General features: G+C 49.2%; 5 protein-coding genes across 9 annotated transcripts in view; all 5 read right to left on the reverse strand.

Annotated features, from left to right (window-relative positions):
- Nucleotides 1-4,437: 4,437 nt before the first annotated feature.
- Nucleotides 4,438-16,662, reverse strand: pex11g (peroxisomal biogenesis factor 11 gamma). Of its 2 annotated transcripts, XR_013549055.1 has the most exons (7): nucleotides 16,362-16,662; nucleotides 13,604-13,782; nucleotides 11,581-11,649; nucleotides 8,108-8,356; nucleotides 6,967-7,155; nucleotides 5,666-5,783; nucleotides 4,438-4,485 (listed from the first exon to the last, which is right to left on the reverse strand). XR_013549055.1 is itself a non-coding variant. In XM_078423727.1 (5 exons), the coding sequence occupies exons 1-4, from the start codon at nucleotides 16,617-16,619 to the stop codon at nucleotides 8,134-8,136; spliced, it is 729 nt and encodes a 242-aa protein (XP_078279853.1). In that variant the 5' UTR covers nucleotides 16,620-16,662; the 3' UTR covers nucleotides 5,956-7,155; nucleotides 8,108-8,133. The 2 variants fall into 2 exon arrangements, 1 of the variants encoding a protein (XP_078279853.1); XM_078423727.1 differs by lacking the exons at nucleotides 4,438-4,485; nucleotides 5,666-5,783 and having other exon boundaries at nucleotides 5,956-7,155.
- Nucleotides 16,663-21,002: 4,340 nt separating this feature from the next.
- On the reverse strand, nucleotides 21,003-66,263 carry LOC144607111 (beta-1,4-galactosyltransferase 2-like). 2 transcript variants are annotated; one of them, XM_078423724.1, is made up of 7 exons: nucleotides 66,063-66,263; nucleotides 47,614-47,706; nucleotides 46,352-46,587; nucleotides 40,403-40,590; nucleotides 35,048-35,170; nucleotides 25,793-25,897; nucleotides 21,003-24,952 (listed from the first exon to the last, which is right to left on the reverse strand). In XM_078423724.1, the coding sequence occupies exons 1-7, from the start codon at nucleotides 66,187-66,189 to the stop codon at nucleotides 24,817-24,819; spliced, it is 1,008 nt and encodes a 335-aa protein (XP_078279850.1). In that variant the 5' UTR covers nucleotides 66,190-66,263; the 3' UTR covers nucleotides 21,003-24,816. The 2 variants fall into 2 exon arrangements, with proteins under 2 accessions (XP_078279850.1, XP_078279849.1); XM_078423723.1 differs by having other exon boundaries at nucleotides 47,614-47,709.
- Nucleotides 66,264-70,939: 4,676 nt separating this feature from the next.
- On the reverse strand, nucleotides 70,940-86,001 carry LOC144607115 (gamma-interferon-inducible lysosomal thiol reductase-like). Its single transcript, XM_078423728.1, has 7 exons — nucleotides 85,927-86,001; nucleotides 84,224-84,400; nucleotides 81,130-81,204; nucleotides 78,657-78,752; nucleotides 77,657-77,809; nucleotides 74,014-74,082; nucleotides 70,940-71,266 (listed from the first exon to the last, which is right to left on the reverse strand). The coding sequence occupies exons 1-7, from the start codon at nucleotides 85,966-85,968 to the stop codon at nucleotides 71,225-71,227; spliced, it is 654 nt and encodes a 217-aa protein (XP_078279854.1). The 5' UTR covers nucleotides 85,969-86,001; the 3' UTR covers nucleotides 70,940-71,224.
- Nucleotides 86,002-100,373: 14,372 nt separating this feature from the next.
- On the reverse strand, nucleotides 100,374-111,748 carry LOC144607112 (gamma-interferon-inducible lysosomal thiol reductase-like). Of its 2 annotated transcripts, none has more exons than XM_078423725.1 (7): nucleotides 111,357-111,748; nucleotides 109,086-109,265; nucleotides 107,389-107,463; nucleotides 106,562-106,657; nucleotides 104,251-104,403; nucleotides 101,832-101,900; nucleotides 100,374-100,846 (listed from the first exon to the last, which is right to left on the reverse strand). In XM_078423725.1, the coding sequence occupies exons 1-7, from the start codon at nucleotides 111,519-111,521 to the stop codon at nucleotides 100,778-100,780; spliced, it is 807 nt and encodes a 268-aa protein (XP_078279851.1). In that variant the 5' UTR covers nucleotides 111,522-111,748; the 3' UTR covers nucleotides 100,374-100,777. The 2 variants fall into 2 exon arrangements, with proteins under 2 accessions (XP_078279851.1, XP_078279852.1); XM_078423726.1 differs by lacking the exon at nucleotides 111,357-111,748 and adding an exon at nucleotides 109,399-110,096.
- A 7,241-nt stretch (nucleotides 111,749-118,989) lies between these two features.
- Nucleotides 118,990-142,360, reverse strand: part of LOC144607109 (microtubule-associated serine/threonine-protein kinase 3-like) — a 60,985-nt gene continuing 37,614 nt past the window's right edge. For both annotated transcript variants that reach the window (XM_078423721.1, XM_078423719.1), the window contains exons 15-26: nucleotides 141,667-141,832; nucleotides 140,255-140,356; nucleotides 138,726-138,848; nucleotides 137,164-137,276; nucleotides 135,644-135,771; nucleotides 134,715-134,929; nucleotides 131,652-131,846; nucleotides 130,274-130,497; nucleotides 128,746-128,868; nucleotides 126,847-126,983; nucleotides 125,999-126,180; nucleotides 118,990-124,652 (exon numbers count right to left, since the gene is read on the reverse strand). In XM_078423721.1, coding sequence (XP_078279847.1) covers nucleotides 123,274-124,652; nucleotides 125,999-126,180; nucleotides 126,847-126,983; nucleotides 128,746-128,868; nucleotides 130,274-130,497; nucleotides 131,652-131,846; nucleotides 134,715-134,929; nucleotides 135,644-135,771; nucleotides 137,164-137,276; nucleotides 138,726-138,848; nucleotides 140,255-140,356; nucleotides 141,667-141,832 — 3,087 coding nt within the window. In that variant the 3' untranslated portion in view covers nucleotides 118,990-123,273. The remainder of the gene's footprint in view (nucleotides 124,653-125,998; nucleotides 126,181-126,846; nucleotides 126,984-128,745; nucleotides 128,869-130,273; nucleotides 130,498-131,651; nucleotides 131,847-134,714; nucleotides 134,930-135,643; nucleotides 135,772-137,163; nucleotides 137,277-138,725; nucleotides 138,849-140,254; nucleotides 140,357-141,666; nucleotides 141,833-142,360) is intronic.

The raw sequence follows: 142,360 nt of genomic DNA on the forward strand, positions 1-142,360 counted from the left end.
CCTTCCTCAGATATGGGGCCCAAAATTGCTCACATTATTCCAAATGCAGCCTTACCAGCACCTTATAGAGCCTCAGCATTACATCCCTGTTTTTGTATACAAGCCCTCTTGAAATAAATGCTAGCATTGAATTTGCTTTCTTTACTACTGATTCGACTTGCGGATTAACATTTTGGGAATCTTGCACCAGCACTCCCAAGTCCCTTTGCACCTCCGATTTCTGGATTCTCTCCCCGTTTAGAAAATAGTCGACGTCTTTATTCCTGCGACCAAAATGCACGACTCCACACTTTGCTACACTATATTCCATCTGCCACTTCTCTGCCCACATTCCCGACCTGTCCAAGTCCTTCTGCAGAGTCCCTGCTTTCTCTACACTACCTGCCCTTCCACCTATTTTCGTACCATCCGCAAAATTGGCCACGAAGCCATGCTGACTTTGGCCTATGTTATCATGAACTTTTTTTTAAAAAAAAATAATAATAATATGCCTTTATTGTCATTGTACGAACAGTACAACGAAATTAGAAGTGCTACATCTGAAACAGTGCGACAGTGCAGATCTTTCAAAGACAATCGCACAAACAGAGGAATCAACACAACAAATACCAATATCAATAAAAAAACAATAAAAAACCTAATAAATAATAAATGAGTTTTACACCTAAAATGCTGAAAATATTTTAAAACGTGCGACGAAAGTGAGAGTCACATCAAGTCAAGTGTTTCCATTCACAGTTCTTATGGCCCAGGGAACGAAACTGTTTTAAAGTCGATTTGTTCTGGCCCTTAGGCTCCTGTAGCGCCTCCCAGAGGGCAGGAGAGCAAACAGTTCATATCCTGGGTGTGCGCTGTCCTTAATTATATTTCTGGCCCTGTTTAGACAACGCGAGCTGGGGATGTCCTCCAGAGAAGGCAGTGGACAGCCGATAATTTTCTCTGCTGCCTTAATAACCTTCTGGAGGTCCTTCTGGTCTGCAACCGAGCAGCCAGCGTACCACACAATGGTACAGTATGCCAGTACGCTCTCAATGGTGGAGCGGTAGAAGGTCACCAGCAGATTCTCCTTCAGTTTGTTTGTCTTAAGAAGTGCAGTCTCTGCTGTGACTTTTTAACTACCGCTGTTGTATTTGCAGTCCAGGAAAGATCCTGGGAGATGGTGGTCCCCAGGAACTTGAAGGTGGAGACCCCCTCCACTTCCTCCCCATTTATAAGTGTTCTAAGTATTCGGTAACCTCATCCTTTTTAATGGGCTCTAAAATCTTACCAACCACTGAAGTCAGACTAACCGGCCTTTAGTTCCCACTGTTCTGCTTTGTCACGTATGCACAGCCCAGTGAAATTATTTTGCACCGAATAGATCAGATAGAGGCACAGTCTCTTGCCCAGAGTAGGGGAATCGAGGACCAGAGGACATAGGTTTAAGGTGAGGGGGGGAAAGATTTAATAGGAACCTGTAGGATAACGTTTTGCACGCAAAGGGTGGTGGACATATGGAACGAGCTGTTAGATGAGGTAGTTGACGCAATGTTTCAGAAACATTTAGACATGTACATGGATAGGACAGGTTTAGAGGGATATGGGCCAAATGCAGGCAGGTGGGACTAGTGTAGATGGGACATGTTGGCCAGTGTGGGCAAGTTTGGGCAGAAGGGCCTATTTCCACGCTGTAAGACTATTACTCTATAACTTGCGCGAGATAACCGTTTATGAGGTGTTTGCGCAGTAATCAACCAGAACCAGAACCCACAAATGCACAGTCGCCATGTCTTGGCGCTGTTTACAAAGAAGAAGTCCAAAGTCCAAGTCCGGTCCTCATGTTGGAAGCACTGGACTGCCCACCAGTCCCTGCCTCTGCCCTGCAGTGTGACCATTGGAAGCAGATGAGTGGACTTCTGGCTTTCTGTCTTGAGATAGACAAAAAATGCTGGAGTAACTCAGCGGGGACAGGCAGCATCTCTGGATAGAGGTCATGGGTGACGTTTCGAGTCGAGACCCTTCCTCAGAAGGGTTGTCACCCATTCCCTTCTCTCCAGTCCAGCTGAGTTACGCCAGCACTCTGTGTCTATCTTCGGTGTAAACCAGAGTCTGCAGTTCCTTCTGACGCATGCCTGTCTTGTGATGTGGTGCTGTGCCACTCTCAGTGACGGTTGTATGCTGAAACTCTAAACTTGTGCAGCGCTCTGAAAATGTACATAAAGTAATAATCTGATGGGGCGGAATGGTTTTAGATTTCATAAACAGTCACTTCAAAGCTGGAAGAGCCTTTAATATATTGCAGTTTCAGATAAGATCATTTCCTTCCCAAGATGTTGTCTGCTTGTCAATTTTCCAGACCCTGTGCACAGTAGATTCTGCAAAGTATCACGTTAATTCTTTCATTGATGGCTTCTAAAATCCAGTTTAAAATAATTGTGTTATTTTTATAATTAAATAATTCTTTAGGTTTATTCCTAACCCACAAGAATTTGCACGTTCTCCCTGTGACCGCCTGGGTTTCAATAGACAATAGGTGCAGGAGGAGGCCATTCGGCCCTTCGAGCCAGCACCGCCATTCAATGTGATCATGGCTGATCATTCTCAATCAGTACCCCGTTCCTGCTTTCTCCCCATACCCCCTGACTCCGCTATCCTTAAGAGCTCTATCTAGCTCTCTCTTGAATGTATTCAGAGAATTGGCCTCCACTGCCCTCTGAGGCAGAGAATTCCACAGATTCACAACTCTCTGACTGAAAAGGTTTTTCCTCATCTCTGTTCTAAATGGTCTACCCCTTATTCTTAAACTGTGGCCCCTTGTTCTGGACTCCCCCAACATTGGGAACATGTTTCCTGCCTCTAACATGTCCAACCCCTTAATAATCTTATACGTTTCGATAAGATCCCCTCTCATCCTTCTAAATTCCAGTGTATACAAACCTAGTCGCTCCAGCCTTTCAACATATGACAGTCCCGCCATTCCGGGAATTAACCTAGTAAACCTACGCTGCACGCCCTCAATAGCAAGAATATCATTCCTCAAATTTGGAGACCAAAACTGCACACAGTACTCCAGGTGCGGTCTCACTAGGGCCCTGTACAACTGCAGAAGGACCTCTTTGCTCCTATACTCAACTCCTCTTGTTATGAAGGCCAACATTCCATTGGCTTTCTTCACTGCCTGCTGTACCTGCATGCTTCCTTTCAGTGACTGATGCACTAAGACACCCAGATCACGTTGTGGGTTTCCTCTCATGTCCCAAGGATGTGCAGGTTAGTAGGTTAATTAGCTTCTGTAAATCACCCCTCGTGTGTAGGATGCGAAAGTGGGATAACGTGGAACGAGTGTACGGGGTGATCGCTGGTCTGCACGGACTCGGTGGGCCGAAGGGCCTGTTTCCGCGCTGCATCTCAAAACTAAACTAAAGCAAACAGATACAACCAGTTCAAACTCGGGTACAATAGGCAGAGCAAAGGATTTAGGTTTATTATTGCCACGTATATTGAGGTACAGTGACTGTTTTGCATGCTATAAGATATACTATATATAAACACAATCAAATCAAATGCAAGTACAATAGATGGGTAGTGCAAAGGGGAAGATACAGAGTGCAGAATATGGTTCTCAGCATTGTAGGGCATCAGCTAGTCAAAGAGTCTGGAAACAGGTCCTGTAGCCCAGCTTGCCCACACCGACCAGCATGCCCCATCGACACTAGTCCCACTTGCTTGCGCTTAGCTTCCAATGTCCTCAATGGGGTAGAGGTGAATCGGACTGCACCCTAGCTTATGGAAGGACTGTTCAGGAGGCTGATAACGATGGGGGATGAAGCTGTTCCTGAGTCTGGTGGTGCTCGCTTTTAAGCCTTTGTGCCTTGTTCCACGATTAGTGACTGACTTCTTATTTTTCACTTTTTTCCTCCCCTTCAGGCTGCAGTGTTGCGTTTGGACTTGCCCATCCCAGTCATGTAACCATTGAACGACAAGGGCTTTGCATGCCTCAGTCCATGCCCACAGAATCTCAATGAGCTCAGCCCTGGTATGTCTTTCTCAAGACCTTTTGACTGAAGACGAACAAGGCTTTACTTCAGTCAGGTTATACCGTTGCCGTAGCAACAGCCCGGCACAATTTACAGCACGGCGTCCAGTTTATAAAGTTTACACAAAAGTCCCGTGAATAAGGTCTGCCTCTGTCCGACCCTCACTGAAACCTCCAGGGGCCTCCTAGCGTAGCTACAGCGGAGAATACATAATCAGAGGGAGCATTGCAGGCACCACTTGTCCACAGGGCTTTCTGCTTACTTCAGCAATGCTGCAGATTTCACAGCTTGTGTGTTTGGACACAACACCCAGCAGGCAATCCACGGACCCCTTTATGTTCCAGAAATTATTTGTGCCTCTTGCACAAATGCCAGTGGTGATTTCCCACGTTCAATAAGTCAAAGGAGAGGGAAAATACCCCCCTTGTATTCCACGCATCTTTCATGACATCAGCTTGTCTCAAAGTGCCTTAGAGTTAATGAAACAGTTTTCAAAAGAGACACGAAATGCTGGAGTAACACAGCGGGTCAGGCAACATCTCTGGAGGACATGGAAAGGCAGTGTTTCAGGTTGGGACTCTTCCGAGCCTTTCAAAGAGGGTCCCGACCTGAAATATTGCCCATCCATTCCCTCCACAGATGCTGCCTGACCTGCTGAGTTACTCCAGGGGTTCTAGTTTAGTTTAGCTCAGGTCTGAAGAGGGTCTCGACCCAAAACGTCACCTGTTCCTTTACTCCAAAGATACTGCCTGTCCCGCTGAGTTACTCCAGCATTTTGTGACTGTCTTCAGGAACAAACTCAAAGTGCTGGAGTAACACAGCGGCTCAGACAACATCCCTGGATGGAATGGATAGGCAACGCTTGGGTCGGGATCCTTCTTCAAACTGATTGTAGTAGGGGGTAGAAAACTGAGGGAGAGGTGGAGGCAGGGCAAAGCCAAGCAAGGGATGGGTGGATACGGGTGAGGTGGGGGGGGGGGGGGGGGGGGTTGATAGCAGGTGGATGGACAAAGGCCAGAGATGAGAAGATTTGCGAGATAAGGAAAGAAGAGGCACGAAATGTGAAGTTAAAGGGAAATGTGAAGTTAAAGGAAGGGATATAGGTGGAAAGTGACAGGGGATGAGGAAAGGGGGGTGGGATAATGGGAGAAATGGGTGTGCATCCAGGTGAGGCACAGGGAAGAGAGCGGAGATAAAAGTGTTGGGGTTTGTTTAGTTACCAAAAATTGTCAAATTCAACGTAATCAAAAACATTTGTCAATTAAACTGGAGGGACCTGAAACGTCACCTACTCATGTTCAGTCTGAAGAAGGGTCTCGACCCGAAACGTCACCCATTCCTTCTCTCCCGAGATGCTGCCTGACCTGCTGACTTACTCCAGCATTTTGTGAATAAACCTACTCATGTTCTCCAGAGTTACTCCTGCACTCGAGTCTTTTTTTGTAGACCAGCATCTACATTTAGGGAACACGGTCTCCTTTCAGTCTTTAAAGAGGAAGATTAGACTTTATTGTCTTCCATCACAGTGAGGAATCCGCTGTGGTGGATGTTTATGTTAACTTTTAGGTAGTTGTGTGTCTTGTTGCTTTTTTTAGTATGGTAATTCGACATTCACTGCACCTTAATTTTTCCAGTGACAATAAACACACCTTTGAACCTTTGATGTCAGAACCGACCACTTCTGCTTGTCACCATTTCGGCTGTTTTATTTCGGAGCTGGCCCGTATTTTGTTGAGCAACAAACGTGTCCTGGGAAGTAATATTTCTCTGGTGCAAAAAAGAGCAACATTAAATTTTACCCCAATGCTAGAAATACATGGGAATTGAAAAAAAATCTCTGGCAAAACGGTTAAATCTAAAATAAAAGATTTTTATTTTATTGAAAATTAAAAGAAAACCATTTAGAATTTGAAATTCTACGACATCTTTAATCCGTGAATTAAGCTTCTGTCCGCGTTATCATTCTGTTACATTCGCTGTCAGTTTCCTGGTTTTTGAGTTCCTCTGTGCTGCAATAGTTTGTGCTGCAATAGTTCAGTTTTTTACTCAGTGTTTTACTTCAGTAAGTTGCGACTGAGGATACAGTCCCTGGAAGAATGTCTTCTAAATAAAAACAATGAGCTACACCACAAAACTGGACTCCGATGACAAGCCTTGCTGATGCAAGACCAGATGTGTTAACTGAGCAAAACAGAGTGCAGGAGCAACTCAGCGGGTCAGGCAGCATCTGTGGAAGGAATGGATAGGTGGCGTTTCGGGTCCCATGCCGATACAGCGTCTGTCCATTTCTCTCCAGATACTCCCGTTGGACTTTAGAGATACAGTGTGGAAAGAGGCCCTCCGAGTCCACGACGACCTGTGATCACCCCGTACGCCATCACTACCCTTCATACACCAGGGATAATTTACAATGTTACAGAAGCCAATTAACCTACAAACGTTTACGTCTTTGGAGTGTGGAAAGAAACCGGAGCACCTGGAGAAAACCCACGTGGTCACAGAGATTACGTACATACTCCGTACAGACAGGTCCAATAGTCAGGATCGAACCCGGGTCTCTGGCGCTGTAAGGCAGTGCTCTACCACTGTGCTACCATGCCATCGTGCCTAACCCGCTGAGTTGCTCCAGCACTCTTGTGTTTTGCTCAAGACGACAGCGCCCGCGGTTCCTCATGCCTCCTGAAATGTTAACTGTTTCCCTACCCGCAGATGCTGACTGCCCTGCCAAACATTTCTGCCATCTTTTATTTTATTTCAGTATCTGTTTTTTTTTTTAACAAAGCACTTCACGAAAGTGACAAATAAAACAGAATCAGCTATGAGAATCACAGGCTGCCGAGTTTGATTCCTGGCTGGAAAGCAGATCTGCCAAGAGCCTGTCGAGATTTGTGCCTTCATGGTCATGTCCAAATCCTAATGCATTCAAAACACTGTACATCCAAGCCTGTACCTGGCAGATTACTGATCCACAGTGCAGCCAGACGTCAGATCCAAGGCATTTGCTGTCTTCTTGATGCAAACTCAATAGATGCTGGGGAAAGTTTATAAAACCCTATTGCTTCATGGAGAAAAATTCCTGGAATAGTCCTGGGGAATAACTCTTAAGTGGATGGTCTTTTCCCTGGCGAGAGATTCAATGCTATAGGGTGGAAGAAGGAAGGGGAAGACTGTTAGTCAATGTGTAAAACGCAACATGTTTTGTGCTCAGTAAAACAGTAGGGAGGAGAAATACTGCCTCGATTTGATTAGTAAGGGTGTCATGGGTCATGGGGAGAAGGCAGGAGAATGGGGTTGAGAGGGAAAGATAGATCAGTCATGATTGAATGGTGGAGTAGACTCAATGGGCCGAATGGCCTAATTCTGCTCCTAGAACTTATGACGTCAGAACACCCGGTTGTCCTTAGTGACCGAGGCATCAATGGGATAAAGTCGCCAAGCTTTTGCTAATCTTGTTGGCCTTAGTCCAGTGGAAGAGGAGACTGACTGACGCTTCACTCAGTGGTATGAGGAGAGCAAAAGGCACTTCTCCTCGCTCCCGCCTCCACCTACCGCTCTACCCCTCCCCCCAACCCCCTGCCCAAAGGCTCCCTCCCCCAAACAAGACAATCACAGAATGAATGTGGAGAGGCTGCCCTGGATAGAGTGGATGCAGAGAGGATGTTTCCACTCGTGGGAGAGTCTAGGACCAGAGGCCACAGCCTCAGAATAAAAGGACATACCTTTGGAAAGGAGATGAGGAGGAATTTATTTGGTCAAAGGGTGGTAAATCTATGGAATTCATTGCCACAGAGGCTGAGAAGGTGGAGATTGACAGATTCTTGATTAGTAAAGGTGTCGGGTTGCAGGAGAGGACAGGAGAATGGGGTTGAGAGGGAAAGATAGATCAGCCATGATTGAATGGCGGAATAGACTTGATGGGTCGAATGGTCTAATTCTGCTCCTAGAACTTACGAGATTTATGGACATTTACTGCACTCATTCGGTCCAATGCATCTGCATTGGCTAAAAATGAATTGAGAAGTTTAATCCCACTATAACTTATGAAAACAAGCTGGCATGAAGTGAACTTGTCACCCCAAACACTACATTACCAGGTCAACGTCGAGCAGCCATCTTCTCATGGGTCCTTGTTGGCACTGCTCACGCGCCACATCTGATAGAGACCGATCAGGGAGGAGATGGTGCCCATTAGGCCAACCAGCCACTCGGGGAAGCGCCCTGCCCACAGTATGCCGCGTGGCATCCAATGCACTGCGTTTGCCAGGTCACTCAGGTTGCTGATGAGGTTGAGGGTCTCTTCTCGTTTCCGAGCCTGGTCCAAGTGCAGCTGCTTCAGTTCTCTAGGACAGAGAAGACATTAGTTATAAATAGTTTCGTTCGGTTTATCGCCAGGTGTACCGGGGGGGTGGGTACAGTGAAAAGCTTTTGTTGCATGCAGAATTAAAGGGCGCTCTTTTAGAAAGGAATCGAGGAGGAACTTCTTTAGTCAGAGGGTAGTTAATCCGTGGAACTCATTGCCACAGAGGGCTGTGGAGGCCAGTCAGTGGATATATTTACGGCAGAGATAGACAAATTCTTGATTAGAACGTGTGCCAAGGGTTTTGGGGAGAAGGCGGGGAAATGGGATTAGGAGACAGAGATCAGCCATGATTGAATGGTGGAGTAGACTCGATGGGCCGAATGGCCTAATTCTACTGCTATAACGTATGAACTTGTAACCAGTCAGCGGAAAGACTGTACACGATTACAATCGAGCCTAATTGAGTTAATATATTTAAGGCAGCACCACACACCCGCATACACCTCAGGGGGAAAGCTCCTCTTTGGACCAACGTGCTAAATGGCCATCTCCATAAGACATGGGAGCAATTAGACCATCCGGCCCATCGAGTCTGCTTCGCCATTCAATCATGGCTAATCTAACTTTCCCTCTCAACCCCATGCTCCTGCTTTCGCCCCGAATCCTTTGTAACACCCTTACTAATCAAGAATCTGTCATTCTCCCCCTTTAAAATACCCAGTGACAGCCTCCACAGTTGCCCGTGGCAATGAATTCCACAGACTCACCACCCTCTGACCAAAGGAATTCCTCACCTCCTTTCTAAAGGTCCGTCTTTTTATTCTGAGGCTGTGGCCTCTGGTCCTAGACTCTCCCACTATTTACCCGCTAATACCCCCACTCATGGAACCAAAAGATTAGAAAAAGCAGCTCTGTCTACTCCTCAAGCATACTCTGCTATTTAATAAGATCACGACTGTCCTTGCTCTTGCCTGCTCTGTCCCCATACCTCCCTTGTAGTTCACAGCATCAAATATAATACGAGGACAATTCTCTTGCATGCATTTAGCACTTTTGAGAAATTTATCACCCACACAAAATACAGTAATGACCCAGGCTTCTCTATTATCAATCGGATGTTTATTTGGATCTCCCTTTTCTGCTGATCGATGCAACCACTTACTGCATCCTTGCCCTCTTTAGTTGAGTGCAATCCACTTGAATTCTATATTCCTATCAACTGCACTTGAACTCCCTGACAATCTATGTTCCACTCGGCTTTATACTGCTAGTGCCTAAAGACTGAGTCATAGAATCACACAGCGTGGAAACAGGCTCTTTGGCCCAACTTGCCCACACTGACCAACATGCCCCATCTACACTAGTCCCAATTGCCGGCGCTTGGCCCACATCCTTCTAAACCTATCCTCTTCATGTACCTATCTAAATGTTTATTACCTGCCTCAACTACCTCCTCCAGCAGCTCATTCCATACACCCACCACCTTTTGTGTAAAAAGGTTACCCCTCAGGTTCCTATTAAATCTTTCCCCCTTCACTTTAAACCAGTGCCCTCTGGTTCCCAATTTCCCTACTCTGGGCAAGAGACTCGTGCATCTACCCAATCTATTCTTCTCATGATTTTGTACACTCCTCATCCTCCTGCGCTCCAAGGAACAGAGTCCCAGCCTGCTCAAACTCTCGCCTGGGCCCTTGAGTCCTGACGACATCCTCATAAATCTTGTCTGCACCCGTTCCAACTTGGCAACATCTTTCTTATAACATGTCAGAAAAAACTTAATAATCGCTGAGCATCCAGTGGAAGCGGAAGAGAGGGTTTCGGACATTTATCAGCCTTGCACAGACAACACTTGAGGAGAGCTCATACACCATCTAAGTCTCCGGGCACTTGGTTTAGACAGGATGCCAAAACCACAAAGCATGATATAATCTAGTCAGACGTTTACCAATAAAACTCGCCTCATTTACATTATTGTAAAATGTACAAACTCCAAACGTACAAACAGCATCCGTAATTAGGCTTGACTCTGAAATAGTCTCTAGTGTGTAGAATAGTGTTAGTGTACCGGGTGAGTGCTGGTCGGAGTGGTCGGAGGGCTGAAGGGCATGTTTCCACGCTGTGTCTCTTTAAGAAAAAAGGTCAGAACATACAGATGGAACAGAACGTGGAAAAATCTGAAGGGAGGCACTTCAGAATATGAAACGGAATACAAAATGTCGATGTTCGAAGGATCCTAGATGTCCTTCGACATAAGTCACTGAAAGCTAGCATGCGGGTGTGGCAAGCAATTATGCTTGCCAAAGAAGGAGTGCACGGATGTTCATCAGACTGGTGTCTGGGATGGTGGGCTTTCTGGGCGAGAAGAGATTGAGTATACCAGTCAGAATTTACAAGAGAAATAGATGCTCTCATTGAAACTAATGAAATTCCTACAGGGCTTGTCACGAAGGAGGAAGGTTCCTCTGCATGAAGAGGCCTTTACCAAGAGTAACCAGCTCAGGATAAGGGCTGGGTCATTTAGGATTGGAATGACGAGACATTTCTTTACTCAGAGGGTAATGAATCTTTGGAACTGTCTACCCGGGAGAGATTTAGAGGATCAGTCATTAAGTTCATACAGAACAGAGACTAATACGTCTTTTGAATATAGAGTGAATCAAGGGATGTCGGGAGAGTGCAGGAAAATGGTAGAAGATCAACCATGATTTTGCTGACGGGGGAAAGCAGGATCTAAAGCCCAGATAGCCGACTCACATTCCTACTTGGGGACTGATTCAGTCTGGTGAAGGTTCCCAACCCGAAAGGTCACCTATGTGTTCCCTCCACAGATGCTGCCTGACCTGCCGAGTCCCTCCAGCACTTTTGTGCTTTTCCTGCTTCTTATGTTGCTATGTTGCATTGTCATTCCCTTCCACTGAATCCATCTACAATTCACGCAAGGCCACCAGCACAATCAAGGATCAGTCTCCCTTCAGGTTAGAAGTACAGTAGCTTGAAAACACATATAGATTCACGTCCAAAATTTGAAACAAAAGCAGTAAATAATGGAACTACTCCACAGGTCAGAGGGCATCGATGGAGTGGGAAACAGAACTAATGTTTCACGTCCTGACTTTTCATTGGAAGCCATAGAAGCTCATCAACGTGAAATATTAGCCCGCCTGACCTGCTGAGTATTTCCAGAACTTGCTGCTTTTGTACGTTACTTTCCCCTTTGGTCTCAGTTGTAGCATCATACATAAACAGCCACGTTTTTCACCGTACTCTGTTCCAAGGTGATCCCTTCGACCTCTTTTCAGTTTTCTCTTTAGCTGTTGCAGAACTCTTAAGGACCTGTTAGTTAAGGAGGAAGGAAAATTTATTATTTCAGTCTGTGATTATTGATGATTTACTATTACCAAACTAAAAGTTTTAAATACCAGAACCCACAGCTCCCTTTTCTTTATCACTAAATATTTAGAGTGGTGAGCTATGCAACTGCAAAGACAAGTGAAGCAAGTTAATTAATTGCTTCGAGACGCCTCAATTGCCTTCTCAGATGAAGAGTCATAGTAATGAGGTTCTATTATGCGCTGGTAAGGCCGCATTTGGAATATTGTGAGCATTTTTGGGCACCATATCTGAGGATGGATGTGCTGGCTCTGGAAAGGGTCCAGAGGAGGTTTACAAGAATGATCCCAGGAATGAGTAGGTTAACCTATGATAAGCGTTTGTCAGCACTGGGCCTGTACTCACTGGAGTTTAGAAGAATGAGGGGGAATCACTCTGAAACATATTGAATAGTGAAAGGCTTGGATGGAGTGGATGTGGAGAGGATGTTTCCACTAATGGGAGAGTCTAGGACTGGAGGTCATAGCCTCAGAATTAAAGGATGTTCTTTTAGGAAGGAGACAAGGAGAAATTTCTTTAGTCAGAGGGTGTTGAATCGGTGGAATTCTTTGCCACAGAAGGCTGTGGAGGCCAAGTCAGTGGATATTTTAAGGCAATGACAGATAGATTCTTGATTAGTACGGTATCAGAGGTTATGGGAAGGCAGGAGAATGGGGTTAGAAGAGATATAGATCATCCATGATTGAATGGTAGAGTAGACTTGATTGGCTGAATGGCCAAATTCTACTCCTATTCCTTATGACCTTATGAGTTCTACAGCAAGGAAACAGGCCCACCGGCCCAATTTCCCATCGGTCACAGAGAGAACGTATAAACTTCCAGACAGCAGCCGAGGTCAGGATCAATAGACAATAGGTGCAGGAGGCCATTCGGCCCTTTGAGCCAGCACCGCCGTTCAATGTGATCATGGCTGATCATTCTCAATCAGTACCCCGTTCCTGCCTTCTCCCCATACCCCCTGACTCCGCTCTCCTTAAGAGCTCTATCTAGCTCTCTCTTGAATGCATTCAGAGAATTGGCCTCCACTGCCTTCTGAGGCAGAGAATTCCAGATTCACAACTCTCTGACTGAAAAAGTTTTTCCTCATCTCAGTTCTAAATGGCCTACCCCTTATTCGTGGGGCTCTGGCGCTGTGAGGCAGCAGCTCGTCAAGCTGAGCCACCGTGCTGCTCACGTGATCTGCAGTTGCATACACGCCAGTCGTGATATTCTCTCTTCCCAAAGAACATCAGTGAACAAAGTGAATTTTATGATCATCTGGCAGCTTCAAGGCCATCATTACTGGAACTACCTTTTCATGCCAGAATTTTATCTCCAGCTGCCATCTTGGTAGCTGAACTCATGTTCTGGATTAATGGTCCAAACCTCCAATTTAATGACATATTTAAACTTTAAGGACAGAGGTGAACGATTTAATAGGAAATTGAGGGGCAATGATTTCCACACAGAAGGTGATGGGTATGTGGAGGTAGTTGAGGCAGGTACTGTAACTACATTTAAAATAAATTTGGGCAGGTACATGGATAGGAAAGGTTTTGAGGGGTATGGGCCAAATGCAGGCCGGTGGGGCTAGTATCAATGAGGCATCTTGGCCAGCGTGGGCAAGTTGGACTGAAGGACCTGTCTGCATGCTATATGACTCAATGACTTTAATTGGTCGGCAGTCATAAGTGATAGGTGCAGATTATGGCCATTCAGATCTACGCCATTCAATCATGGCTGATCTATCTCTCCCTCCTAACCCCATTCTGCTGCCTTCTCCCCATAACCCCTGTACTGGCATTGTACAGTTGGCTGCAAACTGACAGCTCCCCCAGAACACCTGTACACTCTCATTCTAGAACAGCAATGCTTTAAGTGACAGTAAAGGAGAGTTTTTTTTTGTCGTGTCAGTCACCGTAGTACTCCCAGCGCCAGTGACAGGCTCCAGAGCACGTTACTAAGAGTCCACCACTTGCTGGAGTGGATGTTGAGGATTTTGTAATCTGCGGCCCAGGCCACGTGCTCACAGGGGTAGTACAGCTGATCTGCCATGTTTGCAACCACGGATAGCCAACGCACCACAGCATCTTCCTCCTACAGGGCAAGGAGAGAAAGCCTGGAATTATTACAGTGGTCACATTTACTTACTGTGCACTGCGGGTCCAATCAAATTAGAGGCATGACTATTGTAGCCACCCCACAAGGTGCAAAAAGGAAAATGCTGTCATTAATATAGCACATGCCAAGTAAATGGTCTTTCTCGGCCTGGGGACAGCCTGATTTGTGAGTTGTAGACATGGGCAGTCTGGTTGGTCCATCATACCAACCAGACTGCCCACCACTGGCTCCATCTACACTTCACGCTGCCTCGGAAAAGCAGCCAACATGATCAAAGAGTTGTCCCACCCCAGTTCATTCCTTCTCCCTGTATCCCGCCACCACAGGTCCCTCCCCAGCTGCTTAGCCCACTCCCCTCCTGCACACCCCCACTCCCCTAGAGCCCCATCCCCACACCCCTCTCCCCCACTTTGCTCTTCCCTGCTCCCCCCTCCCCTCCTCTGCAGACCACCCTCATCCACTCCCCCATAGTCCCCTCCCGCTTTGCCCCCCACAGCCCCCTCATATAATCACCATCACTGGTTATCGCATACGTTAGGAGGGTCATGTGCCAAGTCGCAATTAAATATTAAAGTGGGCCTTAAAGGTCAAGGTCTCAATATCAATTGTTTCCAACTTGGTCTTGAAGGTCTTAACGTCGGGTGCAGTGCGAGTGTCATGGTGGGGATAATTCCATTTGCGAATTGTCTTTGGGTACAGTGAATACCTATAGCAGTCTTTACTTGTTGGGATGATGGTGCTTTTGAAAACCCCCAAGTGCCTGGTCTTTGGTTGTCTGGATGAATTTGCAGATTGAACAGTGTAAGAAAATAACTGTAGATGCAGGTACAAATCGAAGGTATTTATTTCACAAAATGCTGGAGTAACTCAGCAGGTCAGGCTGCATCTCAGGAGGGAAGGAATGGGTGACGTTTCGGGTCGAGACTCTTAATGCTGCTTGGAATAAACTCATTGCGTTTCTTTATAGGTGGTCATCAGGCATCATTTGGTCCTACGGTCTTGAAGAGCTTCCCACTCTAGATCAGCAAGGATTTTAGTGATACTGGACTCCCTACTGTAATCACCAACAGTGAACCTTGCAGCTCTATTTTGAATTCTTTCTAAATTGTCCCCATCTGTTTTGTGTTGTGAATCCCAGACCGCGGAGCAATACTCAAGTTTGGGTCTAAGGTAGACACAAAATGCTGGAGTAACTGAGCGGTTGTTCATCAGTCTGAAGAAGGGTCTCGACCCTAAACGTCACCCATTCCTTCTCTCCCGAGAAGCTGCCTGTCCCGCTGAGTTACATTTTGTGTCTACCTTCGATTTAAACCAGCATCTGCATTTTTTTTTTAACTTGCACATCAAGTTTGGATCTTATCAGAGTCTTGTAGGCTATAGACTTGGTTCTGTTGTTACAATAATATTTCTCTTCAGCTATCCCAGCACTCTGTTAGCTTTGGTGGTTATTTGGTTGATGTAAGTAGACCATTTCAAATCACTGCTAAGTTCCACTCCCAGGTAGGGATGATGTTTCACCTCTTCCAGGGTGGAGAGCCCCATCTTGTACTTAATGATAACCGGGTTCCTCCTGTGGGTGACTCTCATACTGAAACACTTAGAAGAATTGAAAACCCCCAAGTGCCTGGTCTTTGGTTGTCTGGATGAATTTGCAGATTGGGACTGTCATATGTTGAAAGACTGGAGCGACTAGGTTTGTATACACTGGAATTTAGAAGGATGAGTGGGGATCTTATCGAAACGTATAAGATTATTAAGGGGTTGGGCATGTTAGAGGCAGGAAACATGTTCCCAATGTTGGGGGAGTCCAGAACCAGGGGCCACAGTTTAAGAATAAGGGGTAGGCCATTTAGAACAGAGATGAGGAAAAACTTTTTTAGTCAGAGAGTTGTGAATCTGTGGAATTCTCTGCCTCAGAGGGCAGTAGAGGCCAATTCTCTGAATGCATTCAAGAGAGAGCTAGATAGAGCTCTTAAGGATAGTGGAGTCAGGGGGTATGGGGAGAAGGCAGGGACGGGGTACTGATTGAGAATGATCAGCCATGATCACATTGAATGGCGGTGCTGGCTCGAAGGGCCGAATGGCCTCCTCCTGCACCTATTGTCTATTGTCTATAATTGAAAGTCATCTGCCAATCTCCTTCCCATTTGACTAATGTGTGAAGGTCCCTTGATGAGCTTCCCCTTTGATTTCAAGCTGTGGAATTCTCTGCCTCAGAAGGCAGTGGAGGCCAAGTCTCTGAATGCATTCAAGAGAGAGCTAGATAGAGCTCTTAAGGATAGCGGAGTCAGGGGGTATGGGGAGAAGGCAGGGACGGGGTACTGATTGAGAATGATCAGCCATGATCACATTGGATGGTAGTGTTGGCTCGAAGGGCCGAATGGCCTCCTCCTGCACCTATTGTCTATTGTCAAGCATCTCCCCACAGACCCTCTCATCCTCACTCCCTCCTCCTCCTCCATTCACATGATCTCGCCCCTCTCTCAGCTCCCATCCACCCACACCCACCACCATTACCCCCCCCCCCCCTCCTCCTCCTCCTCCTCCTCCCTCACCGCGGCGCCCAGGCCGTATCCCCGCGAGTGCAGGAACATGGCGAGATCGTCCAAGAGGCGCAGCGTCGCCCTGCAGTTGCCGAGCTCCTGCGAGAGCCGCAGCAGCCCGGCCCCGCCGCCATCACTCTCACTCCCACTCCCACTGCCACTCCCCGCCGCCTGCAGGAGGCCGCCCAGCAGCCGCGAGCTGTAGCCCAGGGCCCGCACCAAGCGGTCGCGGCCGCGGTGGGACTCGAGCGCCGCTGCCGCCGCCTCCATGTTGGAGCCTGCCCTTGGGGGGCGGGACAAGTGCCGGATTCCAATCCACGGCCGACCCGGCCTGTGTGACAGGAGCGCTGACCAATGGCGAGGGGAATCTGGGGCGGGACAGGAGGCCGACATCCAATCCACGGCCCACCCGGCCTGTGTGACAGGAGCGCTGACCAATGGCGAGGGGAATCTGGGGCGGGACAGGAGCCGACATCCAATCCACGGCCGACCCGACCTGTATGACAGGAGCGTTGACCAATGGTGAGGGGAATCTGGGGCGGGAGGGCGGGACAGGAGCCGGCATTCAATCCACGGGCGGCCCAGCCTGTGTGACAGGAGCGCTGACCAATGGCGAGGGGAATCTGGGGCGGGGCAGATTCCGGTATCCAATCCACGGCCGACACGGCCTGTGTGACAGGAGCGCTGACCAATGGCGAGGGGAATGTGGGGGGAGGGCGGTACCAAACCCTGCACCCAATCAACAGCCTGAATAGGCTCTGAGTGACAGAAGCCATGACCAATGGAACACAACAGTACAGCCCCTTTGTACTGATCCAACCAATGAAGAGGCCGGAGGGCGGGACTAGAACCTCGCACCCAATCAACGGCCACAGCGCGGGCTGAGTGACGGGCGCCGCGGAGTCACTTAGCAGGTCAGGCATCTGTGGAGGGTGATGTTCATGTCATCATGTCAAGTCAATTTTATTTGTATAGCACATTTAAAAACAACCCACGTTGACCAAAGTGCTGTACATCAGTTCAGGTACTAAGAAACGAACAAACAATGACAAACAAACATAACAGCACATACATAAACAGTTCACAGCGCCCCCCCTCAGGGAGTAGAAATAGGTTTTGAGCCTGGACTTAAAGGAGTCGATGGAGGGGGTAGTTCTGATGGGGAGAGGGATGCTGTTCCACAGTCTAGGAGCTGCAACCGCAAAAGTGCGGTCACCCCTGAGCTTAAGCCTAGACCGCGGGATAGTGAGTAGCCCCAAGTCAGCCGACCTGAGGGACCTGGAGATAGAGTGGTGGGTTGGAAGATTTTTGATATTGGGGGGAGGGGGCAAGCCCATTTAGGGCTTTGTATGTGAATAGGAGCTTGAAGTTGATTCTGTACCGCAATGGGAGCCAGTGAAGAGGCCAGAATCGGGGTGATGTGGTCCCTTTTACGGGTACCCGTCAGGAGTCTCGCTGTGGTGTTTTGGACCAATTGCAGGCGGGACGGATGATTGGCTGATCCCAGTGTACAGGGAGTCTAGGCAGGAGGAAATGAATGCGTGAATGATTTTTTCAATGTCGTCAAATTGGAGGAATGGTTTGATCAAGTCAGACTGATAGACAATAGGTGCAGGAGTAGGCCATTCGGCCCTTCGAGCCAGCACCGCCATTCAATGTGATCATGGCTGGTCATTCTCAATCAGTACCCCGTTCCTGCCTTCTCCACATACCCCCTGACTCCGCTATCCTTAAGAGCTCTATCCAGCTCTCTCTTGAATGCATTCAGAGAATCGGCCTCCACTGCCTTCTGAGGCAGAGAATTCCACAGATTTACAACTCTCTGACTGAAAAAATGGCTACCCCTTATTCTTAAACTGTGGCCCCTGGTTCTGGACACCCCCAACATTGGGAACATGTTTCCTGCCTCTAACGTGTACAACCCCGTAATAATCTTACATGTTTCGATGAAGGGTGCTGACCCAAAACATCGCCTGTCCATTCTTTCCACAGATGCTGCCTGATGATTCTTTACGTACTACGTGTAATGTATGCAAAAACAATTTCACTAGGTAAGTGTGACAATAAAGTATCATTGAATCATTGTTATTGTAAAGTCTGACTTACCATTCGATCATTGTTGAGCCAGGATGCACTCACACAACTCAAACATGGCTTTCTTTTAGACGCAAGGAACTGCAGAGACCGGAATCGTGTGCAAAACACAAAGCGCTGGAGTAACTCAGCAGGTCAGGCAGCATCTGTGAAGGGAATGGGCAAGCGATCTTCAAGTCAGACTGATGAAGGGTGCTGACCCAAAACATCGCCTGCCCATTCTCTCCACAAATGCTGCCTGACTCCAATTATACCTCGCCCTGCCTCAGCAAGGTCAGCAGCAAAATCAAGGATGAATCACACCCTAGCCACTCTCTCTTCTCCCCTCTCCCATCGGGCAAAAGGTATAGAAGTGTGAAAACGCACACCTCCAGATTCAGGGACAGTTTCTTCCCAGCTGATATCAGGTAACTGAACCATCCTACCATAACTCGAGAGCAGTCCTGAACTACCATTTATCTGATTGGTAGTATAAGAAAATAACTGCAGATGCTGGACTGAAGAAGGGTCTCGACCCGAAACGTCACCCATTCCTTCTCTCCTGGGATGCTGCCTGACCTGCTGAGTTACTCCAGCATTTTGTGAATAAATACCCTCGATTTATCTGATTGGAGACCCTTGGACTATCTTTGATTGGACTTCACTGGCTTTATCTAGCACTAAACATGTATCTATACACTGTAAATGGCTCGATTGTAATCAAGGTCAGTTTATTGTCACATGTGCCAATTAAGGTGCAGTGAAATTTGAGTTACATGCATCGTCCAGGTGTGGAATTCTCTGCCTCAGAAGGCAGTGGAGGCCAGTTCGTTGGATGCTTTCAAGAGAGAGCTGGATAGAGCTCTTAAGGATAGCGGAGTGAGGGGGTATGGGGAGAAGGCAGGAACGGGGTACTGATTGAGAGTGATCAGCCATGATCACATTGAATGGCGGTGCTGGCTCGAAGGGCTGAATGGCCTACTCCTGCACCTATTGTCTATTGTCTTTCCGTTGACTGGTTAGCGCAAAACAAAAGCTTTTCACTGAAACTCGGTACACGTGACAATCAACTAAACTAATACCAGCTGAGTTTCTGCAGCTCTTTGTGTTTTTGCTATGGCTTTCTTCTGTTCATCTGTACATTTTCTAATATCTTGCATTTTCGCCAGTGGAGTGTGACGTTTGCAGTCTGAAGAAGGGTCTCGACCCAAAACGTCACCCATTCCTTCTGTCCTGAGATGCTGCCTGACCTGCTGAATTACTCCAGCATTTTGTGTCTACCTGATTTTTGCATGAGGAAGCATAAGTTTCTTGGAACATTTTTGCCAGTGTGGGCAGTGATCTCTAATTACATGTAGTTTCTGTCAGGCAGGTTTTCAAGTCTTTAGTTTTCATTGGCTTGGCAGCAGTTGCAAACATCAGTCAACCCCCTCACAAATGCCCTTTCCCACCTCACACTGTGTTCAGTAAGTTCATTCAGATCTTTCCACTTAACTGCCCATTTTATACAGAGAATCCACAACTCATCAAATTTTAATCAAATTCTCTTTGAAAATGTTTCCTCAGCAAAGGATAACACTTTTCTTTCATTAGCGAGAAAAAAAGAGACAATTTGCATTATTCATCAAAACATATGATTCACATCCATCATGATGGTAGCTCTGATCTTCCCATGTTCTGAGCACAGACTGATACTTAGTACTTTAGAAGGATGAGAGGAGATCTTATCGAAACGTATAAGATTATTAAAGGGTTGGACACGTTAGAGGCAGGAAACATGTTCCCAATGTTGGGGGAGTCCAGAACAAGGGGTCACAGTTTAAGAATAAGGGGTAGGCCATTTAGAACTGAGATGAGGAAAAACTTTTTCAATCAGAGAGTTGTGAATCTGTGGAATTCTCTGCCTCAGAAGGCAGTGGAGGCCAATTCTCTGAATGCATTCAAGAGAGAGCTAGATAGAGCTCGTAAGGATAGCGGCGTCAGGGGGTATGGGGAGAAGGCAGGAACGAGGTACTGATTGAGAATGATCAGCCATGATCACATTGAATGGCGGTGCTGGCTCGAAGGGCCGAATGGCCTCCTCCTGCACCTATTGTCTATTGACTTACACACTGCAAGTATGTGTAGATTCCAAGATAGTTGGGTCCCAAACTCGAGGACAGGAGGTTCTCTCTAGGTTCCAAACCAATTGCAATGTTAACAATAGGATGCAAGGTGGCGCAGTGGTAGAGTTGCTGCCTTGAAGCGCCAGAGACCCGGGATCGATGCTGACCGCAGATTCCGTCTGTACGGAGTTTGCACGTTCTCCCCGTGGGTTTCCACCAGGTGCTCCGGTTTCCTCCAACATTCCAAAGCCGTATGGGTTTGTAGGTTAATCAGCCTCTGTAACTTTCCCCTAGTGTGTAGGGTAGAACTAGTGGATGGGTGATCGCTGGTCGGCACGCTTTCAGTAGGCCGAAGGGCCTGTTTCCACACTGTACATCTAAACTAAATAATTTCTGTTTTAAACAAAGTTACATATTTCAACACCAAATTGAAATGTGTAATAAAAACAAAGAGTCTAGATCGATGAGATAGAAATCTCTGTGTTTATTCAAAGACCCCCAGTTTGGTATTAATTCCTTGATGTCTCTCTGGAGGCCAAAAGATGGTAAGGCAGAAAAAGTTCATAAGCGATAGGAGCAGAATTAAGCCTTTCGGCCTATCAAGACTACTCCGCCATTCAATCATGGCTGATCTATCTTCCCCTCTCAACCACATTCTCCTGCCTTCTCCCCATAACCCTTGACACCCATACCAATCAAGAATTTATCTCTGCCTTAAAAATATCCATTGACTAGGCCTCCACAGCCTTGCTTGGGAGATTAGACAGGAGAAGGTTAATGAAAGGTCAGAAATCACCTTGATTCCACTGAATTTGGTAATTGGGTGACAGAAAAGGAAGGCGCTACACCCTCTCACTGGCAACATCAATTTTTTTCTTGTTCTCAGGTTAATTCATGTAGCGAACAAGAACAGACGGAAATGGTCTACCAGTATGGTCCCACCTGTGGATCTTGGGAGAAGGTAGGAGGGGCTGCCGCAGGATTAGGGAAGTTACGGGCTGTTCTCCAGTGACCGCCTAGGAGACAATGGTCTGATGCTCGAAGGAAGACACAAAATGCTGGAGTAACTCAGCGGGACAGGCAGCATCTCTGGAGAGAAGGAATGGGTGACGTTTCGGGTTGAGACCCTTCTTCAGACTCAGCGGTGGGTCTTGGTCCAGAGGACGGTCATGGAGCTGCCATTCGGCCTCTGAGAGGCAGAGCTCAACCACTACCTTTGTCAGCAGCTTTGATGACAACGTTGGCGTGTTTCTATAGCATGTGGCGGGTTGTGCGTTCAGAAGTAAAGACAGTGGGGAAAATTATGAAAGTCAACGTCACACCAATGATTTGCAATGAATAGATCTAGAAACGGTAAGAGACCAGAGAGACGTGGTTCAGGTGCAATTGGGAATTCTGAAGCTAAGAGGTAGAACCCACGCCGTCTGGGATGAAGATTCTCGGGGAAATAAATCAACATAGGGTTGAAGGCAGTGGGAGAAAACTCACGTTGGGCTGGGAAATCATTGAGATGAAGAGTTAGAGGGATTACGCTGAGACCTATGCTGAGGACAGATCGTTCAAGATTAGAAGAGATAGCAAAAACATTGCTAGGAGTAAGACTGAAAGAGAAGCGATGAGGTCAGAGGAAAGTGAAGAGAGGTAAATTCAGAGGAGTATTAGAATTCAAGAACTGATGAAATCTGCAATCGGTGATCCCAGACAAGAGAAAAAATCTTTGCCTGAACCATCGAATGTGGCAGAGGATGAAGTAAATTGTGGCACAATTGTGTAAATACAAGAAAATAATACCATGAACATACCTGTAGATCCTGGCGGATCTGAAAAACGTGAAGTGTGGAAATTCAACCGGAAATCATTGGAGACATTGGCTAAGTAAAGGTACGTGGCTGTGAAAGTAAGTTTGGTCAACAGTTTGCCAGGAACACGAACGGAAACAAAACCTCGAGGATTTACATTTTTTGCATACCTTTCATTCATTTAACTATATCTCTTTATAATCGCCGTCTGCATCTTTCGTTTCCCTCTCCCCTGACTCTCAGTCTGAAAAAGGGTCTCGACCCGAAACGTCACCCATTCCTTTTCCCCAGAGATGCTGCCTGACCCGCTGAGTTACTCCAGCTTTACTCCGTGAGTATTCGTGTCAGGAACATTCCTTCTCCTGCAGAGAGTCTCTTATGGTTCTCGCCTCTGAAAGCGTAGACGGGGAAATGGAGGTTGACCTTTCCTTTTCGACATGGCCGAGCTACTTTGTTTGAAGAGCTACTCACCGGTTTAAAGAGCCAAGGCCGCATGGCGAGTGGGCTCAGAAAATGGAACATTTCATAAAATGCTGCACGCGGATGAATGCTAATCCAGCCGGGACAAAACCTCCCGTTATACTATCTCAAAAGCCCAAAATTCATCAGATACTGGAACCACGAAAAAAATCCAAAGAACCAAATGGAATAAAAAGTCCATTAAAAATAGATTTCACACATCTCCCATAATATGCATGATACAATTACCATTAAAAAAACCTGCAGAGTTTCAGCTTCCTCACTCTGTTGTACATATAAATAAATATTGTTCCATTTCACAAGTAATTTTAATTTATACATTTTTGCAGTGATCTTTGGTTCATTTACAATTGTTACTTTTCTTTTAAAAAAAGGTTATGAAGAGTTCAACAACTCAGAAAGCAACAGATCTTTCTTTCACAATGCTATCCATCGCCAGCACCCCTCCCCAAAGTTTTTCTCCCCCCACCCCCTCGATAATGAACTGGAAGTCGTGTGAACGATGTTGCACTCATAAGACCATATACGAGGGCTAAAAACAATCCCAACATTCAATCCCCACTCCCCGCCCCCAGTTAAAAGGCGAGGTGCACCAGCAAACCTTAAAAAAAAAGAAGCTGGGGATGGTAAAGAAAGAAATGCAAAGCAGAGATTTACGAGTTTCATGATTGTGGACACCATGTCATTGACAGAATGCGCTTGTAAACATGGAATAAAAAGTTGCACAACGTATCATATAAAAATAGGGCTCGTTTCAAGGAGATCGCTCGTCCGATAACAATCACCGACCGCCCAGTCTAAGTCTGAGCACGAAAGATGAATAAGATCATGGGATCAATGCTTGCTCATTTACCGAGATGGTTAAACTTGATTGTGTTCCGTGTTGCTCTGTCTCGACAAGTGGAGGAAATTCCATTCGGGTCCCCTTCTCTCAATTCCTAAGCGGCGGTCTTCATCTTGCAAAGCCCGCGTCTCAACGCTCCAGTCGAGGCTGGAGTCTCCCATAAGTTGTCCATCGCCGGAGTCACACTACTCTTGAGCCTCGCGTGGTACAAATGGGCACTTGGGTGAAGAGCTGAGGGATAACTAGGTGCCTGTGGAGCATTTACCACCCCCCCTCCCCAACCCCCACCCCCTCCCCGTGTAAATCATCAGCACCTTTTATAGATATGGAGCCTCTGCAGATTGACAGAGAGCACCAGTGTGGTGGATGCAACAGCCAAGGTCACTTTGGACAATGCTGAAATGTAGGGGTGGGGGTGAGGGGGGGCTGTGATCATATGAGGGGGGGGGAGAATGGGGGGCATAGTGGATAACCCGTTCAAAATGCAGGAGACAACAGCTCCCTACCATCAGCAGAACCGATCCCGCGTGCCGACTATGAGATTATGGCACACACGGGGGGGGGGGGGGGGGAATAAAATAAAATGGTCAATTAGCAAAATAAAAAAAATCCACACGAGTCATACCTGAGAGTTTATAAAGACTCTGAGAGGGACTAAAAGTTAACCTCCCTCCTTGGCAGACTTGGGATACTAGCCCGATACAGGCGGGGGAGGAACTATAAGGAAGGGGGTGCTTCCCTGTAAGATGTTACCCTCCCAGCAGCCTGCAGTCAGATCGATTCCTCGCTTTCCATCCACAGAAGCAGAGAACATATGGAAAATGAAGGAGGGCAGAATCAATGCAAGATATATCGTTCCGAGTCAGGAGCGAGAGATTATTCCTTTCAGTCGCATTCTCTCTCTATTCTTATTACTGAATGACGTTAGGAACCCTCTCTCTCTGCTCAAGGACTGGATGTGGCAAACCCCATTTCATTAGCTCCTTCCCTCAAATTTACAGAAGCAAGAGATGGAACAGGCGAGGAGACTGGAGCCATTTAGCACGGGGGTGTCATTAGTGTTTTTTAAATGTGTGAACGGGTAGTCCGAGAGATCAGACACACATTTCTTTGGTTGATTCCACTCAGGACAGTGGTGAAGGTGGTGAAGGCACATTTTCACTTTTCTACGATGGAGGCTTCCCAATGTCGACTGTGATCTTGGTGAAAAGTGGCCTTCTGTCCAACTTGATGACTGAATATTTTAGGGATTTGTGGCCATCATGATGCCTTGTAAACTTCATCCTGTTATAAACAACATAACTGGAAACACAGAAGAAAAAAAAGGTAGTTAAGACCCTGACTTTGAAGGTTTTATTCATGCATTTAGATGGTCCCACCCACTTATAGCAAGAGTCATAGAGTCCTACAGCATGGAAACAGGCCCTTCGGCCCAACCGGCCAACATGTCCCATCTACACTAGTCGAACTAACCCAAAGAGTGCCCCGAATTCACAAATGTTTTGAATTCACAAATGTTTTGAAGCATTTCCTTTACAGAATTGCCTTCTCACCCACGCTGTTATCTCTCAATACACTGATTTTCACCATAAGACCATTGGAGTTCTTTTGAGACAATGCAAGGTTTATTTTTCATAACTCCACATGGACGTCACTGTTATGACCATAATAAGACAATAAGTGGTGCTTTCTCCATGTGAGATCAATCCAAGAACCTTAAGAAGATATACACAAAATGCTGGAGTAACTCAGCGGGACAGGCAACATCTCTGGAGAGAAGGAATGGGTGACGTTCCGGGTCGAGCCCCTTCTTCAGACTGATCTTTCTGAAGAAGGGTCTTGACCCGAAACGTCACCCATTCCTTCTCTCCAGAGATGCTGCCTGTCCCGCTGAGTTACTCCAGCATTTCGTGTCTTATCTGCAGTTCCTTCCTATGCAACCTTAAGATGATGCCTTTTACTGGAAAGGCTAGAATGGAATGCTACCAGAAACCTAGAACTGTTCCATGCTGAATAACTCCATGACTCCAGGAAATAACTCATTAACCCGAGACATTGGCTCAATCACGAGTCCCACTATTTGACTTTTGACCGTGTTCACGTTGACTGCTTCAACACACAACGTCACTGCTATTGACTCACTTTTTCTCGTTCACTTCATTTCCTTTGTCTCTTTCATGTCGTATCATTTTAGTTCGGCCGATTTGGTTATCGGGACGATCAACAGTCATCCCATTCAACGTGACCCTAAGATTTAAAGCAAAGACACTTCCTTAATACAAGGCATGACGCATAACATAAACAACTTGTTTCAATATTGCAAAATATCCCAGGAGCAATTATCAAACAGAAATCTCTGAACAGGCTACACTGGGAGACAGAGAACTCTTAATCCAAAGCTTGGTCAAAGTCTTTAAGGATCAGCTTATGACACACAAGCCAGACTCCCTGCGTGCTGATTCCCAGAAGCGGATCTACAATCATGCATTATAATTGCTCCACTCTTTTAAACCTCTACTTCAAAAGCAGATCTCGACACTGTGGACGGCTCGATTGTAATCATAGAAAAATAGGTGCAGGAGTAGGCCATTCGGCCCTTCGAGCCTACACCGCCATGCAATATGATCACGGCTGATCATCCAGAATCAGTACCCCGTTCCTGCTTTTCCCCCATATCCCTTGATTCCTTTAGCCCTAAGAGCTATATCTAACTCTCTCTTGAAAACATCCAGTGAATTGGCCTCCACTGCCTTCTGTGGCAGAGAATTGCACAGATTCACAACTCTTGGCAGAGAATTCCACAGATTCACAACACCGTGTAAGGTCTTTCCGTTGACTGGATTACACGCAACAAAAAAAGCTTTTCACGCGACAATAAACTAAACTAAAGGAAAGAGAGTTTGAAAGACTCAGAGAAAGAATTCATAGACTTTGGACCTTGGCAGCTGAAGGCACATTGACCGCTGGGAGAGAGATTGCAATCAGGGACACTTATTGACCGCTGACTTCACTGAAATACTCAACTGCTTTAACCTCACTCAACACGTAAATTTTCCCACCCATAACCGTGGGCACATTCTGGACCTTGTCTGCTCCACTGGACTAAATCTACATCACCTCTCTGGCTCCGACCCCACCCTCTCTGATCACTTAGCCATCACCATGTCTGTCAACATTCCCACCCCAGCTCCAAGGCAAAAACGCAAAATCAACTTCCGTAAGCTGAACTCTGTTTCACCTACCTCGCTCTCATCCTCCCTCTCTGAAATAATGTCCGCCTCTCCCTTCGTTGACCTCCACAGCCCCTCTGACCTCACTGACTACTACAACCATACTCTCTCCTCCTGCCTCGACCAGCTTGCACCTATAAAAACCAAACAGTTTCCTTCACCCACTCTGCTCCCTGGTTTACCCCTGAACTCCGCATGATGAAAACTCATGCCCGCCAACTTGAAAGACTCCGCAACAAAACAGGTCTCACAATTCACTCCCAAGCCTACAAAGACCACCTGCAGCACTACAAAGATGCCCTCTCCCGTGCCCACTCCACCTACTACTCTCAAATAATTCACTCTGGCTCCGGAAACCCAAAAACACTCTTCTCTACAATAAACAAACTCCTCAGCCCCCTGGACACCATCTCCCAATCATTCACAGTTGACAAATGCACCACTTTCCTTTCATTCTTCCAAAGCAAAATAGACAACATCTACAGCACCTTAACCACCAACACACCTGCTCCCCCTCAAACCACCTGCCCCCCTTATCCTGTCAAACCCTGCCTCAGTTCTCCCCAGTCTCCACCACCGACCTCTCTGACCTCTTCACAGGAATAAAAACTGCCACCTGCTCTCTGGACCGCATCCCCTCCAGCTTTGTCAAGGCCTGCCTTCCTGCTCTCTCTCCACTTATCACTGCAACAATAAACTCCTCCCTGTCCACTGGCATCGTCCCGCCATCCCTCAAAATCGCTGCTGTCACCCCCATTCTGAAAAAACCTGGTCTCAACCCTGACACCCCAAACAACTTCAGACCAATCTCCAACCTACCCTTTCTGTCCAAAGTTTTGGAACGTGGGTGTAGGATAGTGTTAATGTAAGGGGATCACTGGGCGGCACGGACTTGGAGGGCCGAAAAAGGCCTGTTTCCAGCTGTATATATATGATATGATAACCTGTATGAAACTTTCCAATCCGGATTCCGCTCCAACCACTGTACTGAAACTGCGCTCCTCAAAATCACAAACGACCTTTTCCTCTCTTCCGACGCTGGCAACCTCAACATCCTCATCCTACTTGACCTCAGTGCCGCCTTTGACACCATAAATCACTCCACTCTCCTCACCCGACTTGAAACCTCCTTTAACATCACCGGCACAGCCCTATCCTGGTTCAAATCTTACCTCTCTGACAGGCACCAGTTCATCTCCATTAACAACTGTAAATCCCCCACCGCTCCCCTCCCCCAAGGTGTCCCCCAAGGCTCAGTCCTTGGCCCCCTCCTCTTCATCCTCTACCTGTTCCCCCTTGGTCAATTAATCCGCCGTCATGGTCTCAACTTCCACTGCTTCGCCGATGATATCCAGCTCCTCATCTCCACCAAGTCAATCTCCACCACCACACACTCTACACTGACAAACTGCATCACTGAAATAAAATCTTGGCTTCAATCAAATTTCCTCAAACTCAACTGCAACAAATCTGAAATCATCATCATTGGTCCAAAAACGCTCACCAAATTCACCCAAAACTTCATCCTCAATATTGAGGGTCTCCCAGTATCCACCTCCCCTCACATCCGGAATCTTGGAATCATAATAATAATAATAATAATAATGCATTATATTTATATAGCGCTTTTCATATACTCAAAGACGCTTTACAGAGATTTAGAGAACATAGGGAAATGAATAAATAGATAAATAAGTAAATAAGTAAACGAACAGAGAAAGGAGACAGAATCATATTTGATCAAACCCTCTCCTTCGACAAACACATCAAACACATCACAAAGACAGCCTTCTTCCACCTCAAAAACATTGCCCGTCTCCGTCCATGCCTCTCCTCCACAGCTGCAGAAACCCTCACCACGCCTTCATCACCTCCCGTCTGGACTACTGCAACAGCCTCCTCTATGGCGCACCCTCAAAAATCATCAGTAAACTTCAATACATTCAAAACTCCGCTGCCCGTCTACTCACCCACACCCCAATCCGTGACCATATCACCCCCGTCCTTTACAAACTCCACTGGCTCCCCATCCCCCAGAGAATCCAGTACAAAATGCTCCTCATGACCTACAAAGCCCTCCATAACCTGGCCCCATCCTACCTGACCGACCTCCTCCACAGGCACACTCCCACCTGCACCCTCCGCTCTGCTGCTGCCAATCTCCTATCCCCCCACATCCGGACCAAACTCAGATCCTGGGGGGACAGGGCTTTCTCCATCGCTGCTCCCACCCTATGGAACTCACTACCTCAAACCGTCAGAGACTCCTCCACACTCACCACATTCAAAACATCACAGAAGTCTCACCTGTTCAGTACTGCCTTCAACCACTGAAGGTCACCCCACCTTCTGTCTCCTTTCACTGTTCGTTTACTTATTTATCTATTTATTCACTTCCCTATGTTCTCTAAATCCCTGTAAAGCGTCTTTGAGTATATGAAAAGCGCTATATAAATGTAATGTATTATTATTATTATTATTATTATTATACAGTCTGAATTAAGAGTTGAGCAGAGGAGTATAGGGCTGGAGGAGATTAAGGTAAGGAAGGAATTGTATTCAAAGGTTGAGTCCCAAACGATCAGCAGTTGAAAGCCCACCAAGAACCAGCCGAGGTGACTGACTTCCAATTTTAACCCCCAAATCAATCTTCCATTGCAATGAAAGAGGTTCTGCTGTGCACGTCCAATCTGAATGGTTTACAACCCCTTACTATCCCAACTCCAATTGCCTACTCCCCTTAGTTTCAGACACAACGGCCTGACAACTGTCGTGAGAAGGTTGAGGGTGCTGTCACTGTGTTCTTCTTATGATCAGTAAGATCCAAGGGGGCGGCGCAGCAGTAGAGTTGCTGTCTAACGGCATCAGAGATCCTGACTGCAGGTGCTGTCTGTCGGGAGTTTGTACGTCTTTGGATTGTGGGAGGAAACTGGAGCACCCGGAGAAAACCCACGCGGTCACAGGGACTCAGTACAGGCAGCACCCGTAGTCAGGATGGAACCCGGGTCCCTGGCGCTGTATGGCAGAACCTCTACCGCCGCGCCACCGTGCCACACCTATTCTTCTTTTAACTTCGCCTTTCAAATTCTATGAATTGCAGCTCCTGTTTTAAATGCATTTTCGGCAGCTTATGTCAAATCTCTTGATAACCTGTCCATGCGGGCAAGCTCCACAAACAGTAGAATGATTATTCGGAATTAATTGGTATTTAATAATACCGCTGGAGGGATGGATGTTCGCTGGGCAGAGGGCAACTGCCTTGCATCTCTTCTGATGAGATCAGAGGATCTTTTGAATCCCTGAGAGAGAGTTGAGGTCTGGGTTTCATGCTAAAGGCAGAAAAGCCCAGCAGGGCCGCCTGCCTCTTAAAGTCAGGCTGAACCCCTGGGAAGTAGCTGGAGTGCAATTTAAGCGTGGAAACAGGCCCTTCGGCCCACCAAGTCCGCGCCGACCAGCGATCACCCTGTAGCTAGTTGTGTATCATATCATCATATCATATATATACAGCCGGAAACAGGCCTTTTCGGCCCTCCAAGTCCGTGCCGCCCAGTGATCCCCGTACATTAACACTATCCTACACCCACTAGGGACAATTTTTACATTTACCAGCCAATTAACCTACATACCTGTACGTCTTTGGAGTGTGAGGAGTCTGCAGAAGGGTCTCGACCCGAAACGTCACCCATTCCTTCTCTCCTAGATGCTGCCTGACCTGCTGAGTTACTCCAGCATTTTGTGACACCCTGCAGCTAGTACTATCTAACACACTGGGGAGAATTTACAATTTACAAAAGCTAATCTACCGACAAACCTGCACGTCTCTGGAGTGTGGGAGGAAACCGGAGCTCCCTGAGAAAACCCACGCCGTCACGGGAGCAATGTACAAACTCCACAGTCAGCACCGGTAGTCAGGATCGAACCCTGGTCTCTGGCGCTGCAAGGCGACAACTCTAGCGTTGAGCTGCTTTTCTGAGGCAGCGAGAAGTATAGATGGAGTCAATGCTGGGAAGTCAGGTCTGTGCAATAGAATGGACCACATCTACAACTCCCTTCAATTTCTTGTGGTCTTGGGCAGAGCTTTTCCAAAACCAAGCTATGATGCAACGTTACAGTGTTCCGTGCAGGAAGAAAACTGCTGCAGATGCTAGTTTAAATCGAAGGTAGACACAAAATGCTGAAGTAACTCAGCGGGTCAGGCAGCATCTCGACTGGTCAGTCTGAAGATGGGTCTCGGCCCGAAACGTCACCCATGCCTTCTCTCCCAAGATGCTGCCTGACCCGCTGAGTTACTCCAGCATTTGGTGACAGTATACTGTCCGTGGTGCATCTGTCGGTGTTTGTAAGGGTCGTTGGAGACATGCCGGAAATTCCTCAGTCTCCTCAGGAAGTGGAGGTGTTGTTGTGCCTTCTTGCCCGTCCCATCAATGTGGTTGGTCCATGACAAATTGCAGCTGAAGATACTTTAACAGCACTTGTCGAACCCATGTCGTCTACCACCAAGTGTGGCAAGAGCAGAAAGTGCGTCACTGAAAGGAAGCATGCAGGTACAGCAGGCAGTGAAGAAAGCTAATGGAATGTTGGTCTTCATAACAAGAGGAGTTGAGTATAGGTGCAAAGAGGTCCTTCTGCAGTAGTACAGGGCCCTAGTGAGACCGCACCTGGAGTACTGTGTGCAGTTTTGGTCTCCAAATTTGAGAAAGGATATTCTTGCTATTGAGGGCGTGCAGCGTAGGTTTACTAAGTTAATTCCCAGAATGGCGGGACTGTCGTATGTTGAAAGACTGGAGCGACTAGACTTGTATACACTGGAATTTAGAAGGATGACAGGAGATCTTATCGAAACGTATAAGATTATTAAGGGGTTGGACACGTTAGAGGCAGGAAACATGTTCCCAACGTTGGGGGAGTCCAGAACAAGGGGCCACAGTTTAAGAATAAGGGGTAGGCCATTTAGAACTGAGATAAGGAAAAACTTTTTCAGTCAGAGAGTTGTGAATCTGTGGAATTCTCTGCCTCAGAAGGCAGTGGAGGCCAATTCTCTGAATGCATTCAAGAGAGAGAGCTAGATAGAGCTCTTAAGGATAGCGGAGTCAGAGGGTATGGGGAGAAGGCAGGAACGGGGTACTGATTGAGAATGATCAGCCATGATCACATTGAATGGCGGTGCTGGCTCGAAGGGCCGAATGGCCTCCTCCTGCACATATTGTCTATTGTCTATTGCTCCCTCTTTGTCCCTTTCCCATTAGGCAAGAGATACAGAAGTGTGAAAATGCACACCTCCAGATTCAGGGGCAGTTTCTTCCCAGCTATTATCAGGCAACTGAATCATTCGATGAACAACAAGAGAGCAGTCCTGAGCTACTACCTTCCTCACTGGAAACCCTCGGACTATCTTTAATCGGACTTTATCTTGCACTAAACATTAGTCGCTTTATCCTGTGCTTGTACACTGTGGACGGCTCGATTGTCTTTCCGCTGACTAGTTAGAACGGAAAACAGGAGATTTTCACTGTACCTCGGTACACGTGACAATAAACAAATTCGATCCTGACTACGGGTGCCGTCTGTACGGAGTTTGTACATTCTCTCCGTGACCTGCGTGGGTTTTTTCCGGGTGCTCCGGTTTCCTCCCACACTCCAATGACGTACAGGTTTGTAGGTTAATTGGTTTGGTAGAATTGTAAATTCGTTCTAGTGTGTGTAGGATGTAGGATAGTGTTAGTGTGCGGGGATCGATGCAAACCGAAGGGCCTGTTTCCACGTTGAGTCTAAAAAAACTAACGAACAAACATCCAATTAACCTACAAGCAGCATCAGGGAGGTTGCAATTGCTACCTGTATGTTTCAGTGCCATCAATTCTGTTCCATCTCTGTTGTTTCTCGGTGGGTGGAAATGAGCCTAGAGGTTTGTATAGAGTCATTCTAAACTCCACAGTCCTCCCCTGGTTCACAAAGAAGCCTTTGACATGTGAAAGTTTGTACAGGAGGAGTTACAGAGAAATTCTAACCTTCACAGGGATTACCGACCGGCTGGTGTGAATAATGGAAGCTATTTAATCTCCTTCCAGTAAGGATGCCACAAGTTAAAAGGATACCCTGCTTGTTTTGACAAATATACAAGCCAAAACTAGCAAGTCATTGATCCCAACTGGGTGAAAGAGTGCAGGTGCCCAAGAAAGTTTCCTTTCATTTTAAATGGTTGGTTCACTTAACAGATTCCTTCCCATTAATGCAATCATAAAGGTTGGAAAAAATCGTACTGGTTTTCCAAGCCTCCAAACCTGTTGCTTATCTATCATTGTAGTTTTGTTTTAGTTTAGATTAGAGATACAACATGGAAACAGGCCCTTCGGCCCTCCGAGTCCACGCCGATCACCGATGACACGTGGGCGGCACGGTAGCGCAGCGGTAGAGTTGCTGCTTTACAGCGAATGCAGCGCCGGAGACTCAGGTTCGATCCTGACGACGGGTGCTGCACTGTAAGGAGTTTGTACGTTCTCCCCGTGACCTGCGTGGGTTTTCTCCGAGATCTTCGGTTTCCTCCCACACTCCAAAGACGTACAGGTATGTAGGTTAATTGGCTGGGTAAATGTAAAAAAATTGTCCCTAGTGGGTGTAGGATAGTGTTAATGTACGGGGATCGCTGGGCGGCACGGACTTGGTGGGCCGAAAGGGCCTGTTTCCGGCTGTATATATATGATGATATGACCCGCTCACACTAGTTCTATGTTATCCCACTTTTGCGTACTAGACTTCGGGCCATTTTATAAAGCCAATTAACCTACAAACCCGCCCGTCTTTGGAGTGTGGGAGGAAACCGGAGAAATCCCACGCGCTCACAGAGACAACCCACAAACTCCGCACAGACAGCACCCGCAGTCAGGATGGAGCCTGGATCTCTAGCACTGTAAGGCAGCAACTCTAGCACTGTGCCGCCCATTCGTTTTGGCTGATCGGTGTATATTGTATATTGCGAGCTCCTGAACCACGCTGCAATGCCTCCCGACAAAATGCTTTCTACAGTATATGTATTGCGTTTACAGGCCTGTTATGACAGTAAACACTCTTGGACTCTGCTGTGGGCACTCACAGGTCTGGCACAAGTGCATCAGAATTGGCTCACTGCTCCAGAGCACGGATGGAGCTTTAATCCATGGCTTTCCTATCTCGAATCGAGAGCGTGGAACCCATCGCCTTGAAATCACACCCCGAGCACACTCCAGAACTACAAATTCAACGCTCATGTTCATAACTGCTGCAATGACCTTCTGACTAAACCAAGTTTCATCGGTCTTAACGTCTGAAATACTATAAAGAGAATGCTTAGAAGATGCTACTCAACACAGGCCAAACGCAAATTGGAGGTACAGCATCTCATATTTCGCTTGGGCAGCTCAAAGCCCAGTGGTATGAATATTGATTCCTCTAACTTCAAGTAACCTCTCTCTCTCTCTCTCCATCCCTCCCTCCAGAACCAGGGGCCACAGTTTTAGAATAAGGGGTCGGCCATTTAAGAACGGAGATGAGGGAAAATGTTTTCACTCAGAGAGTTGTGAATCTGTGGAATTCTCTGCATCAGAAGGCAGTGGAGGCCAATTATCTGGATGCTTTCAAGAGAGAGTTAGATAGAGCTCTTAAAGATAACGGAGTCAATGGATATGGGGAGAATGGCAGGGACAGGGTACTGATTGTGGATGATCAGCCATGATCACAGTGAATGGCGGTGCTGGCTCGAAGGGCCGAATGGCCTAAGTCCTGCACCTATTGTCTCCCCCAGCCAAGTCGCACCAGCTTCACGTTCTCACCCAGCAAACAGCGAACAATGGCCTGTTTCCTTTATCACCGTTACATTTTTTTGCACATCTTTCATTCATTTGTTCTATATCTCTCTCTACATCATCGTCTATATCTCTCGTTTCGCCTCTCCCCTGACTCTCAGTCTTGAAGAAGGGGTCTCGACCCAAAACGTCGCCCATTCCTTCTCTCCGGAGATGCTGCCTGTCCCGCTGAGTTGCTCCAGCTTTTTGTGTCGATCCTCGGTTTTAAACCAGCGTCTGCAGTTCCTTCCTTCGTATTGCGCAAAGCGAAGGTGCGCGCAAGACCCAGAGAGTGGACACGACGTCCTGCTCCGACACTTAGCTTTGAACACCTGTTTCGTTCCTCTCACCTCATGTACGTGTCATCGTCTTCCGTTCCCCAGCCCCAGTAGTTGTTGGAGAAACCATTTATCTTCAAATACTGGTCCTTCGTAAAAGCCACGACCCCTCCAAAGTAACCCTTGTACGGCAGCCTGCGTGAGGGGAGAAGAGCAGGAAAAATATGTACATTAGATGGCAATCAGTGTAAAAACCTCCAGTGATACAGGGAGGAATCTCGTCTGTGAGTAGCCACCGGCTGGCCTGGCGGCTGGAATGCATTTTATAAATAAGTAGACAGAGTGGTGAAAGATTAAACAGAATGTACCATTTAGCAGTGAACTTACAACCCTCATTTCACAACCCCATTAGAATCAGCAGCAACTCATGTTCATATGTTGATAAGTTCCAAGAGCAGAATTAGGCCATTCAGCCCATCGAGTCTACTCTGTCCTTCAATCGTGCATGAGCTGAGCATCATACTGTCCCCCTGTCTCCATCCATGGCGTGGATGTGCAGTTTACCAAGGAGTACAAATACCTTGGAGTGTACCCGGACAGTAAACTGGACTGGTCCGGGAACGCTGAGGCGCTGTACAAGAAGGGTCAGAGCCGGCTGTACCTTTTGAGAAGTCTCCGCTCCTTCAACGTCTGCAGCAAGATGCTGCAGATGTTCTACCAATCGGTGGTAGCGGGTGCCATCTTCTTTGCTGTTGTGTGCTGGGGCAGCAGGGTGAAGGCCGCAGACGCCAACAGGATCAACAAACTCATCAGGAAGGCTGGCTCCGTCCTGGGGGCGGAGTTGGACACATGGGAGGTGGGGTCTTGGAGGGGAGGATGCTCATCGAACTGCGGAGCATCTTGGACAATACAGCTCACCCCCTCTGTGACGCACTGGTCAACCTGAGGAGTACCTTCAGCAATAGACAATAGACAATAGACAATAGGTGCAGGAGTAGGCCATTCAGCCCTTCGAGCCAGCACCGCCATTCAATGCGATCATGGCTGATCACTCAATCAGTACCCCGTTCCTGCCTTCTCCCCATACCCCCTCACTCCGCTATCCTCAAGAGCTCTATCCAGCTCTCTCTTGAAAGCATCCAACGAACTGGCCTCCACTGCCTTCTGAGGCAGAGAATTCCACACCTTCACCACCCTCTGACTGAAAAAGTTCTTCCTCATCTCCGTTCTAAATGGCCTACCCCTTATTCTCAAACTGTGGCCCCTTGTTCTGGACTCCCCTAACATTGGGAACATGTTATCTGCCTCTAACAGACTTGTTCGACCGAGAAGCAGGACAGATCGTTTTCCCTGTGGCGATCAAACAGTCCAACTCCTCCCCCTTCTGTGGTGGGGTAGAGTGACTCCCCCCCCCCACCCCCCCTCGTTTTGTTGAATCTCATTGTCTGTACTCGTTTACAATGGCCTGTTTCATTTATCCATTACTTTTTTGCATATCTTTCATATTCATTTTTTAGATTCTTTTTTTAGAGCTACAGCGCGGAAACAGGCCCTTCGGCCCACTGAATCCGTGCCGCCCAGCGATCCCCGCACACTAACACTATCCTACACACACTAGGGACAATTTTTACATTTACCCAGTCAATTAACCTACATACCTGTACGTCTTTGGAGTGTGGGAGGAAACCGAAGATCTCGGAGAAAACCCACGCAGGTCACGGGGAGAACGTACAAACTCCGTACAGACGGCGCCCGTAGTCAGGATCGAACCTGAGTCTCCGGCGCTGCATTCGCTGTAAGGCAGCAACTCTACCGCTGCGCCACCGTGCCGCCCAGTTCGATATTTGTTCGATATCTCTCTACATCACCGTCTACATCTCTCCTGACTCTCAGTCTGAAGAAGGGTCTCGACCCGAAACGTCACCTATTCCTTTTCTCCAGAGATGCTGTCTGAGTTACTCCAGCTTTTCGTGTCCATCTCCCTTCCATTGACTCCATTTACACCTCACGCTGCCCTGGCAAGGCCAGCAGCATAATCAAGGATAAGTCACATCCCAGCCACTCCCTCCTCTCCCCTCTCCCATCAGGCAAAAATATAGAAGTGTGAAGAAACACACCTCTATATTCAGGGACAGTTTCTTCCCAGCTGTTATCAGGCAATTGAACTATCTTACCAACACCTAGAGAGCAGTTGTGCTACGATCTACCTCCTGACTATCTTATTCGGACTTTACCCTGCACTAAACGTTATTCACATTATTATCTTTATCATGTATCTGTATACTGTGGATGGCTCGATCGTAATCACGTATCAAGGTTTACGGTGAATGAGGGAAAGATTTAATAAGAATCTGAGGGTAGCTTTTTTTGCATAAAGGGCGCTGGGTGTATGGAGCGAGCTGCCAGAGGAGGCCGTTGAGGCAGAGACCATTGCAACATTTAAGAAACAATTAAACAGGCACACAGACAGGACAAGTTTAGAGGGACATGGGCCAAACGCAGGAAGGTGGGACACGTGCAGATGGGACATGCTGGGTCGGTGTGGGGCAAGTTGGACATGTTTCCACGCTGCATGACTCTATTGGTCTTTCCACTGGCTGGTTAGCACGCGACAAAAGCTTTTCACCATACCTGGGTGGACGTGACTATGAACTAAACTAAACTAAACCATCCTCACGCAGTCAAACAGCTCGAGCCCCGCCGGCCATTTCACCCACAGAATGAGGTTGGGGAGGCCCATCCGTGAGGCAGAGACTATCCCAAAACAGACGCTGATTTTATCATCCCGCAAGCTCACTGGCACTCAATTCCTCCCCCAGCCTACTAATTTCTGTCACACCTGTAGATTCCGCCCCTCTCCCATTTCTGATTCTCAGAAACCATCTCTCATTCCTCCAATTGCATATCCTCTTGTACGATCAATGAATCCAACGTCTGCCTCGGTCGCACGTGAAGCCGGAGCGCGGTCGCACGTAAGGTTTGGAGCGCGGCCGCCGGTCCGGCCTCAGTTAGTTTGATCCCAGTGCACAGAAGGGCCGGCTCACCGACACATTTGAACAATCAAAGAAAAAGCTAAAGTCAGCGTGAAGCCACGTGCAAACAGGAGGAACAGCCGCTCATGTTCCACTCGGGCAGCCCACAACCCAACGGCATGAACATTGAAGGCGGACACAAAATGCTGGAGTCACTCAGTGGCTCAGGCAGCATCTCGGGAGAGAAGGAATGGGTGACGTTTCGGGTCGAGACCCTTCTTCGGACTGGAAACGTCACCCGTCCCTTCTCTCCAGAGATGCTGCCTGACCCGCTGAGTCATTCCAGCATTTTGTGTCTACCTTCGATTTAAACCAACATCTGCAGTTTTTTTCCCGAGGCATGAACATTGACTTCTCCAATTTCAAGTACCTCACCTCTCCTCTCCGCTCCACTATAAATGTAAATTATCCGCGTGGGCGTAGGATAGTGTTAATGTGCGGAGATCGCTGGTCGGCGCGCACTCGGTGGGCCGAAGGGCCTGTTTCCCAGCTGTACCTCTAAACTAAAGTTTGTGGTGAGAGGGTCTTCTGATAATATTCTGTACATTCCTCTGTCCACGTACAATGTTCTTGCCCTGTTCCTTTGAGCATCTGAGTGGCTGGGGAAATGCCTGCCATTTCAAACCACATTAGGGTGTTGTGTGCTGTTAAAGTCACGAGCGCCATCATTCACGTGTCTGCAGTCTGCTGACAGCACTCTAACAACACGGCCCTTCAGTTAGCCAATCTCCAGGGATGGCTCCAGCATTCCACAGCGATTACCCCCTCAAGAGAATGTTTAACGACACAAATAGATTCAACCTTGCACAGCTGTGCAGCACGAGGTGTAGAGTTTGTGCAGGCAAACTCGTCATTGAAGGCAAACTGCTCACTCTACTAATGTCACTGGGAAAAGAGCTTCACTGCTCCGGGTGTGGGCTTGGAGACAACAGGTTTAGAGGGATATGGGCCAAACGTGGGCAGGTGGGACGAGTGTAGATGGGGTATCTTGGTCGGCAAGGTGGGCCGAAGGGCCTGTTTCCGTGCAGTATGACTCTATGAGGGGGGGGGGGGGAAAGGAGACCAAGTCATGCAGTCTAATGCATCTACAGCCATCCTCCACAACAATAGCCCCTCACCAAGTGGTGACTGTTGGTAACTGCAGGACTAGGATTATCCACTGAGGGTGGCACGGTAGCGCAGCGGTAGAGTTGCTGCCTCACAGTGCCAGAGGCCCGGGTTTGATCCTGACTACGGGTGCTGTCTGTATGGAGTTTGCACGTTCTCCCCGTGACTCCATGGGTTTTCTCCGGGCGCTCTGGTCCACTCCCACATTCCAAGGACCTGCAAATCTGTTGGCTAATTGGCTTTAGTTAGAATTGTAAATTGTCCCTAGTGTGTAGGATAGTGTTAGTGTGCGGGGATCGTTGGTCGACGCGGACTCGTGGGCCAAAGGGCCTGTTTTGGGTTGGAACCCTTCTTCAGACTGAAAAATAGAGGTGGGGGGGGGGGGGGGGGGGGGAACTGGAGGCAAGAAAAGACTAGAACAAAACATGGCCAAATCCTTCACAATCACCTCTATCTTCAACAAGATGCCACCACTAGACGTCTTCACTTTCTCTCTCCTTTTAACATTCCAACCATTTTCTCCCCATTCACTCTTCCGCCTCCACTAACACCTGCTGCCTTCCTCACAGCACTTTCCTGTAATTTTTTACAGGACTTTTTAATCTCTTCCCTTACCATCATTTGTAGAGGAAGAAAATCAAAATCAGAACAGGCGCAGGGATGGGAAAACAAATGTAGTTTAGTTTACCGATACAGGCTCGGAAGCAGGCCCTTCGGCCCAGTGAGTCTCTGCCGACCAGCGATCGACGCACACTAACACTATCCGACACACATTAGAGAGAATTTACAATTGTACCAACTCAATTAACCTACAAACCCGCACGTTTTTTGGAGCGTGGGAGGAAACCGGAGTACCCGGAGAAAACCCCACGCAGGTCACGGGGAGAACGTACAAACCCTGTACTGACAGCACCCGCAGTCAAGATCGAACCCGGTCTCCGGCGCTGTAAAGCCGCAACTCTACCGCTGCGCCACCGTGCCGCGCCAAAGAATAAGTTGGAGACGATGGAAACTTCCATGGAGACGCTGGATGGCTTCCATGGAAAGAGAAAGAGCCAGAACTCTCGCTGAGATCCTGTTGTGGTGTCGTGGGGATTGTTTATCCTTCAGAATGGGTAGGCTGACGGAGTGGAGAACGCACAGAGGGGGTGGGGGCGCTTACAGAGGGGGACTGCATGAGGGAGGGGGCGAACAGAGGGGGGGACGTACAGAGGGGGGGCGCGAGCATAAAGGGGGGGGAGGGGGGCACACAGAGATAAGTAGCCACATTCAGAGTTCAGTCACGTACCGGTATTTGAACTTGTCCATCGCACTGGCCAAGTGTCGGGGGTTGTTGCCACAGCGGTACAGGTTCTTGTCGTTCTCGGGTATAATATCAACATCACTGAATATGAAACAGTCGTAACCGTTCTCTTTCAGCGCTTCTTCAAACCCGACGTTGAGGAGCTTGGCTCGGTTGAACGTGTTCTCACCAGCCTGAGGTAAAAGTACAGATAGTTAACGGCCCACGGCAACCGGAAAGAGGAGTCGGCGACACCGGCAGACGCTGGACAAAGGGCCCGGTGGGAGGAGGACCAGTGGAGGGTCCCGTGCCTTCAAGGCCAGCAGCAGGAGGCAACCCCCCTCCCCCCCAGGTCACGAAGGCCGAAGGGCCGGAGAGGAGAGGCCAGCTACGAGGGGGAGAGGGGTTCGGGCCGAGGACAGGACACGCAGATGCAGACGGACTTCTGACAACAAAGGGGGACCATCAGGGCTCTCATGGGAACTTTTTGTGACTCTGAAGATAAGACACAAAATGCTGGAGTAACTCAACGGGACAGGCAGCATCTCTGGAGAGAAGGAATGGGTGACGTTTCGGGTCGAGATCCTTCTTCAGATCGGTCTGAAGAAGGGTCTCGACCCGAAACGTCACCCATCCATCCCTTCTCTCCAGAGATGCTGCCTGTCCCGCTGAGTTACTCCACCATTTTGTGCCTATCGGCGGTGTAAACCGGCGTCTGCACTTCCTTCTTTCACACTTTTGTAACTTTGTTGACGCCAGAAGCGTGGCAATTCTTTGTGTACTTTGTGTATTGTATGCATAAGCAAAGTATTTCACTGTACCTAGGCGCGTGTGACAACAAAGCTTCACTGAATACACCTGGACTACCACAGCCCCACACCTCTGCCATACCAGTTTAGTTTTTAGTTTGGTGATGCAGCATGCAAACCGGCACTTTGCCCTCCGAGTCCGCGCCGGCCAGCGATCACCCCGTGCCCTAGTTCTATCCTTGACACTAGGAACAATTTACAGAAGGCAGAAACGTGTGTACTGCCCAGGTGAGGTCTGCTGTAGATTTGGGCTGTAGGCAAGACAAAGCATTTCACTGCACCTCGGCACATGTGACAATAAAGTATCATTGAATCTTCAGGAGGATGTCAAGGAGCCTTTGGCTACATAGAGTGATACAGAGTGGAAACAGGCCCTTCGGCCCAACTTGCCCACACTGGCCAACATGTCGCAGCTACACTAGTCCCACTTGCCTGCTTTTGGTCTATATCCCTCCAAACCTGTCCTATCCATGTACCTGTCTAACTGTTTCTTAAACATTGGGATAGTCCCTGCCTCAACTACCTCCTTCTGCAGCTTGTTCCATACACCCACCACCCTTTGTGTGGAAAAAGTTACCCCTCAGATTCCTATTAAATCTTTTCCCCATCACCTTAAACTCATGTCCTCTGGTCCTTGATTCACCTACTCCGGGTAAGAGACTCTGTGCATCTACCCGATCTATTCCTCTCATGATTATCTACACCTCCATTAGATTACACCTCATCCTCCTGCGCTCCAAGGAATGGGATTACACCTCGTCCCCCGCCTGCTCAACCTCTCCCTATCGCTCATTTTCAGCCCCACTATTTTTCTAACAAATAAACATTGAGAGGCCTTCCCACTGGGAAATGTCAACATGTTCTCGCCCGTATGCTGTGGGCAAACAGGGAACGCAGCTGATACACAGCGGAATGGGAACACCCGAAGGGAATCCTCCTAAATGGATCAGTCATCAATACAAATCAAATTTCTGCTTCTTCCTAAAGAGGGGGAGGAGGCCTTGTAACATGTGTGGGCAAGTGGGTCTAGTGTAGATGGGACATTTTGGCCGGTGTGGGCAAGTTGGGGCAAAGGGCCTGCTTCCACACTCTCTGACTCTAACATCCTTGTTATTAATTAAAGTCAGAGTCATACAGTGTAGAAACACGCCCTTTGGCCCAACTTGCCAACACCGACCAACATGTCCCATCTACACTAGACCCACTTGCCCACACATGTTACAAGGCCTCCTTCCCCTTGTCCCGCTTGCCTATGTTTGGCCCATATATCCCTCTAAACCTGTCCTATCCATGAACTGTCCAAATGTTTCATAAACATAGTGAACCTCAACTACCTTCTCTGGCAGCTTGTTCCATGCACCCACCACCCTTCAGGTTCCTATTAAATCTTCCCCCCCCCCCCCCCCTCACAAATATAAGTCCTCTGGTTCTCGATTCCCTTAAAAGACTTTGTGCGTCTACCCGACCTATTCCTCTCGTGACTTTGTACACCTCTATAAGATCACCCCTCATCCTCCTGCGCTCCAAGGCTCCCAGCCTGCTCAACCTCTCCCTACAGCTCAGGCCCTCGAGTTCCTGGCAACATCCTCGTAAATTGCCGGGGAGGAGATTACTAATGTCACTTGCAAAATGTTTTTGCCCGCAATCCACGTTTAGTTTGGAGATACAGCGCGGAAACAGGCCCTTCGGCCGACCGTGTCCGCGGCGATCAGCGATCCCTGCACACACACTCTAGGGACAGTTTACAATTTTACCAAGCCAATTAACCTGCAAACCTGCACGTCTTTGGAGTGTGGGAGGAAACCGGAGCACCCGGAGAAAACCCACGCAGGTCACGGGGAGAACGTACAAACTCCGTACAGACAGCACCCGTAGTCAGGATGGGACCCGGGCGTCTGGCGCTGTGAGGCAGCAACTCTAACGCTGCGCCACCGTGCCGCACAACAGGTTATGTTGAACCTGTATAAAAGGCAGGCAAGGCCAGAAATGGAGTTCTAATTCCTTGTCACCGTCTTGAGGAAGAACGCGAAGCTCCCGAGAAAGGGGTCATCAAAGATTTACTAATTTGTTCGAGGAATGAGGAATCTTCAGATGGAGACACACAAGACTGCAGAAACTGGAATCTTGATCAAAGCACTAACTGCTGGAAGAACTCAGAAGGTCAGGCAGCATCAATGGAGGGAATGGACAGGCGACGTTTCGGCTCAGGACCCTTCTTCAGGCTAAAGAAGAAGGTCCCGACCTGAAACCTCGCCTGTAATTCCCTCCACTGATGCTGCCTGACCTGCTGAGTCCTTCCAGCACTTTTGTATTTTGCTGAGGAATTTCAGCTATTGGGTTTACTGGAGAAACAGGGGTTGTACTCCTTGGAGCAAAGAAGGCTGAGAGATGGAGATGTGCATCACAGTGACCTGGTTTGGTCAGGATAAATTGTTCCATATAACAAATGGTTTAGGGAGCAATCAAAGTGGTTTGAAGAAAGAAGTACCTCTATTCTCCAGAGTGCAATTTTGAGGGCCTGCACAGCCTGTGCTTCCAGAGGGAATGAAATAGGCACTTGAAAGATAATAATTTGGAGGTTTAATACAAGAAAGAACCCAGAGGAATAGAATGGATAGGAAGCTCTGCTTGGAGGCAGCACAGGGTCAATGGACAGAATGGTCTCCTCTGAACCAGAGCAATTCTACAATTCTGTGAATCAAGTTATTAGGCCAATTGTTCCTTGCTAGCGTCTGCATGTGCTTCGTCCCACCCGGCTCCTCTTGGAAACAGCGTGGAAACAGGCCTTTCAGGGCCCTTAAACAGGGTGTCAAGGGTTACGGGGAGAAGGCAGGAGAATGCGGTTGAGAGAGAGAGAGAGTAAGATCAGCCATGATTGAATGGCGGAGTAGACTTGATGGCCCAATTGGCCTAATTCTGCTCCTGCAACCTATGAACTTTCAGCTCACCGAGTCCACACCGACCAGCGACCAGCCACACACTAGTTATATCCTACATACGACAATTTTACAGAAGCCAATTAACCTACAAACCTGCGCGCCTTTGGAGTGTGGGAGGAAACCGGAGCACCTGGAGAAAACTCATGCGGTCACAGGGAGAACATACAAACTCCATACATACAGCACCCATAGTCACGGTCGAACCCGGGTCCCTGGCGCTGGACGGCAGCAACTCTACCGCCGCGCCACCGTGCCGCCCTTCACTCTTCTTAAGCCTGTCAAAATGACTACCTCTTCTTTAAAAACTGGTTACGCATCTTGTTTCCCCTTATATCCTTTGGATAGATTCCTCCTTAAACAGTTCAACATTATTCTAAAGCCAAATGCATTCATGTGATCTTACGTCAGGCAGTGACAGTTAGCGAAGATCGAGGAGTGCTGATCGAGATATTTGTGGGCAACATTAGAGGAGGTAATTATCAAGAGTTAGTCCATTGTAAATCTTTACTTGCAATATCCTACAATCTCTCCCTGGATCCACACGTATCATTAAGGATCCCGGAGGTTTTTGCCTCCATTCCGTGAATTGGAAATGCAATGCCATCGATCATGAAGGGAATCTCTCCTGAGGTCAGACATAAATGTGGCTTTGGTGGTAGTTTACTCTGCACCACCTTATCCTACGTGCAATTCAATTTTTTTAATTCCCTTTTTTCATATCACCCAGTGTATAATAATCCTTCAGATGGTATGCTTGCCTTCACTGGTCATGGCATTGAGGATAAGGGCCAGGTAATCACCATGCAGCTTAATAAGAGTTTGGTCAGTCCATATTTGGAGTATTATGTGCGACTCTGGTCACCACCTTACAGTAAGTCAGGATGTGGTGGCTTTGGAGAGGGTGCAGAGGAGATTTATCGGAATGGGCGTGGGGAAGAGAGTGGAAGTTTTGTTGCCTCCATCACAGTGAAGGGGTGTTTGGAGTCACTGTGATGGACGTTTGTGTGGGGTCATGTGTCTTGTGTTCTTTTTTTGTGTGTGACTGCTATGTAGTTTTGTTCGGTACCTTGGTACCGAATGACAAATAAAGCTCTGTTGAACTGTTGAATGATGATGGCTGGCTTAGAGGAGAGGTTTGACAAAACCTGGCATGTCAGAGGCTGAGGGGAGACAATGATAGAAGTGTATAAAATTATGAGAGGCACAGATAGGGTAGATAATCAGAACCTTTCTCCCCAGTGTGGAAAGGCCAAGGACTAAAGGGCATGGGTTCAAGGTGAGAGAAGCGAAATTTAAAGGAGATATGCAGCACGGTATTTTTTAAACAGAGGCTGGTGGGGTCTGGAACGTGCTACCAGGGGTGGTGATGAAGGTTAATGTGATAATGGCGTTACAGAGGCTTTAAGACAAGACACTTGGAAATGCAGGGAATGGAGAGATATGGATCACGTGCGGGCAGATGAGATAAGTTTATCTGGTAGAGCTGCCGCCTCACAGCGCCAGAGAGCCGGGTTCAATCCTGACCTCGGGTGCTGTCTGTGGGTGGAGTCTGTACATTCACTGTGCGAACAAGTGGGTTTCCCCCGGGTGGTCTGGTTTCCTCACACATCCCAAAGACACGCGGGCTTGTGGGTTAATTGGCCTCTGAACCATTGCTCCAAGTGAAGAGAATGGATGAGAAAGAATAACATAGAACGAGTGTGAATGGGTGATCAATGGTCGGCGTGGACTTGGTGGACCTGTCTCCATGCTGCATCACGAACATAAATAGATAAACAAATAATAAACAAGCAAATAATAGATAGACAGGCACAGGCCCAGACACACACACACACACACAGGCACAGACACACACAGGCACACACACACACACACACACACACAGAGACACACACACACACGCAGAGACACACGCAGAGGCGCACACACACACACACGCAGAGGCGCACACACACACAGAGACACACAGACAGAGACACACAGACAGAGACACACAGACAGAGACACACAGACAGAGACACACAGACAGACAGACACAACAATAAACATAGTTAGACAGACAGACAGATTGAGACAGATAGGCAGAGAGAGGCAGATAAGTAAATAAATAGATAAATCAAAGTGATGGGGGAAAGTGCTGCATTGTGCCCGTACCTGCTCGATGATGAAGTGTGAGTGGGGGGGGAAGTGCTGCATTGTGCCCGTACCTGCTCGATGATGAAGATGCCATACTCTCCCTGCTGTCGGCGAAGGATGGGGAGCAGGTAGAACAGCCAGTGCCTCAGGTGGTGGTCTCGGTTGCGGAAGGGGATGATGATGGCAATGCGCTGCAAGGCCGTGCAGTCCTTCGGCTTGTACCGCCCGCCAAGCGTCACGTACGGGTTGAGCTCCGCGATCTCTTCCAGCGACTGCTCCTGGTCAAAGACGATCCTCAGGGGCCCAACTGTTGACCCCGGGAAAGGCCTCGGTTAACCGCGTCGTCCACAAGGGAAACACGAGAGAAAAGCACTGGCCGCGCCACGCATCGCTCTCACACGAGCTGCAAACCCGCTTCACGAGTTCAGTGAACTACAGTGGTCTCTCCGGCCCCACAGACAGCAGCCAGAGCAGTGAGCTGTGCCAATGTGTCGTCAGCTGTTACACACTGGTGCAACCCTTGCCTTGATCCGCTGTATCACATCACTCTGGGACAGTCCTCAGAGATATTGCAGAGGGCAAATCAAAGATAGACACAAAATGCTGGAGTAACTCAGGGGGACAGGCAGCATCTCTGGAGAGAGGGAATGGGTGACGTTTCGGGTCGAGACCCTTCCTCAGACTGACCTTTTGCAGACAGCAAAAACGTTTCTGAGCAGCTGTTACACAGGAATTGTACCAGTGCCAAATGGACCAAATCTACAAATAGCAATGAACTAAATAATCTGCTCTGGTATCAGACTATCTTTAGTCACAGAGTGATAGAGTGTGGATACAGGCCTGTCAGCCCACGACGACCAACATGCCCCATCTACACTCGTCCCACCTGCCTGCATTTGGCCCATACCCCTCTAAACCTGTCCTATCCATGCACCTTTCTTAAACATTGCAATAGCACCAGCCCCAACAACCTCCTCTGGCAGCTCGTTCCATACACCCACCACCCTCTGTGTGACTTTACCTTGCACTAAACGTTATATCTTTTGTCATGTATCTGTACACTGTGAACGGCTCGATTGTAATCGTGTGCAGTTTTTCTGCTGACTGGATAGAACAGTACCTCACTATATATAGCCATAACAAACGAAACTAGACTTTGAGGTTCACCAGGTAGCCATTGGTGCTAATTGGAGCAAATTCTTGTTTTGTGTTCGAGTGTATTTCTTCAAGTGGTGAACCAGTCCGGATCTCTGGCGCTGTAAGGCAGCAACTCTGCCGCTGCTCCACCAATAAAGATAAAAGGGATCTTTGGCCCATTCCTCCCATTGCTTACCAAGTTCCGGTGGGTCAACTGGGCACTTCGGCAACTGGTCGGCTTTGGAAGGTTCGACGACCACCGTCACATTACTTCCGGTTGGAAGAGAATCTGCTGGGAGAGGAAATGAAATGCAAGTTCAACCACCTAAGAAGAGGAACATTTATCAGGGTTTTAGCAACTGGAGTTTGGTAAAAGCTTAGAGTTTGAACCACATCTGAGGAGTGTTATGATACAAGACTAAGGGGAACCATCTGCCCTGACTTCAGGAACGTGAAAGAGGCCCTTAGAAACATAGAAAATAGGCGCAGGAGGCCATTCGGCCCTTCGACCCAGCACCGCCATTCATTGTGATCATGGCTGATCGTCCCCAATCAATACCCCGTGCCTGCCTTCTCCCCATATCCCCTGATTCCACTAACCCCTAGAGCTCCATCTAACTCTCTCTTAAATCCATCCAGTGATTTGGCTTCCACTGCCCTCTGTGGCAGAGAATTCCACAAATTCACAACTCTCTGGGTGAAAAAGTTTTTTCTCACCTCAGTTTTAAATGGCCTCCCCTTTATTCTAAGACTGTGGCCCCCGGTTCTGGACTCGCCCAACATTGGGAACATTTTTCCTGCGTCTAGCTTGTCCAGTCCTTTTATCATTTTATATGTCTCTATGAGATTCCCTCTCATCCTTCTAAACTCCAGTGAATACAAGCCCAGTCTTTTCAATCTTTCCTCATACGTCAGTCCCGCCATCCCAGGGATCAATCTCGTAAATTGAAATCTTAAATGAAACATTCTGAAGAAGGGTCCAGAGCAGAAACGTTGCCCACCCATTCCCTCTCCTATGTACTATCTAACCCGCTTTGTATTTTGATCATTGCAAGGTCTAAGCCACCACCCTGGCCACACTCTCATTCCACTCCTGCCATCGGGTGGAATGCGAAAACTCCAGATTCAGGAGCAGCTTCTTGCCTGCAGCCATCAGGCTATTAAACACCAAAGATAGACACAACCCGCTGGAGTAACACAACGGGTCAGGCAGCATCTGTGGGGAAAAGGGATGGGTGAGGTTTTTCGGGTCGGGACCATTCTTCACGCTATTAAACACGACAACCTCCAAATAAGCTCCGAACTACCTTGACTTGGAGGCATTGATTTTCCCCATGCGCCGTTATTGTTTGATTGCTTTTCAAAAGTTATATATATATATATATATATATATATATAAACACACACATATATAAATATACAAACATACACATCTTAGGAATCCCTGTTCAAAGTGGAGAAGGTTTCATTCACGACATCATGGCACAACAGGGACTCATGGCACAACAACTGACTCACAGCCTCAGCAACGCAGGTTCAATCCTGCCCCGTGCTGTTGTCTGCACGGAGTTTGCACGTTCTCCACCACCATGTGTTTCCCTCGAGTAACTCCGGTTTCCACTCACGTCCCAAACGCAACACAGCTTGAGGTGTTAATTGGCCCTTGTGTGGTAGATTGGTCGGGAAAAAACAGGGGATTTCAATGACCACTTTAGTGAGAGAGAATAGGTTGCGAGGAAATAAATGGGCAATGGAACTGTGTTGAGAGGCAGCGTGGGCTCAGTGAGCCAAATGCCCTCCGAGTCAAAAGAGACCCTCCAGTCAGTGCATCACGAGCACAAGGAAAGACCAGCTAAAATGTGAGATGTTGTGCCACATCTTTTCTTTATTTCAAAATAAAACCTTATTTTGAATTAAAAATATATATACACACAGCAAAAACTCTTCATGCATTCTCAGTGTCTATATATATTCAATAGTGTCATGCTCAGTAGTGTTCATGGCTATTTAAGGTGAGAGGGACAAAGTTTAAAGGATTTATTCACAAAATGCTGGAGTAACTCAGCAGGTCAGGCACAATCTCGGGAGAGAAGGAATGGGTGACGTTTCGGGTCGAGACCCTTCTTCAGACTCAGGTTTAAAGGAGATGTGCCGGGCAAGTTTTTATTTACACAGAGTTTAGTCTCATTTACTCCAGTTTAGCTTAGAGTTGCAGCACAGAACCAGGCCCTTTGGCCCACCGAGTCCACGCCGACCATCGATCACACCTTCACACAAGTTATCTATCCCATTACACACTTGGGGCAATTTCCAGCGTCCAATTAACCTACAAACCCGTACGTCTTTGGAACGTGGGAGGAGACCGGAGCACCCGGAGAAAACCCACACGGTCTCAGGGATGAACGTTCAAATTCCACGGGCAGCAGACGAGGTCAGCATCGAGCTCGGATGAGCGGCGTTGTGAGGCAGCAGCTCTACCGCTGCGCCATCGTGCCCCAGAGGATGGCGAGTGCCAGAAACACGCTGCTGGGGGCTGGCGGTCCAAGCAGATCCGAGGGTGTTCAAGAGACTTTTGGGTAGATTTATGGATATGGGGGGAAATGGAGGGATATGCATTGAGTGCAGGCGCATAAGAGATGGTCTTGGAATCATGTTCGGCATTGACATTGTGAGCCGTTACTGTGTTGTACTGTTCTATCTTTAAAGGTATGCATGTGCCCCCCCCCCCCCCCCCCCCAGGTATTCGAGGGGTGTCCCCACCGGACTCTGCCCCTCAATGTCCAGGAGTGGCAGGACTCCAGACTGTGGTCCTCCCCCTATTTCACAAACTACCCATTCCTTGTCCATCTTGTCAAGCTCTTCCTGTGGCCACTCAGCCCCAACAGTCTCCTCAGAATTACAGCAGGATCAACCCTGGGCTTCCAGGGACTTAGGCAAAATGACCCCCCAGGATGTCAATGGTGAGGAACTTGCTGAAGGTAATGCCACTGAATATCAAGGGTAGGTGGTTCGATTCTCCCTTGCTGGAGATCGTTGTTGTTTATGACCAGTTATCAGCTAATGTGGCGTCACGGTGGCGCAGCGGTAGAGTTGCTGCCTTACAGCGAATGCAGCGCCGGAGGCTCAGGTTCGATCCTGACTACAGGCGCCGTCTGCACGGAGTTTGTACGTTCTCCGAGATCTTCGGTTTCCTCCCACACTCCAAAGACGTGCAGGTATGTAGGTTAATTGGCTGGGCAAATGTAAAAATTGTCCCTAGTGGGTGTAGGATAGTGTTAATGTGCGGGGATCGCTGGGCGGCGCGGACCCGGTGGGCCGAAGGGCCTGTTTCTGCGCTGTATCTCTAAATCTAAAATAAAATCGAAAAAAATGTATAAATATTGTCCAGCGGAATGGACAATGTGAATTGCTTCATTTACTGAGGAGTTGCAAGTATAATTGGACTGTAAGAATCGGACAGGAGAAAGGTCCAGACCAGAAACGGCAGAAGGGTCCCAACCCGAAACGTTACCGTTTACTTTAGTTTAGAGATACAACAGGCCCTTCGGCCCACCTAGTCTGCTCCGACCAGCGATCAGCCCATACACTAACGCTATCCCACACACCAGGGACAACTTACAATTTTTTTTACCGAAGACAATTAACCTACGAGCCTAACTGTCTTTGGAATGGTGGGAGGAAACCGGAGCACCCGCAGAGTCACGGGGAGAACGTACAAATAGAACCCGGGTCTCTGGCGCTGCAAGACAGCACCTCTACCTACCAATGCAGAGAAGGGTCCCGACCATAAACGACACCCACCCATGCTCTCCACAGATGTTGCCCGACCCGCTGAGTTACTCCAGCAGTGTGCTCACTTTTTCTTGGACAGCTAAATAGCTGGAAGTGGCTTCAGGGAGCCCTAGCACGGCACACTTTAATAGGCGAGTACCAGCCTCGTTAGCCGTACCCATTTCCTGAGATGGAATTAAAAAGGCAAACACTCTCGGCTTCTGCCCTTCACCAGCGGCCCTGCTTAGCCACAGATCCCGGCAGCCTGCTGCTAAACATAAGTGTTTCACTCTGACCCTGTCCCACTCATCTTGTGATGCTGGAGTTGACCGAAGCAGAGCCCAAACGCCTCTGGCTCACTGGCGCTCCATTTAAAAGACAGACTGCACGCCGTGCCAAGGTATTAACTCAAAAGGATTGCAACAGCATCTTCTTATTGCCAGGAAAAGAACGTGACCTCAAAAGCTTTGAGCAAACAAAACTATCTGGGTTCTGTTGCAGATGCCTCTGCACCACATGCCTTTGATAAACAGCTTTAACAAAACACCTTTGCCCAAAGGGTTTTGCCATAGCTTGTGCCTCTTAATTGCCTTGTTATTACCTTTTCCCCAAGGCGCTCAACATTTTACATTTGTTTTTTTTAGATTTAGGGATACAGCGTGGAAACAGGACCTTTGGCCCACCGACTCCACGCCAACCAGTGATCCCTGTACACTAGCATATCCTACACACTCACACACACACACGGGACAAATTACAATTTTTATTGAAGCCAAATAACCTACAAACCTGCACGTTTTTGACGTGTGGGAGTTAATCGGAGCGCCCCGGGGAAAACCCACGCAGGTCGCGGGGAGAACGTACAAACTCTGTACAGACAGCAACCCGTGGTCGGGATCGAACCCAGGTCTCTGGTGCCTGTAAGGCAGCAAAGAGGTACTAGGAGCAAAGAGGTCCTTCTGCAGTTGTACAGGGCCCTAGTGAGACCGCACCTGGAATACTGTGTGCAGTTTTGGTCTCCAAATTTGAGGAAGGATATTCTTGCTATTGAGGGCGTGCAGCATAGGTTTACTAGGTTAATTCCCGGAGTGGCGGGACTTTCATACGTTGAAAGACTAGAGTGACTAGGCTTGTATACACTGGAATTTAGAAGGATGAGAGGAGATCTTATCGAAACGTATAAGATTATTAAGGGGTTGGACACGTTAGAGGCAGGAAACATGTTCCCAATGTTGGGGGAGTCCAGAACAAGAGGCCACAGTTTAAGAATAAGGGGTAGGCCATTTATAGACAATAGACAATAGGTGCAGGAGTAGGTCATTCAGCCCTTCGAGCCAGCACCGCCATTCAATGCGATCATGGCTGATCACTCTCAATCAGTACCCCGTTCCTGCCTTAGAACTGAGATGAGGAAAAACTTTTTCAGTCAGAGTTGTGAATCTGTGGAATTCTCTGCTTCAGAAGGCAGTGGAGGCCAATTCTCTGAAAGCATTCAAGAGAGAGCTGGTTAGAGCTCTTAAGGATAGATTCAAGAGAGAGCTAGATAGAGCTCTTAAGGATAGATTCAAGAGAGAGCTAGATAGAGCTCTTAAGGATAGTGGAGTCAGGGGGTATGGGGAGAAGGCAGGAACGGGGTACTGATTGAGAATCATCAGCCGTGATCACATTGAATGGCGGTGCTGGCTCGAAGGGCCGAATGGCCTCACTCCTGCACCTATTGTCTATTGTCTAACTGCACCGCTGGCTTCACGATGCTGCTTCCTCAGAGGTAGCGTCATCTCGGTTCAATGGGGGGAGGTCTGTACGGCAGCTTAATGGTTTAAGTTCCTGGGACTTGGATCTAGGCACACCGAGGCAGGAGACGTAATCCCACCAGAGAAGCTGGGGTAATGTTAGTGGTAGAGCATTGAACTGTGCAGCACAGAGACAGATGCATCAGCACACCGAGTCTATGAAAATCAACAGGTATTTATTCACAAAATGCTGGAGTAACTCAGCATTTCAGGAGAGAAGGAATGGGTGACGTTTCGTCTGACGAAGGGTCTCCTCAGTCTCCATGTTCCAGTTACTTTTCTCTTGCCATTCTAGCTTAAACTCTCCAAGACACTACTTGCAAACACGCCCTAGAACACAATTCTACCCGGGGGTAACCCGTCCAGTTTGTATTGGTTTTTCCTCCACCTTTCAACTGGTCACAATTTTCCTCCTCCCTCACACTTCACCCCACCACCCACGTGCTTCATATTCACCCCACAAACAGCTTGCAATGGCCTGTTTCCTTTATCATCGTTACTTTGCATATCTTTTAAATTTAAATTTACTGTATTCATTTTTTGTTTGTGTTAAAAAATAAATAAATCTATTGCTTTGAAGTTTAGTACAATCCGCAGGTGTTGCCACTTTCGTTTCACTTTGCACATCCTGTATATGTATGTGACATATAAACTTGACTTGACTTGCCTTTCATTCATTGTTCTTGATCTCTCCACATCACCGTCTATATCCCTCGTTTCCCTTTATCCCTAACCAGTCTGAAGAAGGGTCTCGACCCGAAACGTCACCCATTCCTTCTCTCCAGAGATGCTGCCTGTCCCGCTGAGTTACTCCAGCTTTTTGTGTCTATCTTCGGTTTAAACCAGCATCTGCAGTTCCTTCTTACACATGTTTCATCTGATGTAGCTTTGAATCCTACACCATGGCGACAGGCATTTCACAGGCCCACCCAGTCAACAACGACCATTGAACGCCCTAGTTCTATGCTATCCCACTTTCTCATCCACTCTCAGGGAATGTCACCTACAAACCCACACGTCTTTGGGATATGGGAGGAAACCGGAACACCCGAAGGAAACCACGCGGTCACGGGGAGAACGTACAAACTCGGTAGGCAGCACCCGAGGTCTGGTTCGAACCCGGGTCTCTGGCACCGTGCCGCAAATACTGAGTATTCCCAGCATCTTCTGTTTATATCTTACTAGACCAAGTGGACCCGTAGGGCCCAAACCTCTCCTCCATTGGTGGAGCACCCTCTCCTACCCTCCCCACTTCCCCTCAACCCCCCTTATCCACCCCCCTCCCTCCCCCGCCATCTCCCTCCCCCTCCCTCCTTCCTCCTTCCCCCCTCCCTCCCTAGGAGATAGATTTAAACTTTAAAATGTGAATAACTTAAAAAAATAACACCGATTTCAATAAAACTACTTGCTTTACCATTAAAGGGACGACGGTGAGTAAGGTGGGCCTAAAATTGTCGCGCTATCGTGTACCGTTTTGGCTGTAGTTCGATCACAAACAAGATAACAACGAGAGTTTTAGTATATAGATGTTTCCAGTATTTGTAATATAATTTTTTTTAAAAATCTTTGATGATCACATTCCAGAGCTGAAGGTATCACATTCCCGAGTTTTGCTGAAGGTATCACCATCCCTCCCTGCCTGAAGTCCGCCACAATCATCCCACGGCCGAAAAAGTCTGTCATCAGCGGTCTTAACGACTACCGTCCGGTAGCACTCACACCGGTCATCACAAAGTGCTTCGAGAGACTGGTCCTGCAGCACATCAAAGCCAGCCTCCCACCCACCTTCGACCCACACCAGTTTGCCTACAGAGCAAATAGGTCTACAGGGGATGCCATCGACACTGCTCTTCACACTGCACTGACCCACCTTGAACACCAGGGGAGCTATGTGAGGATGCTCTTCCTCGACTTCAGCTCTGCCTTTAACACGGTCATCCCGAGCAGACTGGTCACCAAACTTTCCGACCTTGGATTTTCCCAAACCATCTGCCAATGGATCAAGGACTTCCTGACCAACCGCCCCCAGACCGTCAAAATAGGCCCTCACCTCTCCTCCACCATTACACTGAGCACCGGCTCACCACAGGGCTGTGTGTTGAGCCCCATCCTTTACTCCCTCTACACTCACGACTGCGCCCCCACCCATCCCACCAACACCATCATCAAGTTCGCGGATGACACGACTGTGGTTGGACTCATCTCAGGAGGAGATGAGACAGCCTATAGGGATGAAATCCAAAGGCTGGCAGCATGGTGTTCAGTGAACAATCTGGTCCTGAACTCCTCCAAAACAAAGGAACTTATAATTGACTTTAGAAAAACCAGTGTAGAATACGACCCACTCTACATCAATGGGGTCTGTGTGGAAAGGGTACCCGCTTTCAGGTTCCTGGGTACGCACATCGCAGAGGATTTTACCTGGTCTACCAACACCATCACCACAGTAAAGAAGGCACAGCAGAGACTCCACTTCCTGAGGATCCTCAGGAAAACCAACCTGCAGGAGAAGCTCATGTTGTCCTTCTATCGCTGCTCCATCGAGAGTGTGCTGGCATACTGTATAACCACATGGTATGCCAGCTGCTCAGAAAAGGACAGGAAGGCCCTTCAGAGGGTCATCACGACGGCCCAGAAGATCATCGGCTGCTCACTGCCCTCCCTGGAGCACCTGTTCAGCCTACGCTGCCTCAGTAGAGCAGGCAAAATAATAAAAGATCCATCCCACCCCGGCCACCGTCTGTTTGTTCATCTGCCCTCTGGTCGACGTTTCAGGTCGATCAAATCCCGAACAAACAGACTTAAGAACAGTTTTTACCCCAGGGCCATACGAGAACTGAACACTACCTTTGCACTAGGCAACACCGTTAAAAAATCTTGTACTTAATATAATTGTATTTATGTATTTATTTGTTTTTGCATTTATTGCATATATGTTTGTACGCACCGTCAGGATTGGCTATTTTTTAATTTCGTTGTACTCGTTGCAATGACAATAAATGAATATTATTATTATTATTATTATTATTATTATCCTGTACATCAAGTTATGAATTACCAGAACCAGTTACAGTGCTAAATTCTGGGAAATTTGGCCATGTGCATCACTCCAGTGGGCAAACACCTGCTCGTTGCTAGTCTCTGCTCTCTGGCTTTTGCTCAGAGATGTGGTTTGCATGTGTTCCTGCCTCGTGAGTCCCATGAGCATCAGGTCAGGTAATGTTAAACCTGTGTGGAATAGTGTTGTGAACAGTGGAGTTTCTGCGTCACGATGCCACCTCACCCTGCCCTGCAGTGCGCTCAGTATGGAGTTTCACATTCCCTCGGATTAGCCCACACCCAAAGAAAAATGCAGATTCATTATCCAATGCAAACTCGTCCCAAGTCTAAGTGGGTTATAGAGTCGTTAGACTTTAGAGATACAGCGCGGAAACACCGGGTCCGCACCAACAAGCAATCCTGTACACTAGCACTATCCTCTACACCAGGGACAATTTGCAATTTTACTAAACCAATTAAGCTACAAAATTGTGCGTCTTTGGAGTGCGGGAAGAACCCCACGCGGTCACAGGGACAGGACAAACTCCATACAGACAGCAGCCGTAGTCAGGATCGAACCCGAGTCTCTGGCGCAGTGAGGCAACAACTCTACCGCTGCACCACTGTGCCGACCCGAGTGATAGTTACATCCTGACTACGGGTGCTATCTGAATGGAGTCTGTACGTTCTCCCCGTGGGTTTTCTCCGGGTGCTCCGGTTTCCTCCCACACTCCAGCGGCGTACAGGTCTGTAAGCGAATTGGCTTTGTAAAATTGTAAACTGTCCCTGGAGTGTGTGTAGGAAAGTGTTAGTGTGCGGGGATCGCTGGGCGGCACGGAATCGGTGGGCCCAAGGGCCCGTTTCCGCGCTGTATCTCTAAACTAAACTGAACCTGATTAGTATGGGTGTCAGAGGTTACGGGGAGAAGGCAGGAGACTGCGGTTAGAAGGGAGAAGTAGACCAGCCATGATTGAACGGCGGAGTAGACTTGATGGGCTGAATGGCCTAATTTTGCTCCTATCACTTATGAAAACTAAACTAAACTGAGTTAAACACTAAACATAATTTGAATGCCACCCTAAACAGCAGAATTACAACAATCCTTCCCAGTTAGAGTTACACGTGAACTATTTACAGAGTATGGTGTCTTCATTAAGCCGAGTAAAAACGTCATCATTTACAGTCGCATGACAGATTTGCACTTCTATTGCAGTTTTAATGATCTTACGATGTTCTTGCGCATTTTGCAGACAGGGGAACACATTTTGAAGTGCTTGTAAGACAGGAAAACCACCAGCCAATTTGCAGAATGCAAGCTTCCACAAATGGCTGCATGTTAACCCTCAATGTTAATTTTTGACACCAGGGATAAATATTCACCAGAGTCCCAGGATAACTTACTCACATGATCACAATAAAGTGATCTCTCAGAGGGTAGACTGGCTGTGGGATGTAGAAGGGGTGGGAGTCATAGTCATAGAGTCTTACAGCATGGAAACAGGCCCTTCAGCCCAACTAGCCCAAGCCGACCAACATGCCCTATCTTCACTAGTCCCACCTGCCTGCATTTGGCCCAAGATGGGCACAAAAAGCTGGAGTAACTCAGTGGGACAGGCAGTATCTCTGGAGAGAAGGAATGGATGACGGAAACGTTACCCATTCCTTCTCTCCAGAGATGCTGCCTGTCCCACTGAGTTACTCCAGCTTCTCGGGTCTATCTTCGGTTTAAACCAGCATCTACAGTTCCTTCCTGTGCATTTGGCCCATATCCCCCCAAACCTGTCTTATGCATGCACCTGTCTAAATATTGCTAAAACATTGTCGTAGAGTCATACAGTGTGCAAACAAGCCCTTCAGCCCAACTTGTCCACGCCGATCAATACACCCCATCGACAATAGTCCCACCTGGCCACGCTTGTCCCTATACCAAAACCTTTGTTTGTTTGTTCATGAACCACAGCAAAAACGGTACACGATAGCGCGACAATTTTAGGCCCACCTTACTCACCGTCGTCCCTTTGGTGCAAATGGGAGAAGTTTAATTGAAATTGGTGTTATATTTTAAATGTTATTCACATTTTAAAGTTTAAATCTATCTCCTCGGGAAGGAGGGGGGAGGATAAGGGGGAGAAGAGGGGGAGGAGGGAGGGAGAGAGGGGGATGGGGTGGAGGGAGGGGGAGGGGGAGGAGGGAGGGAGAGAGGGGGATGGGGTGGAGGGAGGGGGAGGGGGAGGAGGGAGGGAGGGAGGGAGGGGGGGAGGAAAGAGGGTGCTGCACCAATGCAGGAGAGGTTTGGGCCCAACGGGTCCACTTGGTCCAGTAACCCTCTAAACCTATCCCATTCATGTGCCTGTTCTAATGTCTCTTAAACATTATGATAGTACCTGCCTCAACTTCCTCTTCCAGCAGCTCGTTCCATATACCTACCACCCTTTGCGTAAAAAAAGTTGCCCCTCAGGTTCCTATTAAATCTTCCCCCCCACCGCCTCTCCTTAAATACCTCATCCAGAAAACCAATTTGCACATTCTCCCTGCGACCAGGTGGGTTTCCTTCTACATCCCAAAGACGTGGGGGTTTGTAGGTTATTTGGCCCTCTGTAGAAAAGCCGTCAGTGTATAGAGAATGGATGGTAAAGTGGGATAACATTGAACAATGCAACACAGTCTCTACAAAGCATTGAAATCCATGGTCAAGTCACTAGTCATTCTCTTCATTACCAAAGGATAATAATTGCCAGTGCCAATTGGAAAAATGCCTGGAGCTTGCTCATGTGCAGGTTCAGAGTACAAAAACACAAATGAACGGAAATGACAGTGTCATTTCAAACCCATATTTTCCAGCTCTGGGTTTTTGAATTCCATTGTAAATCCTGACATCCTGCCAGTCCTAGTTCCACTGTTTATCAAAGAAGGGAGGGGGCAACACAATGCAATGAAAGACAATGAAAGGCTGGAATAACTCAGTGGGTCAGGCAGCATCTCTGGAGAGAAGGAATGGGTGATGTTTCGGGTCGAGGCCCTTCAGTTGCTCCAGCGTTTTGTGTCTATCCGGTTTAAACAAGCATCTGCAGTTCCTTCCTACACAATGCGATTAAAGGCCTGCATAGCCAGTGTCCAGGGTAATCTATAAATGATAAAAGTAATGGCAGACAAATGTACAGTATTCAATAGAGGAGCTTCAGACTTTAGAGATACAGCGCGGAAACAGGCCCTTCGGCCCACCTAGTCTACGCCGACCACCGATCACCTCATACACTCGCGTTATGCTACACGCTAGGGACAATTTACAGAAGCCAATTAACCGACACACCTGCACGTCTGAGGTGTGTGGGAGGAAACCGGAGCACCCAGAGAAAACCCACGCGGTCACAGGGAGAACGTACAAACTTTGTACAGACAGCGCCCATAGTCAGGATCAAACTCGGGTCTCTGGCGCTGCAAAGCAGCAACTCTACCGCTGTGCCACCGTGCCACCTCATTGAATAAGTCCCCAGTTATTAATGAATACCTTGAAGTTATTATGTCATCATTATTACTAACTTGGAAAATACTTTAAAGTACACACTGGATAATTTGCATCAAGAAAGATCTCTATGTTAGCTTACTTCTGAGTGAATATTTACACAATTAGGCCACGTCGCCTTCAGGCATTAAGATTGTGCCTGGTACAAGTGTACCTTAACTCTACACTCCAGCCCACAACCACCATCCCTTATTTCTCAAGAATCTATTCTCCTCCACCTTATTTTTAATTTGTATTCAAGGTATGAAGAAGGTCCCAAAGACCCATGATACACAACCTGGTGTCAAGACCATTTTGTTAATGACAGCAAGACGAAGTAGGCAGCACAGTGTGGGCAGCACAGTGACACAATGGTAGAGTTGCCGCTTTGCAGCACCAGAGACCCGGGTTCGATCCTGACTACGGGCGCTGTCTGTATGGAATGTGTACGTTCTCACCGTGACCGCGTGAGTCTTTAGGCTTGTATTCACTGGAGTTTAGAAGGATGAGAAGGAACCTTATAGAAACATATAAAATTATAAAGGGACTGGACAAGCTAGATGCAGGAAAAATGTTCCCAATGTTGGACGAGTCCAGAACCAGGGGCCACAGTCTTAGAATAAAGGAGAGGCCATTTAAAACTGAGGTGAGAAGAAACTTTTTCATCCAGAGAGTTGTGAATTTGTGGAATTCTCTGCCACAGAGGGCAGTGGAAGCCAAATCACTGGATGGATTTAAGAGAGAGTTAGATAGAGCTCTAGGGGCTAGTGGAATCAAGGGATGTGGGGAGAAGGCAGGCATGGGTTATTGATTGGGGACGATCAGCCATGATCACATTGAATGGTGGTGCTGGCTCGAAGGGCTGAATGGCCCCCTCCTGCACCTGTTTTCTATGTTTCTAAAGGAGATAGTGATCGGCTTCAGTAGGCAAGTGGTACACATACCCCAGTATCCATTGGCATCTACATTTTGCTGAAACCAAAATTTGTCTCTGTACCCCACAATTTGAGATTTGTAATAGAAAAAAATCACATGTGGTTGAAGTGCACTTTGTCAGATTTTATTAAAGGCCATTTTTATACATTTTGGTGAAATACATTTTTCTATTACAAATCTCAAATTGTGGGGTACAGAGGCAAATAAATAAATAATGGGTCTTTGTCCCAAACATTATGGAGGGCACTGTACTCCAGCTTTTTATGTCTAATCCAGACAGGCTCTGGATCCGAGGATGCCAGGGGAAAAACATTTTGATGATGCACCTGTACGATTCACTCTACTTCTGTAGCATTACTGACTTACAAAAACAGGCACTTACTGTGAAAATCAGACAAGTTTGCTGGGGATAGATACAGAAAGCTGGAGTAAATCAGCGGGTCAGGCAGCATCTCGGGAGAAAAGAAAAGGAATAGGTGACCTTTCGAGTCGAGACGCGTCTTCAGAAACGACCCAAAACGTCATCTATTCCTTTTCTCCAGAGATGCTGCCTGACCCGCTGAGTATACCAGCATTTTCAGTCTATCTTCAATTTAAACCAGCATCTGCGGTTCCTTACCACACAAGTTTCCTGGGGAATTCTTTCCAGAGTAATCCAACCACCTTGCTACCGACCTCATACTGTAACATTATATTCCTTTCCCCTTTCGCTCCATTTGTGGTACTCGTGCACGGTTCGATTGTACTCATGTACGTTTTGCTGTGCCTGGTATGTTTTCCGCAGAAAACAACATTTGTCACTACCTCTGCACACATGATAAACCAATGATAAACCACCACTCACAAAGCCCTCCTTCCATTCCACACACTCCCATTTTAATCCGCAGCTCTCAATTGCTTACGTACCTTCCTCCTCAAAACCACTTGGGTGGCGCAGCGGTAGAGTTGCTGCCTCACAGCACCGGAGACCCAGGTTCGATCCCGACTACGGGTGCTGTCTGTATGGAGTTCGTACGTTCTCCCCGTGACTTTTCGTCGAGATCTTCGGTTTCCTCCCGCACTCCAAACACGTACAGGAATGTAGGTTAATTGGCTTGGTGTATGTGTAAATTGTCTCTAGTGTGTGTAGGCTTGTGTTAATCTACGGTGTGATCGCTGGCCGGCACTGACTGAGTCCACACCGATCACCCCGTACACTAGCTCTATCCTACACACTAGGGACAATTGACACTTTACAGAAGCTTGAACATCTTTGGAGTGCGAGAGGAAACCGGAGGACCCGGAGAAAACGTACAAACTCCGTACAGACAGCACCCGTAGTCAGGATCGAACCCCGGTCTCCGGCGCTGTGGGACAGCAACTCTACCGTTGCGCCACCGTGCCGTTTCTATGGACATCGGGTGGGGTTTTGAGCTTCAAATTTCCTCCAGATGCAAGCCTTCATCTATACACTGATACAGTTAGTCAGGCAGTTAAGCACACACCGACACTCACACACACTTAACGAACAATATTGAAGTAATTGGGAGGAACAAGAACGTCTCACTGCAATCCACAGCACTATATCCCAGATTAACTGCCCGTCTGGTAAATGCTGATGGTGCTAACGTTAATCCATAAGGCATTAAAATACAGAATTAGACTTGACCATCACATCTGGTAACAATCTGGTTCAGGGAAGTCAAGTTAAAAGTTCAAAATGCAATGTTTAAATAGCATTTGTTTTACAATTATTTACCGTTTTTTTTAAAAAAACTCTGAGAAATATATATGAATACTAGACCAAGGCCCAAACGACTGGTGGAGTGGGGGGTGGTGGGGGGGAGAAAGAGTCCTGTCCGTCCCAGTTCGGGGATGTTCAGTGGTAGATGGCGGCGGCTCTCCCACTGTTGCTGAGCCGCTGGACTCTGGGCGGCGTGGGGAAGGTGCTGAGCCTACCGGGGAGTGGTGGGGGGACAGGGGACCGAGGGCAGGCCCAGGCCTCCACCTCAGCCTGGCCTCACCACCGCCTTTCCCCTTGGCCCACCTGAGGCTCGCGGTTACCCGGTCACGTCCAGGCCCAGGCCCAGGCTCTGACTGCTTCCCCCGGCACCAGGCCGGACTCCCCAGCCCCCAAGAGACAGGTGGCCGAGCCCTGCTGAATGGGCCCCAACTGCGCAGGCGCGGATGCGGCGGCCATTTTACGTAAGTACCAGATCAACGGAGCCCCAACTGAGCATGCGCGGTTTTTAACCTTTAAAATGTGAATAACTTTAAAAATATAACACCCATTTCAATGAAACTTCTTGCACAGGACCACGGGACGACGGTGAGTAAGGTGGGCCGAAAATCGTCGCGCTATCGTGTACCGTTTTCAGGAACAAGCAAACAAAATGAGTTTTAGTATATTGATGATGAAGACAGGCCAGAGATGCTGCAGACTATCAATTCCCGAAAAGCGAGTACTCAAGAAATAATCAGGACTTTCCTTTGGACAGTAGTGAAGGCTTCACTTCACTCCCTCCAGCTCTCCCCCCCCCCCTCTCCCTCCCTCTCTCCCCCCCCCCCCCTCCCTCCCTCTCTCCCCCCTCCCTCTCTCTCTCCCCCCCTCCCTCCCTCTCTCCCCCCCCTCCCTCCCTCTCTCCCCCCCCTCCCTCCCTCTCTCCCCCCTCCCTCCCTCTCTCCCCCCTCCCTCCCTCTCTCCCCCCCTCTCCCCCCCCTCCTTCCTCCCTCTCTCCCCCCCTCCCTCCCTCTCTCCCCCCCCTCCCTCCCTCTCTCCCCCCCTCCCTCCCTCTCTCCCCCCCTCCCTCTCTCCTTCCTCCCTCTCTCCCCCCCTCCCTCCCTCTCTCCCCCCCTCCCTCCCTCTCTCCCCCCCCCCTCAATCCCACTCCCCCCCCCCCTGCTCCTCCCCTCCCCCTCCTATTCCCTGTCTCTCCTGTTTACTGTATAGCCTCAGAAGGCAGTGGAGGCCAATTCTCTGAATGCATTCAAGAGAGAGCTAGATAGAGCTCTTAAGGATAGCGGAGTCAGGGGATATGGGGAGAAGGCAGGAACGGGGTACTGATTGAGAATGATCAGCCATGATCACATTGAATGGTGGTGCTGGCTCGAAGGGCCGAAAGGCCTACGCCTGCACCTATTGTCTTAGCCTTAACACTGACTCTCCCAGACTAGCTCATTTGGCAACTTGGTTGGCAAGGACGAGTTGTGCCAAAGGGCTGGTTTCCATGCTGAATGACTCTGTGACTCATCACTCTCCCCTACTCCTCCCTCCTCTGCATTCTGCCCCATCTCTCCCTTACCACACTTCCTCCTAACAGTGGAACCCCACCTAACCAATTCCTCCATCTGCCCAATCCCAATTCTCTCTCCCTCTCAGCCCCCCAAACCCTTCTTTCTCCCCCAACTATTTCTACCCCAATTCTACCACGTTCTTCCTTCTTCGCTTCCCCCTCGCCTCTTCATCCGACCACCCAGTACCGCCATTCCCCTCACACCAAGCTCCCCCACCCCTCTCCCCCCATCTCTCTGCCACTGCCCCTCCTCTTCCCCCCCATCACTGCCCATCCCTCCTCTGTCTTCCTCCTCCACTACTCCCCCTCCTCTCTCCCCCATCTCTCTGCTACTCCCCCTCCTCTTTCCCCCCATCACTGCCCATCCCACCTCTGTCTTCCTCCTCCATTACTCCCCCTCCTCTCCCCCATCTCTCTGCTACTCCCCCTCCTCTCTCCCCCATCTCTCTGCTACTCCCCCTCCTCTCCCCCCCATCTCTCTGCTACTCCCCCTCCTCTTTCCCCCCCATCACTGCCCATCCCTCCTCTGTCTTCCTCCTCCACTACTCCCTCTCCTCTTCCCTAGCCTCCTCTCCCCCTCCCTTCACCCCTCTCCTCTCCCTCCCCATCGCCCTACCCACCCCTCTCCATTCCCCCTCATCTTCCCCCTCCCCCCACCTTCCCTCCCTCCCCCCCTCCCACCGCCCAGCTTCTTTCTATCTCCCCGACCACCCTCTTCCTCTCTTCACCCCACCCTCTCCCTCGTCCCCATATTCACCCCCACTCTATCCCTCATCTCTCTCCCACCCTCTCTCTCTCTCTCCTCCACCTTCCCCTTTTCTCCCCCCCACCCTTCCTCTCTGTCCTTTCCTCACTCCATCCATCCTCACCCCCACCTTCCTCTTTCTCTCTCCACTTTCCTCTCTCCCCTCCCCTGTTCCTCTCTTCTTTCCTTGCCCCCAATCCCCTCTCCCTGCTCCCCATACACTCTCCCCCTCAACTCACCCCCTCTCCCCCTCAACTCACCCCCTCTCCCTCTAAACCCACCCCTCTCCCCCTAAACCCACCCACATCTCTCTCCCCACTGCCCCCTCCTCTCTCCCCCTCTCTCTCCCTCCCTCCCCCCATTCTCTCTCCCCCCTCCCCCCCTCTCCTTCCCCCCTCTCCCTCCCCCTCCTCTCTCCCCCCCTCTCTCTCTCCCTCCCTCTCCCCCCTCTCCCCCTCCTCTCTCCCCCTCCTCCTCTCTCCCCCCCATTCCCCCCCCCTCCTCTCTCTCCCCCATTCCCCCCCCTCCTCTCTCCCCCCCATTCCCCCCCCTCCTCTCTCTCCCCCATTCCCCCCCTCCTCTCTCTCCCCCCCATTACCCCCCTCTCTCTCCCCCTCCTCTCTCCCCCCCATTCCCCCCTCCCTCCTCTCTCTCCCCCCCATTCCCCCCCTCCTCTCTCCCCCCCATTCCCCCCTCCCTCCTCTCTCTCCCCCCCATTACCCCCCTCCTCTCTCCCCCCCATTCCCCCTCCCTCCTCTCTCTCCCCCCCATTTCCCCCCCTCCTCGCTCCCCCCCATTACCCCCCCTCCTCTCTCCCCCCCATTCCCCCCTCCTCTCTCCCCCCCATTCCCCCCCCTCCTCCCTCTCCCCCCCATTCCCCCTCCCTCCTCTCTCCCCCCCCTCCTCTCTCCCCCCCATTCCCCCCCCTCCTCCCTCTCCCCCCATTCCCCCCCCCTCCTCTCTCTCCCCCCCCTCCTCCCTCTCCCCCCCATTCCCCCCCTCCTCCCTCTCCCCCCCATTCCCCCCCCCCTCCTCTCTCTCCCCCCCCTCCTCCCTCTCCCCCCCATTCCCCCCCTCCTCTCTCCCCCCCATTCCCCCCCCTCCTCTCTCCCCCCCATTCCCCCCCCTCCTCTCTCCCCCCCATTCCCCCCCCCTCCTCTCTCTCCCCCCCCTCCTCCCTCTCCCCCCCATCCCCCCCCCCTCCTCTCTCTCCCCCCCTCCTCCCTCTCCCCCCCATTCCCCCCCCTCCTCCCTCTCCCCCCCATTCCCCCCCCCTCCTCTCTCTCCCCCCCCTCCTCCCTCTCCCCCCCATTCCCCCCCTCCTCTCTCCCCCCCATTCCCCCCCCTCCTCTCTCCCCCCCATTCCCCCCCCTCCTCTCTCCCCCCCATTCCCCCCCCCTCCTCTCTCCCCCCCATTCCCCCCCCCTCCTCTCTCTCCCCCCCATTCTCTCCCCCCCTCCTCTCTCTCCCCCCCCTCCTCCCTCTCCCCCCCATTCCCCCCCCTCCTCTCTCCCCCCCTCTCTCTCCCCCCCATTCTCTCCCCCCCATTCCCCCCCCCTCCTCTCTCCCCCCCCCCCCGTCACGCACCTGGTGGTCGGGCGGTGCTCCCTCTCTGTCTCCAGTGCCGCAGACGGGGCCCGGCGCTGATGTTGTACAACAACACACAGCTCAGCAACGAGGACAAGGCGAGCGCCGCGAACACCTTCCGCTTCATCCCGACCCCAGCCCCCCGCCCCGGGCACAGCGCTCTCCCCACCCGGCCCCAACACTGACACCGACACTGACACCACCACCCGGCCCCGCCGCCACCGCCGCCGCCTCTCCTCCCTCCCTCCCTGGGACAGGGCGGCGCCTCCAGCAACCCCGCCCCCGCCGCAACCCCCCTCCCTCCCTCCCCCCTCCCTCCCTCTCCCCTCCCTCCCTCTCCCCTCCCTCCCTCCCCCCTCCCTCCCTCCCCCCTCCCTCCCTGGGACAGGGCGGCGCCTCCAGCAACCCCGCTCCCTCCCTCCCTCCTCCCTCTCCCCCCCCTCCCTCCCCCCTCCCTCCCCCCTCCCCCCCTCCCTCCCCCCTCCCCCCTCCCTCCCCCCTCCCTCCCCCCTCCCCCCCTCCCTCCCCCCTCCCCCCCCTCCCTCCCCCCTCCCCCCACCCTCCCCCCTCCCCCCCACCCTCCCCCCACCCCCCCCCCACCCACCCCCCCTCCTCACACCCCCCTCCCACCCTCCCTCCTCCCTCTCCCCCCCTCCCTCCCTCCCCCCTCCCTCTCTCCCCCCTCCCACTCTCCCCCTCCCTCACCCCCTCCCTCCCCCCTCCCTCCCCCCTCCCTCTCTCTCCCCCCCCCTCCCACCCCCCTCCCTCTCCCCCCCTCCCTCTCACCCCCCTCCCTCCACCCACCTCCCTCTCTCCCCCCTCCCTCCCTCCCTCCTCCCTCCCACCCCCCACCCTCCCTCCCACACCACCCTCTCACCCCCCCTCCCACCACCCTCCTCCCTCTCTCCCCCCTCCCTCCCTCCCCCCTCCCTCTCTCCCCCTCCCTCCCTCCCTCCTCCCTCTCCCCCCCCTCCCTCCCCCCTCCCTCTCCCCCCCCTCCCTCCCCCCTCCCTCTCCCCCCTCCCTCTCTCCCCCCCCTCTCTCCCCCCTCCCTCCCTCCCTCCTCCCTCTCTCCCCCCTCCCTCTCTCCCCCCTCCCTCCTCCCTCCTCCCTCTCTCCCCCCTCCCTCTCTCCCCCCTCCCTCTCTCCCCCCTCCCTCTCTCCCCCCCCTCTCTCCCCCCTCCCTCCCTCCTCCCTCTCTCCCCCCTCCCTCCTCCCTCCTCCCTCTCTCCCTCCTCCCTCTCTCCCCCCTCCCTCTCTCCCCCCTCCCTCCTCCCTCCTCCCTCTCTCCCCCCTCCCTCTCTCCCCCCCCTCTCTCCCCCCTCCCTCCCTCCCTCCTCCCTCTCTCCCCCCTCCCTCTCTCCCCCCTCCCTCCTCCCTCCTCCCTCTCTCCCCCCTCCCTCTCTCCCCCCTCCCTCTCTCCCCCCTCCCTCTCTCCCCCCTCCCTCTCTCCCCCCCCTCTCTCCCCCCTCCCTCCCTCCCTCCTCCCTCTCTCCCCCCTCCCTCTCTCCCCCCTCCCTCCTCCCTCCTCCCTCTCTCCCCCCTCCCTCTCTCCCCCCTCCCTCCTCCCTCCTCCCTCTCTCCCCCCTCCCTCTCTCCCCCCTCCCTCTCTCCCCCCTCCCTCACCCCCCTCCCTCCCCCCTCCCTCTCTCCCCCCCCTCTCTCCCCCCTCCCTCCCTCCCTCCTCCCTCTCTCCCCCCTCCCTCCTCCCTCCTCCCTCTCTCCCCCCTCCCTCTCTCCCCCCTCCCTCCTCCCTCCTCCCTCTCTCCCCCCCCTCTCTCCCCCCTCCCTCTCTCCCTCCCTCCCTCCTCCCTCTCTCCCCCCTCCCTCTCTCCCCCCTCCCTCTCTCCCCCCTCCCTCCCTCCCTCTCCCCCCCTCCCTCCCTCCCCCCTCCCTCTCTCCCTCCTCCCTCTCTCCCCCCTCCCTCTCTCCCCCCTCCCTCCTCCCTCTCTCCCCCCTCCCTCTCCCCCCTCTCCTCCCTCTCTCCCTCTCTCCCCCCTCCCTCCCTCCCTCCCTCCCTCCCTCCCTCCCTCCCTCCCTCCTCCCTCTCTCCCCCTCCCTCCCTCCCTCCCTCCCTCCCTCCCTCTCTCCCCCCTCCCTCTCTCCCCCCCTCCCTCTCTCCCCCCCTCCCTCTCTCCCCCCCCTCCCTCTCTCCCCCCCCTCCCTCTCTCCCCCCTCTCCCTCCCCCTCCCTCTCTCCCTCCCTCCCTCTCTCCCCCCCCTCCCTCCCTCCCTCCCTCTCTCCCCCCCCCTCCCTCTCTCCCCCCCCTCCCTCTCTCCCCCCCCTCCCTCCCTCACCCCCCTCCCTCCTCCCTCCTCCCTCTCTCCCCCCCCCCCTCTCTCCCCCCTCTCCCTCCCCCCTCTCCCTCCCTCACCCCTCCCTCTCTCCCTCTCAACCTCCCTCCTCTCTCCCCCCTCCCTCCCTCTCTCCCCCCTCCCTCCCTCTCTCCCCCCTCCCTCCCTCCCTCCCCCCTCCATCCCTCCCTCCCCCCTCCCTCTCTCCCCTCTCCCTCTCTCCCCTCTCCCTCCCTTCCCCCCCCCCCTACTCCTGCACCTATTGTCTAATGTCCTCTATTTGTAATACTTGTATTTTTCAACTGTAAACGCCAGCACAGCCACAGGGTTTATTGACCCATGAGTGTAAATAAATGGTGTCGTGTCTCGTCGATGTACTCTGTGCCCTGAGAGAGGAGGTTACAGTACAAGCAGTGGGGTGTGCACAGTGCCAATGGATGCAATAGGAACATAAGAGGAACAGGGGTGCACATTCCTTTTTGTGCACAACCCGCAGGCATTGCCACTTTCATTTCACTGCACATCGAGTATGTGTATGTGACAAATAAATTTGACTTGACTTGACTTGACTTGATTGCCTGAAGATGAGTCTCGACCCGAAACGTCACCCATTCCCTCTCTCCAGAGATGCTGCCTGCCCCACTGAGTTACTCCAGCGATTTGCGTCTATCTTTGGATTGCCATCTCAGTTCAGTTTATTGTCACGTGTACCGAGGTACAGTGAAAATCCTTTTGTTGCATGCTAACCAGTCGGCAGAAAGGTAAGACAAGACATGATTACAATCGATCCATTTACAGTGTATAGATACATGATAAGGAAATAACCTTCAGTGCAAGGTAAAGCCAGCAAGTCTGATCAAGGATAGTCCGAGGGTCACCGAAGAAATAGATAGTAGTGCAGCACTGCTCTCTGGTTGTGATAGGATGCATTAGTTGCCTGATAACAGATGGGACAAAACTGTCCCCGAATCTGGTGGTGTGTGTTTTCACGCTTCTGTACCTTTTGCATGATGGGAGAGGCGAGAAGAGGGAGTGGCCAGGGTGCGGCTCATTTTCGATTTTGCTGCTGGCGTTGCCAAGGCAGTGTGAGGCCTCAATGGAGTCAATAGAAGGGAGGTTGGTCTTGGTCTTGGTCTTGGTCTTTGGGACTTCTCCACCATTCATTCGGATTACGGTTGGTTTCCCACCTCAGCACTAGTTTCCAGCACTGTCTCCTGAACCCTGAGTCCCCTCAATACCCAGAAATGTACTCATCTCGGCCGTAAATAGACTCAACAACTGTCTGAAGAAGGGTCTCGACTCGAAACGTCACCCATTCCTTCTCTCCCGAGATGCTGCCTGACCTGCTGAGTTACTCCAGCATTTTGTGAATAAATCGAGTAGTAGGTCCACTCATTAACCAAAGTCTGTTGTCTCTTTTTGCTCTGGTTTATTTCACTCACATATTTAAACCGTAATGTTGCCTTAATGTTTTATGCTTTAGTCTTAATTGTTTACTGCATGTTCGTGTTGTTACTTGCGAGCGGAGCACCAAGGCACATTCCTTGTACGTGTACATACTTGGCCAATAATCTTATTCATTCATTCATTGTTCCATAACTGCCCAGTGGACAATGTTCAGGAGACATTAGGACTGCACGGTGGTGCAGCGGTAGAGTTGCTGCCTCACAGCGCCAGAGACCCGAGTTCCAGCTTGACTAAGGATGCTGTCTGTATGGAGTTTGTACGTTCTCCCCGTGACTGCGTGGGTTTTCTCCGGATGCTCTAGTTTCCTCCCACAGAGGTTTGTAAGTTAATTGGCTTCTGGAAATTGCAAATTGTCCCTAGTGTGTTGGGCAGTGTTAGTGTACGGGGTCATTGCTGGTCGGCGCGGACTCAGTGAGTCGAAGGGCCTGTTTCCACGCTGCACCACACTCTAAGGTCTAAAGTCTAAAGAGCCACAAGTACCTGCAGCTGTTGCAATCTTGAGCGAAACACAAAGTGCTGGAGGAACTCAATGGGTCAGGCATCATCTGTGGAGGAAATGGACAGCCAACATTTTGGGTCGGGATCCTTTTTCAGACCGGTGTGGGGGAGAAAACTGAAAAAGAAGGGTGGGGACAGGACAAAGCCTGGCGAGTGTGAGGTAGGGTTTGAGCGGCAGATAGATGGAGTAAGTTACAACGTCCAATCTGTCTCGTGGGCTGCACGGTGGCGCAGTGATAGTGTTGCCTTGCAGCGCTTGCAGCGCCGGAAACCCAGGTTCAATCCCGACCACGGGTGCCGTCTGTGCGGAGTTTGTACGTTCTCCCCGTGACCTCGTTTTCTCCGAGATCTTCGGTTTCCTCCCGCACTCCAAACACGTACAGGTATGCTGGCTAATTGGCTTGGTGTATGTGTAAATTGCCCCTAGCGTGTGTAGGATAGTGTTATTGAGCGGGGATCGCTGGTCGGCGCGGACTCGGTTGGCCGAATGGCCTGTATCTCTGAACTAAACGAAAAAACTGCCACTTTCACAATGCATCAGTTTCTTATCAGATGCTGAGGTAAAGACAGTCAATGGATTGGAGAACCCCAATCAATTTACATTCACAGTGTCACGTGTTCAAGCTCAAAATTGTTTTTATTCAATTTTCTTGATGAGTGCCTTGTAAGGAAAAAAATAGCCCAAGAGGAAAATGCTTTTAAAATCACATTTTCGTGAGTTACAGATTAACGAGGAAATCAATAATTCACGGAAATCCGATGAAGTAAAACATCTTGTGAATTTAACAATCTAAACATTGGGTTAGCGGAAGATGTGGTAAGAACTGTAAATCGTGGGACATCAGGTGAGTTTTATTCACTCATTCCACTTGCCAGTAGGGCTTTTGTTTGGAGCTCTGAGGCTTAGATGCAAATTCGTTGACCACAAACCGCAGGTAGAGAACCCTGTTGACCATAAAAAACATAAGAACACCATCTGATAATAGCACTCCACAAAACACACGTTGAAAGCCAATGTCCAGTTTAGTTTGTGGAACTGCAATAGACAATAGGTGCAGGAGGAGGTCAGTCGGCCCCTCGAGCCAGCACCGTCATTCAATGTGATCATGGCTGATCATTCTCAATCAGTACCCCGTTCCTGCCTTCTCCCCATACCCCCTGACTCCGCTATCCTTAAGAGCTCTATCTAGCTCTCTTGAATGCATTCAGAGAATTGGCCTCCACTGCCTTCTGTGGCAGAGAATTCCAGATTCACAACTCTCTGACTGAAAAAGATTGTCCTCATCTCCGTTCTAAATGGCCTACCACTTATTCTTAAACTGTGGCCCCTTGTTCTGGACTCCCCCAACATTGGGAACATGTTTCCTGCCTCTAACGTGTCCAACCCCTTAATAATCTTATACGTTTCGTTAAGATCCTGGTGCTGGTGCTGGTTTAAACCGAAGATGGACACAGAAGCTGGAGTCACGTTTGGATCGGCACGGTGGCGCAGCGGTGGATTTGCTGCCATACAGCGGCAGCAATCCGGGTTCGATCCTGGCCACGAGTGCTGTCCGTACGGAGTTTGCACGTTCTCCCCGTGACTACGTGGGTTTTCCTCGGGTGCTCCGGTTTCCTTCCACACTCCAAAGACGTGCAGGTTTGTAGGTTAATTGGCTTTGGTTAAAAAAAAAATTGTTAAACGTCCCCAGTGTGTAGGATAGTGCTAGTGTACGCGGTGATCGCTGGTCGGTGTGGACTCGGTGGGACAATAGGCCTGTTTCCACACTAAACTAAACACAAGGTAATGGAGACTTACTTCAAAGAAACTAGCTGGTAAAGGGCTATTGAGGGCGTGCAGCGTAGGTTCACTAGGTTAATTCCCGGAATGGCGGGACTGTCGTATGCTGAAAGGCTGGAGCAATTAGGCTTGTATACACTGGAATTTAGAAGGATGAGGGGGGATCTTATTGAAACATATAAGATAATAAGAGGATTGGACACATTAGAGGCAGGAAACATGTTCCCGACGTTGGGGGAGTCCAGAACAAGGGGCCACAGTTTAAGAATAAGGGGTAGGCCATTTAGAACGGAGATGAGGAAGAACTTTTTCAGTCAGAGAGTGGTGAAGGTGTGGAATTCTCTGCCTCAGAAGGCAGTGGAGGCCAGTTCGTTGGATGCTTTCAAGAGAGAGCTGGATAGAGCTCTTAAGGATAGCGGAGTGAGGGGGTATGGGGAGAAGGCAGGAACAGGGTACTGATTGAGAGTGATCAGCCATGATCGCATTGAATGGCGGTGCTGGCTCGAAGGGCCGATTGGCCTACTCCTGCACCTATTGTCTATTGTCTATAAATATATGTATCAAAAGGAAGTAAACTTCAAGCAATATTTTGGTGCTTTCCCTGACTTATCTTTTCAGCAGTATATAAACGTTTAATAGTCATAAAACAAAATTTACTTTGGAGATACAGGCCAGAGTGAGGGAATCGAGAACCAGGTTTAAGGTGAAGGGGGAAAGATTTAATAGGAAGCTGAGGGGTAACTTTTTCACGCAAGGGTTGTGGGTGTATGGAACGAGCTGACAGAGGAGGTAGTTGAGGTGGGGACTATCACAACAATTAAGAAGCAATTAGACAGGTACACAGATAGGACAGGTTCAAAGGAATTAGGGCTAAACACAGACAAGTGGGACTAGTGTCGATGAGGCATAAGGTCATAAGTGATAGGAGCAGAATTGGACCATTTGGCCCATCACGTCTACTCCACCATTCCAATCATGGCTGGTCTATACCTCCCTCCTAACCCCATTCTCCTGCCTTCTCCCCATAACCCCTGACAACTGTGCAAATCAAGAATCTATCTATCTCTGCCAAATATATCAACTCACTTTGCCTCCACAGCCTTCTGTGGCAAAGAATTCCACAGATTCCTCCTCATCTCCTTCCTAAAAGAACGTCCTTTAATTCTGAGGCTATGACCTCTAGTGCTAGACTCTCCCACTGGTGGAAGCATCCTCTCCACATCCACACTATCCAAGCCTTTCACTATTCGGTACGTTTCAATGAGGTCTCCCCTCATTCTTCTAAACTCCAGCGAGTACAGGCCCAGTGCTGTCAAACGCTCATCATATGTTAACCCACTCATTCCTGGGATCATTCTTGTAAACCTCCTCTGGACCCTCTCCAGAGTCAGCACATCCTTTCTCAGATATGGTGCCCAGAATTGCTCACAATACTCCAAGTCCGGCCTGACCAGCGCCTTGTAGAGCCTCAGTTCCTTCACCTCTACGAGGCAGAGGCATGAATCAAGGGATATGGGGAGAAGGCAGGAACGAGGTACTGATTGTGGATGATCTGCCATGATCACATGGAATGGCGGTGCTGGCTCAAAGGGCCGAATGGCCTCCTCCTGCACCTACGAAAACCCACGCGGTCACAGGGAGAATGTGCAAACACCGTACAGTCAGCACCTGAGGTCAGGATCGAACCCGGGTCTCTGGCGCTGTAAGGCAGCAACTCTACCACTGTGCCACCATGCTGCCCACTGTGCCATGCAACCTACCAGCGACCCCTTCTCTTCAGGTGGACCTTGCTGGTGAAAAGCTAGACTAAGAACGTTGTGCGATTTTCTCCGTCGAGTTACAGCATTGGTCTATAACTATTTACCTACTTCAATCAATGTTGAATGCTGGTTGAAATGTTACTTTTACTCACTGTGTAGGACTGACAGACCACGTCCAGGAGGTTAGTCTCTGCATGATGCTGGGTATCCTCAGAGTAAACCTGAGTAGAGGAAACATCAGTCACTGTGATGCATTTCATTGTTCTATAGAAACAGAGAAATTAAAAAATAGGTGCAGGAGGAGGCCATTTGGGCCTTCGAGCCAGCACCGCCATTCATTGTGATCATGGCTGATCATCCACAATCAGTAACCTGTGCCTGCCTTCTCCCCATATCCCTTGATTCCGCTAGCCCCTAGAGCTCTATCTAACTCTCTTTTAAATTCATCCAGTGTATTGGCCTCCACTGCCCTCTGTGGCAGAGAATTCCACAAATTCACAACTCTCTGGGTGAAAACATTTTTTTCTCATCTCGGTTTTAATTGGCCTCCCCTTTATTCTTAGACTGTGTGTGGTCCCTGGTTCTGGATTCCCCCAACATTGGGAACCTTTTTCCTGCATCTAGCGTGTCCAGTCCTTTTATAAGGACATATGAAGGTACTTCTATCCGGGACATATGACAATATAACACTCTTGTCTCTTGACACACACATACATTGTGAGTTTTACAGAGTACTATGTTTACATATCTATTGTGCTGCAGCAAGTAAGAATTTCAGTGTTCTATTTCGGGACATATGACAATAAAACACTTAATTCTCTTGACCCTTGATTTCAACAGCAAACCACTGTAAATTTCCCCGGTGTGGGACGAATAAAGGAATATATTATTATTATTATTATTATTTGATCAGACTTTATGCAGATAGGTGGTAACAGCAAAGCACAAAACAACACACAAATACTTGGGAGAGGAATTTCTCTCTAGATGTTAAACATTCCCCCTTCAGAGAATTTCTGTTCAATTTAGTTGCAGCGCCGGAGACCCGGGTTCGATCCCGACTACGGGCGCCGTCTGTACAGAGTTTGTACGTTCTCCCCGTGACCTGCGTGGGTTTTCTCCGAGATCTTTGGGTTTCCCCCCACACTCCAAAGACGTACAGGTTTGTAGGTTAATTGACTTGGTAAATGACTCGGTACATTTTCCCTAGTGAGTTTAGGACAGTGTTAATGTCCGGGGATCGCTGGTCGGCGTGGACCCGGTGGGCCGAAAGGGCCTGTTTCCGCGTTGTATCTCTAAACTAGTTTAGAGATACAGCATGGAAACAGTCCCTTCAGCCTATCTGACAGCATTGGGAAGTGGAACAATGGCCTTATCGCTATTAAATCCACAGTTTCTTCAACCCAAACGCCACATGGCTCTGAAGAGCCGAGACTTTCGTTTAGTTTATTATGTTCACATGTACAATGTACAATGAAAAGCTTTTTTGTTGCGGGCTATCCAGTCAGCGAAAAGACTGTACATGATTACATCCAAGCCATGCATAGTGTACTGTGCTCTGGAGATTGTTTGCAAGAGAAAGCACTTCAATTTCGCAGGAAAATAGGTTTAGATTTGTTATTATCACATGTACCGAGATACAGTGGAAAGTGTTGTTTTGTATGCTATCCAAACAGATTAGATATACCATACATAGATACCATCTGTTCAATCACGTGCAATAGTTCATGTTCAACAGTCATGGAAGCAGATGAAGGCCATTCGGCCCATCGAGTCTACTCCGCTATTCAATCATTGCCGATCTATCTTTCTCTCTCAACCCCAATCTCCTGCCTTCACCCCGTGACTTTTGACACCATTACAAATCAAGAACCTGTCAATCTCTGCCTTAAAAATACCCAATGACTTGGCCTCCACAGTTTTGTGTTTGACTTTAGTTTATTGTCACGTGCATTGGGGTACAGTGAAAAGCTTTTGTTGCGTGCTAGCCAGTCAGCGGAAAGACAATCCATGATTAAAATCGAGCGAACCAACAGTGTACATATTTATGACGAGGGGAATATCATGAATAACGTTTAGTACAAGATAAAGCCAGTAAAGTCCGATCAAAGATAGTCCAAGAGTCTCCAATGAGGTAGATAGTAGTTCACGACTGCACTCTGGCCTGTGGCTGGCTGACTGTGGCAACGAATTCCACAGATTCACCGAGGATAGAGCAAAGGGGGAAAATACAGGGTGCGAAATATAGTTCTTGGCATGGCAGGGGAATGGGATGACTGGGATCACTCGGAGTGTAGGCACGGACGCGATGGGCAGAAAGGCCTTAAAGAAATATGAAAATATCAAAAGAAGGATTTGAAAGGAAAGAGTGAGACTGCTGCAGAGTAAAATAATGGCAGGAATCCATAATGTGGTGGGTTTTGTGCATGGACAGAAAACTAGACGAGGAAAGGTGAGGCCAAATTGCAGGAGTGTTTTGGAGAAACTACAGAACGAGGATGCTCACCTCATTACGGATTCACAGCAACACCGAATTAGACAATAGACAATAGGTGCAGGAGTAGGCTATTCAGCCCTTCGAGTTAGCACCGCTATTCAATGTGATCATGGCTGATCATTCTGAATCAGTACCCCGTTCCTGCCTTCTCCCCATATCCCCTGACTCCGCTATCCTTAAGAGCTCTATCTAGCTCTCTCTTGAATGCATTCAGAGAATTGGCCTCCACTGCCTTCTGAGGTTGCTTAATTGGACATTATATTACATTGTCGTTTGACTTATATATATATATATATATATAACCACATCCTGCGAGCGTTTTTGGCGCAGCGGTAGAGTTGCTGCCTTACAGCGCCGGAGGCCCGGGTTCGATCCTGACTACGGGTGCTGTCTGTGCGGAGTCTGCACGTTCTTCCATTTGTGTTTCCTCCGTGATCTTTAGTTTCCTCGCACACTCCAAAGACGTACAGGCTTGTAAGTTTAATGGGCTTGGTATAAATGTAAAATTGTCCCCCAGTGTGTGTGGGGGATCGCTGGTCGGTGGGGACTCGGTGGGCCAAGGGGCCTGCTTCCGCGCTGTACCTCTAAACGAAACTAGACTAAATACAAATAAAGGAACCCCATGTTACTGTCAGTCAGCCATGAAAATTACGGCGTGCAAATCCTTCAACAAGTCGGGCAGAGTTTGACAGAAAGGCAAGTGTTGCTTCAAAACAAGATGTAAATGTCCTTGTCCAATTCTAAAAAAAAAACAAAATGTAAGAACAAAGCAAGCCTTGATTTAGTATTTGCAGAGTTGTGGGGATGTTACATCATCATTACTTTGTAACCAGAGGAGACAGTTGAGAGTCCAATTTACCCTCAGTGCTAATGGCACCCATTTATCCATTGATTGAATTACGTGAAGGGGAGTCCAGAACCAGGGGTCACAGTTTCAGAATAAGGGGTAGACCATTTAGAACTGAGATGAGGAAAAACTTTTGCACCCAGAGAGTTGTGAATCTGTGGAATTCTCTGCCACAGAAGGCTGTGGAGGCCAATTCACTGGATGCATTCAAGAGAGAGTTAGATTTAGCTCTTAGGGCTAACGGAATCAAGGGATATCGGGGAAAAAGCAGGAACGGGGTACTGATTTTGGATGATCAGCCACGATCATATTGAATGGTGGTGCTGGCTCGAAGGGCGGTGCTGGCTCGAAGGGTTGAATGGCCTACTCCTGCACCTATTTTCTATCTTTCAAGATAATAAGATGACAATAAGATACACTTAACTCTCGCACTTGTTTCAGACTGCCTTACCCCGTTGATGAGAATCCAAGGGACATAAAGATGTGGTGGCTCCAGATCGTTGGTCCTGCGAGCATTTAGATGCATGAGGTGGGAGCCCAACTCTTCATTGACACAATCGCTGATGGTCTCCCAGGTCATGGCTGGCGCGTGGGCTTGTAAACACTGGAAGATCAATACATCGACAGATCCACCTGCATTCCTTCCTCTAGATTCACAATTTGCAACTCTTCAATCCATTTATCTCACAACTGTCTTTACATCTCTGGACTTTGTCCAACCATCTGCCCATAACCCCCCTGCCCCCCCCCCCACCTGAATGTGTTTGTGCACCTATTACTAGCCAGGCTTTGATGGTGGCACTGCAGTGGAGTCACTGCCTTACAGCACCAGAGACCCTGGTTCTATCCTGACTTATGGGTATTGTCTTCACGGGATTTGTACGTTCTCCCCGTGACCTTGTGGGTTTTCCCCAGGTGCTCCGGTTTCTCCCCCACACTCCAAAGAAGTACAGGTTTGTAGGTTAATTGTAAATAGTAAATTGTCCCCAGTGTGTAGGATAGTGCAAGTGTACGGGATCGCTGGGTCAGCCTGGACCCGGTGGGCCAAAGGGCCTGTTGCCGCGCTGTATTTCTAAACTGAACTCGCCTCCCACAATGGGGTTCTTCTGGAATTGGGGTGAGCCAGCCAGTGCAGAGGCGATGTGGTGAGCTGAAGTTACGCCTCAATGCTCCAGTGGTCAGTAGGGGGACCATGCGACGCCTTCTGCCCTGTCCACTGCTCAAGAGCGAGTCTTGTGTAGTCCAGGATCTCAGAGTCCCTCAGCCTGGAAACAGGCCCTTCGGCCCACCTTGCCGACCAAGACGCCCCCATCTACACTAGTCCCGCCTGCCCACGGTTCGGCCCACAAGCATCGTGTCAGTAGAAGGCTGGAGAAATTCGGACAGCAGGAGAAGCAGCACCTGGAGGCTGAGGGGGAGCAGCGCTGAGGGGGGGGTGGGAACTTACTGACCTGCTGGGCCGCTGTGAGCACTGTGGGGGCAGACTCCATGCAGCAAACCACCGGCAGGTAAGACCAGGTGTTCTTCAGGTGATGGATCATGCAACTCTGCTCAAGGACAAACAAAGGTTGCAGGGAAAAGGCACCACTGTGAAACTTTCTATTAATTAAACAAAAAAAAAGCTGAAGACATTTCAGCTCGAGTTCATGGCTGATATACTTCAGCTGCGTTTATCTTTGATCACCCTCTGTCCCTTGATTCAATGTTTTAATTGTATTTTATTTTTACATGTGCCTAGGGTACACTAAAATTCCTTTTAGTGCATACGGGTCAGTAAAAACTCCACTATATATAGGCTCCCTTAATATCCACAAACCCATTGTCCCCTGGAATCGAGGACCAGAGGACATGGGTTCAAGGTGAAGGGGAAAAGATTTAATAGGAATCTGAGGTGTAACTTTTTTACACAAAAGGTGTGGAACAAGCTGCCAGAGGAGGTACTTGAGGCTGGGACTATCCCAACTAGGGTTGCCAACTTCCTCACTCCCAGATACGGGACAAGGTGACGTCACCTCCCCGCGCCCCATGTGACCACACCCAGCCAGCGGCCACGAGCTCCCGCTTCACCAATGGCGGCCGCCTGGGCCGGGAGGCGGGTTGCTACATAACCTCTGTTAGGCGGTGCCCGGGCCTACACTGTGAGGGATTGCAGTGGGCCCCGGGCTACAGTGTCCGGGCCTACAGTGTCAGGGCCAACAGTGTCGGGGCCTACAGTGTCGGGGCCTACAGTGTCGGGGCCTACAGTGTCGGGGCCAACAGTGTCGGGGCCAACAGTGTCGAGGACTACAGTGTCCGGGCCTACAGTGTCCGGGCCTACAGTGTCCGGGCCTACAGCGTCTGGGCCTACAGCGTCTGGGCCTACAGCGCCGTCCAAGCCTAATACGGGACAAGGGCGGTCCCATAAGGGACAAAACAATTTAGGCCAAAATACGGGATGTCTCGGCTAATAGGGGACAGTTGGCAACCCTAATCCCAATGTTTAAGAAACAGTTAGAAACAGTTCGATAGGACATTTGGAGGGATATGGACCGAACACAGGCAGGTGGGACTAGTATAGCTGGGACATGTTGGCCGATGTCGGCAAGGTGGGCAGAAGGGCCTGTTTCCACCCTGTATCACTCTATGACTCTATCCTCATTTCAGTTCTAATTTGGCTATAAGTTCACAAGTCACAGGAGCAGAATTAGGCCATTCAGCCCATCGAGTCTACTCCGCCATTCAATCAGGGTTCATCTATTTTTCCCTCTGAACCTAATTCTCCTGCCTTCTCCCTGTAACCTTTTACACCCTTACAAATCTAGACCATGTCAATCTCTGCTTTAAAAATACTCACTTTCTTGGCCTCATAGTTGTCTGTGGCAATGAGTTCCAGATTCACCACACTCTGGCTAAAGAAATCCCTCCTCATTACTTGTCTGATGGAGGAGGTCCAGGACGGAGAGTTCAGTGTGGGAATGGGAGTTAAAGTGTTTGGTAACTGGGCATCCTGTGAGGCCCAATGCAAATTGGAAGAACAGCACCTCATATTTTGCTTGGGCAGCTTACACCCAGCAATATGAATTATGATGTCTCTAACGTCAAGTGACCCTTGCATCCACTCTCTCTCCGTCCCTCCCCCATGCTAGTCGTCCTACTAGTTTCACTGTTGTCCTGTTGAGTTCCACTGTCTGCATAACTCGTTATCACCTAGCCCACAGCCAACAATGGACCATTGTGGGCTCCACCGTTTCCTGGATCACCGTTACTTTTTTGCATATCTTTCATTCATTTGTTCTACATCTCTCTGTATCACTGTCTACATCACTCATTTACCTTTCCCCTGACTCTCAGTCCGAAGAAGGTGTCTCGACCCAAAACGTCGCCTATTTCTTCCCTCCAGAGATGCCGCCTGACCCGTTGAGTTACTGCGGCATTTTGTGTCTACTGTATCTTCAGTTTAAACCAACATCTGCAGTTCCTTCCAACACATGTGCCCTGTATGAATCTCTCATTAGAATCACATTCGTGGATAGAAGGCCTCATCTATCTTACTCAGAAAACTGAACCTCCCAGGAATTAACCTGACCAATCGTTGCACCCCCCCCCCATGATGAGTACATCCTTTGATGGGTAGGAGACCAGGCAGTGACATGGCTCCAGTGTCAGCTTTATCCTGGTGCCAGTGGCACAGAATATGGGGAGCCCAGAAGGTCATAAGGAATAGGAGTAGAATTAGGCCGTTCGGCCCATCAAGTCTATTCTGCCATTCACTCATGGCTGATCTATCTTTCCCTCCTTACCCCATTCTCCTGCCTTCTCCCCAGAACCTCTGACACCCGTATTAGCCAAGAAGGCTCGCTGATGCCCGGAAGCACGGATACGTGGCAACGTTAAACGACTGGGATCCCGGTCGACGGTTGAGTAGCAGCAATACATGACTTGCACCTGGATCATATTTCCCAGACACTCTTCCTCCCCGTGTTGGCACCTGAACTGCTCGCCCTGGGCACCTTGAATTACCTGCGGAGTGAAGCACAGGGAACTTGAGATGTAGAGGCAGGAATGTACCTGCACAGCCCGGACATCATTAACTCTAAGGCAGGAATGTACCTGCACAGCCCGGACATCATTAACTCTAAGCTAAGGATCTCACCACAAGGAGAACTAGCTGAAAGGATGGAAAATTACTTCTTGAGTTGAGTTTAGTTTATTGTCACGTGCACCGAGGTACAGTGAAAAGCCTTTGTGCGTGCTAACCAGTCAGCGGAAAGACTATACATGATCACAATTGAGCCGTCCACAGTGTACAGATACATGATAAAGGGAATAATGTGAAGAGCGTTTAGGTACTACTAGACCAAGCGGACCCGTTGGGCCCAAACCTCTCCTGCATTGGTGCAGCATCCTCTCCTCCCCTCCCCCTCCCCCCACTCCCTTCCCCATCCCCTCCCTCCCCCCCCTTCCCCTCCCCCCAACTCCATCCCTCTCAACCCCCTCTTATCCTCCCCTCTCCCTCCCTCCACCCCCCCCCCCCTCCTCCCTCCCTAGGAGATAGATTTAAACTTTAAAATGTGAATAACTTTAAAAATATAACACTGATTTCAATGAACCTTCTTCCATTAGCACCAAAGGGACGACGGTGAGTAAGGTGGGCCTAAAATTGTCGCGCTATCGTGTACCGTTTTGGCTGTAGTTCAGGAACAAACGAACAAACAAATGAGAGTTTTAGTATGTAGATATAGATCATATAATTTAAGAGACATTTGGACAGGTGCATGGATAGGACAGGTGTAGAGAGACATGGGCCAAGTGTGGACAGATGGGACTAGTGTAGATGGGGCATGTTGGTCGGCATGGGTAAGTTGGGCCGAAGGGCCTGCTTCCGTGCCGTGTGAGTCTCTGACTCCAAGGATCCACCGGGTAGCAACAAGTTTCCGATGGAAAGAGCTGCCGGCAGGGAAGAGTGAAATAAATAGCACAACAGTGAAGTGGGAAAACACAGCAGATCCAAGGACAGGGTAATGCAAGGACATCTGTAAAAAACAGCCCAGGAACACGTGTAAAATAACTCTAAATAATAAAATGTATGGGACAATTAGTAATGCAAACAAGCAGTCTGTACAGTAAATTCGAAACAATGAAGGTCATAAATATAGTGAATTTCTGAAACTAGTTCATGAAATTGTGGGTAGACACAAAATGCTGGAGTAACTCAGCGGGACAGACAGCATTTCTGGAGAGAAGGAACGGGTGACATTTTGGGTCGAGACCCTTCTTCAGACTCTGGATGGTGTTCAGAGTGTCTGGTGGTTGCCTGATCCTTTGAAGAGGCAATTAACATTAGTGAATTGTGACAGTGAGCATGTACATTGTATATGGATGTGATTTATGTGAACTACAGTCTGCTTTTAATACTGTCCCACATAGGAGACTGTGGCTAACGCTGACTCCTATTGAGATGGAGGGCTAAGGGCCGAATGCAGATGAATGGGACTAGCCCAGTGTGGTCGGCATGGACAAGGCGGGCTGAAGGGCCTGTTTCCATGCTGTACAGGTCCATGACCTTTAGATTTTAGTTTAGTTTAGAGATACAGCACGGAAACAGACCCTTCGGCGATCCCCGCACACTAATACTATCCTGCACACACTATGGACAATTTACAATTATACCAAGCCGATTAACCTACAAACCTGTACGTCTTTGGAGTGTTGGAGGAAACCGGAGCGCCCGGAGAAAACCCACGTGGTCACAGGGAGAATGCACAAACTTCGTACGGACAGCATCCGTGGTCAGGATCGAACCTGGGTCTCTGGCGCTGTGAAGCTGCAACTCTACCCCTGTGCCAACATGCTGGCTTTATGAAGGAAAATGATCAATCTGCTTAGGAAGTTGGATGAGGAGACAGAGGGAACACATAATGAATGGGAGCTTATATTCGTTGGATGCGAGTCGTAATGTCCCATAAGGGATCACAAATATTAACTTATTTGTAAGTGTTAGAAGGTTTAATCGAAAGCTATGAACTCAAGACGGATGTGGCTACCAGTGAGGAGGCAGTGTAAACTCTGTACAGGGCAAGACGGCACGGATTAGAGGGACAGGGGCTAAATGCGTGCAAATGCAATTAGCTTGGATGGGGCATCACGATCGACATGGAGGAGTTGGGCCGAAGGGCCTCTTTCCTTGCTGCACCTCTGTGGGCAGTGAACAAACCATTGCATGGTGTACTCCTACACAAGGGAATGCCGATGGTGGAATCTTATGCAAAAAATAAAGTGCTGGAGGTACTCGGCAGGAAACGAACAAATGGCGTTTCAGACCAGAACCCTTCTTCAGACCAAATCTGAAACATCGACCATCCATTTCCCTCCATAGATGCTGCCTGACCCACTGAGTTTCTCCAGCACTTTGTTTTTTTTTGCCTTGTGCGCTCCAGTCTGAACACAAACAGTAACTGTCCATTCCCTTGACAGATGCTGACTGATCCTCCAGCACTTTGATTCTTGATTTCTAAGGGCGTCAAAGGTTACAGGAAGAAGGCAGGAGGATGGGGCTGAGAGGGAAAGATAGTTCATCCATGATTGAATGGCGGAGTAGACTCGATTAGACTCGCCTAATTCTGCTCCTATGACATGAACTTATTCCAAACCCCCGCTCCTTAGATATGCAAAGTGTCTGGAAAGGTTAGATTCAGTTAGAAATTAAACCTGTAACCGGTGCCATGTGGGAGTTTAGCAAACTTTGATGACAGGGTCAGCCTGACTTCCAGAGCACATATTTTTTTACTGTTATTTGTTTCAAACTTGAGCAAGTGCCAACAAACGGTCTGGAATTGATAGTCGAGTTATCTTGTAAGAGGCATTGGATAATGTCCAAAGATAAATCCCTCAAACACATTGATCAGAGTCACCCCTCCCTCTCACCACCCCTCCCCCCCTCTCTCCACCCCCTCACCCCCCCCCCCCCCCTCCCCTCCCCATTTTGTGCCAATCTTCGAAGCATCTGCAGTTCCTTCCCACACAGGTTGCAAGGAGTTACCTCAGCATTGCCGAACGGTACCAGGGTGATGTTCAGAACCTCCCTCATCCTCGTCCACACCGGGCAGAGTTGATGGACCATGAAGGCCCGACAATCGGGACACAGGGATTCGTAGAATACGCTGATGTGCACAGGAGGCCAATTCCCGGCCCCCTCGTTCCAACACCTTTTCCCAACCTAGACCGACAGAAGGAAACAGACTGGGTGGTGTCCGCGGCGTGTGCTGGAGCCTCGGTGTCTGCTGGAGAGATGCATGACCCCTGCCCACGGGCACGGCGTCAGGGCCACTGGAGAAATCAGTCCTCGAGACAGACTCAAAAACGCTGGAGTAACTCAGCGGGACAGGCAGACTGAAGAAGGGTCTCGACCTGAAACGTCACCCATTCCTTCTCTCCAGAGATGCTGCCTGACCCCCTGAGTTACTCCAGCATTTTGTGTCTATCTACGGGGAAAAGATTTAATAGGAATCTGAGGGGTGACTTTTTCACACACACAGGGTGGTGAGTGTATGGAACAAGCTGCCAGAGGAGGTAGTTGAGGCAGGGACTATGCCAACATTTAAGAAACGTGCAGACGGGTACAAGGGTAAGACAGAAGATAGACACTTATTAGTTGGAGTAACTCAGTGGGTCAGGCAGCATCTCTGGAGAGAAGGAATGGGTGACGTTTCGACTCTTCAGTCTGAAGAAGGGTCTCAACTCGAAATGTCACCCATTCTTTCTCTCCAGAGATGCTGCCTGTCCCGCTGAGTTACACCAGCTTTTTCTGTATGGGTTTTAACCTGCATCTGCAGTTCCATCCTGCACAAATCAGTCCTCTACTCTGGACACCAGAGGTCTACTTTAGTTTATTATTGTCACATGTACTGAGTGAGGTACAGTTTTTTTTTTAAATGGTCACGGTCTATCCAGTCGGCGGAAAGACTATACACGATTACAATCAAGCCGTGCGTGGTGTGCAGGTATAGAATGAAGGGAATAACGTTTAGTGCAAAATAAAGTCCAGCAAAGTCCGATTAAAGATAGTCCGAGGGTCTCCAATGAGGTAGATGGGAGGTCAGGACTGCTCTCTAGTTGATGACAGGATAGAAACATAGAAAATAGGTGCAGGAGTAGGCCATTCGGCCCTTCGAGCCTGTACGCACCGCCATTCAATATGATCATGGCTGATCATCCAGCTCAGTAACCTGTACCTGCCTTCTCTCCATACCCCCTGATCCCTTTAGCCACAAGGGCCACATCCAACTCCCTCTTAAATATAACCAATGAACTGGCCTCAACTACCTTCTGTGGCAGAGAATTCCACAGGATGGTTCAGTTGCCTGATAACAGCCGGGGGGAAACTGTCCCTGAATCTGGAGGTGTGCGTTTTCACATTTCTGGACCTCTTGCCTGATGGGAGAGGGGAGAAGAGTGAGACTCATCCTTGTAGGATCCCGAGGAGCAACTTCTTCCCTCCAAAGGTGATGGGTACATGGAACGAGCTGCTGAGGGAGGTAGTTGAGATGGGTACTATAACAACATTTGGACAGGGATATTGATAGGATAGGTTTAGAGGGATATGGGTCAAACGCGGGTAGGTGGGACTGGTGTAGATGGGGCATCTTGTTTGGCATGGGTAGGTTGGGCCGAAGGGCCTGTTTCCGTGCTGTTTGACTCCACGACCAGAGTTCCGCAGCCCATTAAAAAATAACACATACTCACTGCACAAAGAGATAGAATGAGCAGCTCCGCCAGAAGCTTCATGCTGCCAGCAACAAACCCTGGCTGTCTGATGCTCAGCTGGAGCCTGGTATGTGTTCAAATATAAGCAATGATTATTGATCGAGATCACACTGACCCTGGAATCATTTTGTCCAGAGAGTGCTGGGACCATGCTGATTAATAATTTACAGAGGGATTTGATGTACCTGCCTGTGAATTATTCACCTAAAATCGATTCCCTCAGAGCGATGGATGAGGAGCACGGGATGGTCCATGGTCTCACGGCAACTCCAAACAAATACACAGAGATGCTGCCTGACCCGCCGAGCTCCTCCAGCACTTTCTCTTTGTGTAAACCAGCATCTGTAGTTCCTTGTATCTCCTTGAGATAAACCTTGAGATAAACTAGGTTGATTCCCGGAATGGCGGGACTGTCGTATGTTGAAAGGCTGGAGCAATTAGGCTTGTATACACTGGAATTTAGAAGGATGAGGGGGGTTCTTATTGAAACATATAAGATAATTAGGGGATTGGACACATTAGAGGCAGGAAACATGCTCCCAATGTTGGGGGAGTCCAGAACAAGGGGCCACAGTTTAAGAATAAGGGGTAGGCCATTTAGAACGGAGATGAGGAAGAACTTTTTCAGTCAGAGAGTGGTGAAGGTGTGGAATTCTCTGCCTCAGAAGGCAGTGGAGGCCAGTTCGTTGGATGCTTTCAAGAGAGAGCTGGATAGAGCTCTTAAGGATAGCGGAGTGAGGGGGTATGGGGAGAAGGCAGGAACGGGGTACTGATTGAGAGTGATCAGCCATGATCGCATTGAATGGCGGTGCTGGCTCGAAGGGCTGAATGGCCTACTCCTGCACCTATTGTCTATTGTCTATTGTCTAATGTCAATTGGAAGTGCATGTCCTTGTTATCCCTGGATCTCTTCATTCCCACAGCTCCTTCCATACCTGACAATGTTAAGTCCCATTTCCCTACTTATTCCCTCCAGAAGACCTCTCCCATCCCGGTCATCCATCCTTCTCCCTCGCCCCCATTAGGTAGGAGGTACAGAAGCTTGAAAGCGCGCACCGCCGGACTCAGGGACAGCTTCTTCCCCTCTGTTAACGCTTCCAGAAACTAGAGTACAGTCCTGGTTTTCAAAACCTACCCTGCTTTTTTTTTGGTTGCTTCCTTTTGTAGCTACTATTGGAAGGGAAAGAGTCAAACATTCAGGTCTTTAGAACAACGGTGGTACCTGTATCAGAAGAATACCATCATCCTGCCTGATCCAGAAGTACCGAGCACAAGAAAACAGACCACTGTGGAACATACAATCATTACTGAGGCCATTCAGCTCATAATGTGGGGCAATTCATGATACAAAATAACCACCTGTTCGCTCATAATTGTTGTGGGGACACCCTTCGGACAAGGGAAGGGATATCAGCCCTGAAGACCTTTCTCACCCCAATCATTCCTTAGAGTCATAGACTCATACAGTGTGGAAACGGGCCCTTCGGCCCAACTTGCCCATTCCATCTTCTCCTTCATTGAGCGGAAGATACAGAAGCTCGGAAGTGCCCACCACCAAACTCAGGAACAGCTTCTTCCCATCTGTTATCAGGTTTCCATCAACTAGAGTACAGTTTCAATCCTCCAACCTACCCCACATTTTGCTTCATTTTGAGTTTGAGTTTAGCATGTTGTCACGTTAGCTTGTTGTCACCGAAGAAGGTTCTCGATCCGAAACATCACCTATTCCTTCTCTCCAGAGATTCTGTCTGCCCTACTGAGTTACTCCAGCTCTTTGTGTCTATCTTCGGTTTAAACCAGCACCTGCAGTTCCTTCATATAACATATATAACATATAACAACTACAGCATGGAAACAGGCCTGTCCGGCCCTACCAGTCCACGCCGACCATTCTCCCTGACCTAGTCTCATCTACCTGCACTCAGACCATAACCCTCCAATCCCCTCCTATCCATATACCTATCCAATTTACTCTTAAATAATAAAATCGAGCCAGCCTCCACCACTTCCACCGGAAGCCCATTCCATACAGCCACAACCCTCTGAGTAAAGAAGTTACCCCTCATGTTACCCCTAAACCTTTGTCCCTCAATTCTGAAGCTATGTCCCCTTGTTGGAATCTTCCCCACTCTCAAAGGGAAAAGCCTACCCACGTCAACTCTGTCCGTCCCTCTCAAAATTTTAAAAACCTCTATCAAGACCCCCCTCAACCTTCTACGCTCCAAAGAATAAAGACCCAACCTGTTCAACCTCTCTCTGTAGCCTAAGTGCTGAAACCCAGGCAACATTCTAGTAAATCTCCTCTGTACCCTCTCCATTTTGTCGACATCCTTCCTATAATTTGGCGACCAGAACTGCACACCATGCTCCAGATTTGGCCTCACCAATGCCCTGTACAATTTCAACATTACATCCCAACTTCTATACTCGATGCTCTGATTTATAAAGTCAAGCATACCAAACGCCTTCTTCACCACCCTATCCACATGAGATTCCACCTTCAGGGAACAATGCACAGTTATTCCCAGATCCCTCTGTTCCACTGCATTCCTCAATTCCCTACCATTTACCCTGTACGTCCTATTTTGATTTGTCCTACCAAAATGCAGCACCTCACACTTATCAGCATTAAACTCCATCTGCCATCTTTCAGCCCACCCTTCCAAAAGGCCCAAGTCTCTCTGTAGACTTTGAAAATCTACCTCACTATCAACTACTCCACCTATCTTAGTATCATCTGCATATTTACTAATCCAATTTGCCACACCATCATCCAGATCATTAATGTAAATGACAAACAACAGTGGACCCAACACAGATCCTTGGGGCACTCCACTAGACACTGGCCTCCAACCTGACATACAATTGTCAACCGTTACCCTCTGGTATCTCCCATTCAGCCATTGTTGAATCCATCTTGCAACCTCACTATTAATACCCAACGATTTAACCTTCTTAATCAACCTTCCATGTGGAACCTTGTCAAATGCCTTACTGAAGTCCATATAGACAACATCCACAGCCTTGCCCTTATCAATTTCCCTGGTAACCTCTTCAAAAAATTCAAGAAGATTAGTCAAACATGACCTTCCAGGCACAAATCCATGTTGACTGTTTCTAATCAGGCCTTGATTATCCAAATTGTGTATTTAGCATGAAGAGCAATGGAGCTGTGTGTAAGGAAAGTGGGTGGTGTTAACACTACGGGTATAACACTAGCAACATTGAACGTACAGGCACCGAGAATGTATTAAGAATTTTCCACGGCTTTTGTTTTGTATATTTTTGTATTAAGAATACAGTTTATTTTTGGAAAGATAAAGCTTTGAAGGAAATGAAAATTTCTAACCAGTCTAGTTCTCGTCAGGCAGACACAAAATGCAGGAGTAACTCAGCGGGACAGGCAGCATCTCTGGAGAGAAGGAATGGGTGACGTTTCGGGTCGAGACCCTTCTTCAGACTCGAACGTCACCCATTCCTTGTCTCCAGAGATGCTGCCTGTCCCGCTGAGCATTTTGCGTCTACCTTCGATTTAAACCAGCATCTGCAGTTCTTTCCTACACATCAATAATCTTGTCACTCTTTTAAACTTACTGTTCTTTTATCAAGTCACAAAACTTGTTCTAACTTGTAACTCAATCTAGTTTCTCAACTGGATTGACGATCACTGTTTGTGAGATACACCCTTGTTTGTTTTTACTGACCAGTTAGTAATTCATTGAACTTTTGTTAATTATAGAATATCTATAAACATTACGTTCTGCTGCAAGTGGGAATTTCAATGCTTTATGAGTAGTATGTTTACAGTCCTGTCATGCTGCAGGCCCAAGTCTGAATTTCAATGTTCTATTGGCTGTACATACGTCAATTAAACACTCTTAACTCGTAACTCTCAACCCTTTACACGCTCAGTTGAGAGTCAAGTGTTTACATAGAATAATAGAAAATAATTGCAGGAGTAGGCCATTCAGCCCTTCGAGCCAGCACCGCCATCCACAACCAGTGTCCCGTTCTGGCTTTTCCCCCCCTATCCCTTCATTCCCTTAGCCCTGAGACCTAAATCTAACTCTAAATCTAAATCTCTCTTTGATTTAATTACCAACAACAGAACAATTAAAGGAGCGGCACGGTGGCGCAGCAGTAGAGTTGCTGCTTTACAACGCCAGAGACCCGGGTTCGATCCTGACCACGGGTGCTGCCTGTACGGAGTTTGTACATTCTCCCCGTGACCACGTGGGATTTCTTCGGTTTCCTCCCACGCTCCAAACACGCGCAGGTTTGTAGGATAATTGGCTTGATCTTTCATAAGTGATGCTCTCTCAGTTTAGTTTATTGTCACGTCTACCGAGGTACAGATTAGGCAGGAAATGGTGTTGGGTAGACTGATGGGACTGAAGGTTGATAAATCCCCAGGGCCTGATGATCTGCATCCCAGAGTACTTAAGGAGGTGGCGCGAGAAATTGTGGATGCATTGGTGATCATTTTCCAATGTTCTATAGATTCAGGATCAGTTCCTGTGGATTGGAGGGTAGCTAATGTTGTCCCACTTTTTAAGAAAGGAGGGAGAGAGAAAACGGGAAATTATAGACCAGTTAGTCTGACATCAGTGGTGGGGAAGATGCTGGAAGCAATTATAAAAGACGAAATTGCGGAGCATTTGGATAGTAGTAACAGGATTGTTCCGAGTCAGCATGGATTTACGAAGGGGAAATCATGCTTGACTAATCTTCTGGAATTCTTTGAGGATGTAACCAGGAAAATTGACAGGGGAGAGCCGGTGGATGTGGTGTACCTTGACATTCAGAAAGCCTTTGACAAGATTCCACATAGGAGATTATTGGGCAAAATTAGAGCACATGGTATTGGTGGTAGGGTACTGACATGGATAGAAAATTGGTTGACAGACAGAAAGCAAAGAGTGGGGATAAATGGGTCCCTTTCAGAATGGCAGGCAGTAACTAGTGGGGTACCGCAAGGTTCGGTGCTGGGACCGCAGCTATTTACAATATACATTAATGACTTGGATGAAGGGATTAAAAGTACCATTAGCAAATTTGCAGATGATACAAAGTTGGGTGGTAGTGTGAACTGTGAGGAAGATGCTATGAGGTTGCAGGGTGACTTGGACAGGTTGTGTGAGTGGGCGGATGCATGGCAGATGCAGTTTAATGTGGATAAGTGGGAGGTTATCCACTTTGGTGGTAAGAATAGGAAGGCAGAGTATTATCTGAATGGTGTCAAGTTAGGAACAGGGGACGTACAACGAGATCTGGGTGTCCTAGTGCATCAGTCACTGAAAGGAAGCATGCAGGTACAGCAGGCAGTGAAGAAAGCCAATGGAATGTTGGCCTTCATAACAAGAGGAGTTGAGTATAGGAGCAAAGAGGTCCTTCTGCAGTTGTACAGGGCCCTAGTGAGACCGCACCTGGAGTACTGTGTGCAGTTTTGGTCTGGAAAATGCTAGAGTCAGTTATTAAAGATGTAATAGCATCACATTTGGAAAGTGGTGATATCATCGGACAAAGTCAGCATGGATTTACCAAAGACAAATCATGTCTGACGAATCTTATAGAATTTTTCGAGGATGTAACTAGTAGAGTGGATAAGGGAGAAACAGTCGATGAAATCTGGACTTTCAGAAGGCCTTCGACAAGGTCCCACATAGGAGATTGGTGTACAAACTTAAAGCACACGGTATTGAGGGTTCAGTGTTGAGGTGGATAGAAAATTGTTTGGCGGACAGGAAGCAAAGAGTAGGAATAAACGGGTCCTTTTCGGAATGGCAGGCAGTGACTAGTGGGGTACCGCAAGGCTCAGTGCTGGGACCCCAGTTATTTACAGTGTATATTAATGATTTGGACGAGGGAATTGAATGCAATATCTCTAAGTTTGCAGATGACACGAAGCTGGGTGGCAGTGTTAGCTGCGAGGAGGATGCTAGGAGGCTGCAGAGTGACTTGGATAGATTAGGCGAGTGGGCAAATGCATGGCAGATGCAATATAATGTGGATAAATGTGAGGTTATCCACTTTGGCGGCAAGAACAGGAAAGCAGAGTATTATCTGAATGGTGAACGATTAGGAGAAGGGGAGATGCAACGTGACCTGGGTGTCATGGTGCACCAGTCATTGAAAGCAAGCGTGCAGGTGCAGCAGGCAGTGAAGAAAGCGAATGGTATGTTCGCATTCATAGCATGAGGATTTGAGTTTAGGAGCAGGGAGGTTCTACTGCAGTTGTACAGGGCCTTGGTGAGACCGCACCTGGAGTACTGTGTGCAGTTTTGGGCTCCTAATCTGAGGAAAGACGTTCTTGCCTTAGAGGGAGTACAGAGAAGGTTCACTAGATTGATCCCTGGGATGGCGGGACTTTCATATGAAGAAAGACTGGATAGACTAGCCCATGCACCCGGCTCCATCCTACACACCAGGGACGATTTACAGAAGCCAATTAACTGACAAACCTGCACATGTTTGAAATGTGGGAGGTCACGGGGAGAACGTGCAGACAGCACCTGTAGTTCGGATCAAACCCGTGTGACCGGCATCGCAACTCTATAACGCTGCGTCACTGTGCCGCCCCAGTGAGAACATTTGCATTTCTAAGCTTATCATAATTTCGGCATGTTGCAACCAACAAAATGCTTTGAGGCATTTCTTGCAGGGACGGTGCAAGAAATGTGAAAGCAAATGCGCATCCAGCCAGCTCCGACAACTGATAATAATGCCAAGCACTGTTGTTGGCTTTGATTGAAATGTTAGCAATGACATCAAGAAATCAGCAAAGTGTAGGGGGAGCTGCAGATTACTCCAGCATTTTGTGTCTATCTTTAGGAGATCAGCCAGATCCTCCTGGTTCGTCTTCCACTTGCACCAGGAACATTATCCTTTACCTCCTATTCACATACAAAGCCCTAAACGGGCTTCCCCCCCTCCCCCCCATATCAAAAATTTCTAACCCACCACTCTATCTCCAGGTCCCTCAGGTCGGCCGACTTGGGGCTACTCACTATCCCGCAGTCTAGGCTTAAGCTCAGGGGTGACCGCGCTTTTGCTAGACTGTGGAACAGCATCCCTCTCCCCATCAGAACTGCCCCCTCCATCGACTCCTTTAAGTCCAGGTTCAAAACCTATTTCTACTCCCGAGCGTTTGAGGCCCTCTGAGGGGGCGCTGTGAATTGTTTATGTATGTGCTGTTATGTTTGTGTGCCATTGTATGTTCGTTCTTAGTACCTGAACTGATGTACAGCACTTTGGTCAACGTGGGTTGTTTTTAAATGTACTATACAAATAAAATTGACTTGACTTGACTTGACTTGATGGAGCGCAAGAAATCTAATTCAGAGGGCGGGAGGATGGAGACTGTGAGGCTGTCAGACTCATTCCTGACTTTAGAGGTTGAGGGAGAGGTTGTGTTAATATTTGAGTTTCGACGGGAGGCCGGGGGTGGGAAGGCGATGACTATGGCAGCAGGCCAGCTGATTTTGTAGGTAACTGCAACATGTGCTGTGGATGGGAGGAACCAGAGGACCCATTGTACTTAAATTTCCAGAAAGAATTTGCTCACATGCCAAATTAACTGCGAATGCGTGAAATATAACTTTGAGGTGTACGAGCTAGCACATCACTGTGGACAGAAAGAAGATAGACACAAAATGCTGGAGTAACTCAGCGGGTCAGGCAGTATCTCTGGAGGAAAGGTCAGGGGACAGAGGGTTGGCTGGTTAATAGGAAACCGAGATGGGTCCGAAGAAGGAACATCGGCAGTACGTGTACTCCATAGATGCTGCCTGGCCCGCTGAGTTACTCCAGCACTTTGTGTTTTGCTCAAGGTTTCAGCATCTGCGCTTTCTTTTTATTTCTCCCAGAGGTGGGTCATTTCTGGTTGGTGAGATGCATTAAGCAGTGTGCCCCAGGTGAGATGCATTAAGCAGTGTGCCCCAGGTGAGATGCATTAAGCAGTGTGCCCCAGGTGAGATGCATTAAACAGTGTGCCCCAGGGATCAATGTTGGCATCTCAAACGGACATATGGTTGCTAAATTGGCCAATGGAAGTAAATTGTGAAGTCTTAACAAGGAGATTACCCAGGATGTGGGTGGGTTAAGTGTATTAAGGGCAATGATATGGCAAATCATGTTGGAAAAGGTCAAATTGGCCACGAAAAAATGATCGAAATAAGAGATTGCAGAACTCTGAAATGCAGAGGAATCAGAACGTCGTCCTATCTCGTGGCTCCACTGGTGAGAAAATGGCTGGTGTGCAGATCCAGCAAGTAATTATGAGACAAGCAATGTTACTGTGTATTGTGAGGGGAACTGAATAGAAACGTATGGAAGTTACGCTTCAGTTATATCAGGTGATATCAGGTTATATCAGGCAAATTAGGCTTATTGGGCTGTTGTGACCACATCTGGAATACTGTATACGATTTTTAAGGATGTTATGTTGGTGCATTCGAAGCATTTCAGAGAATGTTTGTTTATTCATGCATAGCTGTAATGATCAGATTTTCTTATGAAGAAAGGTGGGAGAGGCTAGGCACCCACCTGCTGGAGTCTAGAAGAGTGCAAGAGGTCAACGCGAATGCTCCCAGGGATGAATGGGTTAACGCATGATGAACATTTGTCGGTACTGGGCAAGTGTTCGTTGGAGTTTCGAAGGATGAGGGGGGACCTCATTGAAACTTGTTGAACAGTGAGGGACCTGGATAGAGTGGATGTGAAGAGGATGTTTCCACTGGTGGGATAGTCTAGGACCAGAGGGCAGAGCCTCAGAATAAAACGACGTACCTGTAGAAAGGAAATGAGGAGGAATTTCTTTAGTTTGAGGTTGGTGAACCTGTGGAATTCATTGCCACAGACAGCTGGAGAGGCCGCCATTGGGTATTTTTAAAGTGGAGATTGACAGATTCTTGATTCGTATGGGTATCAAGGTTTATGGGGAGAAGGCAGGAGAATGGGGTTGAGAGGGAATGATAGATCAGCTAGGATTGAATGGTGGAGTAGACTCGATGGGCCGAATGGCCTAATTCTCCTCCTATGACTTATAAGATGATTTTAATTGAAACATACTTGAATGTGAGGGGACTTGACAAGATGGACGTGTACAGATATTTCCCCCTTGTATGAGTCTAGAACTAGGGATCACCCCGTTTAAAAGGTATGGGTATTTTTTATTTCTAACAAAGCAACTTGAGAACTTCCTTCTTTAAGAATGTATACCAGTACAGCACAGAAACAGGCCCTTTGGCCCACAATGTCCATGCCAAACATGATGCCAGGTGAAACTAATCAACTCTGTCTGTACATGATCCATATCCCTCCATTCCCTGCACATCCATGTGCATATCTGGAAGTCTCTTCAAAGCTATCATAACTGCCTTCACCACCACCCCTGGCACTCACTACCCTCTGTGCAAAAAGTAAAATGACCCCACACATCCCCTTTAAATTTGGCTTTCTCTCACCTTAAAGCTTTGCCCTCTAATTTTTGATACTTCCACGTTGGGGGAAAAGGTTGACTGTCTACCCTCTACCCTATCCCTCTCACAGTTCCATTCACCTCTGTCAAGTCCCCCCCCCCCCTCAGCCTCCAGTGCTTGAGAGAAAGCAATTCAAGTTTGTTCATTGAAAGGATGAAGAAAGACTGGATAGACTAGGCTTGTACTCGCTGGAATTTAGAAGACTGAGGGGGGATCTTATTGAAACATATAAAATTCTTAAGGGGTTGGAGAGGCTAGATGCGGGAAGATTGTTCCCGATGTTGGGGGAGTCCAGAACCAGGGGTCACAGCTTAAGGATAAGGGGGAAGTCTTTTAGGACCGAGATGAGAAAACATTTCTTCACACAGAAAGTGGTGAGTCTGTGGAATTCTCTGCCACAGAAGGTAGTTGAGGCCAGTTCATTGGCTATATTTAAGAGGGAGTTAGATGTGGCCCTTTTTGCTAAAGGGATCAGGGGGTATGGAGAGAAGGCAGGTACAGGTTACTGAGCTGGATGATCAGCCATGATCATATTGAATGGCGGTGCAGGCTCGAAGGGCCGAATGGCCTACTCCTGCACCTATTTTCTATGTTTCTATGTTTTCTATGTTTCTTGCTATTGAGGGCGTACAGCATAGGTTTACTAGGTTAATTCCCGGAATGGCGGGACTATCATATGTTGAAAGACTGGAGCGACTAGGCTTGTTTACACTGGAATTTAGAAGGATGAGAGGAGATCTTATCGAAACGTATAAGATTATTAAGGGGTTGGACACGTTAGAGGCAGGAAACATGTTCCCAATGTTGGGAGAGTCCAGAACAAGGGGCCACAATTTAAGAATAAGGGGTAGGCCATTTAGAACTGAGATGAGGAAAAACTTTTTCAGTCAGAGTTGTGAATCTGTGGAATTCTCTGCCTCAGAAGGCAGTGGAGGCCAATTCTCTGAATGCATTCAAGAGAGAGCTGGATAGAGCTCTTAAGGATAGCGGAGTCAGGGGGTATGAGGAGAAGGCAGGAACGGGGTACTGATTGAAAATGATCAGCCATGATCACATTGAATGGCGGTGCTGGCTCGAAGGGCCGAATGGCCTCCTCCTGCACCTATTGTCTATTGTCTCCCCACCATTACAATCTGTTCGAACAATAACCCCGATACAACACATTGCTTATCCATGTCCCATGTTCCCCGGAGATGCTGCCTGGCCAACTGAGTTACTCTAGCACTGTGATCTAGTTAGAGCCTGAAGCGGGATGTGGTGGAAACACAGCCACAGGGCCTGCCTGTTTGACTCAAGCCTGCTCTGTCACCCAACCAGGCTGTGACTAGTCTGTGAGCCAATTGCATATATAAACCTTCTATTTCCCCACTTACCACAACTACGTTCAATTGCAAAATTCGTGACAGTGTTTCCTAACTTCTCAGAAATCTGCTCTCGTTTTTAGAGAACAGCCCTAACCCGTGACTCCCCAAGCAGCATAATGTTTCAACATGGGCTCACAGCACTGGTTGAATAACTTCCACCAAATCAACTCTTACTTTCACAGTAACACAACACACAAAAGCACAAGGATGAAGCTAAAGAAAGGATGTGATGCACAGACCAGATTGTCACGGTGGCACAGAGGAAGAGTTGCTGCCTTGCAGAGCCAATAGACAATAGACAATAGACAATAAACAATAGCAGACCTCCCAACAGTGAAAAGCCCTTGGTGGCTTCATAACGTTGATCAGACCAAGCAAATCCGAAGATCACATTTGGAGGTTGGAATAATACATTAGTATCAGAAGAGTCAAAACCAGAATACATTTTAGTGCAATCAAACTCACCAATAACATTCACAGCTGTGAGCATGAACTAAAGTCGTCCACTTGTTCCTCATGTAATATCACAATCACACGATCACAATAATACTTTATTAGCCAAATATGTTTTGCAACATATACGAGAAACTTCATTTGCCATACATTCAATATATTCCATCAAAAATCCCCACAATGTTTCTTTGCAAAGTGGACATAAAAGATCTTTCAGTTCTCCTTTTTATAAATGTGTTTAACAATGGATATCCTTGATCTTCAACGGTTCCCCCCCCTAAAATCTACATCTATTTTAACTCGCAATTGTGAATGATCTCAATGTCTGAAGAAGGGTCTCGACCCGAAACGTCACCCATTCCTTCTCTCCTGAGTGTAAGAAAATAACTGCAGATGCTGGTACAAATCGAAGGTATTTATTCACAAAATGCTGGAGTAACTCAGCAGGTCAGGCAGCATCTCAGGAGAGAAGGAATGGGTGACGTTTCGGGTCGAGACCCTTCTTCAGACTGATGTCAGGGGGGCGGGACAAAGGAAGGATATAGGTGGAGACAGGAAGACAGTGGGAGATGTGGGAAGGGGGAGGGGAAGAGAGGGACAGAGGAACTATCTAAAGTTGGAGAAGTCAATGTTCATACCGCTGGGCTGCAAGCTGCCCAGGCGAAATATGAGGTGCTGTTCCTCCAATTTCCGGTGGGCCTCACTATGGCACTGGAGGAGGCCCATGACAGAAAGGTCAGACTGGGAATGGGAGGGGGAGTTGAAGTGCTCAGCGACCGGGAGATCAGATTGGTTAAGGCGGACTGAGCGCAGTTGTTGAGCGAAGCGATTGCCGAGCCTGCGTTTGGTTTCGCCGATGTAAAGAAGCAGCGGATGCAATAGATGAGGTTGGAGGAGGTGCAGGTGAACTTCTGTCTCACCTGGAAAGACTGTTTGGGTCCTTGGATGGAGTTGAGGGGGGAGGTAAAGGGACAGGTGTTGCATCTCCTGCGGTTGCAGGGGAAAGTGCCCGGGGATGGGGTGGTTTGGGTAGGAAGGGACGAGTGGACCAGGGAGTTACGGAGGGAACGGTCTCTGCGGAACGCAGAAAGGGGAGGGGATGGGAAGATATGGCCAGTGGTGGGGTCCCGTTGGAGATGACGGAAATGTTGGCGGATGATTTGTTGGATACGCTGGCTGGTGGGGTGGAAGGTGAGAACGAGGGGGATTCTGTCCTTGTTACGAATGGGGGGAGGGGGAGCAAGAGCGGAGCTGCGGGATGTAGAAGAGACCTTAGTGAGAGCCTCGTCTATAATGGAAGAGGGGAAGCCCCATTTCCTGAAGAATGAGGACATCTCTGACGCCCTAGTGTGAAACACCTCATCCTGGGCGCAGATGTGGCGTAGACGGAGGAATTGGGAGTAGTGGATAGACGTTTTGCAGGAGACCGGGTGGGAAGAAGTGTAGTCCAGATAGCTGTGTGAGTCACTGGGTTTATACTAGTCTGTCTCCTGTGATGGAGATGGTGAGGTCCAGAAACGGCAGGGTGATGTCGGACGGAGATAGTCCAGGTATATTTAAAGGCAGGATGGAAATTGGAAGTGAAGTGTATGAAGTCAGTGAGTTCTGCATGGGTACAAGAGGTAGCACCAATGCAGTCGTCGATGTAGCGGAGGTAGAGTTCGGGGATGGGGCCGGTGTACGTCTGGAACAGGGATTGTTCGATGTACCCGACAAAGAGGCAGGCGTAGCTAGGGCCCATGCGAGTGCCCATAGCTACGCCTCTGGGTGCTCGCTATGGGCCCTTGCTGACAGCTATGGGCACTCAGATGCTGCCTGACCAGCATTTTGTGAATAAATACCTTCGATTTGTACCAGCATCTAGTTATTTTCTTACACTCAATGTTATCTTGGCAACATTTTGCTGACTTTAGTGTGCAAGTTGTGGGCAGAGTCAACCCATCCTCTGGTCATCAGCCACCTAGGACGTGGTCTTAGGCGCCACCTGGTGGCACGCTCAGGTTCTCGCATCCACCTCCATACACTTCCTCCCCACCAGCTCTGCACATCCCATGAATTGCACTTTGTCTTAGTTTAGAGATACGGAAACAGTCCCTTCCTTCGGCCCACCGACTCCGCGCCGACCAGCGATCCCCGCATACGAACACTATCCCACACACACATGGGACAATTTACACCATGGGTGGTTTGATTGTAATCATGTATTGTCTTTCTGCTGACGGGTTGGCATACATCAAAAGCTTTTCACTGTACCTCAGTCTTGCTTCATTGTGGGTCCTGATGCACCTTGGAAGCAATGACGTTCTTTCGGAGTGCAGGCAGCTCACTGACCCCTGAGCCACCTGCAAGGGGGGGGGGGACCTCATTGAAACATACCGAATAGTGAATGAAAGTGGATAGAAAGTGGATGTGGAGAGGATGGTTTCACTAGTGGGAGAGTCTGGGACTAGAGGCCAGAGCCTCAGAATCAAAGGACGTTCTTTTAGGAAGGAGATGAGGAGAAATTTCTTTAATCAGAGGGTGGTGAATCTGTGGAATTCTTTGCCACAGAAGGCTGTGGAGGCCGTCAATGGATATTTAAAGGCAGAGATAGATAGATAGATAGATAGGTAGGTACAATTGTCAGAAGTTATGGAGAGAAGGCAGGATGGGGTGAGTGGGAGATATAGATCAGCCATGATTGAATGGCAGAGTAGACTTGATGGGCCGAATGGCCTAATTCTACTCCTATCACTCATTACCTTATGACTAACCCCTCCTACAGGGGAGAGTAAAATTGTGTGATGTGTAAACAGTATTGAATGTATGTACAGCCTCCGAGAATGTCGGAATAATATTTTGCACAGTTCCTGTACTGTACATATTTTTTACTTGAATAAAGTTTATCTTGAATTTTTATTAAACTGATGGGCATTGACTGGTATCGAACACACATACTACGTAGAACAGTTCAGCACAGGAACAGGCCCTTCAACCCACAATGTCTGAGCCGAACATGATACCAAGATAAACTAATCTTGTCTGCGTGCACCTGATCCATATCCCTATCCCTGTCTATATTGGCCATGGAAATCCACATATTAGAAATAAAGAAACAAGCAAAGCAATTCTTTTGTTAAAATAAGTGCATTTATTTTTAATTCAGTGCAGACGCCCTCTGCATTCATTTCCTGTTTGATAAAAATGTTTGCATTAAAGCCTTCACATTGCTCCTGTACATTAATTAGTTTGCAATCTCAAAAGACAATTTTAAAGAAAACGCTATTATTTTCAAACTGATGCCTATGATTTGTTTACTGATTTTACCGAAGGAGTCGGGGATATATAAAAATAGTAAGGGTTAGTAGAACAACGGTCAGATCACTGCTGCACAGTGGCTCAGCAGCTGCAGCAGTGCATGTTAGTCGTAAACACTCTCGCGTTTGATCAAAGCAAATTCCGTCTCTCCTCTCCCCAGAGTGCACATCCTTTCCACCCAATAGGTCAAGCTGAACATGAGCCGGTCGGTCGGTGCCCCTGGACTGAGTGGGGTGACTACACAGCCTTGCAGTGTGGGAACGATCTCCTTCCCTCCAACAATTGGCAAGCCACCGGCTTCTCCCCCTGTGGGGGAAAAAGGCAAATCCCCGTGAGCAGATCACAACATTGCCGTAGCACCGAGATCAATGGCAGGACACAGAGACACACACACACACAGACACACACAGAGAGACACACACAGACAGACACACAGAGACAGACACAGACAGACACACAGACAGACAGTCACAGACAGACACAGAGACACACAGACAGACACACACAGACAGACGACACACAGACAGACAGACACACAGACAGACACAGACAGACACACACAGACACACACTCAGACACACACTCACACAGACAGACTCACACACAGAGACACACACAGACACACAGAGACACACACAGACAGACACACAGACACAGACAGACACACACTCAGACACTCACACACAGAGAGACACACACACACACAGAGACACACACACAGAGACACACACACACAGAGACACACACAGACAGACACACACACAGACACACACACAGACAGACAGACAGACAGACACACACACAGACAGACACACACACAGAGACAGACACACACACACACAGACAGACACACACACACACAGGGGACAATTTACAATTTTACCAAAGCCAATTAACCTACAAACCCATGTGTGTAGGAAGGAACTGCAGATGCTGATTTAAACCAAAGATCGACACAAAAAGTTGGAGTAACTCAGCGGGACAGGCAGCATCTCTGGAGAGAAGGAATGGGTGACGTTTCAGGTCGAGACCCTTCTTCAGACTGCAAATTTAGATATCTTTGGAGTGTGAGAGGAAACCCACATAGGTCACGGGGAGAATGTATAAACTCCGTACAGACACCGCCCGTAGTTAGGATCGAACCCGAGCCTCTGGCGCTGTAGGGCAGCAACTCTACCGCTGCGCCACCGTGCTGCCCTGTGACAATACAACGCTCCTTTGAACACCTTAAAGAGTCCATTTCTTGGTACTTCAGTGTTGGCGATATGACTGCAGTTAATCGTTTACTCACCTTGTAAGTGCTGCACACCAGGTTAAAGAGAGAGTTCACAGCCTGGCTCTCCAACTCGTCAGTATGTTTCTGTAATGTCAATGAAGATTTACCAAAATCAGAGCCAGCTTCAGATAAAGTTATTCAGATAAAGATAGAGTTATTCTCCTGCTTCTCAACAAAAGGAACGAAGGAGTGAACTTAGGTAAGTCACAGCAGCAAGGTCTGTTGTGAACCTGCTGTGTTAATGACATGCCTGCAGACTGCACCAGTGGCCAACCCTGGCAATGTTTACACAATGAGTGAAACCTCTGGACGCAATTAGAGACCGAGAGTGTACAAGAGTCAAAGTGTACAAACGTTTTGCTGAGTAACCTAAATGGATCCAATTGTCAGAATTATTTGATTGACATACATCTTGATAAATCATCAGCTTTAGTTTAAGTTAGAGAGAATCAGCAATAGAAACAGGCCCTTCGGCCCACCGAGTCCACGCCGACCAGCGATCACCCTGTACATTAGTTCTATCCTACACACTAGGGACAATTTACAGAAGCCAATTAACCTGCACTCCTTTGGAGCGTGGGAGGAAACCGGAGCACCCAGGGAAAAACCGCGTGGTCACAGTGCCACCGGGCTGCCCAGCTCCATGCAATGTAAGGAGATGCCAATTCCAGTTTCTTGTCGATCTGAAGTAGACAGGGTGGCAGTGTGGGCACCCGTTTAAATTGGTGCTAACAAGCAACCCACGTGCCACAAGCATTATCCAACGCTCTCCTTCCTGGTGGAGCATGGGTAAACATTAACCCCATCATAATAATCATTGGTACTTCTATAACTGGTGATGTACAACCAGCAAAACCTAGAGCTAATTATGTTCAGTCACTGCACTGAATAACTTGTGGTGCCTGTGATAAGCTACTCGGTTACCAATCGTCACAACTGTATAGATGATTAGTGACCAAGTAAATTAGACCATATAGAACAGGGGTGGCCAAACCGCGGCTCGCGAGCTACATGCGGCTCTTTGACCTTTAATATGCGGCTCGTGGAAATATGTTGGCTGAGCTCCTTTTTTCATCACAGTAAATAAGAAAAAATTTCAAGCTTTATAATTATTTACTGGGTATGAATTGAGACCCCGTTGGAATAAAACGTAAGTTTAATGTTCATGGTTAGTAAAAATATTTAAGAATTGAAATGTGTATGTAACAATAAAAACGTATGTGTAAATTTTGTTCATGTCTTGCGGCTCTCAAACATCTGAACTTTATCGTATGTGGCTCTTACATTAAGCAAGTTTGGCCACAACATTTGCACTGAACATGATGCCAGGTTAAACTGGTCATCTGCCTGTCCGTGATCCATATTCCTCCATTCCCTGCACTTCCACGTGGCTGTCTAAAAGCCTCTTAAATGCCACTGCCGTATCTGCCTCCACCACCACCCCTGGCAATGTGTTCCAGGCCCCCACCACTCTGAGTAAAAGAAAAACTTGCCTCATACATCTCCATTAAACTTTCCCCCTCTCACCTCGAAGCTATGCCCTCCGGTATTGGACATTTCCACTGTGGGGGGAAAAGGTTCTGACTGTCTACCTTATCTGTGCCTCTCATAATTCTGTACACTTCCGTAAAGTCTCTCGTCAACCTCTGACGTTCCAGAGAATTAGGTGTTCAATGTAGTGACTGAAGGTAATTAACTCTTTGTCCTCCAGGAAACAAAGTTCAACAAAAATGAACATGGACGACGTCAAACAGAATCGCGGTGGATTCTGATCCTACTTCTAAATGACATGTGTCAATCGACTTGGGCAGAATCCTCAAGTGCCCTCGGCCTAGATCTTTGAACGGCCATCTTGGCCAGGCCCAAGTTGCAAATCGACAGGGAAATTCCCCACCCACCCACTGACCTTTCCTCTCCCCCCCCACCACAGACACTGTGGACCAAAGGGCCTGTTTCTGCGCTGTACTGGTATACATCCTTAAAGAATGGGAGTTCTCACATGAGAAAAAAATTCCCCTTGCCTTTTTAAACAGGTGATCCGTTCTAGTTGTAGAAAATAAGGGGAAAATATCTGTACACATCCATCCTGTCAAGTCCCCTCACATTCACGTGAGTTTCAATCAAATCATCTTATGTTAATAAGTCAGAGGAGCAGAATTAGGCCATTCGGCCCATCAAGTCTACTCCGCCATTCAATCATGGCTGATCTATCTTTCCCTCTCAACCCCATTCTCCCACATTCTCCCCATAACCCCTGACACCCGCACTAATCAAGAATCTGTCAATCTCCATCTTGAAAATACCCAATGACTTGGCCTCCACCCCTGACACCTGCACAAGCCCAGTGCCGTTGAATGCTCCTATGTTAACCCACTCATTGCTGGGGTCAGGGCTTTGCCCTTGCGTAGGTGCAGCGGTGGGTTTCATTGCTTACCCCGTTGACCAGGATCCAGGGGACGTACTGGTGAGGTGGGTCTAGCGCTGCCGTCTTCTCTGCGTTGCGGTGCATCAACTGACGCCCCAGGTCACCCTGGACGCATTTCTCAATCTCACCCCAGGTGACGTTGGGCTCGTAGACTTTCAGACACTGCGGAGATGACAGAACGGAACGGAACAGAGGCGTCAAAACTGAACCGTAAAAGAGCTGCCCTTCCCCTTGCAAACGCTTCCCTCTTGCCCAGAAGATTTACCAGGATGTGGCCAGGGCTGGAGCTACAGGGAAAGGTTGGGCAGGCTGGGACTCTACTCCTTGGAGCGCAAGAGGATGAGGGGTGATCTTAATAGAGGTATACAAAATTGTGAGAGGAATAGGTGGGGGAGATGCACAATCTCTTGCCCATGATAGGGGAATCGAGAACTGGAGGACCAGAGGATTAAGGTGAAGGGGGGGGGGGAGATTTAATAGGAATCCGAGGGGTAACTTTTGCACACAAAGGGTGGTGGGTGTATGGAACGAGCTGCCGGAGGAGGTAGTTAAGGCAGTGTCTTACAGCACCCGAGAGCCAGTTTCAATCCTGACCACAGATGCTGCCTGTTCAGATTTTTTTTGTTCTCGCCGTGACCTGCGTGGGTTTTCTCAGAGTTCTCCGGTTTCTTCCCACACTCCAAAGACGTACGGGTTTGTAGGTTAATTGGCTCAATATAATTGTACATTGTCCCTAGTGTGTAGGATAGTGTTAGCGTGCAGGGATCGCTGGTAAGCGCGGACCCGGTGGGCCGAAGGGCCTGTTTTCACGCTGCATCTCTAAACTAAACCAAGGGGAACCGTCCCAGCAAGGACGTGGAAAGTGGAAGCAAAAGTGGCCACAGCACCGATGATTTGGGTGAACGGGGAAGTGGGAATACCAAGAAATATTCTGCAGAAAAGAGGAAGTGGGAAGGTGACACAAAATGCCTCAGGCCCTGATTTCTGCAGACCTATTCCCCTCAAAACTCTCTTGACATTGGAAGCTGTTAGTATAGGGCGGCATGGTGGCACAGCCGTAGAGTTACTGCCTCACAGCGCCAGAGAGCCATGTTCGATCCTGACTACGGGTGCTGTCTGTACGGAGTTTGTACGTTCTCCCTGTGACCTGCGTGGGTTTTCTCTGGAATCTCTGGTGTCCCCCCACACTCCAAAGACGTACAGGGTATGTAGGTTAATTGGCTGGGTAAATGTAAAAAATTGTCCCTAGTGGGTGTAGATAGTGTTAATGTACGGGGATCGCTGGGCGGCACGGACTTGGAGGGCCGAAAAGGCCTGTTTCCGGCTGTATATATATGATATGATGATGATGATACAGGTTTGTAGGTTAATTGGCCTCAGTAAATTGGCCCTAGTGTGCAGGATAGAATCAGTGTAGAGGAGATTGTTGGTCGGTGCAGACTTATTAGGCCGAAGTGTCTGTTTCCACACTGCATCACTAAAATCTAAAAGATGACCATTTGAAGCCAGGGATCAGAGGGGACAGTTGGAGCAGGATGGGAGAGGCAGTGGGATGGACACTGAGCTACTACCTTCCTCATTGGAGACCCGCAGACTTTATCTTGCACTAAACGTTCTTCCCTTTATCATGTATCTGTACACTGTGGATGGCACGATTGTAATCTGTCTTTCTGCTGACTGGTTAGCGCAATAAACTAAACTGAACATTTGGCTGAACGGTTCGAACTCCTGTGTCATGAAGCACTAGAGTTGCCAACTTTCTCACTCCCAAATAAGGGACAAAAGGTGACGTCACCGCTCTGCGCCACACGTAACCTGATCCAGCCAGCGGCCACGTGCTCCCGCTCCACCAATGGTGGCTGCCCGGGCCGGGAGGCGGGTTGCTATGCAACCTCCGTTAGGAGGTGCCTGGGCCTACACTGTCCAGGCCTACAGCGGCCCCCGGGCCTATAGTGTCCGGGCCTACAATGGCCCCCGGGGCCTACAGTGTCCGGATCGACAGTGTCTGGGCCTACAATGCCCCTCCCCCGGGCCTACAGCGGCCCCGCCCCCGGGCATACAGTGCCCCCTGGGCATAATACGGGACAAGGGCGGTCCCGTACGGGACAAACCAATTTAGCCCAATATACGGGATGTCCCGGCTAATACGGGACAGTTGGCAACCCTATGAAGCACCCCACTTTGGTGCATCACGATCGATCAGCTGGAGTGTATATGGATGGAGATGCCTGCTCTGTGCCTTGCTTGGGATGGAGAGGGAACGGGGTGGAGTGCCCACGTACCCAGGGGGTAACGGCCGTGGCGCGGGTCCAACACTCACCTGCTGCGCGGCTGGTATCACGTCCACTGCCGACTCCATGCAGAAGATGATGGGGAAGTAGCGGAAGGGGTCCTGGAGTGTGTGCATCAAGCAGGCCTGCAAAAACCCAAACAATACCCATGCAGCAATGCAGCAGTGACATGCGGCCGCAACAAACCCGGAAACACGCAGTTGGCATGCACGGAATCCAGCTGCTCCCGGGACGGGGGGCGGGGGTGGGGGAGGAAGGAAGGTAGTCCCGTGGTTTGAGACACAATCTAACAACTCAAACATTAATGCAAGAGAAGTTGACAGATTCAAAGTTATCACAAAGTTAAATCCAAAGTCTTACAGTGCCAATGAATATTCATCGGAGATTCTTCAAGCAAGTGATGTCTATGACATCCATTAAGCTGAAAAATAGAGAATGGCTTCGTGGATCAGTGATCTGATCGTGTTTGTGTGTGTGTACGTATCACAAAAATGTATGTGCGTGTGTGTATATACATACGCACAATTATACATGTATATGTGTGTATATATGTGCGTGTATATATACACACATGTATATGTATATATGCACACGTGTGTGTTTGCGCATATATATATACACATACATACGCATTGAACATTTCACGTTTATTATGTTTATAGTGTACTATGTTTACAAATTCTGTTGCGCTGCCGCGAGTAAAAATTTCATTGTTCAGTCTGGGACATATGACAATCTTGACTCTCGTAAGGCAAGGCAGTTTTGCAGGAAGCCTGTGGGAGGAAGGCAGAGCCACCGGGCATGGGGTGGAGGAACAATCACAGGCCTCTCGTCCCTGGTAGGACGTGGTACGCACCTCAATCATGTTTCCCTGGCACTCCTCCTGGCCGTGCTGACAACTGAACACCCATTTCCCGCTCTCATTTTTCTCCTGCAAGAGACAGAGTCAAAACGATCACCGGATGAACAAATGGAGGCATCACCATAACCCAGTGTGGATTGAGTTCAGGCCAATCTCCACCCAAGAAAGGGTTGTGGAAAAAAATCTCACCCTTCCAAATCTAGTGCCAACTTTTTTAATCAAACTAAGTTTAACACAGGAGATGTGTAGGAAAAAAAACCTGCAGATGCTGATTTAAATTGAAGACAGACACAAAATGCTGGAGTAACTCAGCGGGACAGGCAGCATCTCAGGAGTTACTCCAGCATTTTGTGTCTACCTTCAACACAGGAGGTGGTCTTCTAAAGATACGATACGATAGAACTTTATTTATCCCAGGAGGGAAATTGATCTGCCAACAGTCATAAAACACACAAAAAAAAAAGAAACGTGAAATTAAAGTGACGGGTGGAAAGGATTGGGAATATGCAAAGATTGGGAAGGGGGGGGAGGGGAGTTACTCTATCCAACGACAGAAGGGGGAGGAGTTGCACAGTTTGATAGCCACAGGGAAGAAGAGATACAGCGCAGAAACTGACTCTTTAGCCCATGCAGTTCACACCAACCAGCGGTCATCCCGTATACTAGCGCTCTCCTACACACGGGGGACAATTTACAATCTGTACCGGCCAAATAACCTACAAACCTGCACGGCTTTGGTGTGAAACTGGAGCACCCGAGGAAAACTCACGCAGTCACGGGGAAAACGTACAAACTGTGTAAAAACACACCCGTAGTCAGGATGGAACCCGGACCTCTGGCGTTGTAAGGCAGCAACTCTACCGCTGCACCACCATGCCGCCCCTTGACTAATTTAAAGTGAGATCATACAATATTGCTCACACAGTTCCCTCTGAACTTGATCGAAGTCCTCTTTCTGTTGATGGGATTCAGATGCAACTAGCTGGCCCACCTGCCCAGGGCGGCACAGTGGCGCAGCGGTAGAGTTGCTGCCTTACAGTGCCAGAGACCCGGGTTTGATCCTGACTACGGGGGCTGTCTGTAAGGAGTTTGTACATTCTCCACGTGGCCTACCTGTGTGGGTTTTCTCCAGGTGCTCCAGTTTCCTCCCACACGCCAGGTTTATAGGTTAATTGGCTTGGTAAAATTGTAAATTGTTCCTGGTGTGTGTGTGTAGGATAATGCCAGTGTGCGGGGATTGGTGGTCGGCGCGGACTCGGTGGGCCGAAGGGCCTGTTTCTGCGGTGTATCTCTAAACTACAACCACAAACTAAAACTACAAACTTACAAAGTAAAGAAAAAACTAAACCACACTAAGGCGGCACGGTGGCGCAGCGGTAGAGTTGCTGCCTTACAGCGAATGCAGCGCCCGAGACTCAGGTTCGATCCTGACTACAGGCGCCGTCTGTACGGAGTTTGTACGTTCTCCCCGCGACCTGCGTGGGTTTTCTCCAAGATCTTCGGTTTCCTCCCACACTCCAAAGACGTACAGGTATGTAGGTTCATTGACTAGGTAAAATGTAAAAATTGTCCCTAGTGTGTGTAGGATCGGGGATCTCTGGGCAGCGCGGACTCGGTGGGCCTGTTTCCGCGCTGTATCTCGAAATCTAAAAAAAAAAGACGGCTCCCCTCGGACTGGCACCAGCGTTTACCATGGCGTTTCCGAATGGGACCAGGGTGACGTTCATCACATCGTTCAGCATCAGCCAAGTGGGGAAGAGCCTCAGCACGAGGAAGCCACGGCATGCTCCACAGAGACTCTCGTAGTACAGGCTGATCTGTACGGGTTTGGCAGGCGTAGGCGGCTTGGATTCCAGACACCAGGGTAGCACCTGCAACAGCGAGAGGCACCGGTCAGTTACTGGCCCTACTGCAGGGCACACAGTCACGCAGCACTGAACCAGACCCCTCAGCCCACCATGTCCATGCAGAACGGACAATACCCTTCCATTCACCAGCACTTACCAGCCTCTTCCAACTGCTCGTCCAGAGGTTCATCAGTCACAGCAGCAGGATTCGGCCATTCGGCTCATCGAGTCTACTCCGCCACTCAGTCAGGGCTGATCTATCTTTCCCTCTCAACCCCATTCTCCTGCTTTCACCCCGACCTTGGACACCCTTACTAATCCAGAATTTGTTCATCTCAGATTTTAAAATACCCAATGACTTGGCCTCCACAGCCATCTGTGACAATGAATTCCACAGATTCACCACCCACTAACTAAAGATAGGAGCCTGAAAACTGTAACGTCCAGGTTCAGGAGCAGCTCCTACAACCATCAAGCTATTAAATACGACAACGTCCAAAAGGGCTCTGAACCTATGTAGACTTGAGGGCATTCTATTTGAGTTTCGCATTATTATTGTCTGAAGAAGGGTCTCAACCCGAAACGTCACCCATTCCTTCTCTCCAGAGATGCTGCCTGTCCTGCTGAGTTACTCCAGCATTTTGGGTCTATCTTCACTATTGTCTATTTATTTGCCTTTTGAAAAAAAAATCTACTGAATGAATTTTGTTGTTTGTTATGGGTTTTACAGAATACAATGTTTACATCTCTGATGTGCTGCTGCAAGTAAGTATTTGATTGTTCCGTTTCGGGACAGATGACAATAAAACATTCTTGACTCTACCCACGAGTTACTGGTGAAACCCAAATAACTCTTTGTTTCATAGATACATAGACAATAGGTGCAGGAGTAGGCCATTGGGCCCTTCGAGCCAGCACCGCCATTCAACCTGATCATGGCTGATCATCCACAATCAGTACCGTACCCCGTTCCTGCCTTCTCCTCATACCCCTTGATTTGCTAGCCCCAAGAGCTCTATCTAACTCTCTTTTGAATACATCCAGTGAATCGGCCTCCACTGCCTTCTGAAGCAGAGAATTCCACAAATTCACAACTCTCTGGGTGAAATAGTTTTTCCTTATCTCAGTTTTAAATGGCCTCCCCCTTATTCTTAAACTGTGGCCCCTGGTTCTGGACTCCCCCAACATCAAGAACATGTTTCCTTCATCTCGCGTAAATAATTTTATCCCTTAATAATTTAATATGTTTCACACGAGCACACGAACTAGAAGCAGACATAGACCATTTGTCATTGTCACGACACCATTCAAAGTACAACAGCAGCATGGCCATCAATGGAGGAACTAAATCACGAGAGGAATAGATCGGGTAGACGCACAGAGTCTCTTGCCCAGAGTGGGGGAATCGAGAACCAGAACACATAGGTTTAAGGTGAGGGGGGGGGGGGAAGATTTATAGAATCCTGAGGGGTAACTTTTTCCACACAAAACGAGGAGGGTGTATGGAACAAGCTGCCAGAAGGGGTAGTTGAGGCTGGGACTATTGCAAAGTTTAAGAAACATTGAGGCAGGTACATGGATAGGACAGGTTTAAGAGGGATATGGGCCAAACTCAGGCAGGTGGGACCAGTGTGGATGGGACATGTTGGGCGGTGTGGGCAGGTTGGGCTGAAGGGCCTGTCTCCACACTGTATCACTCTATGACTCTATATGTGTAAGAAGGAACAACAGATGCTGGTTTACACCGAAGATAGAAAACAAAATGCTGGAGTAACTGGAGCATCTCTGGAGAAAAGGGACGACTATAATAACAATAGGCTTAAAAAAAAACACCCAGACACGCACCTTAAACTGCTCAAGAGTAAATGTTAAGGTAATAGACAATAGGCGCAGGAGTAGGCCATTCGGCCCTTCGAGCCAGACTGTGGTAGAGATCGGGGTTAGTAGGAAAATAACTGCAGATGCTGGTTTAAGAGAATTCGCAGTGGAGGGTCTCGACCCTAAACGTCACCCATTCCTTCTCCCCTCAGATGCTGCCTGACCCGCTGTCAGAGCCGACTGACCCCAGCATTTTGTGCCTACCTGGCTCGGGTTTAAAAAGGTCAGGAAGCGTACCTGGCAGTCTGTGGCGATTTGGCGGTTGCTGCACCACTGGGTGGGTGGGAATGGACAGGGGGTCTCGCCTCTCACCTGGCCCTCCTCCGCCCACAACAACAACAACAACAACAGCAGGCAGCTGCTCACCGCCACCTCTATCCTCATCCTCATCCTCATCCTCATCCTGAGCGGCCGCTGCTGAAACTAGCCCGGCACTTCCACACTCACTGTGTGAGTCTGAGACTTCCTCTCCCACTCACTCACTCACATGACCATCGCGGTTGCTGCAAGGAGGAAATGATAACCCCCCTGGGCTGGATTTGGGTGCTGCTGGGGCTGCGGGTTCACAACTCAACACACCACACATGACTGAGTCATTCTGGAACTCCCCCCACCCCTGAAACCAAGCCAACGCAGGTGCACAGGAACCGTGTAGGGAAGTGAACTGCAGATGCTGACTGAAACCGAAGACGCTGGAGGAACAAGATGGACCACATCGTTGATTTGGCGCCAACACTGACGCCATTTTAGTAAGCATGTCCCGTCGGGTTGACACCGCACCAACCGCCGCTGGTGGGCCGTGCACGTGCAGCCCGCCCGCCCCCCCCCCCCCCCCCCCCCCCCCACCCCCACACCCCCACACCCCCACCCCCTCATGCGTGCAGTTGCAGATTTAAAATGTAGTGTTTGCAAACGACAGTTTAAAAGATTTACTATCAGCAGCATAATGTTATACGGGGTGGCAAAGGATCCCAAACAGGGGTGGTTCTAGACTAGGCAGGGCACAGCGAGTAGCAGAAACAGTCTTTGTTGGTCTTGATGGTTATATAATTCAAGGAGGCTTGGTTTAGTCGAGTTCCTGGTCTGTTGTTCCGACTGTATGAAAGATGGGCATTGAAACGAAACATGGGCATTGAAACGAAACATGGGCAATGAAAGATGGGCAATTGAAACGAAACATGGGCAATGAAAGATGGGCAATGAAACGAAACATGGGCAATGAAAGATGGGCAATGAAACGAAACATGGGCAATGAAAGATGGGCAATGAAACGAAACATGGGCAATGAAAGATGGGCATTGAAATGAAACATGGGCAATGAAAGATGGGCAATGAAACGAAACATGGGCAATGAAAGATGGGCATTGAAATGAAAGATGGGCAATGAAAGATGGGCATTGAAACGAAACATGGGCAATGAAAGATGGGCATTGAAACGAAACATGGGCAATGAAAGATGGTGTGAGAAAGGGGTAAAAAGGGATAATTGATTTAGACTAAGGATCCTGAGAAATAGCTGACTCGACAATACGACCCTGAGAAATAACTGACCAGACAGTGCTCGGCTAGAGAACTCAGGATCTCAGGATCCTTAGTCTAAATCAATTATCCCTTTTTACCCCTTTCTCACAATGGGCATTGAAACGAAACATGGGCATGGAAACGAAACATGGGCAATGAAAGATGGGCATTGAAACGAAACATGGGCAATGAAAGATGGGCATTGAAACTAAACATGGGCAATGAAAGATGGGCATTGAAACGAAACATGGGCAATGAAAGATGGGCAATGAAACGAAACATGGGCAATGAAAGATGGGCATTGAAACGAAACATGGGCAATGAAAGATGGGCATTGAAACGAAACATGGGCTCCTCCCACACTCCAAAGACGTACAGGTATGTAGGTTAATTGGCTGGGTAAATGTAAAAATTGTCCCTAGTGGGTGTAGGATAGTGTTAATGTACGGGGATCACTGGGCGGCACGGACTTGGAGGGCCGAAAAGGCCTGTTTCCGGCTGTATATATATGATATGATGATATGATGATAATGAAAGATGGGCATTGAAACTAAACATGGGCATTGAAACGAAACATGGGCAATGAAAGATGGGCATTGAAACAAAACATGGGCAATGAAAGATGGGCATTGAAACTAAACATGGGCAATGAAAGATGGGCATTGAAACGAAACATGGGCAATGAAAGATGGGCATTGAAACGAAACATGGGCAATGAAAGATGGGCATTGAAACAAAACATGGGCAATGAAAGATGGCAATCAATGGGCAATTAAGCAAAACCCGCCGTCCGTTATGCCTCTCGCAGTGTAATCAGTGTTTTGGAGGAACAGTATGTGTGATGATACCATTAAAATGCAGAATACATCTCATCTATCAATTCACAGATTTTTGTTATTTTTCTTTTAAAATGTTTCTGCAAGTTTCTGCCTACTAAAATGGCGCCGTGACATCCCACGGTTTTTAGGGTCGAGTGGTCCATCTTGTTCCTCTGGTATCTTTGGTTTGAAACCAAAGAAATGGCACGAAATGCTGGAGTAACTCAGCCGGGCAGGCAGCATCTCTGGAGGAAAGGAAATGGGATACTGAAGAAGGGTCTCGAACCGAAACGGTCCCCATTCCTTCTCTCCAGAGATGCTGCCTGACCCGCTGAGTTACTCCAGCATGTCATGCCCGTCTCCAGGTGCACAGGAAAGGTCTCTCTGCTCCACTAAGCCAGAGCTCTGTGGGGGAAAAGTTACAATCTTTCATGTGTTTTCACCTTCTATCAAATCTTGCTTTAAATTCTCATTAAAAATTCTGCTCGACTGAGAAAAGTCACAGAGTTCTGCCGCCGAATCAGACGCCCAAACTACGAGTGGAAGAGATTACTGGTTCAATGTTGATTCAACCTCAGTCTAAGGAAGGGTCTCGACCCAAAACATCAGCTATTCCTTCTCTCCACAGATGCTGCCTGACCCACTGAGTTACTCCAGCATTTTGTGTCTATCTTTGATTTAAACCATCAATCAATGAAACTTTTGTTGTCGCATGGATTTATGTACAGTGAAATGCTTTGTTTTGCACACAACCCGGTAAAACCATACTGCAGACCCCCACCTAGGTAGTACACAAGTGTCGTCCTGTTTCTGGAGCCGCCGATAAAGCTACCAAGGTTCCCCTTTATTCTCAGACCCCACCGGGTAGCTCTCGACGGCCCCCCTCGCTCTCTCCGATGGCACCCCTCTCTCCGATGGCCCTCACTGTGTCAAGGTGACATCACCGCCCCGCGCCCCACGTGACCTCACCCAGACAGCGGCCACGTGCTCCCACTCCACCAATGGCGGCTGCCCGGGCCGGGAGGCGGGTTGCTATGCAACCTCCGTTAGGCGGCGCCCAGGCCTCCAGGCCTACACTGTCCGAACCTACAACGTCCGGGCCTACAGCGCCTCCCGGGCCTAATACAGGACAAACCAATTTAGCCCAAAATACGGGATGTCCTGGCTAATACGGGACAGTTGGCAACCCTATGCCCCCCCCCCACCCCCGGCTCTCCGACAGCCCACTCCCTCTCCAACAGTTCCCCTCGCTCGCCAATATAATTTTTGGAAAAACTAGAATGTTGTGTGGAACAGGTGACTTTGCCGATGTGTCGAACTTCTGCAAGTTCCACTTGTACATTTGGGGTGACTTCCTTATCAAATTGATGATACAATTAGGTTCACAAGCAGTCGAACAGAGTTACGAATCCTGCTTGTGAAAACAAAGAACTGCAGATGCTGGTTTATATCAAAGATAGACTCAAAGTGTGGGAGTAACTTAGTTTTTAGTTTGGTTTAGTTTCAGTTTAGAGATACAGCGTGGAAACAGGCCCTTCGGCCGCCGAGTCTGCACCAGAGAGCGATCATCCCGTACACTAGCACACTAGGGACAATTTACAATTCTCACCGAAGCCAGTTAGCTTACAAACCAGCACCTCTTTAGGATGTAGGAGGAAAGCAGAACACCCAGAGAAAACCCACGTGGTCACAGGGCGTACGTACAAACTCCTTACAGGCAGGAGCCAAGGTCAGGATCGAACCCGAGTCTCTGGTACTGTGAAGCAGCAACACTACCGCTGCGCCATTGTTCCGCCCAAACATAGTGTGTCAGGATTACCACTTGGCCAGCTGACAATTACTTTTTTGCTGTTCGTGGGTCTTTGCCAGTGTTGCAGTGCTAATTTTTTAGGTGCCGGAGCTGTCACTGGTGTTGGAGCGGCCGCTGTTAAATTCCCCGCAAGTTAAAAATTCCCTGCTGTTTATTTTGGCTTTTTTTTTTAACAGCTCCGGCAGCACTCCACCCACGGTCATAGCTACACTTTGCTAATCAGAGATTGTGCTTGGACATGGCGATACTTTCTTGGACTGTATGCAAGAAAATAAAATGATTTCACTGTGCATTTTCATAAAAAAACCATTGAACTAAGCCAATGTTAATATGTTATGTACAATGATAATGTAAATATAAGAGTGGGAGCTCGCTTTGCACAATTTGTTCTGATCCCACCACATGTTAGTGTTACGGTTCAGGTGCTGAAGGCCCTGCAGCAGCCTGGGGCTCGCCTGGATCAGAAATCGCTCATAACACCCAGAGCGCGGACTGGAGTTTGAAAATGGCGCCAACACCTGGCACCTCTTGCATGCGGGCTCAGTAGATTATTTCTGCACACTTTCCTAATCAGGGATTGTACTTGGGCATGGCAATACTTTCCTGGGCTGTAAGCAAGAAAATAAAATGATTTCACTGCGCATTTTCACAAGTGACAATAAAAAAAACATTGAACCAAGACAATGATAGACTGTAAATATCAGAGAGGGAGCTGGGGGTTGCCAACTTCCTCACTTCCAAATACAGGACAATGTGACGTCACCGCCCCGCATGACCTCACCCAGCCAGTGGCCACGTGCTCCTGCTCCACCAATGGCGGCCGCCTGGGCCGGGAGCCGGGTTAATACGCAACCACTGTTAGGCAGTATCCGGGCCTCCGGGCCTAGACTATGGAGCTAAAATGGAGTCGGGGCCAACAGCGCCTCCCGGAACTAATACCGTATTAGGCCCGGGGGGGGGCGCTGTGGGCCCGGACACTGTTGGCCCCAATGCTGTAGGTCCCTACACTCTAGGTTTCCGACATTTTAGCTCCGGACAGTCTTGGTCTGGAGGACCGGGCACCGCCTAACGGAGGTTGCGTAGCAACCCGTCTCTTGGTCCGGGAGGCCGTCATTGGTGGAGTGGGAACACGTGGCCGCTGATTGGGTGAGGTCACGTGGGGCGCAGGGCGGCGACGTTACCCTTTAACCCTTATTTGGGAGTGAGGAAGTTGGCAACCCTACTAATACGGGACAAGGGCGGTCCCGCACGGGACAAACCAATTTAGCCCAAAATATGGGATGTCCCGGCTAATACAGGACAGTTGGCAACCCTAGTGGGGGCATGGCGTTGCACAATTTGTGTAAGCAGCTTTTCAGGCCGAGTGGGTGCGTGTGTTAATACTCGTGTTAACGAGTGGAGACTCGTGGCAGGGCTGGCGTGAATGGGTCCTTGTGTTTACACGAGTGGTGTGTGTCCTCAGCAGAATTACATGTTGCACAACTGGTTTGAGTTACTCTGTGAGATGTTTCATGGCCTTTGTGAGCAGTTGGTCACAACCAGGTGGCACAATGGCGCAGCTGGTAGAGTTGCTGCCTCACAGCACTAGAGACACGGGTTCAATCCTGACTACGGGTGCTGTGTGTGCAGAGTTTGTACGTTCTCCCTGTGACAGCATGGTGCTTCAGTTTCCCCCCACATTTCAAAAACTGTATCTGACTTGAGACTTTGGACCACGTGACAATAAATTAAACTAAAGATGTGTGGGAAGGAACTGCAGATGCTGGTTTACATTGAAGATAGTAAACGGTTGTGGGTGTATGGAACAAGCTGCCAGAGGAGGTAGTTGAGGCTGGGACTATCCCATTGTTTAAGGAACAATTAGACAAGTACATGGGTAGGAAAGGTTTGGAGGGATATAGACCAAGCGCAGGCAAGTGGGACTAGTGTAGCTGGGACATTGCTGGCCGGTGTGGGCGAGTTGGGCCAAAGGGCCGTTTCCACACTGTATCACTCTATGACTCTATAGACACAACATGCTGGAGTAACTCTGCGGGTCTTTGCGTCTGAAGAAGGGTTTCGACTCGAACTGTCACTAATTATTTTTCGTCAGAGATGCTGAGTTACCCCAGCATTTTGTGTCCATAAATTAAAGACGTGAAGGTGCATAGTAGGTTAATCGGCCTCTGTAAATTGCCCCTAACATGGCAGGTGTGGATGAGAAAGTTGGAAAAACATAGAACTAGTATGAACGGGAGATCGATGGTCAGCGTTGACTCAGTGGTCCGAGTCGGCGCCGACCAGCAAACCCCGCACATTGACACTATGCTACACACACTAGGGACAATTTACATTTCTACCAAGCCAATTAACCAACAAAACCAAAAACATACTGTGGAGTGTGGGAGGAAATGTGTGCATGTGTGTATATGTATATATATGATCTATATATATGTGTATATATACACACTGAACTCTTTTTTTCTCTCTCGTTTATTATATTGTTTACAGTGCGCTATGTTTACATATTCTGTTGTGCTGCTGCAAGAATTTCATTGTTCTATCTGGTACATATGACAATAAATCACTCTTGACTCTTGAAATAGTCGCCTGTCAATTGTTTTGAAAGAACCCTGGGTGGGAGTTTGTAATGGAAGGGTTAAACAGACCGTGAGCTAAAGTTGTCAGCTGAATTAACAGTGCCAAAGGGTCACGCTTTAGTTAGGAAAGCCATTAGGTGTCTTGGTGTTTAGGTAGTAAATGCCAAGACCAGTGAATCACAAGGCCACCTGCAAGGTCACTAAGATAATCATGTGCCTCTCAGAAACATCTGAGACCAGCTTGGCATCCGAGATTACAAATAACTCGTGTTTCTGGCACTAAGGATTACAAGTTTTAGGGCATCGTCACCTGTTGTTCTGAGATTAAGGCAGAAACGTGGCGTTATATTGTTATATATGTGCCTGCTTCGACTCAGCTATTGGGAATTTCAATGTTGATGAGAGAACATTTCAATGGGGTGAGAGAAGGACCTCACCTTGGGAGAGAGGGAAGGGAAAGAGAGGGAAGGGGAGAGAGGGAGGCAGGAGGGGAGAGGGAGAAGGGGGAGAGGAAGAGAGAAAAGGAGGGGAGAGAGAAAGGAAGTGAAGAAAGGGAGAGGGAAGGGGAGGGAGAAGGGGAGAGGGAGGGAAGGGGGGAGAGGGAGGGAAGGGGGGGAGAGGGAGGGAAGGGGGGGAGAGGGAGGGAAGGGGGGGAGAGGGAGGGAAGGGGGGGAGAGGGAGGGAAGGGGGGAGGGAGGGAAGGGGGGAGAGGGAGCGGGAGGGGGGAGAGAGAGAAGGGGAGAGAGAGAAAAGGAGGGGAGAGAGAAAGGAAGTAAAGACGGAGAGAGAAGGGGAGGGAGCAGGGAGGGAAGGGGGAAAGAGGGAGGGAGGGTTGGAGGGGGAGAGGGAATGAACAGTGGTGCCTGATGATGTCAGGACTCTTGTGTTCTCAAGGCCAGCCATCATAGACAGTGGGCTCAGATGTGCAGACATTATAACTTGTTACTTATATATAATACATACAATTGTTTGTGCTCTTCAAAATGTTCCTTCCCGGTCATTGATCTGAATCCATGAAAGCTGCTTGTATTATGTTACGGAGCCGAAGCCTGCCACAACAGTGACTGATTGATCAGAGAGCCCTGCAGTGAAATCACCCTCTGACCACTCTACATACCCCACAGCTGATGGAGAGAAGCAGGTTACAAGAAGCCAAGGTTTATTTTTTTTTAAACTTCACAAAGAAGCAATGAGAACAAATGCAACACTTGGAGAGTAAGGATTTCAACATCGAACAATAAGAAATTGCACAAAAATAAAGCTGCCATATGGTTAAAATTGCAATGATTATCTGCTGGGGTAATTTGCTCCATGTTTAAAACCTTGTCTACTGAACCCTGTCCCAGGTTACAAACTGGTCAAAGCTGAAGAGCCAAGACCAAGGTGAAACTTTCTTCCAGCACAGGCCCAGAGTTTTGCATCTTGTTCTTCATCCACTGCGTTTAGGAAAAAGAGTCGTAGTCATGCAGCGTGGAAACAGGCCCTTTGGCCCAACTTGCCCTCATTGACCAACATGTCCCATCTACACTAAGTCCCACCTGTCTGATCTTGGCCCATATATTCCTCTAAACCTATGATTGACACAAGATGCTGGAGAAACTCAGGGGGACAGGCGGCATCTCTGGATAGAAGAAACGCGTGACGTTTCGGGTCGAGACCCTTCTTTAAGGTATCAAGGGAGGCAGAGGAATTTCCGTGAACCGTCGTCTAATTGCAGCTGTCAAATTTCTGTAAGGAATAAGTGTCTGAACAACACTCAGCATCGCTGTGGTAATTTTATTCATTTGCAGGTTAGGACCTTTGTTTGCAAAGCCAGAGGTTACTGCGCATCTTTAACTGCCGTTGAGGGAACGTCAACAAGCTTCGTTGAAAGTTGCAATCTAGTGAAGGTCTCCCTTACTACTGAAGATAGACACAAAAGTGTAACTTAGCAGGAAAGGCAGCATCTCTGGAGAGAAGGAATGGGCGACGTTTTGGGTCAAGACGCCTCTTCCCGTCTGCCTGTCCCGCTGAGTTGCTCCAGCATTTTGAGTCTATCTTCGGCGTAAAGCAGCATCCTTTCTACACTCTCCCATACTATTGTTGGGTCTGCAGTTCCAGGGTTTGGACCTGGTGACAATGTGTGAGTAAGCGGTCTGTTTACCAGTCAGGATGGGGTGCAACTTGGAGAGGAACCAGTGGGAGGTGGTGCTCCTGTGTCTATGCTGCCTGTCCCAGCTTTGGAAGGTACAGCTGGGGTTGCCTTGGCATCTTTCTGCAGTGCATGGTTTGGTGAGCCACAGTTGTGCACTGGTGTGTAGGGAGAGAATATTTAATGTGACACATGAAGTACCAGTCAGATGGGCTGCTTCGTTCTGGGCAGCGTAGGAAGGAACTGCAGATGCTGGTGTATACCAAAGATAGACACAAAGTGCTGGGGTAGCTCAGCGGGTCAGGCAGCATCTTTAGAAAAAAGGATGGTTGACATTTCGGGTCGGGACCCTTCTTCAGACTGACACTAGTAGTTTCATTTAGTTCAGATACAGCGTGGAAACAGGCCTTTCGGCCCAACGAGTCCGCTCTGACCAGCAATCCCAGTGCACTAGCACTATCCTGCACACTAGGGACAATCTACAATTTTTACCGAAGCCAATTAACCTACAAACCTGTGCGTCTTTGTAGTGTGGGAGGAAACCGGAGCACCTGGAGAAAACCCACGTGGACAGAGAGAAGGTGCAAACTCCGTACAGACAGCACCCGTAGTCGGGATCAAATTTAGGTCTCTGGCGCTGCAAAGCAGAAACTCTACCGCTGCGCCACTGTAGGCCACCCCTGATTAGCAGATTTGTGATTAGCACTTATGTGGCACATGGTAGCACTGTGGACACCATCCATCATGCTGCTGGTGCTTCACATGTGGGGTAATGGGCATTAAGAGCTGGATCATTTACCCCCTTCTTGTACAGTGGCCGCACAAACCTTTCACGGTGTTGGGTGGATGCCGGGGCAGTCATTGCACTGGAACAGCTTGGTTGGGGGGTGTGGCTGGTACTTTTGTATTATAGCCAGGAGGATATCAGGGCCTTTGCCCTCGGCTTCATTGGCAGCTTGGTCAGGTCACTGGGAGTGAACCGAATTGACACAAGTCCGTCCAGCTTCTCTGATGGTTTGGATCTCACAAGAAGGCCAAGATGGACCATCCACTTGGCAAATCAGGTCCTGTACAGTCAAGGAATAATGTGGCTCCTCAACTAATTGAATTGATTAAATGAAATGGCATTTAGGGCGGCACGGTGGCGCAGCGGTAGAGTTGCTGTCTCACAGCACCAGAGACCCGGGTACGACCCTGACTACGGGTGCTGTCTGTACGGAGTTTGTACGTTCTCCCCGCGACCCGCGCGAGTTTCCTTCACTATCTCCGGTTTCCTCCCACACTCCAAAGACGTACAGGTTTGTCGATTAATTGGCTTGGTATAATTGTAAATTGTCCCAAGTGTGCGTAGAATAGTGTTAGTGTGTGGGGATCGCTGGTCGGCGCAGGCTTGGTGGGCCAAAGGGCTGTATCTCTAAACTAAAGTAAACTAGAATCAGGCCATTCGGCCCACGTCAACCATCCATCCAACACCCGTTTACACTAGTCATACTTTTTCCGTTCAATTCACTTTTCGTAACTTTGTTGGCGTCCGAAAGGTGGCGACTCTTGTGTACGGCCCAGGTGGGGTCTGCTGCATGATTTTACCAGGTTGTACGCAAAACAAAGCATTTCACTGTACCCAGGCACATGTGACAACAACGTTTCATTGAATTGAATCACAGAATTTTCCCATCTCACTCCCTACTCACGAGAGACAATTTTACACTGGCCAATTAACCTACAAACCCGCACGTCTTTGGGACGGTGGGAGGAAACAGGTCCACTCAGAGGGAACCCATGCGGTCACAGGGAGCATGTACAAATCCCACACAGACTGCACCCGAGGTCAGGATTGAACTCGGGTCTCTGGCGCTGTGAGACGGCAGCTCTGACGGCTGTGCCGCCCCTATAAGCTGGTAGATGTTTTCAGCCCGATGCAGGTGCAGCACCAGTGCGTTGACCAGCTTCAGCAGGCAGCCAACCAACACGTGAACAAGCAGAGGCCAGCAGGAGGGGTCTGCAGGTGGTCGGGGGGCCTGTGGCCCCACAGTTTGTACAGGTTTTTGACGATGATTGAGAGAGGAAAAGATTGACAAGGTAACAGAGTTGCACTGGCTTAACTTGTAATGAATAACGATTTGTTAATAACTAGCACGGACACACACTCACCCCCACAGCCCCCACTCCTCCAGGAGCCCACACCTTCCATTGGTCATCGTTGGCTGTGAATTACAATTCAATCCCGACATTGTTCCCGTTAACAGCAATAGTAAAAATGTAGAAGCTGGAGAAACGTGTGGTTTTCATTCCAAACAAATCTCACCCGCTAACATTTCGCTTTCTACTGAAAGGTTCAACAGGGTGGACCTGGTTGCTTTAACTCACATGGTCAGAGATACTGATATTGTTCCTGTGAAATAGTGAACCGGCAACCGTTTTATTCCCAGTCGATTCAGGGACTTTGGAAGAATCATGTGGTGGGGGGGGGGGGGGGGCAAAGAGACCCTCTCTCTTTGCCTTGGTCAAACCTGGAACATATGGCTTGAGGGATCACCTTTCAGAGCCAGTGGCAGCTTCTGAGCTTACGTTTACCACTTTAGGTTCAGTTTATGTGAAGAATCCTCTTCACTCTTCCAGAATTTCAGTCTATGCTATGGGCACATAATGCTGGAGTAACTCAGCGGGTCAGGCAGCAGCATCTCCGGAGAGAAGGAATGGGTGACCTTTTGGGTCGAGACCCTTCTTCAGACAGAAAGGTCTGCTCTGGGCACGTTTGGCATCGTAGCGCTGCAGTGCCTCAAAGCCAGCCAGCAGTCACTGGCGTCGTTTCAAGTGTCTTCACTTGTAAATGAGTACCCAGCAGAAGCCTCACGCTCTGCACCGTTGCTTCTCATAACCACGGCAGCAGCATTTGGTCATTGTCCAGGCAAATTATTTTTTCCTGCCATCGTTTTCTTTTTAAACTGTTTCGGTAAAATAACCGTCTTATAAAAACATGCTCCCATCTTCAGCAATCCTTCATTCCATTGGCCTCACAAACATTCAGCGTACGTGTACGCATCTGCACGGTGACACATGCATACACACACGCACACTTATACATACACGTACACCAACACACACGTATACACACATTTATACACACGTATGCACACAAACATGACCACACACACGTAAACACACACACACGTATACACACACACACGTATACACACACACACAGGTATCCACACACACACACACCCCGACTCACACAGTTTAATCCACCTTGACAATAGTATTTTTTATCGGGCCACTGCGTGCATTTTAAAACTCAGTATCTAACACTTTCTTTCTTTTGCTTCCTTTTTGGCTTCCGACTTGTGGATTCTGGACCCTGCCTGTGGCTTGTGCCGGCCTGCTGTTGCCCGGCGCTGTCTGGCAGTGTGTCAGTGTTCAGGGAGATGGCGCTCTCCTGTCTGCACGCCGCTGCTTCCTCCGTCTCCGTGACGGGCTCGCAAGCACTGCCACCCACCGTCAGCGCCGCCGGAGCCAGGCCTTCGTCCGCGGCCGAGGGGTCTCTGCCCTGGCAGCGCAGCAGACCTGGCGGCTGACCCCCAACGCAGAGATGTCCGTGACCAGCAGGGGGCGACGGTGCAAGAGAGAACGCCTCTCGTCCATCTGGTCTCTCAAATGGCTCCCCCGTCTCCCTCGTGCTGCTGCTTCCAGCTTCCACGCCAGCGTTCAACGGTCCGCAGAGGTGCTGGCACGGGCTCTGAGAACGTCGGGTCCTCTGATGTTGCCAGTCCCCACCACCCTGCTTCCAACCTTTCAGCTCTGACCTGTGAACTTCGACTCCTGGCCCCAGGTCGGGCCTCCAGCTGCGGGTCTCTACGTGACCACGGCTCGTGTTGGCCACAGGGCCAGAGACCGGGTCCAAGTCAAATCCTGCCTCCAGCCAAGCCACCTCACATGGAGTGTAGTTGACTCCCAATGCTTCCTTCTTGCTGCCCCTCTCGTCCCTCCTCCTCTCCTGCTCAGCTGCGACGTTCACTTCTGTAAGCGTTTCTTGCCTGGGGAGGGAGTTGCATCTTTCGAGCAGGTTTGGCCTTCTCGTGGTCCTGTGGTCGCCACGTTTCCCGTGTTTCTGCGCCCACCCCTCTCGAGGGTCCTGGCTTTCCGCTGCCTCTCCCGATGCCCGTGGGTCGGCCGGAGGCTCGAGGGCCGGCGGCTCTGCCAGGCCCCGAGGATCGCCCGGTGAAGGTTCGACCCCTCCCGGCTCCCCCGGGAGCAGCTCCGGCTGCCTCCGCGAGCCGCAAGACTTCTTCTCGGTCAGGCACACGGCGGACAGCCTCTCCCCCAGCTGCAGCTGCCTCAGCAGCGGCGAGCGGGGCATCTCGCCGCTGCGCGGACGCACCAGGTGCCGGACGATGGTGGGCGGCGAGAGCGTCTTGCCGGAGTAGGCCTGGATGTTCTTGGACGAGCAGGAGAGGGGGGAGGGCGAGCGGTGTGGCGAGGCGGCCTGGGGCGTCGGCGACGGGGTGCAGGCCAGAGGCGAGGGTGGGATGCTGCTGGTGGACTTCCGCCGGCCGGCTTTGTAACGCTGGTTATTGGGCTTGGAGGCGAGCCCGTGCAAGGAGCAGGGCCGAAGGTTCCCAGCCGGAGAGCTTGGAGCACTGTGTCCCGGAGAGACGCTCTGCGGCGAGGTGGTCCCTGGGGAAAAGGAGACAGAACTCCCAGATTAGTTCTCTACTTGTTTTATATCATGAAAATTGCAACAAGAGACTAAACATCGAACAAAATGTGTAGGAAAGAACTGCAGATGCTGGCTTAAATCGAAGATAGACACAAAGTACTGGAGTAACTCAGCGGGACAGGCAGCATCTGTGGAGAGAAGGAATGAGTGAGACCGAAGCCAAAGGGTCTCTACTCGAAACGTCACCCATTCCTTCTCTCCACAGATGCTGTCTGTCCTGCTGAGTTACTCCAGCATTTTGTGTCCATCTTCGTTCTGAACATAGAACAATTTAGACCCTTTGGCCCACAATATCTGAGACAAGCATGCTATGCTGTCAAGACCAACTCTTATCTGCTGCACGTGATCCATATCCCTCCATCCCTGCACGTCCATGTGCCAATCCAAAAGCTTTTCACTGTACCTTGATGCCCGTGACAATTATATAAACTAAATTAAAAGTCTCTTCAATGCCACTGTATCTGCCTCAACCACTGCCTCTACCAGCGCATTCAATCCTCTTTTTGTAAAAATAAAACCTGCCCTGCACATCTCTTTTAAACTTAGCCCCTCTCACCTGAAAGCTGTGCCCCCTAGTATTTGATTTGGTGCTGTCTCCCCTACCTACGTCTCTCATACTTTTAAATATGTCTAACAGGTTTCCATGCAACCTCCAGCGTTCTGGAGAAAACAATCCAAGTCTGTCTGACCTCTCCCTGTACCTAATGCACCTTAATCCAGCCCATCATTCTGGTGAACCTCCTCTGCACCCTTTCCCAAGCTTCCATGTCCTTCCTGTAATGGGGGGGGAGACCAGAACTGCACGGGATACTCCAAATGAAACCCAACCAAAGTACTACAAAGCTGCATCACATCCTGCCCTCTATTGATTCTCAAGACAGGTCATACAGCGTGGAAAAGAGCCCTTCGGCCCAACTTGCTCATGCCGACCACCATGGCTCATCTACACGAGTCCCGCCTCCCCACATTTGGCCCATATCCCTCTATGGGCTAAAACCTATTCTATCCATGTACCTGTCCAAATGATTTTTTAAAATGTTGTGAGAGATGACAATTATATAGATCTAGAATTAACCCATTAAAATACTCGTAAGTGATAGGAGCAGAATTAGGCCATTCGGGCCATCAAGCCTGCTCCGCCATTCAATCATGGCCGATCTATCTCTCCCTCCTAACCCCATTCACCGGCCTTCTCCCCATAACCCCTGACACCTGTACTAATCAAGACTCTGTTTAACCATTTGAATTTGGAAGCTATTATGTCCGCAGTTCACCCTGAAACAAGAAGAGGAGAGGTTGGTACCTGAGTGGGGATCTGGCGCGGGGCTTCTGCAGGGAGTGGCTGGTCCCGGAGACAGACTGCAGGTGGGAGAGCCAGGATTGCTCTCACTGCTCGAGTAGGACTGGTACACAGCAGGCGGGATGCATTTGCTCGCGCTCCGTGCTGCCGTCTGCTTGCAAGTCTTGTTGTTGCGTGATCTCCTTCTGTCAAAGGCAGCGAGTTTAATGTGGTCAATAACCCACTTTAGTTTTAGTTTAGTTTAGAGATACATCGCGGAAACAGTCCCTTCGGCCCACCGAGTCCGCGCCGACCAGCGATCCCCGCGCACTATCCTTCACACGCCAGGGACAATTTACACTTATACCCAAGCCAATTAACCTACAAACATGTACGTCTTTGGAGTGTGGGAGGAAACCGAAGATCTCGGAGAAAACCCACGCAGGTCACGGGGAGAACGTACAAACTCCGTACAGACAGCACCCGCAGTCGGAATCGAACCCGGGTCTCCGGTGCTGTAATCGCTGTAAGGCAGCAACTCTGTAAGCGCTGTAAGGCACCACCGTGCTGCCCACCTCTTCCAAAGGCTGGAACAGAACAAAGGATTGGAGTTCTTTCCAGGCCATGCAGGGTTTATTTTTCCCAACTCCACTTGGACCTCAGTTAAGACCATAAGAGCAGTCCACTCTGCCATTCAGTCATGGCTGATCTGTTTTTCCCTCTCAACCCCATTCTCCTGCCTTCTCCCCGTAAATCTATGATGCCATTACTAATCAAGAACCTATCAATCTAGGCTTTAAAAATACCCAACTAAATAGACTGACGTTCAGCTCTCACGGCGGCGCTACACCGGCGCGCGGAGTGAGACTCACGTTTCCTGGCCGTCTCTCTTTCGGTGCCGCTTCCTGCGCCGAGCCATCTTGCCCCTGAAGCTCGTCTTTCTTGCAGGGCCGATCTTTATCGACGTGTTCTCCAGCGGGGTGGAGCACACCACCACCTTGTTCCCACTCTGTGGCAGAAGCACAGCCAGCCATTAGCAGTAGATAGACACAAAAAAGCTGGAGCATCACAGCGTCGCTGGAGAAGTGGAATAGGTGACGTTTCGGCTTGAGACCCTTCTTCAGTTACAATGCCATTAGCAATGGTGGGCTTGCTTGCAGAGCACCCTCAGGCAAGGGACCACTTAGCTTACAAGAGGGAGCTGACAAATAATCCTTACCTTTAACACGATGGACGCATAGGGAAACAGAAATGGGGGTGGAAATCCGCAGTGGAACAGCTCCGTGTCCACTCCAACATCAGTGATAATTAAGGAATGGCAGAGGGAGGTGCAACAGAAGAGGGAAAGAGAGAAAGACCGACACATGTCAGTAGTCCATGACTTTGGAAAGACAAATAGAGATAAGACGTATTAAGTTATGCTGGGGCACTGAAGAATGTTGATGAACTGAGGGACTCAGGGTTTCAAGTCTATAGTTCCCTGAAAGTGGCAACATAGGCGGACAGGCTGATGAAGAAAGCACGTGGAACGCTTGCCTTCATAGGTGAAGGCACAAAATATAAAAATTGGGATTTTATGTCACAAATGTACAAAAGACTTAAAAGTGCTGGAGTAACTCAGCGGGTCAGGCAACATCTCTGCAGGACAGCGATAGGCGAAGTTTTGGTTTGAGGCCCTTCTTCAGATTGAAGTCTGGAATCTGAAGAAGGGTCCTGACCCGAAATGTCGCCTATGCATGTCTTCAAGCAATGTTGCATGACCTGCTGAGTTACTCCAGCACTTTGTGTGTGTGTTTTTTTTGTTGTAAACCAGTACTTGCAGTCCCTTGTGTCTCCATTTCACAAACCACTGGTCAGACTGCGCTTCAGTTTTGGTTCAGTTTTGGTTGTCTTACGCTGGGAGGAACGCGGTTGTGCTGGTGAGGGTGCAAAGGAGATTCACCAGGATATCACTTGGATTTGAGGATTTAGTTATGGGGATAGAATAGATATGCTTGTTTTCCCTGGAGCGAAGAGGCTGATAGAGGTATATAAAAGTTAACGAGGCAGAATCTTTTTTTACGCATGTTAGGGGTATCAAAAACAAGGGGCAGAGATTTAAGGTGAAAGGAAGGAGTTTTATATCTAGAACGTGCTGCCAGAGAAGAGGGATGAGTCCGAGACTTTTAGATGGAGACTTAAATAGGCAAGGCAAAGGAAGATGCAGTCTCAATGCAGGCATGAGAAGAATAGATTGGGTAGATGCCCAGAGTCCCTTGCCCAGCATAGGGGAATCGAGGACCAGAGGACATAGGTTTAAGGTGAAGGGGGAAAAGATTTAATGGGAATCTGAGGGGTAACTTTTCCACACAAAGGAAACGAGCTGCCAGAGGAGGTAGTTGAAGCAGGGAGTATCACAACATTTAAGAAACAATTGGACAAGTACGTGGATCGGACAGATTTAAGCGGGATATGGGCCAAAAGTAGGCAACGGGACTAGTGTAGCTGGGAAATGTTGACTGGTGTGGGCAAGTTGGGCCAAACCTTTCCGCATTGAATGACTCTAAATGGGATTACTGTAGTCGGGCAAAAAAATAGGGTTAGCATGGATGCGATGGGCCAAAGGGCCCATTTCTGTGCTGCCCGACTGTATGGGATACAGAATGATGAGGGACTGAAGTAGCAGGAAAGGGAAGAGGGGGAGGTAGGGACGTGGCGGAGAAGGAAGAGCCAGTAGGATATTGACTGCACAGGGCGTGCGGCCCATCATAAGACATTCAGGCCATCGGTACCTTCAGCAGGATCTCCACCACCTCGGTGTGAACAAGTCCCATCACCGATTCACCGTTGATATGCGTGACGAGATCGCCAGTACTCAGCCCTGCCTCATGTGCCGGGCTTCCTTCCTCCACACTCTGCAGCAAAACACAGGTTCAGTTTAGTTTATTTAGTTCGACGCCAAAGACCCAAGTTTGATCCTGACCTCGGGTCCTGTCAGTGTGGAGTTTGCACGCTCTCCTTGTGACCCCAGGTTCCTCCCACATCCCAACGACGTGCGGGTTTGTAGGTTAATTGTCCTCAGTAAAGTTGCCTCTGATGTGCAGAAAGTGGATAAGAAAGTGGGATAACATAGAACTAGTGTGAAGGGGAGATCAATGGTCGGTGTGGACCCAGTGTGTTGACGGAGCCTGCTTCCACGTTGTGTCTTTAAACTAAACTAAACCTGCCCCACCGACTATGGGCCAAAGTTGTTCACACCTTCAGTAATGTTGTTCCCTCCCTCGTGTGCCTCTGTTGCTCTTATTGACGTTGCCTGAAGCTGGCGGGGTCCCCCTTAGCCTCTCTGCTCCTACATAGAAACATAGAAAATAGGTGCAGGAGTAGGCCATTCGGCCCTTCGAGCCTGCACCGCCATTCAATATGATCATGGCTGATCATTCAGCTCAGTAACCTGTACCTGCCTTCTCTCCAAACCCCCGGATCCCTTTAGCCACAAGGGCCACATCTAACTCCCTCTTAAATATAGCCAATGAACTGGCCTCAACTACCTTCTGTGGCAGAGAATTCCACAGACTCACCACTCTCTGTGTGAAGAAATGTTTTCTCATCTCGGTCCTAAAAGACTTCCCCCTTATCCTTAAGCTGTGACCCCTGGTTCTGGACTTCCCCAACATCGGGAACAATCTTCCCGCATCTAGCCTCTCCAACCCCTTAAGAATTTTAAATGTTTCTATAAGATCCCCCCTCAGTCTTCTAAATTCCAGCGAGTATAAGCCTAGTCTATCCAGTCTTTCTTCATATGAAAGTCCTGCCTTTGAAGTTCATCAATAATCTTTCCAAGCAACTTTCCCATGCTGCCCGAAGTACGGCGTGTCCCATGATAGCAGCTTCCTCTCCCTAAAATCAGTTGAGTTTCCTGATTAAAGATGCTCTTTGTTAAATCACATATAGAGAATGCTCCGGGCCCAGCGCCCACTTTAGTTTAGTTTAGTTTAGAGATACAGTGCGGAAACAGGCCCTTCGGCCCACCGATTCCGCGCCGACCTACGATCCCCGCACATCAACACTCTCTTACGCACACCAGGGACAATTTATATTAATACCAAGCCAATTAACCGACAAACCCGTACGTCTTTGGAGTGTGGGAGGAAACTGAAGATCTCGGAGAAAACCCAGGCAGGTCACGGGGAGAACGTACAAACTCTGTACAGATGGCACCCGTGGCCAGGATCGAACCCGGGTCCCTGGCGCTGTAAGGCAGCAGCTCTACCGCTGCGCCACCGTGCTGCCCATAAACCAGATAAACAGGATAAAACCTACCCAGACTATATGATGCACCGTGTACACATCACTGTCTCCCACGTAGACTGGGATTGCCCGCAGCGTGAAACCAAACTTCTTTCCAGAACTGTGGATGATGATCGGAGGCCGCAGGCTTGTGATGTTCAGTGAATGGTCACGGCTCGGAGAGGAATCCCTGGACGAGGAGTTTGGTGAGAGGGAGTGTTGAGAAATTGCACCGATCAGGGGCCCACGGACAAGGTCTAAAACAAGGAAAGGGACCAGAGTGTTAACATCCGCCAGCTACTTAGTGAATGGTCCCGGACAGATCTCAGTTGAGTTTATTGTCCACGTGTACCGAGCGAGGTGCTTGCGTTGCCTGCTAACCAGCCAGCGGAAAGACAATACACAATGATCTGCACACAATGGTGTGTGTGAACGACTGTAAAGCCGATGCAGACACAGTGGCAGTCACACACTCCCACAGATTCCCAGGGTCACACACACAAGTCCGCACAGAGTTAAGAGAGAGATGCAAGGAACTGCAGATGCTGGTTTAGAGAGAAGAAAAAAACACAAAGTGCTGGAGTAATTCATCGGGTCAGTGAGCATCTCTAGAGGATGCCATTCCGTCACCCATTCCTTCTCTCCCGAGATGCTGCCTGACCTGCTGAGTTACTCCAGCATTTTGTGAATAAATCGATTTGTACCAGCATCTGCAGTTATTTTCTTATATATCTCTAGAGGAAATGGATAGGTGACCTTTTGGATTGGGACCATTGGGGAGAGAGGTCGGGGAAAGTGATAGGTGGATACAGACGAGGGGAGTCCGAGGAAAAGTCCTGACCCGAAACATCATCTGTCCAGAGATGCTGCCTGACCCGCTGAGTTACTCCAGCACTTTGTGTCTTACAGGTGAATGGGGGTTTGGGGTTTGTTTGGCAGACAGGTGGACTAAGGCTAGAGATGAAAAGGAGACAATAGGGTGGCAGGTAAGGAAAGAGGAGGAGTGAAAGGTGAAGCCAGAGGACGGGATGCAGGTGGAGGGGGACAGAAGGAAAGGAAGAAAATAACAAAGTTGGCTCAGGCAAAGTTGGCTCAGGCATCCTAGGATGGTTCCGTTGCCTGAGCCAACTTTGTTATTTTCTGGAGCGCAGTCCGGAGTACTATCTACCTCAATGGAGACTCTCCGACTATATTTGTTCGGACTTTACTGGACTTTATCTTGCACTAATCGTTATTCACCTTATTCCCTTTATCCCGTGGACACTGTGGACTGCTCGATTGCAATCACGTATAGTCTTTCCGTAGACTGCATAGCACGCGACTAAAAGCTTTTCACCGTACCTCAGTGCACGTGACAATGAAGTAAACTGAACCGAACCTCCTCCCCGGACGTGAGCAAACCCCTACGTACCCGGTGAGATGAGAATGGAGAGGGCCCCGCTGGAAGCCGACTTGGGAAAGGTGCGGCCCGGAGACAGCCTGTTCTCCGAAGCACCAGAGAGATCGTCGAGTTTATGAGCGGGGAGGCGGCCTTTTGGAGTGGAGCTTCGGTGATCCACACTGTTGCTGCGTACACGCATGAGGTTGATGTTGCTGGCAAGCACGTCTGCAAAACAATCAGCGCCTTGGCAGCTAATCAACTCCGTCCCCAACAAATTATCGGAAGTCGACAAACATCCAAAATATAATCACCACTCGCCCACCTTTGGATTCTGCATTGGGATTTCTATATTGCTGCAACAAAGTGCAGGCCTTGGGAGTGTTGTGTGTAGTTCTGGTCACCCCTTTGCAGGGACGATGTGGAGCTTTTGGAGAGGGTGTGGAGGAGGTTTACCAGAATGCCGCCTGGGTTAGAGGCATTGAGGGACTCCTACAGCACCGTCATAGGGCTAGGATTTAGATTTAGAGATACAGCGTGGAAACAGGCCCTTCGGCCCACCGAGTCCGCGCCGCCCAGCGATCCCCGCACATTAACACTATCCTACACACACCAGGGACAATTTTTTTTACATATTACACAGTCAATTAACCTACATACCTGTATGTCTTTGGAGTGTGGGAGGAAACCGAAGATCTCGGAGAAAACCCACGCAGGTCACGGGGAGAACGTACAAACTCCGTACAGACTTATCTCTGACACCTGCGGGCCGCACGGTGGCGCAGCGGTAGAGCTGTTACCTTACAGCGCCAGAGACCCCGGTTCGATCCTGACTACAGGTTTGTAGAGTAGTTGACTTTGGTAAAATTGTAAATTGTCCCTTGGGTGTAAGATAGTGTTAATGTGCGGGGATAGTGTTCGGCACGGATTCGATGGGCGGAAGGGCCTATTTCCGTGCTGTATCTCTAAACTAAAAAATCTAAACCTTGTACAAGGAGTAACTCAAAATATCCGAGTGCTATTTCCTTGATGCCTATTCACTTCTCTTTTCCCAGGGTTCGTTGATGCCTTGTAGTCGTGGGCAGTCACTGTCAGCTCATCGCTGGAACTCGGCTCTTGGGTCATTGTTTAGGCCAAGGTCTGGAGTGGAATAATCCTGGCAAAACCCATTGCAGTGTGTAGAAGATACTGCACATTTATACTGAGTATGGAAGACGGGAGGTCATGTTACAGTTGTATAAGACATTGGTGAGGTCACATTTAAGAGTACTGTGTTTAGTTCTGGTCACCATGTTATTAAAAAAAGATGTTGTCAAGCTGGAAAGGGTGCGGAGAACATTTATGAGGATGTTGCCGGGACTCGAGGGCTTGAGCTACAGGGAGAGGTTGAGCAGGTTACGACTTTATTCCTTGGAGTTCAGGAGGATGAAGGATGATCTTATAGATATTATAGATGATCTTATAGATCTTATAGATCTGATAGTAATAGATCGGGTCAATCCACAGAATCTTTTGCCCAGAGTAGGAGAATCGAGAACATGAGGACATAGGTTTAAGTTGAGGGAGGAAGGATTTACTAGCAATCTGAGGGGTAACTTTTTCTTACAAAGGGTGGTGGATGTAGCAACAAGCTGCCAGAGGAGGTAGTTAAGGCAGGCAGGGACTATCCCAACATTTAAGAAACAGTTCGACAGGTACATGGATAGGACCGGTTTGAAGGGATGTGGACCAAAGGTGGACAGGTGGGACTAGTGTAGCCGGGACCTGTTGGCTGGTGTGGGCATGTTGGGCCGAAGAGCCTATTTCCACACTGTATCACTCTGTGACTCTAGATAGCAGTGTGAGGGGCATTGATTGCTACGTTATTTATTATTGCATATACAAGATTAAAAGTAATTACTGTTAAGGAAGTATATGCAGGGAATATTTTTGAAGATTATCTGCTAATTCAGTTCCCCCTGAGTTTGAGTTACGAGGACCCATTTCAGAGATTGTGCTCATTTGTAAACGTGTTGGGTCTAACTGCCCAGAAAGATTATTTGGAGTGCAGTGATTGTGAAGGATGAATCAATAGACAATAGACAATAGACAATAGGTGCAGGAGTAGGCCATTCAGCCCTTCGAGCCAGCACCGCCATTCAATGCGATCATGGCTGATCACTCTCAATCAGTACCCCGTTCCAGTTAAAACGAATAATAAATATCTCTAGATAACTCTAACACCAGTTTAGTTTTAGTTTAGTGATACAGCATGGAAACGGGCCCTTCGGCTCACCGAGTCCAGGCAGACCACCGATCACACTAGTTCTATGTTATCCCTTCTTTTGCATCCATTCCCTACACACTTAGGGGAATTTACACAGGCAAATTAACCCATAAACCCGCAAGTCTTTGGGATGTGGGAGGAAACTGGAGCACCCGGAGAAAACCTACACTGTCGCAGTGAGAACGTGCAAACTCCACACAGACAGCACAAGGTGGTCAGAATGGAACCAGTAGGTCTCTGGCGCTGTGAGGCAGCAGCTCTATCAGCTGTGCTACTGCGCTGTTGTGCTTTAAAGTGGTGAGTCCAGAACAACGGGCCACAGTTTAAGAATAAGAGGTAGGCCATTTAGAACTGAGATGAGGAAAAACCTTTTCAGTCAGAGAGTTGTGAATCTGTGGAATTCTCTGCCTCAGAAGGCAGTGGAGGCCAATTCTCTGAATGCATTCAAGAGAGAGCTGGATAGAGCTCTAAAGGATAGCAGAGTCAGGGGGTATGGGGAGAAGGCAGGAACGGGGTACTGATTGAGAATGATCAGCCATGATCACATTGAATGGCGGTGCTGGCTCGAAGGGCCGAATGGCCTCCTCCTGCACCTATTGTCTATTGTGATGTTAAAAAAAGCTCACAGATTTTCCCATTCCGGCAACAGTGAGGGATTGCTGCACTGCTGGAGGTGCAGAAGGGAGCACTGTGGGGCAATACTACGGGAATGCTGTTCCGTCGGAAGGGCAGCAACCAGGGAGTGATGCATTGTTGGAAAGCCGCTTTGTACCGCGACCATTGCAGCGTGACCAACCGTGCACTAACGCAGTCTCCTGCACGTCTCTCACCTGAGTACGTCCTTGCTCTCGGTCTGTTTGACTCCATGTACGACGGTGCCTCAGCCGCGTCTGGGCCCGGTACCCTCTGGCTGAGAGCACAGAGCTCGCTCTCGTCCTCCGTGGAGAATGCAAACCAGGGCACGGTGTTGGAGCCGGAGGGGCCGTGGCTGGGGCTCTCGGCTTGGTCCAAGTGGGAGGTGGCCGAAGATGCTCCAGACCGCAGGCTGTGCAACAGAAAAGGCACTGGTTACCGATCGTACAACTGTGCACGAGTCACACGCTATCTCTGTCATTACGGGTGTTCGGGGTTACAGGGAGACGGCAGGGGAATGGGGTTGGGCGGGAAAGATTAGTTACCCCTCAAACAATTGTGCACAAATCACACCCTATCTCCTACATTACGGGTGTCAGGGGTAATGGGGGGGGGGGGGGGGTGGAAGGCGGAAGAATGGGGTTGAAAGGGAACGATAGATCAGCCTTGATTGAATAAGAAAATAACTGCAGATGCTGGTACAAATCGATTTATTCACAAAATGCTGGAGTAACTCAGCAGATCAGGTAGCATCTCGGGAGAGAAGGAATGGGTGACGTTTCAGTCTGAAGAAGGGTCTCGACCCGAAACGTCACCCATTCCTTCTCTCCCGAGATGCTGCCTGACCCGCTGAGTTACACCAGCATTTTGTGTCTACCTTCAATTTTAACCACCATCTGCGTTTTTCCCCCCCTACTTATTAGGTTTACATATCTGTCGTGCTGCTGTAAGTAACAATTTCATTGTTCTTGTTTCGGGACATATGACAATGAAACAACTTTTGGCTGTTGAGTATTTGGTTACTGAATGAAGAGAGATTTCATCCAGCAGAACACTGGGGAGAACATGGCCATTTTCTTCCATCCAGTCACCAGCTCCTGGAGACAGGCTGCAGCTGCACTGTTACCTTGAGCTTGTGCAGACCGAGTGCTTTGGGCTGCCCTGATGTACTTGCTCCTGTGCCTCCTCTTTGGCATCTGTTTGTTCATGGCTCGCCAACAGAGAAGCTGCCAAATGCTCAGAGCTGCCATAAACCTGCAATATATTTGAAAGTTTAAACATGCGGAACCCCGAGGTTAAAACAAATTAGAGCCAATGGATCAGAACACGCCACTGCGCAACAAACCGTTTCGCACTTAACAAAGGCCAATTAATGATCAATGAATCCACATTTAGGTGAAGAAAGGGGGTGCCCAACAAAGTAAGCAAATGTCAGTCTGAGCCGAAACGTCACCCGTTCACGTGGAGGGAGGAACTGCAGATGTTGGTTTAAACTGACGACAGACACACACGCAGAACGTTGGAGTAACTCAGCGGCTCAGGAAGCATCCATGGGAGGAAAGCACGAGGTGACATTTCAAGTCAAAGCCCTTCTCCAGACTCTTCCTCAGTCTGAGGAAAGGTCTCGACCTGAAACTTCACCCATCCCTTTTCTCCCAAGGTGCTGCCCGACCCGTTGAGTTATTCTAGCTTTCTGTGTGTGTCACCTATCCATGTTCCCCAGGGATGCTGCCTGATCTGCTGAGATACTCCAGAACCTTGCCTTTTTTTTGTCGTAAATCAGCATCTGCAGTTTTGAAGTAAATGCCTTGATCTCCCGTCAGTGCAGTGCTCCCTCAGTAATGCCCCTCGCCCACTGCAGTGCTCCCTCAGTAATGCCCCTCTACCACTGCAGTGCTCCCTCAGTAATGCCCCTCGCCCACTGCAGTGCTCCCTCAGTAATGCCCCTCGCACACTGCAGTGCTCCCTCAGTAATGCCCCTCGCACACTGTGGTGCTCCCTGAGTAATGCCCCACCTCCACAGCAGTGCTCCCTCAGTAATGCCCCTCGCACACTGCAGTGCTCCCTCAGTAATGCCCCTTGCCCACTGAGGTGCTCCCTCAGTAATGCCCCTCTACCACTGCAGTGCTCCCTCAGTAATGCCCCTCGCCCACTGCAGTGCTCCCTCAGTGTTGCTGCTCTACAATGCCCTCTGCCAGTGCGGTGCTCTCTCAGTATTGCCCCTCGCCCACTGCAGTGCTCCCTGTCCCTCTGTAACGGTGTCTGGCAATGGGGTGCTCCCCTAGTATTGCCCCTCCCATACTGCAGCTCTCCCTCAGTACTGTCGCTCGGTGATGCCCCTCTGGTAGTGCGGCTCTCCCCTAGTATTGCCCCTCTGTGATGCCCCTCTGGTAGTGCAGTGCTCCCTCAGTGTTGCTGCTCTGTGATGCCCCCCTGGTAGTGCAGCTCTCCCTCAGTACTGTCGCTCTGTGATGCCCCCCTGGTAGTGCGGCTCTCCCTCACCCGTCCACCAGCTCTCCCACCGCCCCTCCACTCTGACAATGGGCTACGCTGACAGTGTGTCGCTCTGTCGGCCCTGCCTCTCTCCTACAACGCCGTGCTCCTCCCTCCACGCCCCGCCGCTCCACCGTTCTCTCCTTGCCTCACCTTACTGAATCGGTGCGAACAGGATGAGAACTGCCGGATCTCCTGAGTCGACTCTTCATCATTGGTGTCGTCTTCCTCCTCGGATTCCAAATGCTGGTACCTCTCTGAGCGAGCTGCGGGTGTACAGGGAACACGATTCTCAGCGGCACACGAAGCTTGCTTGGATTACATCCCCGCGCACGGAGGGCGGCAGGAAGCACGATCACTGGGCTCAATCTCTGGGTGTAGAACGCTGAGATCGTGATGGGAAGCACGTGCAGGAAGGAACTGCAGATGCTGGTTTAAACCGAAGATAGACACAGAATGCTGGAGTAACTCAGCAGGTCAGGCAGCATCTCTTAAGAGAAGGAATGGGTGACGCTTCGGGTCGAGACCCTTCTTCAGAATGAAGATCAGTCTGAAGAAGGATCTCGACCCGGACTGTCACCCATTCCTTCTCTTCAGAGATGCTGCCTGACCCGCTGAGTTACTCCAGCATTCTGTGTCTATCTATGATAGGAAGCACGATCACTGGGCTCAATCTCTGGATGTGGAACACTAAGGGTAACCGCCACAGGGTCTTTTCAATGAATCACAACAAAGGCTCTGGGATTAATTACAGCAGAGATGCTGGGATCAATGTGGCCACAAAGTGGACCCAGTGTCTCACACCTTTAGTAAAACCTGGATTCAAATTAGATCTTGGGTACTCTATCTGTGTGAAGTTTGCATATTCGCCCGTGACCGCTTAGATTTAATCTTGGGATTCTGATTCTCTCCCACGTTCCCAAACAAAGCCGGATCAGTAGGTTAGTTGGCCTGATGTAAGTTATCCCTGATGTACAGGTGATTGTTAGAATCAGGGAGCGGGAGTTAAGAATTGGGAAGAATTTTTAAAATGGGATTGATGTAAATGGGTGTTTGATGGTCAGTGTGGACCCTGTGGGATGAGGGACTGGTTTCTGTGCTGCATCTCTCCCTGACTCTGTGAGGGGCACTGGGATTAATTTCTATAAGGAATCTGGGACTAATCATTGGATCAGGATGATGGGTTATTCAGGGCACTGAACCATGAACTCAAGGAATTTCCCGCCGGGAATGAATAAAGTTCTATCGTATCGCATCGAATCAACGCCAACAACTGCCTGGTGTTAATGCATCACAAGCAGGAAATATAAGGGTGACCTGTGGCAGCACAGTGACACAGTTGGCAGAGTCACTGCCCCACAGCACCAGAGACCGGATTTGATCCTGATGTCGGGTGCTGTCTGCCTGGAGTTTGCATATTTTCCCTGTGACCTCGTGGGTTTCTGTTTCTGTTTCCTCCCACATGCCAAAGCCGCTCAGGTTTGTAGATTAGCTCGCCTTTGTAAATTGCCCCTAGTGTGCAGGGAGTGGATGTGAAAGTGGGATAATGCAGACCGAGCGTGCACGAGTGATCAATGGTGGGCGTGCGCTCAATGGGCTGATGGGCCTGTTTCCACGCCGTGTCTTCCAATGAATCTAAAGTTGGATCGCGGAGCAGTGGCGGGTTCCTTGCCCGGTTTTATACCAGAGGAGTTTGTGGCCGACTCTGAACTCACTGTCGAAGTAGCTGGTGTCTTCGTCGGACTCGAGCTGAGGGATGAATTCTGCCTTCTGACGGAGTAACCCGTTCCAGTCCAGCCGGGTGAAGAAGCTGTGGTGCTTCACCTCGAGAGCCCCACCTGCACACCGGGAAATGGACGCACACTTTACACCCCAGTGCACCACTGAGAGGCCTGCAGCCACAGTGCAGTCACGCGCAGACAGGCTCCAGGTCCCACAGCCTGACACTGTCCAACACCACACCCAATGTGGCGTCTACCATCAAGGCTCCCCACCACCCAGGGCCTGCCTTCCCCTCGCTCCTACCATCAGGCACGAGGTACAGGAGATGCAGGAGCATGAAGCCACGCACCACCAGGCTTAGCAACAGCAACTTTCCCACAGCTATGTTTGTTTATCAACCTGCACAATCTTAATTCTACCTCTTTAGTCAGAGGGTGGTAAATCTGTGGAATTCATTGCCACAGGCGACTAGAGGCCAAGTCATTGGGTATTTTTAAGGTAGAGATGAACATATTCTTGATTAGTAAGGGTGTTCATACGTTTATGTTATAGGAGTAGAATTGGGCCATTCGGCCCATCGAGTCTACTCCGCCATTCAATCATGGCTGATCTATCTTCACGTCGGTGGGTAGAGAGAGAGGCGGGGAGAGAGAGAGAGAGAGAGAGGCAGGGAGAGAGTGAGAGAGAGAGACAGAGAGAGAGAGGCGGGGAAAGAGAGAGAGAGAGAGAAGCAGGGAGAGAGAGAGAAAGAGGCGGGGAGAGAGAGAAAGAGGCGGGGAGAGAGAGAGAGAGGCTGGGAGAGAGAGAAAGAGGCGGGGAGAGAGAGAGAGAGGCTGGGAGAGAGAGAGGCAGGGAGAGATAGAGAGAGGGGCGGGGAGAGAGAGGGGCGGGGAGAGAGAGGGGCGGGGAGAGAGAGGGGCGGGGAGAGAGAGGGGCGGGGAGAGAGAGGGGCGGGGAGAGAGAGGGGCGGGGAGAGAGAGGGGCGGGGAGAGAGAGGGGCGGGGAGAGAGAGGGGCGGGGAGAGAGAGGGACGTGATGTGCCCCCTCTGACTAAAGAGGTAGAATTAAGATTGTGCAGGTTTTGCGAGAGAGCAGAGGAGGCAGTGAGAGGGGCACATCACGTGTAAAGTAAGAAGTGATCAGTGTCAGTCCGTACTTCAAAGATAGACACAAAAAGCTGGGGTAACTGGGGATAGTGACGTCACCCATTCCTTTACTCCAGAGATGCTGCCTGTCCCGCTGAGTAACTCCAGCTTTTTGTGTCTATCTTCCATTATAATCATGTATAGTCTTTCCGCTGACAGGTTAGCACGCAGCAAAAGCTTTTTACTGTACCTCCGTACACGTGACATTAAACTCAACTGAACTTTAGATTAGTTTAGTTTAGTTTATTGTCAAGTGTTACAAGTGTTTCGGGTCGAGACACTCAGTCCTCACTTCACTCTCTCATGCACCCACTGCCCCTGAGCGGGGAGACAACTGCTCGGAGCCTCCCGTGGGGCATCGAAGGTTGTGGTCTTACCAGTGCCCAGGCGATCGCGTGGATTCTGTCTCAGGAGACGACTGATGAGGTCCTGGGCTTCTGGAGTGAGCGCCTCGTCCTCACAGGGCCACATTATTTCATCTGGAACACAACGCACCTGGTTTGTCCCAAACTCTAGCCCGACTCAGCGGACAGCCCCGCCACCGCCGTGTGCAAGGGTGGCGGTGAGATCAGGTCCCAGTGCTCGTACCCCATGATCACGCTCGCTGCCCCCCAGCGATCTGTGCTCACACTCACTGTCCCAGTTATTCAGTGCTCACACTCACTATTCCTGAATGATTCTGTACTCACACTCACTGTCCCAGAGTGATTCTGTGCTCACTCACTATCCCTGAATGATTCTGCGCTCACACTCACTGTCCCAGTTATTCTGTGCTCACACTCACTATCTCTGAATGACTCTGTGCTCACACTCACTAGCTCTGAATGACTCTGTGCTCACACTCACTGTCCCAGAGTGATTCTGTGCTGACACTCACTATCCCTGAATGATTCTGTGCTCACACTCACTGTCCCAGAGTGATTCTGTGCTCACACATACTATCCCTGAGTGATTCTGTGCTCACTTACTATCCCTGAGTCATCTGTGCTCACACTTACTATCCCTGAGTGATCCTGTGCTCAAACTCACTATCCCTGAGTGATTCTGTGCTCACACTCACTGTCAGGGTTATTCTGTGCTCACACGCACAGTTTAGAATTATTCTGTGCTCACACTCACTATCCCAGTGACCCCATGCCCTTTCACTATCCAGTATAATCCTGTACACACTCACTCTCCCAGCATGATAATGTGATCAAACTCACTGCTCAGAGTGATTCTGTGCTCACACCCACTGTCCCAGAGTCATTCTAGATTTCAGTTTTATTATGTGCTCACACTTGCTCAGCCGGAGTGATTATGTGCTCACACTCGCTACCCCCAAGTGATTTTGTGCTCATGCTCACTACCCCAGTGACTTTGTGCTCACATTCACCACCCCAGTGATTCTGTGCTCACACTCACTGCCCCGGAGTGATTCTGTGCTCACACTCACTGCCCCAGAGTGATTCTGTGCTCACACTCACTGCCCCAGAGTGATTCTGTGCCCACGCTCATTGCCAGGGTGATTCTAGGTATTTGGTTTATTATCTGTGCTCACACTCACTGTGCAGAGTGATCCTGTGCTCACACTCACTACCCCAGAGTAAATCGTGCTCACACTCTGCGCCACCTCTCTCTATTGTCTCCCCCCACCACTCCCAGCCCCCGCCCTGGCCCACTGCGTCACTTTAGCGAGAAGGTGCTTCCAACCCCTGGCACAAACCTCTGGTCAAAGCCGTGCTCCCTCCCTTGGACTCCTGACCATCAGACCCCCGGAAATATCAACCCATTCTCTGCTGCGACTTACCACTGACCACCTGCCCGAAGAGTTCTTCCGGAGTCTCCCCGAAGAATGGAGCACAGCCGACCAAAAACTCGTAGAGAATCACCCCCATGGCCCACCAGTCTACCGGTTTACCATATCCCTGCCGGAGAATTACTTCAGGGGCAATATATTCGGGGGTCCCACAAACCTGTCGGAAACAAGAACACCCCATTACCAAGTGTTGATCAGACACTTCCCCAACAGTTGAACAAACAAAAAAATTTAAAGTGCTGGAGAAGGTCTTAGAAATAAAGAACTGCAGATGCTGGTTTAGACCAAAGGTAGACCACAAAGCGCTGGTATCACAAAATGCTGGAGTAACTCAGCGGGTCAGGCAGCATCTCTGGAGAGAAGGAATGGGTGACTTTTCGGGTCGAGACCCTTCTTCAGACTGATGTCGGGGGGGGGGGGGGGGGGGCGGGACAAAGAAAGGCTGCAGTTGGAGACAAGAAGACAGTGGGAGAACTGGGAAGGGGAGGGAAAGAGAGGGACAGAGGAGCTATCTAAAGTTAGAGAAATCAATGTTCATACCGCTGGGCTGTAAGCTGCCCAAACAAAATATGAGGTGCAGCTCACATCTGGAGACTTTCCTCCACAAAGTGCTGGAGTGCTCAGTGACTGAAGAAAGCTCAGCGGCTCCATCCTGAAACATCAGCCCTCCTTTTTATCCGGAGAT

This window comes from Rhinoraja longicauda, chromosome 28 (genome assembly GCF_053455715.1).
Source record: "Rhinoraja longicauda isolate Sanriku21f chromosome 28, sRhiLon1.1, whole genome shotgun sequence".
In the NCBI taxonomy this organism is placed as follows: domain Eukaryota; kingdom Metazoa; phylum Chordata; class Chondrichthyes; order Rajiformes; family Arhynchobatidae; genus Rhinoraja; species Rhinoraja longicauda.

Bases quoted from the DNA above. Each gene is read 5' to 3' on its own strand.
- pex11g (XM_078423727.1), bottom strand. From the start codon at position 16,619: ATGGAGGCGGCGGCAGCGGCGCTCGAGTCCCACCGCGGCCGCGACCGC. The intron at 13,783-16,361 runs GTGAGGGAGGAG...CTTGCCCTGTAG, and splicing joins GATACGGCCTGGGCGCCGCG to GAGGAAGATGCTGTGGTGCG. The intron at 8,357-11,580 runs GTACGGTGAAAA...TCTCTGTCCTAG, and splicing joins AGGGATCACCTTGGAACAGA to AGAACTGAAGCAGCTGCACT.
- LOC144607111 (XM_078423723.1), bottom strand. From the start codon at position 66,189: ATGAAGCGGAAGGTGTTCGCGGCGCTCGCCTTGTCCTCGTTGCTGAGC. The intron at 35,171-40,402 runs GTACGTGACTGA...CCCCTCACGCAG, and splicing joins ATGGACAAGTTCAAATACCG to GCTGCCGTACAAGGGTTACT. The intron at 24,953-25,792 runs GTGAGTCAATAG...CTGTGTTTCCAG, and splicing joins AATGAAGTGAACGAGAAAAA to TTATGTTGTTTATAACAGGA.
- LOC144607115 (XM_078423728.1), bottom strand. From the start codon at position 85,968: ATGAAGCTTCTGGCGGAGCTGCTCATTCTATCTCTTTGTGCA. The intron at 81,205-84,223 runs GTAACTCCTTGC...TTCACTCCGCAG, and splicing joins TACCGTTCGGCAATGCTGAG to GTAATTCAAGGTGCCCAGGG. The intron at 77,810-78,656 runs GTCAGTAAGTTC...TTGATCTTCCAG, and splicing joins TGCTCACAGCGGCCCAGCAG to TGTTTACAAGCCCACGCGCC.
- LOC144607112 (XM_078423725.1), bottom strand. From the start codon at position 111,521: ATGAGGATGAGGATGAGGATGAGGATAGAGGTGGCGGTGAGCAGCTGC. The intron at 109,266-111,356 runs GTACGCTTCCTG...TCGCTGTTGCAG, and splicing joins AAATCGCCACAGACTGCCAG to GTGCTACCCTGGTGTCTGGA. The intron at 107,464-109,085 runs GTAAACGCTGGT...TGTCTCTTGCAG, and splicing joins TCCCATTCGGAAACGCCATG to GAGAAAAATGAGAGCGGGAA.